The sequence below is a fragment of the Procambarus clarkii genome, chromosome 35 (assembly GCF_040958095.1).
Source record: "Procambarus clarkii isolate CNS0578487 chromosome 35, FALCON_Pclarkii_2.0, whole genome shotgun sequence".
Taxonomy (NCBI): Eukaryota; Metazoa; Arthropoda; class Malacostraca; order Decapoda; family Cambaridae; genus Procambarus; species Procambarus clarkii.
The window spans coordinates 5,460,731-5,604,909 of NC_091184.1; the positions used below are offsets into that span (position 1 = coordinate 5,460,731).

Consider the following 144,179-nt stretch of genomic DNA (forward strand, 5'->3'; position numbering starts at 1 on the left):
AAGCGAAAGTAGTAGATAAAATTGTTGGCCTCGTGGAAGGTCTTACAACCATAGAGAATGTGTGCGACTACAGGAGAATAGGCAGGTATGTAAAATGGAAAGATCGACCTTTGAGGATCACCCTAAATGGTGCCAAACAGATGGAAGAAGTACTAAGGAATGCTAGAAAATTACAAAGTGATGAGGATGGGAAAGTGTGGTCGTTAAGACGAGATCTTTCAAAAGAAGACAGAGAGAAGCTGAAACTGAACCTCGCCGAGGCAAAACATTTAAATGAGAGCAGGAATGAAGAAGAAATCAATTCTTTTTTCTACAAAGTGATAGGGATAGGCAGACCAGTAAAGTGGTACATAAAGACAAACCAACAAAAGCATTAGAGAGAGGGGGAGTGAAGAATAAGGAGAGGGGAAACAAGTTCCTGAAGATTGCATACACCAACATAGATGGAGTGAGATTGAAGATACTGGAGTCAAGTGATGTAATACAGCTGCAGACACCAGACATAGTTGCACTCACGGAGACAAAACATGAAGATGTTATTTTAAATGAGGTCATATTCCCAAGGGGCTACTCAATTTGGAGACAGGACAGAAAAATTAGGAAAGGCGGTGGCGTTGCTGTGCTGGTGAAAGAACACCTAAAGGTGAACGAAATAATGACTGACAATCCACAAGAAGTTGACATAATAGCACTAGAGATCTGCCATGAGGATGGGAGCCGGTCGGCCGAGCGGACAGCACGCTGGACTTGTGATCCTGTGGTCCCGGGTTCGATCCCGGGCGCCGGCGAGAAACAATGGGCAGAGTTTCTTTCACCCTATGCCCCTGTTACCTAGCAGTAAAATAGGTACCTGGGTGTTAGTCAGCTGTCACGGGCTGCTTCCTTGGCGGTGGAGGCCTGGTCGAGGACCGGGCCGCGGGGACACTAAAGCCCCGAAATCATCTAAAGATAACCTTAAGATGATAAACTAATGATCATAAATGCATATACTCCACCGCCAAGCAGCATATGGTCAAAGGAGGAGCTAGATAGTAAACGAGAAGGTTTTATAACAATAATGAGAGAGATTATAGCGAGAGCGGATAACGATAGATCACGACTGTTGATAGTCAGCGACATCAACTTGAAATCCATAGACTGGGAAGCATATGAAGCTAAAACAGAAGATTTTTGGGCCTGTAGATTTGTAGACCTCATCCTGGAAACATTCTTGTATCAACATGTTAAACAAGCTACGAGGATGAGGGAAGGGGACGTTCCCTCCATGCTAGATTTGATATTTACCAGGAAGGAGGAAGAAATATTTGACATTCAGTACCTTCCTCCCTTGGGTAAAAGTGACCATGTCTTTTTGGGAATAAAATATGCAATGCTTTATAATCTGGAAGAAAATAAGGTGGTTGAAGCAGTTGAAAAACCTGACTTCAGGAGAGGACATTATGGCGATCTTAGAAAATTTTTTAGTGAGTATAATTGGACAGACTTGTTGCTAGGCAGGGAAGTGAATGAGATGTATGTCAAGTTTTGTGAAATATATGATAAAGGCACAAAAAAATTTATACCAAAACAGAGATGCAGAACTAGGAAACAGGATTGGTTCAATAGAAATTGCGAGAGGGCCAGAGACCAAAAGACATAAAAATGGAATCAATACAGGAAGAGGCCAAACCCCCAAACATACCAGCGATACAAAGATGCGAGAAACAACTACACGGCAGTGAGGAGAGAGGCAGAAAGAAGTTTTGAAAAAGGGATTGCAGACAAATGTAAAACAGAACCAGGTCTATTCTATAAATTCATAAAAACAAATTGCAGGTAAAGGATAATATTCAGAGGTTGAAAATGGGAAATAGATTCACAGAAAAAAAAGGAAATATGTGAAACAGTAAACGAAAAATTCCAAAGTGTGTTCGTACAAAATGAAGTCTTCAGGGAACCAGACACAATAAGAATTCCAGAACAACATAGAGCACATAGAGGTGTCTAGAAACGAAGTGGAAAAAATGCTCAAGGAGCTAAGTAAGAACAAAGCAGTTGGTCCAGATGGAGTTTCACCACGGGTTCTAAGAGAATGTTCACCTGACCTCAGCATTCCACTTCAACTGATTTTTCAGGCATCCCTGTTTACAGGAGTTGTAGCTGATGTGTGGAAAAAGGCTAACATAGTTCCAATCTACAAATGTGGAAGCAGGGAAGACCCCCCTTAATTATAGACCTGTATTATTGACAGGTGTAATAGTGAAAATATTGGAAAAAAAAATAATTAAAACTAAATGGGGTAGAATACCTGGAGAAAAACGATATAATATCAGACAGACAGTATGGTTTTTGATCTGGAAGATCCTGTGTAACGAACTTACTCAGTTTTTATGATCGAGCCACAGAGATTTTACAGGAAAGAGATTGTTGGGTTGACTGCATCTATCTAGACCTAGAAAAGGCTTTCGACAGAGTTCCCCATAAGAGGTTGGTCTGGAAACTGGAACATATTGGAGGGTGACAGGTAAGCTTCTAACATGGATGAAAAATTTCCTAACTAACAGAAAAATGAGGACCGTAAACTGAGGAAAGGTATCAGATTGGAGGAATGTCACGAGTGGAGTACCACAGGGTTCAGTTATCGCACCGGTAATGTTCATTGTCTACATAAACGATCTACCTGTGGGAATACAGAATTATATGAACATGTTTGCTGATGATGCTAAGATAATAGGGAAGATAAGAAACCTAGAAACCTCATCCTCATTTCGGACATAGACAATAACACAACCTATAGCACTGTATCATCCTTTGCAGATGACACTAGGATCTTTATGAGAGTAGGCAACATAGAGGACACGGCGAACCTCCAGTCAGATGTAGATCAGGTCTTTCTATGGGCTACAGAAAATAATAAGGTGTTTAACGAAGATAAGTTCCAGCTCATGCGCTATGGAAAAAATGAAAATATAAAAACGGAAACCACGTACAAAACTCAGGCAAATCATAACATAGAACGAAAAGGCAATGTAAAGGATCTGGGTGTACTCATGTCGGAAGACCTTACCTTTAAAGAACACAATAAAGTATCCGTCACAACTGCAAGAAAAATGACAGGTTGGATAACAAGAACTTTTCACACTAGAGATGCTATACCGATGATGATACTTTTCAAAACGCTTGTGCTCTCTAGAGTAGAGTACTGCTGCACAATGACAGCACCTTTCAAAGCTGGAGAAATTACTGACCTGGAGAGCGTGCAGAGATCCTTTACTGCTAGAATCCACTCAGTAAAACATCTAAACTATTGGGACCGACTAAAGAGCCTAAAACTGTACTCCCTTGAGCGCAGGCGGGAGAGGTACATAATAATTTACACGTAGAAAATATTAGAGGGGCTGGTCCCAAACCTGCACACAGAAATAACATCACATGAGACCAGAAGACATGGCAGGATGTGCAGAATACCCCCGTTGAAAAACAGAGGTGCAACTGGTACTCTGAGAGAGAACTCTATCAACATCAGAGGTCTTAGTGTTCAAGAGAGAACTGGATAAGCACCTCCAAAGCATACCTAATCAACCAGGCTGTGACTCATACGTCAGGCTGCGAGCAGCCGCGTCCAACAGCCTGGTTGATCAGTCCGGCAACCAGGAGGCCTGGTCGACGACTGGGCCGCGGGGACGCTAAGCCCCGGAAGCACCTCAAGGTAACCTCAAGGTAGACGATTGTCATGCTCTTCAAGAAGACCTGGACAAAATAAGTATATGGAGCACCACTTGGCAAAAGAAATTTAATGTGAATAAATGCCATGTTATGGAATGTGAAACTGGAGAACATAGACCCCACACAACTTATAAATTATGTGAGAAATCTTTAAAGAATTCTGAAAAAAAAGGGATCTAAGGGTGGTTCTAGATAGAAAACTGTCACCTGAGGTCCACATTAAGAACATTGTGAGAGGAGCCTATGCTACACTTTCTAACTTCAGAATTGCTTTTAAATACATGGATGGAGAAATACTAAAGAAATTGTTCACGACTTTTGTTAGACCAAAGCTGGAATATGCAGCAGTTGTATGGTGCTCATATCATAAGAAGCACATCAACAAACTGGAAAAGGTGCAATGACATGCCACTAAGTGGCTCCCAGAACTAAAGGACAAGAGCTACGAGGAGAGGTTAGAGGCATTAAATATGCAAAAACTAGAGGATAGAAGAAAAAGAGGCAATATGATCACTACGTTCAAAATAGTAACAAGAATCGATAAAATTGATAGGGAAGAATTCTGAGACTTGGAACTTTAAGAACAAGAGGTCATAGATTTAAACTAACGAAACAAAGCTGCCGGAGAAATATAAGAAAATTCACTTTTGTAAACAGAGTGGTAGACGGTTGGAACAAGTTGGGTGAGAAGGTGGTGGAGGCCAAAACCGTCAGTAATTTCAAAGCGTTATATGACAAAGAGTGCTGGGAAGACGGGACACCACGAGCGTAGCTCTCAACCTGTAACTACACTTAGGTAATTACACATCCCTCACTACCTCTCCTCCAATGACTGGACTGGACTGACTTGACTGATTTGACTGATTTGACTGACTGACTTGACTGACTTGACAGCTTCCTCCATGCCTGCCTTTGGATAACTTAAGTTTGCAAACTAAGTGGTTGTCTGTACAAACATTTTTGGAAATGGTCACTTGGACTCACACGGTGAAAAAGTATGTTAATCCAGAAAACCGGCTAATCTGGCATGGGGTCCTACCCATATAGTCCGGATTAGCGGGTTTATACAGTAATCTGCACAAGATGACGGTCCCAAAACAACAACGAAAGGAAGGAGAGGACAACCCTATCAGAGACCTACGAAGGGATAAGAAATAACGGAAGGACTGCCAGGAAACTTCATACTGCCACAGAGATGAAGCATGCAGGTGGGACACCATTAACAAAGCCACCTGATCACCATACAAACGGAGATAGACCCACATCAAAAAGACCGGACATGAAGATTCAAGGAGAAGATAGAACCAGCTACGTAACGGACCGGTCCGATCTACTGAAAGAGGCAGAGCCACGGGAAGACCCGCGGGGTTCAGACATCGAGCAAGCAGCACCTGAAACCAAGGCTGGGCCGGCCACCAAGGAGCTAAGAGGACTACTGTCCCTTGGTAGTCTCCAAGCGAGTTAGGACCGGGAGTAACAGCTGAACCAGGGTGAAGAGGTACAGGAAAGCCCACCTTGACCAATCCTGCCTGAAGGCGTCGACCCTGACAGCCTTGCAGTTGGGGAAGGGTGCCACATATAATGGGAGGCGCCCCAACCATGCAGATGCGAATAGGTCCACCTCCAGGAGCCTATATGTCCGGCAGAGCCAATTGAACGAGTCAGCGTCGACTGTCCATTCCGTGGACAGTGGAATGAACCACAACAGGCCGTTCGCCAGGACGTTGGACACCCCCCCGAACATGAACTGCCAGAAGAGCCTAACACTGAGAACTCAGCAGACAAGTCACCCGAAGCGACCAGCCCCAATGAGCCAAGGACCACATCGAACCCCGGCAATGAACCACTGGGGAGCAGTCCAAATGGAGCCTGACCATCAATCCACGAGCAACCTGAACCCTACAAAGTGACAGCCACACCACCACGAACTCCCACACTAAGCTGTGGGTCAGGAAGGAAAGACCTCACCACCCCTGGCCGGTCCTCTGAGCACTGGTCACAAAGCCCCCAGACCAGAGACAATGCGTCCATGAACATATTGAGCGAGAGCTCGGGTAGGCAGCAAGGCAGTGAACCCCCATAAAACCCAGAGGAAGTCGGTGACTCAGCAACTGATGCAAGGCCCCCAGAGGCCAAACCCAGCGATCGCGAGAGAGGCCGAAGGGATGACCCCAAAGGAATCAGAACAGCCAACGAAGCCAAACCCGACCCGGTGGGTAGACCACTGCTAAGCTCAGACTCCCGCACAAACCCTCGAGCAACCGCCACGTGACCCGGGAGCCCCCCAGAAACAGGCGAAGGCGGGACTGCTGCCAAAGGGCCTTTGGAGGAAGAGACAAGGAAGCACTCCGAGAGTCCCATATAAGACCCAGCCAAGACCGAACCTGAGAGGGAACCAGATGGGACTTCTCCAGCTCACCAGGAACCTGAATCAGGCGAGCTGGGAAAAAAACAAATCCCTGGTGAGCAGACATGCGGACTGGCTGGGAGCCCACACCAGCAGTCATCGAGGTAGGCCAAAACCTGAACCCTTAAGAGAAGCAGATGGGCCACCACGACCTGGGTAAGGCGTGTGAACACGCAAGGTGCCAGATTCAAGCCGAATGGAAGGCAATGAAAATGGTAAGCCTGATGCCCACAACAAAACCAAGCCAGTCCCTGAACCCCAGATGAATTGAGACATGCCAATATGCATCCCGGAGTCAAGGGACACCATCCAAGTGCCCGGCTCCAAGAAAAGACAGACCTGGGACAGAGTAGACATTTGAAAGGAGGGGCAGGAGACCCAAGGGTTCAGACAAGACAAGTCCAGAATGAACTGCAGGTCTGCACAGTCCCGTTTCAGAACCGGAAACATGCGGGACCCACCTGAGGGACCCACCCACCAGCCCCGAACCCCCTAAAGGAGGAGGGGCCATCCAACACCACCGCAGGCCATCAGAAACGATATGAAAAGCCCATTATGAGCAGAGCGATCACCGCGCTAACCAGCCATCGTCAGTTCCAAAGGCTATGTCATCCCAAAAACTGGCACCACTGACCTACCACGACAATAGGGTTCAAGCCCTGGCACAACCCTACTGGGAAGACCTCCGCACAGGCCCCTGGAGAACAAACAAGTTCGACATGGGACGGCAACCGGAAAAAGCTACCTAAGATACTGCACCACCGCAGACTCTGCAAACAGCAAAGGACAAACAGGCAAAGAAACCTAAGAACCAGAGCCCAAGCGGATTCCACGGATTGAACGATCACCGCCTGCCGACATGCGAGATCAGAAACAAAAAACAGACACCACATCCCACAGGATCAACGCGAACAGCTTCAACAGGGCAGACGATCCCCGCACTGTCAAAACCAACGCAATAGACCCAGGATCGGTCCCTAGTGCCTCCATGTCCCTCCTCAAGTCAATTCAAAGACAGCTAGAGATGGGAAAAGAACCGCAAGACCAACACCAAAAGGCCACGGGCGCAAAAATCCTCAGCAACCAGGGCAGCTAAAAGGGTGGGAACCTGCATGTGAAGCTGCACAATGCCGACATCCCGAGGAAGGGCAGGGGCGAACAAGCACGCATTGAGGTGCTCAAAGTTGTCCCCCAAGTAAACCTGAACAACCGTAAGAGCCTCCTGCACCTCATGAGGCGGGATGCGAGAGGCCAAAAACCTCCGAAAGGACTGGACTGAAGCACACAAGGAAACACAGAACCGAATCCAGGGAGGGGGTCGACGCCATATCAAACTCGTACAGGGAGGGAAGATAAGAAAACCCTACCCCCCTGTAACAAGCCCTGCTCAGAGAGTACCAAAAACCAAGTGGGGTGTAATGGGCCCAAGCCTCCCAAGTTAACCCCTCCACCCGCCCCGGGAGCCTCCACATCAGGACCCGGGGCTGAGCCGTCCTCCAAGCCCCCCTGCCTCAGAAGAAAAGGCAGAAGCCGCCGGAAAGTTGTAATAAAGAGGGCCCACTGGTCAAACCCAGAAGCACCAGCTGAAGGAAACAGACTTGAATGCCTCCATCGTCGCACAGGAAGGGGCATCCCCTGAAACTGTCAGAGTCTCAACACCAACTAAAACCCTACCCCGTCTCTGAAACTCTCAGACGCATCAGAGCCAGAAGCAAGGGGGAGGGGGGAGGAACAAGACGAACAACAGCAGGGGAAGGACAAGGGGGCACTGACGAAACCAAAGTCTAAACGGACTAACACCCCCCCAAATTTGGGTCCCTATAACCAAACATGGGGCAGTCTCAGGGCTTCTAGGTGAGCATCCTACCTAGCATCCAACCTCCATCAGACCACTGAGCCACATGGGGTTTTCCAGGGCCCTTTGTCGTGTATTCTCACCAGGGGAAGCCTAGACTAGGTACTGCTAACCAGCGCCAAAAATTACCAAAACAAACTGCAAATTGCTGAACTCCGGGACATGTACACTCACGGGTACCTAGTAGAGGACTACCAAGATATAATTGGGTGAGGACCAAACCAAGGGGGTAGACCCCCACCAGGCAGGAAAACAAAAACAATAAAAAAACAAAAAATCTCGCAGGAGCACAACGTGCCCAGGCGGAACAGAGCCGGCCACTATGAGTAGATGACAACTAGCTGCACAATACCTTGCATCCCAACCAGTGACGAAAACTACCTCCTTCCCAGAGACAAAGAGGGGTGCATGAAGCACCCCAGCTGACTCCAATGGAGGGTAATCACCGAGCAGCAAAAGCCCACAACAGAGGTAGACCCCAAAAGTGACTTGTGGAAGGTAACCCCAAGCTCCATGGGCAGTACTTACAGGCAGTACTCTAGGGCTACCTACCTAGGGAAGGTAACCCTAGGTGCAAGCAGACCGAGTACTGGTAAAAGTACTCCTGGCTCGCACACCACTACAGGACAGGACCACATCACAAGGTACAGCACTGGAAAATTCAGAGCCAGAGTCGCACAACCATCCAGGAAGCACATCAGCCACAGAACTGGTGTGTGGATAGCCGGCACGGGGGTCTGGGGCTCCCCTACTCTCTCCCGGGGAGGGGGGGGGGGGGGGTTGCTGCGCAGACGGCGGCACGGTGACGGTTGTGACACCATGTTCGTTTGCTCATTTTTCATTTGGGGAGTTCTGTCCAATAGTTCGGCTTCCAGTAGCAATCTTTTAACCAGAATAGAGGTTTGTTTTGGGACGCCTACTTTTCTGGGTGCCTTACCCGGTCAATGGCAGACATAGAATGCTTTCAACCACACGGGGGTTTCTATAGGTCATTGCTCATCGTGCCTTTCTGAGGGGAGGCCAGGTTCTGGCTCGTGGTCCCCGTTAGGCCTAGAACTCCATTTGCTTGACTGATACCAGGGTCTAATACGTTCATATCAGTCCGGATAGCTTCGTGAAGCAGAAGGGGCTTCCCCCAGAAAGTTTCCTATATATAAAGTCAACTCCCATCTTGATGTGTCTCCATGTCAAAAGTGTTTATATAGAGGCAATACTACACACAGTTGGGTGAGAACAATGTGACCTTCAGCAGCGTACCTTCACTGAGGTGTGGACAGTCTTGACATCTGGGAAGAGTTTTCTGGCACTTCTGGAGCCAATCTTCTATCTTTATGCTGCACTCATCAGCTGTGTCTATGGTTGTGCCAACCTCCTGTGGGGTGTTGACTGTGTCGAGGCTCCCCAACATGGCCTGCAGCTGAGTCTTCCCGTCCTCTCCTTGTGTTGTCATATCCACCACACTGGTATCCTCTAGTTCCAAGAGCTTCATTGCTGACTTGTTCTGCTCTACCAGAGCATAGAGTCTGTCCTGGAGCTGGAGGTGGTGAGTCTTCCAGTCCCCCAGCTGCCCCCGGTACTCCCCCAGCTGGGACAGTACCTCTTCACAGCTAATAATGAGGCTGCTGATGATGCTCTTCTGCTCCTGCACCAGGGAACGTAACTTCTTGCTGATTCCTCTCGCAGGAGTTTTAATGGGTTTTGCTGGTAGTGTTACCCCTGGTACAACCTCGATACCTTTTAGTTTTCTGATAAGGGCCTCCATACCATAATTAATTGGGAACAGAGTAGCAGCTGTGGCAGCATGCTCGGCACGGCAGCTGGGGCAGGTCACCTGACCATTCTTGATAGCATTGTCAATACACTGGGAGCAGAATGTGTGGCCGCACAGCAATGTGCGAGGCCGTAGCTGATTGTCGTCATAATCGTTAAAACACACTGAACATTCCTCTGGCTTGTTATCCTGTGGAAAAGAATATTTGGTTAAGCTAGATGTATTTGCAACAAAAAGTAATATTACAGTACTGTACTGTATTTATCAATACAAATTATATAATATTTACATAATTTCCTTGTACAGAGGAACCTCGATATTTGCATTGCTTCCAATTCACACGTTACAGTATTCAGACACTGTGTTCATGTTCGGTATTCATCCGTTTGCCAAGCGTTCAGAAGTAAACATGCATCCCTGATGCTTCAGTTTCACCATAGCTGTTGTTCACTACACAACCCACTACACTTTTCTCTGGGATATTTTGGATATGTTTGATATTCTTAGTGTAAATAAGTCATCATGTCACTTATAAAGTTAGTGATAAGGGCCAAGCAAAAAAAAAAAACAAATGGATTGAATCAAGACACAGATGAAGAAAGAACTCGTAGCTGAATATGAAAGTGGTGCCCGTGTGTCTGCTCTCGATACAGAGTTTGGTATTCCTAAATATAGTTCTCTAATCAAAGGAAGGTGTGCAAAATGGAAAACATTTCCTTGAAAATTATCACCCTGACAAACTGTGTTATAAACCTGTTGAAAGACATTGCCATGTCTTACTTTAGAAACATTTTAACCACTGGGTTGCTCAGCTTCCAAATACGGCACCCCCCCCCCCCCAGTGCGCAGGAAATATATTCTCTGGATTTTTTTAGTGTCAAAAACCCTTCCCTGAGTATGGATATGTTAACAAAAAGTCGAAATTGTACTTTGGCTGCTATGGGGTCCGTAAGGTCGTGGTTGGTCATGGGAACCGGTCATCAACCAAAGGGAGCCGGTCGGCCGAGCGGACAGCACACTGGACTTGTGATCCTGTGGTCCTGGGTTCGATCCCAGGCGCCGGCGAGAAACAATGGGCAGTTTCTTTCATCCTATGCCCCTGTTACCTAGCAGTAAAAATAGGTACCTGGGTGTTAGTCAACTGTCACGGGCTGCTTCCTGTGGGTGAAGGCCTGGTCGAGGACCGGGCCGCGGGGACACTAAAAAGCCCCGAAATCATCTCAAGATAACCTCAAGATGACGTCATTAATCCCCGGTCGCCCGTGGCGTACTCTCCCGAGGCCAGTCGGGCGCCGGCTCAAGATGCGTGAGTTGCCCCGAATATATTTTTGTTCATTTTTTGCGCACAGTTCCAAATACATTTTATTTTTTTTTTGTGACAATCCTATGTATAATGAACACGTAGACTATATTATGGCAGTAGAACATCCGTACTGTCCGAAGACACTGTGTTACGTGCATGACACGTGTACACATATCCTGCACATATTGCCAATGTATCATGCTAATTTATGTATATATACATTCTATTTACACACTATACACTATCACACACTATATACACACACCATAAACACACTGAAAACTCCGCGAGTGTGAGCTTCCACACCCAGCCAGTCCTCCCTCACTCCTCCAACATCATACTCGCCATCCCCCCTCCTCCCACCATACTGTTATTCACACCAATGTTTCATGTTCATTTATGTATATTTACAACATATTTACACACTATACACTATCACACACTATATACATTCTCCATAAACACACTCAGAACTCCTCAAGTGTGAGCTGCCACTCCCAGCCTCTCATCTCCAACATCATACTCGCCATCACTCCTCCTCCCACCATACTGTTAATGTTTTTATTACACTATTTACACATGTTATGTATACGTATCTACATGTTTTATTCCCCAGAACTATGCAAGTAAGCCGGTATTGTGTCCAAACAGCACAGTAGCCGCCATACACTGCATGAGAAATCACACAGCAGCCAGCAGATGACGCTACGATTACGACGTCACCTCCCTCACCAAAATAGCTCCTCCCAACAAACTCCTGTTGCTGTTATTACACTACATACACACATTGTATATACCCATGTACATATGTGTTCACCATAGCGAACCACTAAGTTAGTATGGTGAGCAAAACAAGAGTGGCTGCCACACACAGTGACGCTATCTGGAATCTCTCCCTCCCTCCCTCACCAAACTTCCTCCTCCCACAATACTACGCACAGTGCTAATTATCACCAAAATCCAGCTATTATCACAATACTGGCCACTAAATCCTGTAAATGAATAATTGACCACAGCTTTATTTTGTAAAGTAACATAAGAAGTCGTTTGAAGATTCCTAGATGGACGAAATAATGCTGTGATGTGGCTAGCGCTGTGAACATCGTGAACAGCACTGATTCACTGATATTTGAACAATGTACACAGTCATTATCACACCTAGGCTCTTCTGTGATACTATCATGGCTAAATACAGTAATACAAGTTATATATATATTTTGACATTATTTGGCAATGCTGTGGTCAGAAGCTGAACAGCAGTGCTGTGAGCTCATGCTGCGTGTGCCAGCCTTGGTTACTCACTCAGTACAGTACTGAGGCTCTCACACCAGGGAATGTTGCCCACGATTTTTTTTAAAGATGGCGTCTGTTTACAAGATCCCTGAGGAAGCTGATGTGAACCCCATGTAGCCATGAGAGTTTTGAATCATACGCTAAAAATATAAGATCCCCGGAGGCGCATTGCAAGCCCCCCCCCCCCCCCCATTGAGGGCCTGCAGGCATGTTGAGCAGTTGAGACGTTAAAGTGCTGACAAAATTAATCATCCTTGGACAAGTTTCTTGTAAGAAAAGCATCCAGTGAGTGTAATGAGGGAAACAGAAAAAGACAGAAAAGAGAAAGAATCCCAGAAGCACAACTACCAGAAGTTGTAATGGTATGGGACTCCCCTACCAAAGAACATCTCTTCCTCTGCCTCACCACCTTCCACATATGCCATCAACATATGTCTAAGTGTTGGTAAAGTGTGTTAGCATTTATTTCATTTAATTATTGTATAACTATTTTTATTTTTGTGGTCTGGAACTGATTAATCCAATTTACATTATTTCATATGAGAACAAATTATTCGGCATTCGCACTTTTTGGCATTCGTCTCTCCTTCAGGAACCAGTTAAATCCGAATACTGAGGTTCCACTGTATTAGCTATTCTAAAACAGTGATTCAGTGAAGTTACAGTGAAGTGTAACACGACACATAAAAGTTGAAATGTAGGAATATTGCCATGTGAAAAAGTGGAGATGTATAAGAGTGCCAAAATAAGGCAACACCCTTGAATGTGTATACACTAGCCACGAGGTGACCAGGGGTAGAGCCGTCCTCAGTGAGAATAAACTGTGAATTTATATTGAAATATGGGAATGGGAATCTAGAAATAAATAATAGAGTAAGTCAACAGAGGAAGCCAGAAAGTAAGCATAAAATTCCTTATGATAATGGATACAGCCAACCAGTCATTAATGGTTTAAGAACAAAGAAGTGGCAACAGGACACATCAACCCAGAGACCTGAGGGGAAGGTTACGGTCAACAACAGTGACTTGTACTCCTCTACATACGATAAGTACCTGTACATAAGGGTTAAGCATATAAATTTTAATATACATATACTGTAATATTAGAAATAGTAAAATACTGAGGACAGTTTACTAAATACTGAAATACTAAGGACACCAAACAGAAAACTGGCACCTCCACACTGGTGGTGATGGTGACCCAGGGAACAGCCAGGGAGTGGAGCCACTCACTAAACTCCAGGTTGCCATCTACAGTATACCCTGGAACATGCAGCTGGGTAGGGTTTGAGATAAAGGGAATAGACAAACTGGTCTTGCATAATGAATGTTGTAATACACACTTTCAAGATTAGATAGGTACAAGAGGTTGGCATTCGTGCAAATATAGAACACTGGCAACCCCATTCCAAGTGCACTGCAAAACAGGACAAAACCAGCGTTGAATGTAATGAAACGCCATTTTCTGGGTGAGACCCGGAGGCTCCCCGGAGCTTTACCAGGCTGATATGCTAATGTCAGACTTTGGCATCAGTCATGTGTATGGAGATCTAGGGCCTACTGGGGACCACGGCCAGAACCTGGCCCCCTCAGGGAGGCAAGGGGAGCAATGGCCTATAGAAACCCCCGTGTGGTTGGAAGCATTCTATGTCTGCCATCGACTGGGTCAAGCATCCAGAGAGGTAAGCATTCCAAAACAAACCCCTATTCTGGTGAAAATTGCTACCTAAGGCCGAACTAGTGGATAGAACTCCTCAACAGAAAACAAGCAAACTAGTATGACGTCATACGTCACCGCGCCGCTGTCTGCGCAGCTCCCCCCTCCCCGGGAGGGGGAAGGGAGAGCCCCAGACCTCCCACGCCGGCTATCCACCCATCAGTTCTGAGGCTGGATGTCAAAACATGCGAAAAACCACCGACCGGAGGGAGGGAGGGTTGCCGGGGAGCCTCCGGGTCTCACCCAGAAAATGGCGTTTAATTACATTCAACGCTGGTTTTCTGGCGGGAGCCCTGTCGGCTCCCCAGAGCTAACTACCCACAGAGGAAGGTCAAAGGGACGGAACCGGGAGGAAGACACCACGCACCCCCCATGGAAGCGAGACAACCGGCAGCAAACCCCAACCCAAGGCGCCACAGCCCTGAAAAGTCCCGGGAACAACACGAGAACAACGAGCAGCAAGGTCCCCGTACGAACACCAAAAATCCATGCCCGAAAGACCGCAAGGACACGTCGCCCAGACGGCAGCGAGAGCACCGAAGCCACGAATGCCATGGGCATGAGGGAAGAACACAGGCAGCTTAGCCGCAAGAACACGACTGACAACCCGGGACACCATCACCCGCGAACCGGGAAGAACAGAACCGGATCAATGCAAAACGCGCTCCGGACACAGACGCCGTGGCACGCAAACAACAGCAGAGGGCCGCCACTGAACACAAAACACGACACACCCCCGGCAACGAAGCACCAACAAACCCTGGACCCCTCCAGAATGTAGTAGCCCCACCCTGCGCCAGAAAAGATGGAGACTGCTGCCACCAAACAACCAAAACGCTAAAATCGAAGGAGCAAGAAAACACAGCGACCCGACCCTCAGAGGCAAATGCCAAAAGGAAAAAAGAGCCGACGAAAAAACACACCTGAACCGAAGGGGCACTACAAACCGAGAAGAAAGAGCACGCTGACCAGAGACCAGGATGGTGCAAGCGGTGCACAAACAGGCCGGAGGTGAAACGACGCACGAGACAGCTTACTAACGGTGCAGAAGCAACATCAAGACCGAAAGCCAGCCGAAGCGGCTCTGCCAGCGCCACAAGATGCACGATTTTGTCAGCACAGATGGAGGAAGTTACACAGGGAATAGAACAGTGCAAGAAAGATATGCAACTCACTTATGCACAAGTGGCCAAGGAGAAGGAAAAAATAGAAGAAGCAGTTAAGGAAGTCAAACACTGCAGCAACCAAGATAAAACAAACATTAGGCCGGAAGTGAGAAAAGAATTGGCATCTAACCCGAAGTTGGTGCAAAACACAGTTGATTGGAGTAAGTCCCTGATCATTTTTGGCTGTAAAGAAAAGGAGATAACATCTAGGTCAGAAAGAGCTGTAGAAGAAGCAAAAGTAGTAGATAAAATTGTTGGCCTCGTGGAAGGTCTTACAACCATAGAGAATGTGTGCGACTACAGGAGAATAGGCAGATCTGTAAAAGGGAAAGATCAAGGATCACCCTAAACAGTGCCAAACAGATGGAAGAAGTACTAAGGAATGCTAGAAAATTACAAAGTGATGAGGATGGGAAAGTGTGGTCGTTAAGACGAGATCTTTCAAAAGAAGATAGAGAGAAGCTGAAACTGAACCTTGCTGAGGCAAAACGTTTAAATGAGAGCAGGAATGAAGAAGAAATCAATTCTTTTTTCTACAAAGTGATAGGGGTAGGCAGACCAGTAAAGTGGTACATAAAGGCAAACCAACAAAATCATTAGAGAGAGGGGGAGTGAAAAATAAGAAGAGGGGGAACAAGTTCCTGAAGATTGCATACACCAACATAGATGGAGTAAGATCGAAGATACTGGACTTAAGTGATGTAATACAGCTGCAGACACCAGACATTGTTGCACTCACGGAGACAAAACTTGAAGATGTTATTTTAAATGAAGTCATATTCCCAAGGGGCTACTCAATTTGGAGACGGGACAGAAAAATTAGGAAAGGCGGTGGCGTTGCTGTGCTGGTGAAAGAACACCTAAAGGTGAACGAAATAATGACTGCCAATCCACAAGAAGTTGACATAATAGCACTAAAGATCTGCCATGAGGATGATAAACTAGTGATCATAAATGCATACAGTCCACCGCTAAGCAGCACATGGTCAAAGGAGGAGCTAGATAGAAAAAGAGAAGGTCTTATAACAATAATGAGAGAGATCATAGCGAAAGCGGATAACGATAGTTCACGACTGTTGATAGTCGGCGACTTCAACTTGAAAGCCATAGACTGGGAAGCATATGAAGCTAAAACAGAAGATTTCTGGACCTGTAAATTTGTAGACCTCATCCTGGAAACATTCTTGTATCAACATGTTAAACAAGCTACAAGAATGAGGGAAGGGAACGTTCCCTCCATGCTAGATTTGATATTTACCAGGAAGGAGGAAGAAATATTTGACATTCAGTACCTTCCTCCCTTGGGTAAAAGTGACCATGTCTTTTTGGGAATAAAGTATGCAATGCGTTATAATCTGGAAGAAAATATGAAGGTTGATGCAATTGAAAAACCTGACTTTAGGAGAGGACATTATTACAACCTTAGAAATTTTTTTAGTGGGTATAATTGGACAGACTTGTTGCTAGGCAAGGAAGTGAATGAGATGTATGTCAAGTTTTGTGAAATATATGATAAAGGCACAAAAAAATTTATACCAAAACAGAGAAGCAGAACTAGGAAACAGGATTGGTTCAACAGAAAGTGCGAGAGGGCCAGAGACCAAAAGACACAAAAATGGAATCAATACAGGAAGAGGCCTAACCCCCAAACATACCAGCGATACAAAGATGCGAGAAACAACTACACGGCAGTGAGGAGAGAGGCAGAAAGAAATTTTGTAAAAGGGATTGCAGACAAATGTAAAACAGAACCAGGTCTATTCTATAAATTCATAAACAACAAATTGCAGGTAAAGGATGATATACAGAGGTTGAAAATGGGAAATAGATTCACGGAAAATGAAAAGGAAATGTGTGAAACATTAAACGAAAAGTTCCAAAGTGTGTTTGTACAAAAGGAAATCTTCAGGGAACCAGATACAATAAGAATTCCAGAAAACAACATAGAGCACATAGAGGTGTCTAGAGACGAAGCAGAAAAAATGCTCAAGGAGCTAAATAAGAACAAGGCAGTTGGTCCAGATGGAGTTTCACCATGGGTTCTAAGAGAATGTGCACCTGAGCTCAGCATTCCTCTTCAACTGATTTTTCAGGCATCCCTGTTTACAGGAGTTGTAGCTGATGTGTGGAAAAAGGCTAACATAGTTCCAATTTACAAAAGTGGAAGCAGGGAAGACCCCCCTTAATTATAGACCGGTATCATTGACAAGTGTAATAGTCAAAATATTGGAAAAAATAATTAAAACTAAATGGGTAGAACACCTGGAGAGAAATGATATAATATCAGACAGACAGTATGGTTTTCGATCTGGAAGATCCTGTGTATCGAATTTACTCAGTTTCTATGATCGGGCAACAGAGATATTACAGGAAAGAGATGGTTGGGTTGACTGCATCTATCTGGACCTAAAAAACGCTTTTGACAGAGTTCCACATAAGAGGATGTTCTGGAAACTGGAACATATTGGAGGGGTGACAGGTACGCTTCTAACATGGATGAAAAATTTTCTGACTGATAGAAAAATGAGGGCAGTGATCAGAGGCAATGTATCGGACTGGAGAAATGTCACAAGTGGAATACCACAGGGTTCAGTTCTTGCACCAGTGATGTTTATTGTCTACATAAATGATCTATCAGTTAGTATACAGAATTATATGAACATGTTTGCTGATGATGCTAAGATAATAGGAAGGATAAGAAACTTAGATGATTGTCATGCCCTTCAAGATGACCTGGACAAAATAAGTATATGGAGTACCACTTGGCAAATGGAATTTAATGTTAATAAATGCCATGTTATGGAATGTGGAATAGGAGAACATAGACCCCACACAACCTATATATTATGTGAGAAATCTTTAAAGAATTCTGATAAAGAAAGAGATCTAGGGGTGGTTCTAGATAGAAAACTATCACCTGAGGACCACATAAAGAATATTGTGAGAGGAGCCTATGCCACACTTTCTAACTTCAGAATTGCTTTTAAATACATGGATGGTGATATACTAAAGAAATTGTTCACAACTTTTGTTAGGCCAAAGCTAGAATATGCAGCGGTTGTGTGGTGCCCATATCTTAAGAAGCACATCAACAAACTGGAAAAGGTGCAAAGACATGCTACTAAGTGGCTCCCAGAACTGAAGGGCAAGACCTACGAAGAGAGGTTAGAGGCATTAAATATGCCAAAACAGGAAGACAAGAAAAAGAGGTGATATGATCACTACATACAAAATAGTAACAGGAATTGATAAAATCGATAGGGAAGATTTCCTGAGACCTGGAACTTTAAGAACAAGAGGTCATAGATATAAACTAGCTAAACACAGATGCCGAAGAAATATAAGAAAATTCACTTTCACAAACAGAGTGGTAGACGGTTGGAACAAGTTAGGTGAGAAGGTGGTGGAGGCCAAGACCGTCAGTAGTTTCAAAGCGTTATATGACAAAGAGTGCTGGGAAGACGGGACACCACGAGCGTAGCTCTCATCCTGTAACTACACTTAGGTAATTACGAAAAGGGGCAACAGTATGTGGCAAGACGACGGCCCCCAACCCCCACCAGAAAACCAAGCCGAGAGTAAACCAAGCTAACAAGAGTAATCACCTAAGAAGGGACAGGAAAAGGAAGGACCGCCAAAATACCCCATACTGCCACCAAGAGAAGCACGCCGGTGGGACACCTACCACGAAGCCACCCGACCACCAACCAGAGGCGAGACCGCGAGGCAGAACATAAGCAGCCCCGACAAGGCCCCTCCGAGCCCAGGAAAAGGCAGAGCCGCGGGAAGATCTCGGGTGCGACCACCGAAACCCAGGCGGCACAAGGAGATGGAACGTCTGCCGAACAGAAAAACTCCCCAAAGCAAGCAAGCCCGCCAGGAATTCAGAAATGACGGGTCCAACGCGAGACATCGCAAGACCCCAAAAAACCAACTGGCAGGGCAAGCTAGGAAACCAAAGAAGGCGGAAGGGTTGCCGCCAGAACAGTACCCGAACCAAGGGGTACGAACAACTGCAATAGACCGAGACAAAGAAGCACACCACAGGACACAGGCTGAAAAACGCCCAAGAAGCCCAGGAACACACGCAGAATACTCCTGCTGCAGAGGAGGCAGGAAAAAAGAGCAGAAGCACATAAACCCCAGGAAAACAACCAGAGGTGGACAATCAGGCAGGGACATAAAACCCCCCACGCACATGAGAGGGCCAAACCAGTTATCCGAAGACCACGAAAAACAACAAGCAAACCCCCATACGCAAACCCCATGTACAAAACAGCAGCAAAGCGCCACACCACAACCAGACACAGGAAGAAGGACACGCCACCGCGAAACACGGTACCAATGCACACGTGCAGTAGCAGCAACAGGCACCACCACAACATGCAACCTGTAAATAGCAACTCGCTTCTGCAAAGGCAGAGAACGGAGTAGGCAGACCCCAGACAGGGACAACAGAGACACGACAAAACCCAGCACACCAGGCGACTGACGGCGGAGAAACCCCGCTCGATACCTGCTGGATGGGGTACTGGGAGCTCATTTACACCCCAAGCCCAGCCCGAGGCCAGGCTAGACCGGCCAGAGGGTGGCCCACCAGGCAGCTGCTTGGAGCGGCCCGCAGGCCCACTTACCCCCACAACCAGGATGGGCCGGAACTTCTATATGAAAACAGGCTAGTGTGCCCTGGAAGTCCACGGACGTACCAGCAATAAGGCTTATGCTCGCAAGTAGGTCGTGTAACAACCGCAGACCTCTGATGGTTATACAGTGTTCCCCAACTGTGCCTATAGCACCACTGCACTCCACTGGTACTATCCCGCAAGTTCTACCAGATCTACAAGGTAACCTCAAGGTAGGCGGGACCCAAGAGCCAGAGCTCAAACCCTGCAAGCACAGCCAGGAGCCTTACCAGGTGAGTACAGAACCAACCCCACAACCCCCACACCTCACAACATGAAAAAGGTGGGTCCCCTGAATGACTCTAGCATGGGTTGGACATGCACATGAGGGGGACTGGAAGGGTTGAAAAAGGGACAGTCACTGGTGTGCGAACGGTCTCAGTCATACAAAAATATACCTAAATAAAGACAGGTATATAAACACCGCATCCAGCGCCCGGCCAAAAGACGCCAGACCGCAGAAACTCACCTGGCGAACGGTGGCATGAACGTGACACGACTCAACCGCGCCCAGAAGAACCTGGGAGCACCGCCAGGTGAAGATGCCAGAGCCAGACCCGCAGGAGAGCAGGGTAGAGGCGAAGGAGGCGGCCCACACCCATGACACAGGGAAAACCGCGGCATCCTCCCCACAACTGGGAACCAGGACACCCCCGGAGCGAAGGGGCACATACCGTAGCCAGGGGGAAGAGCGAGAGGCGAAGCACCTTAGCAAAAAGGGCGCAAAACACCAGCACTGAAACACCGCCCAGACCAAAACAAACCCTACGGCGCATGCGCATGACACGCTGGCCAAACCGCACAACCATCTCTGCGGGAAGGCGCCAACCAGGACTACTGAACTAGAAAAGTAGCCAAAAGAGGAAGCAGAAACAATAAAACCGGCCAACGAAGCGAAGACAGAGCCCAAAAAGGAACCCAACCAGGCCACAAGCAGCCCAACAAAGCAACAAGTAGCCCAACAGGGCTACAAGTAGCCCAACAGGGCTACAAGTAGCCCAACCGGCCCACAAGTAGCCCAACCGGGCCACAAGTAGCCCAACCGGGCCACAAGTAGCCCAAAACGGCGACAAGGACAAGGAGCTGACAGACGTTCCAATAATGCGGGAAGTAGCGAAAAACCTTCCCGAACCCTCGAGAACACAGAAGCCAACACTAGTCCCGAAGGCACACAAAGGCGCAGGCGCACCCGAGACCAGAAGTCACGTAGAACCCCAAGAACGAGGAAACATGACGAAAACACCATCCCAAAAATGGGTGGGAGGAAACATCCACCCACAGGATGGAACCAACCGACTCAAAGGCCAAGGAACCGAGCCCGGGGAGGGGCCGACGCCCAAACAGCACGTACGGCGAGTGGGGGAGGAAAGACCCCACTCAGCGTAACCACAAGCCCCGCCTAGAGGGGGATAAAAAAAAAACCATGGGGTCCAACGGGGCCAAGGCCCCCCCCCAAGTCAGCCCCGGGGCCGAGCCATTCCCCCAAAGCCCCGGCCGTACCAGAAAACCGGGGCAGCCGTGAAAACACTAAGGAAGGGAGCCCACTGGCAGACTCTTACAACACGGCTGGAGGAACAGGCTCAAATGCCCCCGTCACTACTCCAGAAGGGGAATTCCCCGAGACTGCCCGAGTCTCAACACCATCAAAACCCCGCCCCGAACCTACAGATGGTAAGGAACCGGATGCAGGCAGGAAGGGTGATCCAAGGGAAAGACAAGGGGGCGTGGATGGAACCAAAGCAACCAACACCCCCAAGTCCCAAAACGAACCAAAACGGGGCAGCCCCGGGGCTCCCGGGGAGTAACCACGAGAACGTTGCCACCACCAAGACTCAAGTGCAACGCCCCTGCTGCCCGCACCCGCTTAGTCAGCACAACTGGGTAACCGAGCCACAACGAGCCACCGAATTCGCAGGACTCCGGGTCGAAGGTGTCACCGACCCCACAGGCAGCAGACGGAGGCAAAACAGAGAGTCACCCAGAGACAAAGGGTAAGAGCAAGCCTCAAACTCGCTGGAAGCGAGGGGGGACTCTGGGGTCACATCCATCGGACCCGCGCGCCCCCAGGGGTTTCCCAGGGTCCCGAGCGTTTACTATAAGAGGACTCGCGCTCAGGTAATCCCAGGCAGGATACTGCTAACCGGCAGCCAAAGCTACCAAACAACTTTCTAAGAGCTGAACCCCCGGGACGTGTACACTCACGGGGACCTAGCAGGGGGTACCACCAGAAAATACTCAGAACACAAGGGACACAAGGGGCAAGAACGAAGGCAGACCCCCCAACCAGGTAGATAAACAAAAAGAAAAAGAAAACCCCACAAGAGGACAGCGTACCCAAGAGGAACAGAGCCGGCCGCCATGATTGGTAAAGACAAGCTGCACAGTACCCTGCGCCCCACCAGTGCAAAACTGCCCCTTACTATAAGGCGAACAAGGGAGACAGAACACTCGAGCACACAAAGAGCAGCCGAAAATCAAGTAGTATATGGCCTAGCAGGGGCAGGACCCAAGGAACTTGTGGAAGGTGGCCCCAAGCCCCAAGGGCAGCACTTACAGGGCACCTAGGGAAGGGAACCCTAGGCGCATGCAGCCCGAGTACTGGAGAATCACTCCCGGCTCACGCACCACCTAGAAAACAGACACCACACTCTAGGTACAGTGCTGAAACAACCACTGGAGCCGGAGCACATAACTGGTGTTTATAGCATCAGCCGAAGAACTGATGGGTGGATAGCCGGCTTGGGAGGTCTGGGGCTCCCCCTTCCCCCTCCCAGGGAGGGGGAAGCTGCGCAGACAGCGGCGCAGTGACGTATGACGTCATACTAGTTTGCTTGTTTTCTGTTGAGGAGTTCTATCCACTAGTTCGGCTTTAGGTAGCAATTTTCACCAGAATAGGGGTTTGTTTTGGAATGCTTACCTTTCTGGATGCTTGACCCGGTCGATGGCAGACATAGAATGCTTCCAACCACACGGGGGTTTCTATAGGCCATTGCTCCCCTTGCCTCTCTGAGGGGGCCAGGTTCTGGCCGTGGTCCCGGGTAGGCCCTAGATTTCCATACACATGACTGATGCCAAAGTCTGACATTAGCATATCAGCCTGGTAAAGCTCCGGGGAGCAGACGGGGCTCCCCCCAGAAAATGGCAGTAAACAAATTAATTTGCTGCCACTAATAAAACCTTAAAGTCGAAAGCAACAGGAATTGAATGTTATATATGTAAGAATAGATTTCATTCAGCTTGTATAGGAGTAACACCATGGGACTGAGAGCTGGCCATTTGTTCTGGGTGTATAAAAATTAAATGCCATCTTGGAATATCCTAAAAAAAACTTCTAGATAACACGACGCATGACCGGAAAACAATTCATTGAAAGCGTACCAGCCATCCAGAGAGAGTTTGAAATGAGCAACAATAATTCTAATAGACCAGGGGCAGAGACTATAGTCAGGGAGGAAACTGAAGCAGAAACTCTGTAATTTCTAAACTCTGATTCAGTATGCCCGGATGCAGACGACCATAGACTAGAAAGTGTAATAGACAGCACGATAGGTACAAACACTACAACAGTCCCAGATAGAGCGAGTCAGACCAGAAGGACAGACATATAAATTTTATGTAAAGAGCATATGGAGATATGCTGGTAATAAGAAAGGATTAGAATGCAGTTACCACCATCCCAAAAAATGTTTAAATGTACTTAGGAAAGGACAGTGTCAATTTGGATCAACATGTAGGTTTTTCTATCCTGACGTGTGCCAAACCTCACTCGAGGACAGAAAATACTATGACCTCAGCTGCCAATACTTTCACGTGAAAGGCACGGAACGTTACATAAAGAGTGGCAAACAAGATAATGAATTTTGAGGACACTCAATTAATTTTTTATACCAAGCCAAAAGAGATTTCAAAAGGGGAAACATAGAGAATGTATGGAACTGGATGCCAGACCCACTTGCATACCAGAATCACAGATACAATTACACACCCGATACCAATACAGATACAAATTGCAATTTGACAGGGTTTATCTTGAGTTTATCTTGAGATGATTTCGGGGCTTTAGTGTCCCCGCGGCCCGGTCCTCGACCAGGCCTCCACCCCCAGGAAGCAGCCCGTGACAGCTGACTAACTCCCAGGTACCTATTTACTGCTAGGTAACAGGGGCATTCAGGGTGAAAGAAACTTTGCCCATTTGTTTCTGCCTCGTGCGGGAATCGAACCCGCGCCACAGAATTACGAGTTCTGCGCGCTATCCACCAGGCTACGAGGCCCCTACGAGGGTAGACAAGGATGGATTATTTAACACAGGTGGTACACGCACAAAGGGACACAGGTGGAAGCTGAGTACCCAAATGAGCCATAGAGACATTAGAAAGAACTTTTTCAGTGTCAGAGTAGTTAGTAAATGGAATGCACTATAGAAAGTGATGTGGTGGAGGCTGACTCAATACACAGTATCAAATGTAGATATGCTAGAGCCCAGTAGGCTCAGGAATCTGTACATCAGTTGATTGACGGTTGAGGGGCGAGATCAACGAGCCAAAGCTCATCCCCCGCAAGCACAACTAGGTGAGTACACCAAATAGGAACTACAACTATGACAGGCAACTGCCCTACAACAATCAGCACTGGGCCAAACAAACTAAACATGTCCTCGCATAATGTACCTGCCAAAAAAGTCTCCCAGTCAAACTATCCCAAATTGAGAGAACTCATTCATCTTTGCCAACATGCAAGGACTAAAAACAAGAAAAAAAAACAAAGTACAATTCATAAATGGCTTCCTCACGGAGTCAAATGCAGTATTTGGAGCTTTCACAGAAACCCATGTAGGGGAATTCTTCGACAGTGAGATCTGGATACCAGGATATAATCTATAAAGGTGTGATAGGATAATTTAGGTCACATGAAGGAGTGGGTCTGTATATTAGGGAAGACCTTGTATGCTTGGAACTCCATGACTCTACAAATGAGGTGGTAGAGGTACTGGGAGTAAAAATAGAGAAAATAAACTTAGTTTTTATTCTAATATACAAACTGTGAGATACAACGGCTAAGGAATTTGCAGAACAGATAAACAAAATAGAGAATAGCCTTGATAATTTGGTGAATCCGATACCTGATATTATCTTCCTAGGTGACTTCAACTTGCCAAATCTAAGATAGAGAATAGCAAACAATAATATTATACCAGGAAATCTATCAGGATATAACCAACCACAGATTAGAGAAGTGCTTAGATTCTGTGATAAATTTTCACTCAACCAGCAGATATCAGAGCCAACGAGAAATGAAAATATTCTAGATCGGGTCTTTACAAACAATGAAGACATAATCAGGGACATTACGATATCAGATGCCATGTACTCAGATCACAAGCTCATTGAAGTGTAAACTACCATCAATACCCAGACTAGACCTAAAACAATGATCAAGTGAGAGATGGGTTATTCAGTAAATTAAATTATAATAATAAAATGGTAGACTGGGAGACAATAAACAGGGAACTTACAAACATTCCATGGGAAACTGTTGTAAGTAATACAAGTCCTACAGAAAGAATAGAAAAACTGACTTCGAAACCATATCATGTCTGGCTGAAACATGTTCCTTTGAGGAAAGCCAGAAAGAGGTCCAGCGTAGAAAGAGAACGCATATGACACTATAAAAAAAGGAAAAAAATAATGAAAATGCATAAGCAGACACAACTTTCCTTACAAAGAAAGAATAATTTAAATAGGGAGATTGAAGAAATCGAGCGGAAATTGGAAGACTCATATCAGACTGAAGAAAGGCAGTTAGAACAGCAAGCAATTCAGGAAATAAAGAAAAATCCAAAATACTTCCTCACATATGCGAAACCAAAAGCAAAAACCACTGCCAGTATTGGACCCATTCGTACGAGTTAGGGTTCATACACAGATGATGACAAAGAAATTAGTAAAATCCTAAAAAGCAGTATGAGGACATGTTTAGCTCTCCAATAAATAACATGAAAGTGGAAGATCCAGATAATTTCTTTATGCGTGATATCCAAACCCCAGTAAATATAACTGATATCAATACGAGCGTACAGTACTAGATTTTGAAAGAGAAATTGAAAACATGCCCATGCACTCAGCCCCGGGTCCAGATTCATGGAATTCAATATTCATAAAGAAATGCAAGGTGCCAGTAGCACAGGCACTCAGCATAGTGTGGAGGAAGAGCTTGGACATGGGGGAGATACCTGATGCACTTAACCCTCAAACCGCGCATATCATATATAAATGATATCAGTGACAAAACCGAAACCGCGCACATCATTTATATATGATTTCGTGTCTAGCGCTATAATTTAAATGCCCCGCCTGGGATAGGGGCAGCTATAGTAAAGCCACGACTGATAGTTGCCAGATGCCACCTAGAAAAAAAATCCAGGCCAACATTCTTGGGTGTTAGAGCGTCAGTATTGAGCAAGCCACTAAGGCTGGCGCACGCAGCACGAGCTCACAGCACCGCTGTTCAACTTGTGACCACAGCATCGCCTACAAATGCCAAAATATATTTGATACTGCTATTATTTAGCAGTGATAGTATTACTGAAGCCCCCTGACTGTGATAAAACTGACCAGGATTCTGATAATAGCAGGATTGTGGTGATATTTAGCGCTGTGCTCCATGGAGGGAGGAGTAAGGCTGTGGAGGGAGGGTTGTGGCGTCGTCTTCTGACTGTGTGTGGCCACCATTTATTGACTGCACTCACCATACCAGCTTAGTGGTTCGCTATGGTGAACACAAATGTAGATACTTATATATAACGTGTGTATAGTGTGAGAAAACAGCGAGAGGTTGGGAGCCGCCATTTTGGTGAGGGAGGAGAGTCGTCTGCACGACTTGGCATGTTTACTGGTGGCCACTATGGTCTTTGGGCACCATACCAGCTAATTTGTACAAGTATGGTGAATAAAACAGGTAGATACTTATATATAATGTGTGAATATAGCGTAATAACACCATAAACAATATTGTTGGAGGAGAAATATTAGTGCGTCTGGCCTTGAGGGTGGCCGCCGATCAGCTGACTGTGTGAGTAGGTACATTTTTGTGTCTTTACTCACCATATAAGCTTAGATGTACAGTTATGGTGAACAAAACATAAATACGAATATATAACGTCTGTGTATAGTGAATAAATGCAAAAACAGTATTGTGGGAGGAGAATGAGGGTGAGTGAGGTGGTGTTGAGGGAGGGAGTGGCTCGCTGGTGTTTGGCGGTCGCTCCTCGTTGCTTTTTGACTAACAAGACCAACTTAGTAGTTCGTTATGGTGAACAAAACATGCAGATACTTATATATAACCTGTGTATATACTGTAACAACAGCAAAACTATTTGTTTATTGTTTTATGAACATAATAATTGAATCACTAATATGCACACCATAATTTTGAGTACAGCGATGGTTCACACATTTTATAATATAAATATACCACAATTCACTGTATGGAATAATATTACTGCAAAAAAACTAAGAAAAAATCAATCATTGAAATAATTAGGTAATAATATATTTGTGGCAACTGCCTTTACATTTTTAGGCGATGCTGTAATCACAAGCTGAATAGCAGTGCTGTGAGCTCATGCTGCATGTGCCAGCCTTGGTGGTTCATTCATTACTGAGGTTCTCACACCTGGGAATGTTGCCCAAGATTTTTTTAAATGGCATCTGTTTACAAGAGCCCTGAGGAAGCTGATGTGAACCACGTGTAGCCGTGGGACTTTTAAATCTTGCATGATACTCCTAAACATCATATGATACTGTGCCCAATTTGTTGACAGTTACTCAAAGCATCATATGATGCTTTGTGCAATTTAAGGGATAAAAAGTTAACACAACAGCCTGCTACAGCTTGATTTCTCTCTCTTGAACATTGTAGAATGTCCCATATTGACTGACTTTCGCCCTCCTGGGCTAAGGTATGCTGAACTGTGTAATTACTATATGAGTACTGGAACACGTGATGATATATTGGACTTGTACCCAAGATTAACCATGTAATGTATCAATTATATAATGTATGTGATGTAACTATATAACCTGAGCTTGTAAAAGCACCTTCATCACCAGTGATTAAGTGCTTAATTGCACACTAGTTTCTCTATCAGCTATCTCACTCTGTCAGAGTAAAAGAGACAAATGTATGTGAATGCATGTGTGAGTGTGTGTGTGTGTGTATATATGTATGTATACATGTATGTATATATGTATGTATACATGTATGTATACATGTATGTATATATGTATGTGTACATATATATGTGTGTGTGTGTATTGTGACGATAATCTCTTTCAAGAGAGATTGAGCCTGCTCTTCCCTACATAAGTACGTCAATATACAAGAGACTATATACAAAATACGTCCACCAAGTATCGCCAAACGTTTTGCCCAGAGAGCAAATCGTACCCAGCACACCTTGACACCTGCTACCACCGCCGTAACCAGCTAACTGCTCATCCTCTGCCTGCCTGTCGCTGATTGGCTGGTGACTCGTCGCCCCTGCCCTCCGCCTCCACCACAAGTCGACGTCTGGACTGCAGTGCGACAGTCTCGTTAGAATATCTCAGTGCTCCTTGCAGTTGACATCTCTCGCTGGTAGACTAAGCCTTGGCTTTCGTGTACTAAGGGAGGTGGCAGCTCGAAGCCAGTATTCCAGCACCACTAATATTTTATTTTGCTATCACTGTAACTTACTTGTCTTAACGTAACTTTTCATTTGCCAGTGATTATTCATATTATTTTGTTTGTTGACTTATCTTGCATATTTTATGTGATTACCTTTATTCATGCCTTGTTTTTCTAGAGTAATTAAAATTTCATTGTTTATATACTTGTGTTTTGTGTGTCTTCCCATTACCTTACCACAGACGAAAGGACCAACTTTTTTTTTTTTTTTTATGTGACGAGGCCCTGCCCCTAGCTTTTGAAACAGCCGAACACCAACGCTTTACCGTCACAGTATGTATGTGTATAAAGTACATATGGAAGCTGATCAGAAATACATTTCACCTTTGTAAATGCACATTAATGACACTATGTAAAAGACACATCGAACACTTTATGTAAGGCATACGTAAATCTGGGTATCTATGTATTTACGTATGTAGGTTAGCTTAGCATTTTAAAAGCCCCGAATCACCTTCTGTGGTTGATTGTTCAATAAACCCTTGAACTATATGTTTAACACATCTCTAACCCTGTCCATGGAGGACAGAAGAAAATGTATATATGCTGGTTAGCATTGTAAATGTGTGGCCATATTTGTGGTAGAAAAAATTAATAAATAAAAAAAAAAAGCTTGATTTGGGTGACATTTTTCAGCAAAACTTTGCAATTCTTCCTATGCTGCACTCATTTTCTTAATAAATGAGGAAGGGACTTCCTCTACTCTATATCAACAACCCTCATACCTTTTTCGTGTTTATGAATGAACTCTTGTTTTTCCTCTATGGTCATCCTCACATGTGCTTTCTTAGGTTGAACCTTACCACCGACTTTCTTGAGACCCATTATGTGATATATAATAATTACTTTTTATGTTCAAAAAACAAAAAAGCACAAAAATAATTAAATTCTTTACAAGCACAATCGTCACTAAGCAGGCAGCTCTGGTAAACTGAGGCCGGGTCGGCTGTGCCTCCAGGAATCACGGGATTGGTCGACCCATATGCGTATCAACAAAGTCGCTTGTCGAGGCAAAGGACGTAAGTCAAGTTGCATTTTCCGACGAAATTTACGTCGTAACTCAAAAAATTCGTAAGCAAGGGCAGTTGTAAGTCCAGGTGCCACTGTACTTGATGCACACAACACTTCTAGGAAATCCACTTTCAACTTCCTTTATAAGCTGAACTTTTTATTCAAAAGTCATCACAACCTGTTTTCTCTTGGCTCTACCACTTGTTGAAGCCATGAACAACAGATTTCCTGCATTTCCTGATATATTACCAGGATGCAAAAAAAAAAAAAAAAAAACATTGAATGTAATGAACACCAGTTTTTGGGTGAGACCCGGAGGCTCCCGGAGCTATCCAGATTGATATGGATATACTGTATTAGACTTTGGCATCAGTCAAGTAAATGGAGTTCTTAGGCCTACCGGGGACCATGAGCCAGAATCTGGCCCCTTCAGAGGCACAAGGAGCCTCTGAAGGGACCTATAGAAATGCACATGTGGTTTCGAGCATTCTATTTCTGCCATCGACTGGGTCAGGCACCCAAAAAGGTAAATGCCCCAAAACAAACCCTATTCTGGTTAAAACTACTACTGAAATTCAAACGAGTGAACAGAAATCCCCAAATGAAAACAAGCAAACGAGCATGACGTCACCACGTGCCGCTCCGCTGTCTGCCCAGCTCCCTTCTCACTGGGAGGGGGGTAGGGGGAGCCCCAGACTCCTTGTGCCGGCTATCTACACCCCAGTTCTGAGGCTGGATGTCAAAACATGCAAAAAAAAAAACGCCTACTGGAGGGATGGAGGGTTGCAGGCGATGAGTCACAATAACGTGGCTGAAGAATGTTGACCAGACCACACACTAGAACATAAGAACAAAGGTAACTGCAGAAGGCCTATTGGCCCATACGAGGCAGCTCCTATCTATAACCACCCAATCCTACTCATATACTTGTCCAACCCGCACTTGAAACAATCGAGGGACCCCACCTCCACCACGTTACGTGGTAATTGGTTCCACAAATCAACAACCCTGTTACCGAACCAGTATTTACCCAAGTCTTTCCTAAATCTAAACTTATCCAATTTATACCCAATTATAGAAGGTGAAGGGACGACGACGTTTCGGTCCGTCCTGGACCATTCTCAAGTCAATTGTGATGAGGAAGTTGATGCAGGCAATAAATAGGCAAGAGAGAGGTGAGGAGCAAGGTAAGGTGTAGTAGAGGGGATAATAGTAGGAATAAGAACTGCAGAAGGCCCATTGGCCCATACGAGGAAGCTCCTATTATAACCACCGAATAAGAAGGGGAATGAGTAATTGGAATAAGAAGAGGATAGCAAGGGAACGTAAGAGAAAACAATGAACAGAAAATAGAGAGAAGAGGGAAAGAAAAGGAAAGAGAAAGATAAATGGAAGGGTAAGCTTATGTTAGGTCACATATGTTAGAAAGATTAGAGCATTTGAGTATATATTGTGAAAGGGAAGAGTCAACAGCAACAAAGCCAGGACTAAAGTTCATGTTGGGTACGTTGTGTATTAAAACCGATTCAACAAGATGGCGTCTGTGTAGAGTAAGGCAGGAAAGATTATTTTGGAGGAAGACCAATCAATAGGATAATTAGAATCCCTCATATGACAGAAGAGAGCATTGTTAGTGTCTGCAGACTTTAACATTTCTCTCGTGTTCTTTAAGTCTGTCATTAAGAGTACGGCCAGTTTCGCCAAAGTATTGGAGAGAACAAGACGAACAGGATATAGATTAGACACCAGCAGCATTAGAAGCAGGAGGAGCAGTATGAACTAGATTGCTACGAAGTGTGTTAGTTTGTCGAAAGGCGAGATTAATGTCTAGAGGACGAAAGATATTGGTAAAAGTTTTGAGTTCAGATATGAAGGGAAGGCATAGTACAGTGCTACTAGTGTTGGAGGCAGGTTTAGGATGAAAGAAATTTCGTTTAGCTTGAGATAGAGGGTTGCCAGGGAGTCTCTCGGTCTCACCCAGAAACTGACGTTTCATTACATTCAAGGCTGATTTTCTGGGGGAGGGAGAGACCCCTTTGTTTCGCCTGAGCTACTTACCCAAAGAAAAAACGTGGGACTAACCCGGGAGGCAGTCGCCACTTGCATACCAACCCGAAAACAAAGCAACAGGCCGCAACCGCTGACCAAATGCGACACACGCCCAGCTAGGGCCAGGAACATTGTCCTGGCGAGTGCTCGCTAGGCAAGCACTGGTCACAAAGCCCCAGCCAAGAGACAACGCGTCCGTAAAAACATTGAGCGAGGGCTCAGGTAGGCACCGAGGCACTGAACCCTGAAAACACGAAGAGGAAGCCGACGACGCAACAACCGACACAAGGCCCCCTGAAGGCAGAACCCAGCGATCGTGAGAGAGGCGAAAGAGACGTCCCTGAAGGAGCCAGAACAGACAACATAGCCAAACTCAACCCGACAGGTAGACCAACACAGTAAAGTTCAGACTCCCGCACAAATCATCGACAAACTGTCGAGTGACCTGAGAGCACCCCAGAAACAATTGAAGGCAGGACTGAAGCTGAAGTAGAGACTCCGGAGGGAGAGACAAGGAAGCAGTCTGAGAGTCCAACACAAGACCCAACCAAGTCCGAACATGAGAGAGAACCAGATGGGACTTCCTCCAGTTCACTAGGAATCCAAACCCGGCGAGCTGGGAAAGCACCAAATCCCTTGCAAACAGACACGCAGATTGGCTGGGAGCCTACACCAGCCAGTCGTCGAGGTAGGCAAGCACCCAAACCCCTAACATACGCAGACGGGCCACCACGACAAAGGTAAGGCGTGTAAACACGAGAAGAGCCAGATCCCACTTGAATGGGAGGCAACAAAAGCAGTAACTGAGATGCCCCACAAGAAAATCGAGCCAGTCCCTGAACCCCGGATAAATTGGAATGTGCCAATATGCGACCCGGAGGTCCAGGGGCACCATGCAAGCGCCTGGCTCCAAAAGCAGCTGGACCTGGGACAGACTAGTCATCCGACAGGAGGGGCAAGAAACCCAGGGGTTCAGACGTGACAAGTCCAGAATGAACCACAGGTCCACATACGGGACTGGGAACAGACGGGAAACCCATCCGATGGATGTCATCGTTTCGACCATGCCCAAGTGCAGCCGCTCCAAGATGACTCGACAGAACGCAGAAAAGGAGGCCTGCCCCACTAGCCCTGAACTCCCTGAAGGAGAAGGGGCCACCCCCCCCCCCCCCAATTGCCACGTCAATGGGGCGAACAGCGAAAGGGCCGACATCCCTTGCGAGAACCCGACTTACACACAGAGCGATCACCACACCGATCAGATGAAGACAGGTCCGAAGGTGGTGCCAGCTCAAAAACTGGCACCACCAGCCGAACATGATGAGAGGAATCACGAGCCTTGGCATAACCTCTCTGGGAAGAACCCCCCACCACCTCGGGCCTCCTGGAGAACCAACAAGTCCAACATCGGACAGCAACTAGAAGAGGCTGCCTGCAGGTACTGTAGAAACTCACTAATGCGGGATCTGCCAATTCAGAAAACGCCCTAATCCGGCAAAAATCGTGGCCAGATAAAGTTATCTCCCTATCCGGCCAAACTGTTTATAGAAGCCAGACTGGCGGATATTTGGACGCATCAGCGTATAATGATAAGAGAGTTTGATACCTAAAAATCTCTCCAAAACCAAGGGTCTACTTGCCACCGAATATAAAATGTGAACCTTTACCACTGAGCGATAAGTCCGGCCTAACACTCTTTGTACACCACCACCAGGAAGAGAGGGAGTCATGAAGGGAGGGAGGGAGTCATCCTCACTGCTGTTCTTCCTCCCACACTCACTTCCTCACCCCCCCCACATCCCATACACTCTCTTTGCTCCACTGGTCACATAGCCTGCCTGCCTGCGTGCCTACCTCCCAGTCTCTCCCTCCCTCCCTGCCTACCTACCTACCTCCCTTCCTGCCTACCTCCCTCCCTCCCTCCCTGCCTGCCTGCCTGCCTGCCTGCCTGCCTCCCTCCCTCCCTCCCTCCCTCCCTCCCTCCCTCCCTCCCTCCCTCTCTCCCTCCCTGCCTGCCTGCCTGCCTCCCTGCCTGCCTGCCTGCCTCCCTGCCTGCCTGCCTGCCTGTCTCCCTGCCTCCCTCCCTGCCTGCTTCCTCCCTCCATGCCTGCCTGCCTGCCTGCTTCCCTCCCTCCCTCCCTGCCTGCTTCCTCCCTCCATGCCTGGCTGCCTTCCTCCCTGCCTGGCTGCCTTCCTCCCTCCCCCTGCCTGCCTCCCTCCCTTCCACACTGCCTGCCTGCCTTTCCCTCCCCCCTGCCTGCATGCCTTTCCCTCCCTCACTCCCTGCCCCCCTCCCTCCCCCTTGCCTGCCTGCCTGCCTGCCTACCTCCAAGTCTCTCCCTCCCTCCCACCCTGCCTGCCTTAACCGCCCCACATCCTGTACTGTCACAAAGTACGTTAATCCAGAAAACGTGCTAATCCGGCTGGGGATGCTTCCCATATAGTCCGGATTAGCGAGTTTATGCAGCACTGCCCAACCGCAGACTCTGCAGACAGCAAAGGACAAAAAGGTGAAGAAAACCTAAGAGCCAAGGCCCAAGCAGATTCAAAGGAGGAAGCGAGAACCACCTGCTGACACACGAGACGCGAAGCGAAAAACAGACCCACCACATTCCTCAGGATCGTCGCAAACAGCATAAAAAATGCGTCGCCGAGATCCAGGCACAAGACCCAGGAACAGCCCCAAGCACTTCCACATCCTCAAGTCAATCCGAGGATAGCTCCAGGAGGAAAAAGAACTGCAAGACCATAGACAACAGGCCATGAGCGTGCAAGTCCTCAGCAACCAGTGCAGCTGAAAGGGAGGGAACCTGCACGTGGAGCTGCACTACACCAATATTCTGAGGAAGGGCAGGGGTGAAAATGCATGCATTGAGGTGCGCAAACTCGCCCCCCCCCCCCCCCCCCCCGAGGTAAACCTGGACTACCATTAGCGCCTCATGCCATTCTAGCGTGCGGGAATGACAGAAAGTATAGCAAGCCTCCAACAAAAACAAGGGGCAGTTTGCTAGCCAGGACGACTCCAGAACCTCATAACAAACCCGGTAAAGAGATGAAGACCCAAACCTGAATGAAGACGGATTCATGATGGAGGCAGAATCCGGGTCCTGGAGGAGGTAAGCTGCAATGGCCTCCTGCACCTCATGAGGCAAGATGTGGGAAGCCGATAACCTCTGGAAGTATGGGACCAATGGACCCGAAGGGACACCAAACCCGAAGAGGGATTGACACAAAACCAACTCGTACGCAGAGGAGGGGTGGAAAAAAAAACCTACTCCTAGTAACAACAAGCCCCGCTCCAAGGGTAAAAAAAAAAGCGGGGTCCAATAGGGCCCCAAAGCCCCCAAGTCAACCCCTCCCCAGCCCCGGGAACCTCCACATCAGGACCCGGGGCTGAGTCGTCCTCCAAAGTCCCAGCCTGAAAAGAAAAACCGAATCAGCCGGAAAGGCAGGAAGGAATAGGAACCACTGGTCAGACCCAGATGCCACAGCAGGAAGAACCAACTCAAATGCCTCCATCGCCAGCCCGGAACGGGGCATCCTCCGAGACTGCCCAAGTCACAAAACCAGCTAAACCCTGCTCCGACCCTGAAGTCCTTAGACACTTCGGAGCCGGAAGCAGGGCGGAGGGGGGGGGGGGGGACCAGAATGAACCACAGCAGGGAAAGGACGAGGAGGTGCGGACTGAACCAGAGTCAAGGTGACTACCACCCCCAAGTACAGGGGTACCTCGGTTTAAGAGTTTAATCCGTTCCTGGAGACAGCTCGTAACCCGAAAACTCGTAAACCGAAGCTAATTTCCCCAAAAGAAATATTGGGAAATGAATTAATATGTTTCTGACTACCCAAAAAACTAACTTCAAACCAAATTTTATACCTAATTCATCGAAATCTACACTACAAAACTATGTTCAAGTTATTACTTACCCTTGCTGATGACTGCTGTTGGCATATGGAAGATGGTGAGGAGGGGGAGAAGGAGAGATGTTACTGTTTGGAAGGGAAGTCCCCTTCCATTATAACATTAGGCAGTGAGGACTTCTCTGGTGTGCACTCTCTGGCACATTTTGCCTGCATACCACCTGGACCTGCTTGTAGCTCACTGCTTGCTTGTCTTACTAAGAATCTGTCTAAAGACACTTGTTTTTCCCTATATTTTAACACTTGTCTGTAGTAAGACATCATATTGTCATTTAAAAGATCAATACAACGGCCTGCTACAGCTTTATCTGAGCGAGTTTTTTCAACAAAACTTTGCAGTTCTTCCCATACTTCACACATTTTCTTAATGAGGAAGGAACATCCTCTACTCCCAACTATTTTCTTAGGTTGAACCTTACCACTGGCTTTCTTGGGACCCATTGCAAGATATATAATAACAACATTTATGTTCAAATGGCCAAATATCCAACAAAACACTGTAAATCCTGGTGAAGAATTAGGCAGGATAGTCACTGGGCGCGAGGCACTGGTAAACTGAGCGGCGATTGCCGTGCCACCACGTGCTAGTCGGCCCGTACGTGTATCAACACCCTCGTATCCTAAGGCAACCCTCGTATCCCGATACAAATTTTCCGAGCAAATCCTGCTCGTAACTAAAAAAAACTCGTAACCAGGGGGCACTTGTAAGCTGAGGAACCACTGTACGGGTCTCTATAACCAAAATGGGGCAGCTATCAAAAGAGCGCATTGCAGCAACCTAAACTGTGCATGCAATGCCTGAGCTGCCTGCACCCAAATAGAATCATAAGTGGACTGGGTGAACTGAGTCACAAACAAGTTACAAAACTTTCAGAAATCTGGGTCGAAGGTGTCACCAACCCAACAGGCAGCACGACGGAAGAAAACACAGTGAGAGTCACCCAGAGGCAAGGAGACAGAGCAACCCCTCAAACTCGCACAAAGTGAGAGGGGACCTAAGGGTCACATCTATTAGACCCAAGTGCCCCACGGGAATTCTCATGGCCCTTAAACTGGTATACCATCACTAATGAAAGCCCAGGCAGGGTACTGCGACCCGGCACCCAAGTCTACCAAGAAAACCACTAAATGCTGCACCCTCGGGACATGTCCACTCACGGGGAACTAGTGGAGGTACCACTAAGACTCAATGGTAATAACCGAACACAAGGGGCAACCCCCGCCAGGCTGGGAAACAAAAGAAAAACCCCGCAAGAGGACAACGTACCCAGGCGGAACAGAGCCGGCAGCTATGAGAGGTGATAATTAGCTGTGCAGTTCCAGTGCAAACTATCCCTTCCAAAAGGCAACCAAGGATGCAGAAAAAAACCCCAGCACACTAAGAGTGGCTGATCACCGAGCAGCAAAGGACCAAGCAGAGGTAGATCCCAAGGTGACTCGTGGAAGGTGGCCCTAAGTCCCAAGGCAGTACTTACTCCTGGCTCACACACCACCAAAAAACAGCACCACACCATAAGGCACAGAGCTAGAGGACAAATCTGGAGTCAGAGTCGCACGACCGCTGCCTATCACATCAGCTCACAAACTGGGGTCTGGGGCTCCCCTTTCCCCCTTCTTGGGAGGGGTGGACCTGCGTAGACAGCGGCATGGCACATGGTGACGTCATGCTCGTTTACTCGTTTTCATTTAGGGAGTTCTGTCCACTCATTTGAATTTCAGTAACAGTTTTAACCAGAATAGGGGTTTGTTTTGGGGCGCTTACCTTTTGGGTGCCTGATCCGGTCGATGACAGACATAGAATGCTCCAAACCAAATGTGCATTTCTATAGCCCATTGCTCCTCATGCCTCTCTGAGGGGTCCAGGTTCTGGCTTGTGGTCTCTGGTAGGCCTAAGTACTCCATTCTGAGTACTTTTTGACATACTTTTCGAGTAGCATTTTGACTGATGCCAAAGTCAAATATATATCCATATCAGCCTGGATAGCTCCAAGAAGCCAAAGGGTCTTCCCCCCAAATATATGCCCAGATATAAAATGGTAAGAGGGGAAAAGTCTTTGCACACCGCAGTTAGCCACAAAAACAATACAGGGTCGTCGAGCAGGTGCAGAGGTTGCGCCGCTGCAACGCAGTGGTCGGATGTGAAACTACATAAGCCTCTCGTGAGTTAAGGCGCCGCTTGGGGCCGGACAGCAAACGAATAGATGGAATAAACGAAAGATTGAGGTCCAGCAGTTAGGCTGGGGAGTGTAACATTCCAGAGCTGGGTAAATATTCTGAGAAACATCCCAGAGCTGGGTTAATATTCTGAGAAACATCCCAGAGCTGGGTTAATATTCTGAGAAACATCCCAGAGCTGGGTTAATATTCTGACAAACATCCCAGAGCTGGGTTAATATTCTGACAAACATCCCAGAGCTGGGTTAATATTCTGACAAACATCCCAGAGGTGGGTTAATATTCTGAGAAACATCCCAGAGCTGGGTTAATATTCTGACAAACATCCCAGAGCTGGGTTAATATTCTGACAAACATCCCAGAGCTGGGTTAATATTCTGAGAAACATCCCAGAGCTAGGTTAATATTCTGAGAAACATCCCAGAGCTGGGTTAATATTCTGAGAAACATCCCAGAGCTGGGTTAATATTCTGAATAACATCCCAGAGCTGGGTTAATGTTCTGAATAACATCCCAGAGCTAGATTAACATTCTGAGAAACATCTGAGATATGGGTTAATTTGCTGACAAACATCGCAGAGGGCAGAACTTCAGTACAGTATTGAGCAAACAAACTTTTGAACATGAACAGAGATGCCAAACACAATCCCAAGAATTAGGAACCTCCCTGATGAACATGTACAGAGAAGGATGACAAAGACAATCCATAGAATTAGGAACGTCCCTGATGAAGAGATTAAAACTTTCTTTACATTCTTTACAAAGGTTAAGAACAAGTAGGAGAGAAGACTCAGGTATACAAAGTTTAAAAATAAAGAGTATAAGGGCATGAACTTGTAAGCCGTACCCTAGAGTACGAACTCACAAAACCAATCCTTTACTTATTTATTTATTTATTTATTTATTTATTTATTTATTTATTTATGCATATACAAGAATGTACATAAGGAATGTGAGGATACAAATATGGTAATTACAGTCTTGTAAAGCCACTAGCACGCGCAGCGTTTCGGGCAGGTCCTTAATCTAAGAAAATTTTAAGGAGGTAAATACTTGCAAAATTTATAGACAAAAAAAATGATAACAGTTACATGAAATTAAAAAAAAGAAGATGAGAGAAAATTGTAGGTACAGTATATTAAAGCACATAGGTAGCTAAGATTGATTGCAATGACAGCTTGAATGGTAGTTGACAAAAACTGGTAGGCACAATACAGCAGAAACAATAAAAGATTGATTGCAATGACAGCTTGAATGGTAGTTGACAAAAATTGGTAGTCACAATACAGCATATGGCTAGCACATAAAAGAAGACAGCAATGAACACAATGATAAGGTTGTTTGATATTACATAAAAATTAGGAGATTGGGTAACACTAGGTACAGAGCAAATTTAAAGCTCAGTGTAGGAAACTAAGAAGATGAAGTTAGGTACTTTTTGGTTTTGCTTTTAAATAAGGCAAAAGTTTTACAGTTTTTCAATTCACTAGGGAGTGAGTCCCATAGACTAGGTCCCTTAATTTGCATAGAGTGTTTACACAGATTAAGTTTGACCCTGGGGATATCAAAGAGATATTTATTTCTGGTGTGGTGATAATGGGTCCTATTACATCTGTCCAGGGAGAGTTTCAGAGCATGGTTTGCATTTAAGAACAGGGTTTTGTAAATGTAGTTGACACAAGAGAATGTGTGGAGGGAGTTAATATTTAGCAAGTTTAGGGATTTAAACAAGGGAGCTGAGTGTTGTCTGAAAGCAGAGTTAGTTATTATTCTGATAGCAGATTTGTGCTGTGTGATGATGGGCTTAAGGTGGTTTGCAGTGGTAGACCCCCATGCACAGATACCATAATTAAGATAGGGGTAGATTAGTGCATAATATAGTGAGAGGAGAGCAGAGTTAGGAACATAATATCTGATTTTGGAGAGTATACCAACAATCTTAGAGATTTTCTTAGTTATGTGATGAATGTGGGTGCTGAAGTTGAGTCTCTTGTCTAGGAATAGGCCAAGAAACTTGCCATCATTTTTATTACTGATGTTAATGTTGTCTATCTGTAGCTGAATTGCATTTGATGATTTGCTTCCAAATAAGATGTAGTAAGTCTTTTCGATGTTTAATGTTAGTTTGTTCGTTGACATCCATAAGTGGACTTTTTTTAATTCATTATTCACAACATTATTTAGTGTATGTGGGTTGAGGTTTGAATAGATAAGGTAGTATCGTCAGCAAACAATATAGGTTTGAGAATATTAGAGACATTAGGCAGATCGTTTATATATATAAGAAATAGAAGAGGTCCTAAGATGCTGCCCTGTGGCACTCCAACGGTAATTGGTAGAGTGGAAGAAGTTGTATCATTGATGGTTACATATTGGTGTCTGTCACTAAGATAGGATCGAATGTAGTCAAGGGCAAGGCCTCGGATTCCATAATGCTGGAGTTTAAGTAAGAGGTAGTTGTGATTAACAGTATCAAAGGCTTTTCTTTGGTCAATGAAGAGTCCAATTGGAAACTCATTTTTGTCAAGGGCTGAGTAGATAACGTCAAGGAGACTAATGATTGCATCGTTGGTGCTCTTTTGGGACCGGAAGCCAAACTGGCAGGGGCTGAGTATGTCGAATTTTACGAGGTAGGAATAGAGCTGTTTGTAAATAATTTTTTCAAATATTTTTGATAGAATGGGTAGATTTGATATTGGTCTATAATTGTTTATGTCAGCCGGATTGCCTCCTTTATGGACTGGCGTTACTCTTGCTTTATTGAGGATATCAGGGAAGGTGTGACACTCTATAGATTTGTTGAACAGTAGTGCTATGGGTGCGGCAAGGGCATGGGAGGCTCTCTTGTACACAATGGACGGAATTTCACTGGTGTTCCCTGCCTTGGTTTTTAGAGAGTGTATGATGGACAAAACATCTGCTGGGCTGATTGGTGAAAGGAGAAGAGAGTTTGGATAGCTGCCTGAGAGATATGTGTTAATATGTGTCTGAGTCTGTGGGATTTTACTGGCAAGATTAGCACCAACCGATGAAAAGAAACTATGAAATTCATTTGCCATTTCTAAATCAGTTGGCGGTATATCCCCATCCTTGTAGAGTTTTATTTGGTTATGTGAGTGTTGTTTAGTTCCTAGGATACTAGAGATAGTTTTCCAAGTGCTTTTCATGTTGCCTTTTGCTTCATTGAATCTATTCACATAATATGCAAGTTTTGCCTTTCTTATGATACTGGTAAGCATTGATGAGTACCTTTTAGCTACTTCCTTTGAAACTAGGCCAATCCTAACTTTCTTTTCATATTCATGTTTCTTGTTGATTGAGTTGAGAATGCCACTTGTGAGCCATGGATTGTTTAATCTTTTGTCAGTTACTTGCTTGGTAAGAAGGGGACAATGAAGGTTGTAGAGGCTTAAAGTTTTGGAGAGGAAGAGGTTAGCTAATGAATTTATATCATGGGTATTATTGAATTCAGAATCCCAGTTAATATTGTGAAGTGCCTCTGTAAGATTGTCTAAAGCTGATTCACTGTGTAGCCTAAATGAAAGTTTCTTGCTTTTTGGTGGTGTTATGTCCATGTTCGCTATGAGAAAGGTAGGATAGTGGTCAGTTGTTCTGTCGTAGATTATACCAGATACAAGGGGATCTGTTATGTTTGTCCATATGTGGTCCAAGGTAGTGGCTGAAGTTTGAGTGAATCGGGTAGGTTTGGTGATTGTGGGGATTAGCATACAGGAGTTCATGCTGTTAAGGAAATAGTCAACTTGAGAGCAATTTTGTTGACCCAGGTCAATATTAAAGTCTCCTCCCAAAATGATGTGGTTTTTGTTGAGATTGTTGTTTATAATAAGATTCCTTAGGTTGTCTGAGAAAGAAGCTATGTTAGTATTGGGAAATCTATAGATGGCTCCAATAGCCAAAGAGGATTTAAGGGATTTAATTGTAAACTGAGCAAAAGTATATTCACAGTAGTCATCTCTGTCACTAATAACACTGTTGCAGATAAATGTATCTCGGTAATATATAGCTGTGCCACCACCTTTTTTATTAGGCCTACAGTTATGAATGGCTTTATAACCAGCTAAGTTGTAGAGTTGGGTATAGTCTTTATTTAGCCAAGTTTCTGTTAAAATAATGAGCGATAGGTTAGTACCTAGTGCTGTGAGCAATGCATTTAAATCGTCAAAATGTTTACCAAGTGATCTAACATTTTGGTTATAAACTGATAGACAGGTGCTATTTTGAAGTTTGTGTTTAGCCTGGTGTGCTGTGAAATACTTGCAATAATGATGATCAATGTGCTGGTTGGTGTAGATATGAGACAGAAGATTTTGATCAGGATCAATATCAGTGTGCATAGAGATGCAGAGGGATCACGATACACGATAAAGCAAAACACAAGAATAAAAGCAAATACAATAAAATAGTAACAATTTAGAAGTAAAATAAAGATCCAATAGATAGCCAGGAAGGACACAGAAGTTACATAAAATAAAAAACAGAAAATCAGTAGAGACTGACAATATAAATATAAAATAAAAAATAATAAGAAAAATAATAATCATAAAAAAAATGATCTTGAAGATAATTTGCTTAGTAATGGTTAATTAACAGGGTAATAAAAAGCCCTAATTTTAGTGACAAGGGGATTAACTTAGAACAAATAATTAAGAGTATAAAACAGGCAAAGATGACAAACAAAAAAAATAAAATAAAAATAAAAATAAACACCTTTGGAAAGGAAAGGCAGAGCTTAAGTACACTTTGGTTGTATGTGAGACTACAAATTATGTTCTGGTTATTCAGCTGATATCCTACAGTCATCCAGGAAAGAAGTGAGGTGTGCTTCAGTGGTTATGACATAAGTTTTTCCAGAGTCAGTCTTCCTAGCTATTATTTTACCATCGCGCACAAAACAATGTTTAATAGCAGTGGATCTTTTGCAAATTCCACGTAGTTTAAATAAGAGATTTTGTCTGAATCTGGTAAGACATTCGTTCACATAAACATTGGATTTCCTAGCGACTGCAGCAGTGATAAGGTCTGACTTGCGGGAGCAGCTATCCAACTTCACACGTATCTTTCTGTTGTTTGTACCAGATGATTTGGTACCCACTCTATAAGCTGACTTAATGTCTCTTGCTTCGATTGAATAATTCAACTTAGTACGCAATTCCTGGATCACGATGGCAGTACAGTCTTCTCTGTCAGTTTCATGGGGAAAATCATGTGATGAGATGATGACAAATCAAGGAGCTTAAGTTGGTCTGATTCGTCTTGGGTTGCAGTGTGTTGCTGTTGTAGGGAGTTAAAATGGTTCTCTAACTTTTGTAACATCTCTTCTTGCTTCTTAGAGGTTTCTGCTGGTTTAAAGTTAGTAACCGAGATCTGAAGAGAGCTTAATTCCTGTTCGAGGTGGTCGACTCTGACAGACAGATCTTGGTTAATCTTGTGCATGGCCAAAGCATCACTCTGTAGCTTCATTATCAGGTCCGACTGCTCTCGGATTATAGACTTTTGGTCATCATGTATTTGAGTCAATAATCTGAGCCATGGATTATCAGCGAGACGCTTAAAGTCAGAACATGGGGAGGCAGCTCGTTTAAGTTGCTCCATATGGTTACATAACTGTTGTAAGGCTCGAGTCAGTGACGACGCTTCAATCAGCTGGGAAGGTTTGTTATTGTTGACGCACGGAGGGTCGGTACACCCGCGTTATTCCTGTTGCTAGCTTGGCTGGTTGGGTTCATCCTGATAGGTGTGCTATCTTTCTTTGCGGCCTTACCGAACTTAGAATTGTTTTGCATGGTAGCAGCAGAGATGTACGCAGCAGATGGGGTAGACTCGTTGATATGGCAGCAGCAAACGTCAGGTTAGCTTCCTCCAGGGAGCAACACTAATGAGGTCGAGATGAGCTAGTAGGTTAGGTTTTGACGAATATTTCGGTCACATTTAGGTCACTGGGTACTTAGCTGCCTTCTGGGGTTGTTACATCATGTTTGGGATGTTGTGGGCTCAAGGAGCAGCTGATAAAGTTGGAGGGGCAGCAGCACTTCCTTACTTATAGTGTAGATATGTTACTTTAAAACAGGGATGTAGAGCCAATGTGCATTTATAAACACTTCAAACCTTCAAACACAAGAGTAACAACATGGGGCTGGTACCATATTTTTTGAATTGGCAGAACTCGACAATCAAAGTAGACTTGTTATTGACTTGTTAATGGACTTGTTATTCACAAACAATGATGAACTAATCAGAGACATCACAATCTCAGATACTTCATACTCAGATCATAAGCTCATTGAAGTGCGAACTAGCATAAAAAACGGTAGTAGGTCTAAGAGACCCAACAAGTGAGAAGGAATATTCAATCAATTCAATTTCAACAATAGGAGGATTGACTGGGAAAAAATAAATGTAGACCTTGCAACCATTCAATGTAAGACGGTCTTATGCGACAAAACTCCCACACAGGGAATAGCTCAACTGACAGCTGAGGCTTACAAGGTCTGCTTGAAGCACGTGCCTGTGAGGAGGGGCAGAAAGAGGACCACTCTAGAAAGAGAACGCAGACGACTGTACAGGAGAAGGAAAAAATAACCGAAATGCTTCGGCAGACACAACTATCACAAGCAAGGAAAACAAGCCTAAGCAGGGAGATCGAAGAAATAGAACAAACATTGAAGTGATCATATGAGTCTGAGGAAATGGAATTGGAACAGAAAGCTATACAAGAGATAAGGAAAAATTTGAAATATTTTTTCACATACGCAAAATCAAAATCCAAAACCTCAACCAGTATTGGACCGTTAATTACAAATGAAGGTACGTACACAGAGGACAACAAAGAGATTAGTGAAATTCTAAGAGGCCAGTATGAGGCTATGTTTAGCACACCAATAAACAACATGAAAGTTGATGACCCAGACAGCTTCTTTATGAATGACATTCAAGCTGCAGATAATATAACAGATATTACCACAAACTCGGAAGACTTTGAAAGAGAAATTGACAATATGCCTATGCACTCAGCTCCTGGGCCTGACTCATGGAATTCAATATTCATAAAGAATTGTAAAGTACCAGTAGCGAGAGCACTCAGCGTAATATGGAGAAAGAGCCTGGATACAAGGGAGATACCAGTAGCACTTAAATCTTCAGATATAGCTCCGTTGCACAAGGGGAGAAGTAAAGCCTTGGCAAAAAAAGGCCAGTTGCACTAACATCACACATAAAAGTGTTTGAAAGAGTGATTAGGAATCAAATTTCTAGTTTTATGGAAAACAATGAATAGCACAATCCAGGACAACATGGATTTAGAGCGGGAAGATCCTGTCTGTCACAGTTACTCAATCACTATGACAAAATCACAGAAGCCCTAGAAGAAAAGCAAAATGCAGATGTTGTATACACAAACTTTCCAAAGGCGTTTGACAAATGTGACCATGAGGTGATAGCTCACAAAATGAGGTCAATGGGAATAACTGGAAAAGTAGGACACTGGATACTCAATTTCCTGTCGAACAGAACACAAAGAGTAACAGTCAATCAAATAAAATCGAGTCCAAGCGATGTTAAAAGCTCTGTACCTCAAGGTACAGTCCTTGCACTGCTACTGTTCCTTATTCTCATATCTGATATAGACAAAAATACACGGCACAGCTTCGTGTCGTCCTTTGCAGATGACACAAAAATCAGCATAAAAATTACCTCTGCTGAAGACATTGAAAAACTACAAGCAGATGTCAACAAAGTTTTCGATTGGACAGCAGATAATAACATGATGTTTAACAGTGATAAATTTCAGGTACACTGTATTCAGGTATGGCAAAAATGAGGATCTGAAACATAATACAGGTTACAAAACACAATCGAATCTTCCCATAGTAGAAAAACAGCATGTCAAGGATTTGGGAATAATAATGTCCGACGATCTAACATTTAGGGAGCATAGCAAAGCAAATATCGCTTCAGCCGGAAAAATGATCGGATGGATTACGAGAACTTTCAAATCCAGGGATCCCATCACAATAGTTGTACTCTTCAAGTCACTTGTACTCACCTAGTTGTGTCTGCAGGATCGAGCATTGACTCTTGGATCCCGCCTTTCGAGCATCGGTTGTTTACAGCAATGACTCCTGTCCCATTTCCCTATCATACCTGGTTTTAAAATTATGAATAGTATTTGCTTCCACAACCTGTTCCTGAAGTGCATTCCATTTTCCCACTACTCTCACGCTAAAAGAAAACTTCCTAACATCTCTGTGACTCATCTGAGTTTCAAGCTTCCATCCATGTCCCCTCGTTCTGTTACTTTTCCGTGTGAACATTTCGTCTATGTCCACTCTGTCAATCTCTCTGAGTATCTTATACGTTCCTATCATGTCCCCCCCTCTCCCTTCTTCTTTCTAGTGTCGTAAGGCACAGTTCCCTCAGGCGCTCCTCATACCCCATCCCTCGTAGCTCTGGGATGAGTCTCGTTGCAAACCTCTGAACCTTTTCCAGTTTCATTATATGCTTCTTCAGATGGGGACTCCATGATGAGGCGGCATACTCTAAGACTGGCCTCACGTAGGCAGTGTAAAGCGCCCTAAATGCCTCCTTACTTAGGTTTCTGAATGATGTTCTAACTTTTGCCAGTGTAGAGTACGCTGCTGTCGTTATCCTATTTATATGTGCCTCAGGAGATAGATTAGGTGTTACGTCCACCCCCAGGTCTCTTTCACGCGTCGTCACAGGTAGGCTGTTCCCCTTCATTGTGTACTGTTCTTTGGTCTCCTATCTCCTAGTCCCATTTCCATAACTTTACATTTGCTCGTGTTGAATTCCAGTAGCCATTTTTCTGACCATCTCTGCAACCTGTTCAGGTCCTCTTGGAGGATCTTGCAATCCTCATCTGTCACAACTCTTCTCATCAACTTTGCGTCATCCGCAAACATCGACATGTAGGACTCTACGCCTGTAAACATGTCGTTAACATATACAACAAATAGAATTGGTCCCAGCACCGATCCTTGTGGTACTCCACTTGTTACTGTTCGCCAGTCCAACTTCTCGCCCCTTACCGTAACTCTTTGGCTCCTTCCTGTTAGGTAGTTCCTTATCCATGCTAGGACCTTTCCCCCCAACCCCGCCTGCCTCTCAAGCTTGAACAGCAGTCTCATGTGCGGTACTGTATCAAAGGCTTTTTGGCAGTCCAGAAATATGCAGTCTGCCCAACCATCTCTGTCCTGTCTTATCCTCGTTATTTTATCATAGAATTCCAGAAGGTTTGTTAGGCACGATTTCCCTGTCCAGAACCCATGTTGATGTTTGTTCACAAACCTAATGTTCTCCAGGTGTGCAACCAGTCGTAGCCTAATTATTCTTTCCAGTATTTTACAGGGGATGCTTGTCAGTGATACAGGTCTATAGTTAAGTGCCTCCTCCCTATCACCTTTCTTGAAGATCGGCACGACATTTGCCTTCTTCCAGCAACTGGGCAATTCTCTTGACATAAGTGACTCATTAAAGATCATTGCCAGAGGCACGCTGAGGGCCTGTGCTGCTTCTTTTAGTATCCACGGTGATACTTTGTCTGGTCCAACTGCTTTAGTTGCATCTAGAGTTGTCAACTGTTTCATTACCTCCTCTGCTGTCACCTCTATATCTGATAGTCTTTCATCTATGGTAACCCCTTCCAACAATGGGAGCTGCTCAGGCTCGGTAGTGAACACTCCATGGAAACTGGCATTCAGTGCCTCGCAGATTTCCTTGTCACTTTCAGTATATGCCCCCTCTGTCTTCCTTAGTCTTGTCACTTGGTCGTTCACCGACATTTTTCTTCTTATATGACTGTGTAGTAACTTAGGTTGTTTTTTCGCTTTGATTGCAATATCGTTCTCATAGTCCCTTTCCGATGTTCGTCTTATGTTAATGTAATCGTTCCTAGCTCTGTTGTATCTGATCCTGTTGTCCTCTGTCCTTTGTCTTCTGTACTTCCTCCACTCCCGCCTGCTGGCCATTTTTGCTTCCTGACACTGTCTATTAAACCATGGGTTATTATATTACTTGTGTTGTCCCATCTCGAGTACTGCTCAGTACTCACTTCCCCCTTCAGAGCAGGAGAGATTGCTGTAATAGAGGGAATACAGAGAACATATACGGCACGCATAAACGAGATAAAACACCTAAATTATTGGGATCATCTTAAAGCTCTTCAAATGTACTCTCTAGAAAGAAGACGAGAGAGATACCAAATAATATACACATGGAAAATACTGGAGGGTCAGGTCCCAAATCTACACAGTAAAATAACAACGTACTGGAGTGAACGATATGGAAGGAAATGCAAGATTGAACCAGTGAAGAGCAGAGGTGCCATAGGCACAATCAGAGAGCAGTGTATAAACATCAGAGGTCCGTGGTTGTTCAACGTCCTCCCAGCGACTATAAGAAATATTGCCGGAACAACCGTGGACATCTTCAAGAGAAAACTGGATGGTTTTCTAAGAGAAGTTCTGGATCAGCCGGGCTGTGGTGGGTATGTGGCCCTGCGGGCCGCTCCAAGCAACAGCCTGGTGGACCAGACTCTCACAAGTCGAGCCTGGCCTCGGGCCGGGCTTGGGGAGTAGAAGAACTCCCAGAACCCCATCAACCAGGTATCAACCAGGTAAAGTACAGTACATGCATTACATTTATTAAAACACAGGAAATGGGACAATACACTACCAAGGAATAACATCTCGCTCACCATTAATGACAGTATTCCAGTCACAGAGATATAATGGAGGTAAATAACCCTACACAGTGAGGTAGACTCCTCACCAGCACACACCACACACCCGCAGCGTGTGAAGTCTCGCTCCTCCCTCTCTGTCCTCGTAGAGTGCTGGGACGGTACTCTCACAAAAATTTGTGGGAAAACTTAATACACACAATCATACACATTTACTAATGTTCAATTTAACATACTCTCACATTACTGGAGTGACAAGACACAGGAATACAAAGGTTAAGAATAAAGAAAGACAAGACTCAGGAACACATATGTTACAAATAAGGGGAGACAAGACTCAGGTACACAAAGGTTACGAGTAAGGGGAGACAAGACTCTTGTACACAAAGGTTACGAGTAAGGGGAGACAAGACTCAGGAACACATATGTTACAAGTAAGGGGAGACAAGACTCAGGTACACAAAGGTTACGAGTAAGGGGAGACAAGACTCTTGTACACAAAGGTTACGAGTAAGGGGAGACAAGACTCAGGAACACATATGTTACAAGTAAGGGGAGACAAGACTCAGGAACACAAATGTTACGAGTAAGGGGAGACAAGACTCTTGTACACAAAGGTTACGAGTAAGGGGAGACAGAAGACTCGGGTACACAAAGGTTATGAGAAAGAGCAAACAAGACTCAGGTACACAAAGGTTACGAGTAAGGGGAGACAGAAGACTCGGGTACACAAAGGTTATGAGAAAGAGCAGACAAGACTCAGGTACACAAAGGTTACGAGTAAGGGGAGACAGAAGACTCGGGTACACAAAGGTTATGAGAAAGAGCAGACAAGACTCAGGTACACAAAGGTTATGAATAAGGGGAGACAAAACTCAGGTACACAAAGGTTATGAGTAAGGAGAGACAAGACTCAGGTATATTAATACACTCACCAACACACGTTAGCAACAACTGTTATGAGCCACCAGTCCCTCATAATATCCACCCCACCCAGTATGAGAGTTATAGTATTCCATACTTATACCCTGTTTGGACTGGCTTATAACCCATTAATATGCAATACAGTATGTGTAGTTAGGTAGGTAGTACAGTGGAACCTCGAATAACGAATTTAATCCATTCTGGCACCGTGGTCGTCATGTGAAACTGACGTAATTCAAAACGAAGTTCCCCATTGAAAATAATGTAAATAAAAATATTCCATTCTACCACCAAAAAACATCAGTATAATATTCGATGTTATAAATAATGGAGAGCAGCCTACCTCACATACACTGAACAAACCTTTATGACATTTTTCTTTCTCAAAATTTGTTCAATTTTTTTTTTTTTTTCTTTTTTTGTATAGCAAAAGGTTCATTCGGTGTTTGTCAGGTAGGCTGCTCCATGTTTCTTAAAAAAAAAAATGAAGAATTTTGAAAAACAGAACAAATGTCAAAAAAGATTCATTCGAGGTTCAGCAGGTAGGCTGCTCCATGTTTCTAAAATAAAAAAAAATAAAAGTAAAAAAATAAAACAGTTGAAACACTTTGAAAAACGGACAAATGCCATAAAGGTTCGTTCAGTATTTGTCGGATAGGCTGCTCCATTATGACACTCTTTCTGTGTTTCAAATGTGTTCCATTTGTTTTGTATTTTTCATTTATTTCTCAATAATGGAGCAGCCTACCCGACAAACGCTGAACGAACTTATATGGCATTTGTCCTTTTTCAAAGTTTTTCAAAGTTTTTTTTTTTTTTTTAAGAAACATGGAGCAGCCTACCTGACAACCAATAAATGAACCTTTTTGACATTTGTTCTTTTTTTTAATTACTTTCATTTTTTTTACAAAAAAAGTCAATGCTTTACAACATCCCAGCATCAATAGCATCATTAACCCTTGAGCCGCTAAAGGTCATAATGGCTTCAACACCCACAGGCTCAACAAAAAAAATAAATAAAAAAATTCTTTTGTTTTATAAAAGTGTTCATTTGTGTTCCATGGTCATGGAAAAAATAACAAAAAAATCTTAGGTGGCATATTTTGGCCACAATTGGGTGGGAAAGTCTGGCAAAAAAGAAGCGTTGACAGAGCAGTCGCCAGACAAGGTCTGCTCTGCCCAAGCTGTCAGGCTTTGTTGCCACAAAGATATTATTACCTAATTATTTCAATGTCTCTGATTGATTTTTTCTTTGTTGTTTTGCAGTAATATTATTCAATAGTGTGTATTGTGATATATTTATAAAATAAAATGTGTGAACCATCGCTATACTCAAAATTATGGTGTGCATATTAGTGATTCAATTATTATGTTCATAAAACAATAAACAAATAGTTTTGCTGTTATTATACAATATACACAGGTTATATAAAGGTATCTGCATGTTTTACTCACCATAACGAACCACTAAGTTGGTATTGTGAGTCAAAATGCAACGAGGAGTGACCGCCACACACCAGCCAGCCACTCGCTGGCACTCCCTCCCTCAACAACACCGCACTTGCCCACATTCTCCTCTCACGCTACTGTTTTTGCCTTTATTCACTATACACAGACTTTATATATAAGTATTTACATGTTTTGTTCACCAAAACTGTACATGTAAGCATGTATGATGAGTAAAGACAATAAGACATAGCTACTCACACAGTCAGCTGGTGGCGGCCGCCTTCACTGGTTTGAGGCCAGATGCACTAATATTTCTCCTCCAACAATACTGTTTGTGGTGTTATTACACTATATACACACATTATATATAAGTATCTACATGTTTTATTCACCATACCTGTACAATTAAGCTGGTATGGTGCCCAAAGACCATAGTGGCCACCAGTAAACAACAAGACATGTCTTGCAGATGATGCACCTCTCTCACCAAAATGGTGGCCCCAACATACTTCTATTGCTGTTATTACACTCTATACACACGTTATATATAAGTATCTACATTTGTGTTCACCATAGTGAACCACTAAGCTGGTGTGGTAATTCCAGTCAATAAAAGGTGGCCACACACAGTCAGAAGATGACGCCACAACCCTCCCTCCCTCAACATTACTCCTCCCACCATGGAGCAGAGTGCTAAATATCACCACAATCCTGCTATTATCAGAATCCTGGTCAGTTTGATCACATTCAGGGGGGTCTTCTGTAATACTATCATTGCTAAATAATAGCATGAACATATATATTTTGACATTTTTAGGTGATGCTGTGGTCACAAGCTGAACAGTGGTTCTGTGAGCTCATGCCGCATGCGTCAGCCTTGGTGGCTCGCTCAGTATTGAAGCTCTCACACCCAGGAATGTTGGCCAGGATTTTTTTTCTAGGTGGTGTCTGTCAACTATCGGTCATGGCTGCACTATAGCTGCCCCCTATCCTATGCGGGGTGTTTAAATTAAGGCACTAAACACTAAAACAGCTATTAATGTATAATGTTAAACAAAGAAAAATAATTTATTTGCATCGTCGGAGGCGTTCGAGAATCTGCGAGAAGCAGCGCAACCCCACCATGTGGTGTTGACATTATTCAAACGAGTGCTCGCCAAACAAGACGAATTGTCGGCAATCGAGGTGTTCGTTAACCAAATTGCTCGCCATTTGAGGCGGTCGTCACTCGAGGTTCTACTGTAATGGATTTATAAGTGTTTCAGGTTCTCCAAACAACAGGGATCAACAAAAACTCCATGATTTGCTCATCATCAGCTCGACTGAACTGCCTGAAGAACAAGAATGTGAGAACTACTCAGGTGTAGCTCATCAACTGATTAGATCAGAGATAAACTTTAATGATACTTTTAAATCTATCAGAATAGATAAAAACAATCACTAAAGCACCAGACAGGTAAGCTCACTAAACTAGCTTATCCCAATGATAAGTAAGATCTCATTCAATCAGCTATAAATATAAAACTAACCTTTATATTAATGAATGCCTTACCAAGCAGCGTTGATTCTCCTCTACAGACCGCATCATGTTCACAAACAAAACCTAAATCTTATCAAGCAGTGCTACACCAGGAATGGAACAATCATTGGTAAGAAAGAACAGGCAAAAGACGTGAAATAAAAAGTGTCCAACAATTATTGTCTTTCTTTGTTGATTGTAACATAACTGGAAGCCAGCAAACTTCCAATGTCATTGCTGAAACTAACACATGAGTGACCAAGCCTTACCTAGCCTAACCTTATTTAAATTTAGTTTTTTTTTATTTTTATATCAATTAATATATGCTTCTTTTTTATATAATTGGCTTCAAATACATGTAATTTACCCTCTTATAACTATTACTGCAATGACTTCAATTTTATAAAATGTAATAATTTTTTGAATGCTTAATTCGTCTAGTTATCAGATTCTTAGCTTACAATATTTGCAACTTACCCATTTATCTGTTGATACTAACACTTCAATTTCCCAAAATGTTATAAACCTTGAACTCTTAATTTGTCAAATTATCTGAATCTTTAATTCATTACTTTGTGAATTAAAAATTAATAATTTAATTTCTTACTTATATATCTGCCCATTAATATTAGCTACTAGTCTTATTTGTTGTCTAATATTCCAGTATTGTTAATGGATTCTTAAGCTTTAAGTACATCAGTGTTTCCAGCCCATATGTGTTTGTTTCTATTGCATACCCTTATCCAACTTGTCTTATTACCATATGATATTACTGTATTACAATTAAGAGATTATTGAATTTTTAATTTGATTAAATATGTATCCTTTTTAATTAATTATTTTGAATCTGAATCCATTTGTTTATTTATAATCTTAATCTAATTGTCTAATTCTAACTTTGTTCTCTCTCTTTTTTTTTTTTTTTGCCTGTTTATATTACATATCCTTGCCCTTCTTGTATTATTACCTGTTACGGACCCGAGTCCAGTGTCCGAGCCCGGAGCAGTGACGACCACGCCATCTGTGGGTCAGCTCCCGAAACCCCCTCCAAATGGACGGCGCCATCTAGTGAGGACGAGATATACTGGCCACAAGGGCTAGTTTCCCGTCCTGATCAGCTCATAACACAGCCGCTGCTGACCTCTGGTGAGGTGGAGCTTAGACAGCAACGCCATCTATGGAGTGGATAGGTGGGCGTTTGTGTCTAAGCATGTAAGTGAGGTGCCCTAAAGAGTCCCTATTACTGATGACGTGTCTGATTACAGAGTCGACCGGGGACTGCTGTAATGGAAGTTGGATGAGTCTACCCAAGGCAGCCGAGTAACCTCCACGTATTTGCCGCTGAAACTGTGAGTCACCCCCCCGGATGAACACTGTTGTGTTAGCCTGCCTGTGAGGTGGCAGATCCAGGGATTGTCGTACCCGGGGCTGACTAGGGAGAAGACTAACCCCTGGGGTGTTGTGGTGAGGAGAGTGATCTGTGGGATCACACGAGGCTCCTGCCTAGGGCTCGCTACCCTAGTATCGGTCGTGGAGTGGCCTAACCTGCGGAGCTGATTGGAACCTGCCAGCTACAGGCTGGATTTGTGGTTGACGGCCTCCACGACGGTGCCCCCAGTGGAGCTGTGATTTGGCTGGCCTGTGGCCAGGGTAGACTCGAGAGAATCGAAGGATTCATCGTGAGGCCACAAGAGGACCGAGGGCTAAGCATCGTTGAACACCGTGGAACACTCCGCGTCTTCAGAGGAAGACCACATTGTATATTCTAGTGTTTATACCTCCCCCGTGTGATCATTTATATATTATTTATGGTGATGGTTATAATTATATTATTAAGTTTTTGCCTTTGTCTCCCTTCCCCTTTAATTTACTTGCGTTACGGAGCACACCCCTTGAAAGCCACTACTAGCTTGGGGCCAGATACCCAAACTCTACTAACATCAGAGAAAGAACCCAGTTGCGACCCGAGAGGGCCGTAACATTACCATATTATATTCATGTATTACAATATTATATTCATGTATTACAATATTAAATTAATTCTTAACTTAGCTAATTATTTGTATTCTAATTGATTAATTATTTGAATCTCAATTTGTTTACTCTAGAAATCTTAATTTGATTAATTATCTAATTTCCCACTCTTCTGTTCATTATTTTTACTTTTATATCTGGTAAATTTTATTACTTATATGCAGTATCTGATAAATTTTATTACTTACATATCTGCTGAATAATATTTGCAATCACTTCTCTATTCTTGCATTTTTTCTTTTCAAATACAGTGCATCATCACTCTAACAGACCCCGCTCTAACGAATTCCCGGATGGTCCAAATGAATTGCATTTGGCACTAAATGTTCAGTGGAACATACAAAAATTCATTTGTGTTGTTCCACTGATGGTGGTGACCTAGTCCGGCATGGCAGGCTGTGAGAGCTGTGTATTGTACACACTCTCCACAGCGTTCACTTCACTATGCATATCACTAGTAGCAGACACCTGTGTTAGGTCTTTTTCCAGATTTGGGTTATCAAAATCATTGGCATGCTCATCTTCAAGCAATATGCCTTCTTAAAAACATGGCCGACTAGGGCTGGGAGCTCGATATGGATGAATACGACATGGTTGCTACCTTGAATATGAGCCTACCCATGACCGTGGGGAATGCTGGGAATTTTTTTCAATCTGGCAAACACCTCAGGAATCCATCTTGTACCCAAGTCAACACCGCGTTGGACAGGTGTTTGGGAGCCAAAGGCGCGTGTGCCACCCATTGTTGCTCACTCAGTACTGCCCCAGCCAGCAGCCCTAGGACATTCTGGGAATTTTTTCCAAGATGGCTGCCTCTCACTGGAGGTCCTAAGAGTCCATTTTGTACTCAACCTACCGCAAGCGCGCTTCGACCGTGTACGAAGAAATAAAAAAATACTTTTGTCAGTTGGCGCAGTAATTGGCGAATGGCATTTGTCATTTGGCACAGTGCAGTGGTTAAGGTGTTATGCGCACCCCTGATTGAGCAATATTATACGCTAATTGCATTTCAGAGGGTTAATACACTCAACATAACTGGGTAATAACACCATGATTAACCCTTAAACTGCACAACACGTCATATGATGTGTTGAGTAACTTGCTATAAATTGTGCATGATGTCATATGACGTGATGGAATACCACACAAGATTTGAATGGCCAGCGGGGTAGGGGGGCCCCCATACGCTGCCCAGGGGCTATAGTAAACCAGTTGCCATTTTGTAAAAAATATCCAGCTCATGCTACCAATGCGTGGGAGGTACCAATTACCCAGCGGTCACCATGGCGAACGCATGGCCAAATGCCTCCTGAGCACGCACCACGCAATCACTTACTCAAGAGCAAATAACTAGTGAATTATTTTCTGATGGTGAGGACAGTGATTTTTGATGACCCTGACATTGATAAGGACTACAGACAATTGTCCGATGATAGTAGCACAGACAGTGAATATGAGATACAGTACAGTCTCCTCCCATGGCGAGGCCTACATGCTCACCCGTGCCTCCTCGCCCAGTGTCTACTCCAATTCACCCACGACCACACAGTTCTTGTGCTTATTTAGAGTACGAGGATATTTTGGGCAATGAGTCAGAGGAAGGTGACTCATTTTCTGGTTTTAGTGAAGTGGATTCAGAGCATAGTGTTATCATGCCTGTTGCTAGTACCAGTGGTGATACTGGGCGAGAATTTGTCGCGTCAGCAGCGTCTCGCCCAGCCAAACGCCGCCGCATGCACCACATGAGGAACCAAGACCCTCATGTTCACGTGATTTCACCTGACGTTCACATAGCGCCCGTACTTTGCATAGACGGACTTTAGCTCCTGGTCCACGGTGTGCAATGCTTCCTCGCTGTCGAGCCGCTGTTGCGTCTCGCAGGACACCAGGTGTACTTGTGTGGAGTGATGGTGATGATTTTATTCCTCTAATTCCTGCCTTTGACAATAAAGAAGTTGGGATTACAGACCTTTTCCCTGATAATGGTGAGGACATGTGTGAAATGGATTACTTTACAGCATTTTATGATGAGCCGCTCATGGAATATATTGTACACCAAATGAACCTTCATGCGACTCATCTCACTGGAAAAGAGATAACAGAATATTCACGATTGCAGCATTGGAAAAACACTACTGTAGGTGAAATGCATATATTTTTGGCAATATGTATGTTGATGAAACATTGTGTCAAACATGCTATCACAGATTATTGGAGCAAAGACCAGACTATTCCAACACCTTTCTTCAGGAAATATATGTCCCGAGACAGGTTTCAGATACTCCTCAGGTGCCTTCATTTTGCAAGTAATGAGGACCGGACAGAGGATGATAGACTTTGGAGAGTCAGGCACTATATGAATGAAGCGATTAGTAAGTTCAGAGATTTCTACGTACCAGCACAGAAGCTGGTGATTGACGATTTCCTTGTGCTTTTCAGAGGACGTGTTGCATTCAAGCAGTATATTCCCTCCAAACGCAACAAATTTGGATTTAAATTCTTTGTTTTTTGTGACTGTGAAACAGGATACGTGTTACACACGATTCTGTATTCTGCTAGCGATGTAGACATTCCCGGTAACGACCAACATGGTTTCTCGGGTAGTGTGGTAAAGTCACTGATGACACCATGGATGAACAAAGGCCACATTTTATACACGGATAATTGCTATACAAGTCCCTTGCAAGCTAGGTTCTTGATTAAAAATAGAACTGGATTGTTTGGCACAGTAAAGCCAAGAAGAAGGGAAATGCCAGTGTTTGACAATAAACTTGAAGTTGGTGACTGCCAACTAAGAAAAAGTGATCAAATACGCTCAGTTAGGTGGAAAGACAAGAGAGAAGTGAACTTGCTGACAACCGTTCATGATAGTACAATGGTGAACATTGGCAAGGTGAACCGAGTAACGCAAGAACCAATAAGCCAGATTGTGTTCTTGCCTATAACGTCAACATGCATTTGGTTGATAAATCTGACATGATGGTGGGCAGTGTCGAGTGAGTGCGGAAAACATTGAAGTGGACGAAAAAAGTGTTTTTCCATCTTGTTGACATAAGCATGTTGAACAGCTATAATATGTATCTGGTGAAAACTGGACGTAAACCAAGTTTCCGTTCGTTTGCTTTTACACTTGGGACACAGTTATTAGCAAAGTTTGGCAAAGATGTTTCTGGCATACAAAGACCCATCATGAACCCAGTGTTGCAGCATGCTGCTACACCCAGGCTCACTCACACGGAGGGCTTTCAAGCACACAGACTAAAACATTTGCCACCAGCTGGAAAGTGTGCAATAGACCAATGTGATTGCTTAGTTTGTAGAACAATAAAAGAGATCAGAAATGTAAACTTGTGCAAACATGGTGTGAAGCGTGTGCAATCCCATTGTGTGCTGTCAACTGCTTCAACAACTACCACTCTCCAAGAATTCTAAATGTGCAATAATAGTGCAAAAACCTGTAAATAGTGCATGCATGTGTGTAAATATAATAATGAACAATGTGAATACATATTATATTGGCATAATGGGAAAATATTTTTGTGTGCATGTGTATACTCAATGTATGCAATATTTATTACCATTGAACATGAAGCAATATTATATGCAACACAATTAGTGAATAATATTTGTGATAAAATACGCCTAGACACTGTAAATAATGTAGCAAAAATAAATTTGTGGCAATTCTGACTGCTTGAGGACTGCGTGCAATGCCTCTGGGATGCACCTTGCATGAGCAAGCATGCAGGGTGTGACGTCATCGCTCATATTGTCGGCTCATTTATGTCATTTGTAAGTACGATTAATTTTTTTCTCTCTCTCGTGGTCAGAGAACACAAATTAACAGGTTAGGAAGATTTTTTTTTCTTTTTTGTTACACGCCTGTGGGTGACAAGGGACAAATAGCCCTTAGCAACAAACGGGTTAATACACTCACCATCACTGGGTCATGCCAATATGATTAATACACTCACCATCACTGGGTAATGATTATAATTAATACACTCGCCATCACTGGTAAATGACAACACCAACATTAATACACAAGTTAATGAAAATATCTTGATTAATACACTCACAATCACTGGATATCGACATCAACATGATAAACACACACACTGGTAGTACAGTAAGAATAAAATTGCCCTTACCATCATTAATGGGCAGAAGTTGTGTTTGCTATCGTCCTTGGTAGCCGAGCAGAGATGGAAGCAGTATTACCTATTAAGGCAAAATAAAACAAATTTAAGGTTTCTATGACTAAATTTTTCCCACCAAAACATAGTAAATATTTAGAAAAATTAAATAATTTTTTTTAGGTATTGTGCTTTGAGCAAAAGTAAGGAGGGTGGGCAGGAGTAAGGAGGGTGGGCAGGAGTAAGGATGGGCAGGAGTAAGGAGGATGGGCAGGAGTAGGGAGGATGGGCAGGAGTAAGGAGGATGGGCAGGAGTAAGGAGGATGGGCAGGAGTAAGAAGGATGGGCAGGAATAAGGAGGGTGGTCAGGAGTAAGGAGGGTGGGCAGGAGTAAGGAGGGTGGGCAGGAATAAGGAGGGTGGGCAGGAGTAAGGAGGGTGGGCAGGAATAAGGAGGGTGGGCAGGAGTAAGGAGGGTGGGGCAGGAGTAAGGAGGGTGGGCAGGAGTAGGGAGGATGGGCAGGAGTAAGGAGGGTGGGCAGGAATAAGGAGGGTGGGCAGGAGTAAGGAGGGTGGGTAGGAGTAAGGAGGGTGGGCAGGAGTAGGGAGGATGGGCAGGAGTAAGGAGGGTGGTCAGGAGTAAGGAGGATGGGCAGGAGTAAGAAGGATGGGCAGGAATAAGGAGGGTGGTCAGGAGTAAGGAGGGTGGGCAGGAATAAGGAGGGTGGTCAGGAGTAAGGAGGGTGGGCAGGAGTAAGGAGGGTGGGCAGGAGTAAGAAGGGTGGGCAGGAGTAAGGAGGGTGGGCAGGAATAAGGAGGGTGGGCAGGAGTAAGGAGGGTGGACAGGAATAAGGAGGGTGGGCAGGAATAAGGAGGGTGGGCAGGAATAAGGAGGGTGGTCAGGAGTAAGGAGGGTGGTCAGGAGTAAGGAGGGTGGGCAGGAGTAAGAAGGGTGGGCAGGAGTAAGGAGGGTGGGCAGGAATAAGAAGGGTGGGCAGGAGTAAGGAGGGTGGGCAGGAGTAAGGAGAATGGGTAGGAGTAAGAAGGATGGGCAGGAGTAAGAAGGATGGGCAGGAGTAAGGAGGGTGGGGCAGGAGTAAGGAGGGTGGGCAGGAGTAGGGAGGATGGGCAGGAGTAAGGAGGGTGGGCAGGAATAAGGAGGGTGGGCAGGAGTAAGGAGGGTGGGTAGGAGTAAGGAGGGTGGGCAGGAGTAGGGAGGATGGGCAGGAGTAAGGAGGGTGGTCAGGAGTAAGGAGGATGGGCAGGAGTAAGAAGGATGGGCAGGAATAAGGAGGGTGGTCAGGAGTAAGGAGGGTGGGCAGGAATAAGGAGGGTGGTCAGGAGTAAGGAGGGTGGGCAGGAGTAAGGAGGGTGGGCAGGAGTAAGAAGGGTGGGCAGGAGTAAGGAGGGTGGGCAGGAATAAGGAGGGTGGGCAGGAGTAAGGAGGGTGGACAGGAATAAGGAGGGTGGGCAGGAATAAGGAGGGTGGGCAGGAATAAGGAGGGTGGTCAGGAGTAAGGAGGGTGGTCAGGAGTAAGGAGGGTGGGCAGGAGTAAGAAGGGTGGGCAGGAGTAAGGAGGGTGGGCAGGAATAAGAAGGGTGGGCAGGAGTAAGGAGGGTGGGCAGGAGTAAGGAGAATGGGTAGGAGTAAGAAGGATGGGCAGGAGTAAGAAGGATGGGCAGGAGTAAGGAGGGTGGGCAGGAATAAGGAGGGTGGGCAGGAGTAAGGAGGGTAGCCAGGAGTAAGGAGGGTGGGCAGGAGTAAGGAGGATGGGCAGGAGTAAGGAGGATGGGCAGGAGTAAGGAGGGTGGGCAGGAGTAAGGAGGGTGGGCAGGAGAAAGGAGGGTGGGTAGGAGTAAGGAGGGTGGGCAGGAGTAAGGAGGGTGGGCAGGAATAAGGAGGGTGGGCAGGAGTAAGGAGGGTGGGCAGGAGTAAGGAGGATGGGCAGGAGTAAGAAGGATGGGCAGGAGTAAGGAGGGTGGGCAGGAGAAAGGAGGGTGGGCAGGAGTAAGGAGGGTGGGAAGGAGTAAGGAGGGTGGGCAGGAGTAAGGAGGGTGGCCAGGAGTAAGGAGAGTGGGCAGGAATAAGGAGGATGGGCAGGAGTAAGGAGGATGGGAAGGAGTAAGGAGGGTGGGCAGGAATAAGGAGGGTGGGCAGGAGTAAGGAGGATGGGCAGGAGTAAGGAGGATGGGAAGGAGTAAGGAGGGTGGGCAGGAGTAAGGAGGGTGGGCAGGAGTAAGGAGGGTGGCCAGGAGTAAGGAGGGTGGGCAGGAGTAAGGAGGATGGGCAGGAGTAAGGAGGATGGGAAGGAGTAAGGAGGGTGGGCAGGAGTAAGGAGGGTGGGCAGGAGTAAGGAGGGTGGGCAGGAATAAGGAGGATGGGCAGGAGTAAGGAGGGTGGGCAGGAATAAGGAGGGTGGGCAGGAGTAAGGAGGGTGGGCAGGAGTAAGGAGGGTGGCCAGGAGTAAGGAGGATGGGCAGGAGTAAGGAGGGTGGGCAGGAATAAGGAGGGTGGGCAGGAGTAAGGAGGGTGGGCAGGAGTAAGGAGGTGGGCAGGAGTAAGGAGGGTGGGCAGGAGTAAGGAGGGTGGACAGGAGTATGGAGGGTGGGCAGGAGTAAGGAGGGTGGGCAGGAATAAGGAGGGTGGGCAGGAGTAAGGAGGGTGGGCAGGAAAGGGGAAGGGGGTATGGGCGGGTTCTCGGCTGCCTCCCCTCCCTCTCTAACAGCCTACGTAATACAAACCACGTGCATTAACCCTAAAGCTGCTACAGCCTGGGCTGTAAAAGCTGGGGCTAGGAAAAAAATATTTGAATTATGTGAAAATTAATATTAAATGTTAAACAAATCTCCAACTTATTGGCTTAAGTGTCATGAAAGTTTCATCCCATTATGTTCAGAAATGTATTTTAGACAATTTTTTTTAAAAAGGAGAACATTTTGTTGATAAGGAGAACAGCTCCTATTAACTGGAACTGAGGGATAATGCAGTAATAAAGAGATGCAAGCACTTGTCCAATGTACAAAGAAGAAGAATAGTAGCAAGAAGTGCCCACAAAGTAAATATGCAGCTGGTGTCTGTATAGCATTGCTGAGTAATACATCATAATACCAATAATAATAAGTATGTTATCATGCTCTATTTTATTAAATATCATAAAAATGCATTGCCTAATGTTAATATCTGTTACTTTCACCAATGTCCATTTTTTTTTGTCTCCTTTGTTTATTATCTCCTTTTGTTGTAACCTCTACATCCTGGAGAGTGCATACCCATCCCTAACTATGTCAAGATAGAATGAAATTAGTCACCAAATAAATCAGTCACAACTGGCAGAACTTGGGACTTTGAATTTTTTTTGACTGAGTTTTTCACAGATTTCAAATTCTATTTTCTTTTTCTCTTTAGGCGGTTTTGATGATTAGGGACCAGATTAGGGCTTTATCACTTTTATAAAGTATACATTTTTATCCTCTCAATCATTATAATTTTCCCTATATTTAGTTTTTTGGGGGTTATTTTTTCTTAACATCATTTCAACACATATTGACCTACAACTTTCACATATTCGAGTACGAATGCCAAACAACGTTTATTAAAACATATAAGTAAATTAATGAATTAGAACTATGTTATTCATTGTTGATAACTTCAACTTCAATTATCTCAAACTTTGAGTCAGCTTCAAAAAATTCAGTTTCTGACTGATACCTGGTTGATGGGGTTCTGGGAGTTCTTCTACTCCCCCAAGTCCGGCCTGAGGCCAGGCTTGACTTGTGAACGTTTGATCCACCAGGCTGTTGCTTGTAGCGGCCCGCAGGCCTACATATCCAGTGAAGTGTTAAGTCTGCAGACACTAACAATGCTCTCTTCTACCATGTGAGGGATTCTAATCATCCCATTGATTGGTCTTCCTCCAAAATAATTTTTCCTGCCTCTACTCTACACAAACGCCATCTTGTTGAATCGGCTCTAATACACAATGTACCCAACATGAACTTGAGTTCTGGCTTTGTTGCTGTGGACTCTTCCCTTTCACAGTATATACTCAAATGCTCTAATCTTTCTAACAAACGTAACCTTACATAAGCTTACCCTTTCCATTTACCTTTCTTTCTTTTTCCTTTCTTTCTTTTTTCTCTCTTTTTTTCTGTTCATTGTCTTCTCCTACGTTCCCTTGCTTTCCTCTTCTCATTATTTTCTCCTTCTCTTTCGGTGGTTATAATAGGAACTGCCTCGTATGGGCCAATAGGCCCTCTGCAGTTCCTACAACTAGCCCCTCTACTACACCTTACTTTGCTCCTCATCTCTCGTGCCTATTTATTGCCTGTCTCTACTTCCTCATCACAATCAACTTGAGAATGGTCCAGGACGGACCGAAACGTTGTCGTCCCTTCACATTCTAGTGTGTGGTCTTGTCATCATCCACCACCGCCCGGACTGATTCTCACCATTGTTACAAATAATGTGCACAGTTGTCTGTTCTACAATCCTATTAGAATGGATTTTTCACAGACCATAAACGTTTGTAGTTATCAATTTTTTTCTAAATTTGACGCATAATTCAAATGCCACATTGACGATTTTTTTTACAGTAAACTAAACTGAAAACATATATTCTAAATCTATGAAAATGAAGATCATATACTATTCTGAGAGCATAATAACACCAAATGAACAATTGGTGATAGTATATATTTTTGCAGCTGACCTCGAAATCTGAAGTATTCAATATTCAATTTTATACAGTAATTATTTTTTATTTTCTTATTTTTTGAGTTACGTTTGTGATCATTTAGACAAAGTTGCAGGATTTGCTAGTATGCACAAAAAATTGGAAAGCATTAGAGCAATTTTGAGAAATTGAACTTTGCCATCAGGTCCTGTCGTATATGTATGCCATGCACAGCTTAAGGGTTAATACAGAACTATACTGTATAAAATGCATAAAACTTCAAAACTAACAATATTTCACTAATTATAACAATAATATTTTAAATAAAACAATTTGTAACAGTCAATATGTATGCAGGTGATGAGTCACAATAACGTGGCTGAAGCATGTTGACCAGACCACACACTAGAAATTGAAGGGACGACGACGTTTCGGTCCGTCCTGGACCATTCTCAAGTCGATTGACTTGAGAATGGTCCAGGACGGACCGAAACGTCGTCGTCCCTTCAATTTCTAGTGTGTGGTCTGGTCAACAGTCAATATGTACATCAAATTTTAAGTATGCCCATAAAATAAGCACAGGTCATGTCAACGCATTGGGCCTGGATGAGATGGCTGGCACCATGTGCTTCTCCTCTTCCTGGGGTAAAAATGTCGGGCTCGCACGCGAAGGATTTTCGTGATAAATTTGAAAAATTTTTACTGTTTGAACTCATTTAATCTGTCAAGATGTCTCAGAGCAGCATTCATGGTATTGAAGGTATAAAACAAGAGAAAACATTTGTCAATTTATCAGAAAGTTGACTTGATAGAGAAAGCAGAGTGTGGATACTCTGTCACTCAACTCGCCCAAGAATTCAACATCGGTAAAGGTACAGTTTGTGATATAAAAAAAAAGGATAATATTAAGAAATTCTTTGCTCAAACTCATACAATAGGCAACAGGAAAACATTGAAGCCTGTTGATTATACGGATTTGGACTCTTATGTATTTAAATGATTTACACAACATCGTGCGAAATGAATTGCTGTTTCAGTTGATTCTATTAGAAATGCAGCTGAAAGACTTGCTGTAAAGTTAAACATAGACAATTTCAAGGCTAGCATTGAATGGGTATGTCGATTTAAAGAGAGGTATGGCATCATTAACAAGAAAATTTGTGGCGATGCATTAAGTGCAGGTGTTGGAAGTGGCTAATGCATATAAGCATAAACTTTTTCAGCACATGATATCTAATAATCTAAGCTGGTTTTAAATGTACAATGCAGATAAAACAGGCTTTAACTGGAAATGCCTTCAAAGAAACACATTATCGTTCAGGCTTGAGAAGAGTATTCCTGGTTGTAAGGTAAAGAAGGAAAGAATTTCAGCATTATTGTGCTGTAACGCAGATGGCAGTCACCGAACAAAGTGCGCAATTGTTGGGAAATCTGCCAACCTCAGAGCATTGAAAAACTGCTTAAACAGATTACCTGTCATCTACTACAACACAAAAAATGCCTGGTTCACACAGATTATTTTTGAGGATTGGTTCCAGAATCACTTTTGTAAAGAAGTAAAAAAGCAGCAGATCAATATGTGTAGAATTCATCCTGCTGAGGTAAAGGCAATGCTGTTGACTGACAATGCCCCAGCTCACCCCCATTGCTAAATTAACATCGCCTGATGGCAAAATAACATGTATGGCTTTACCACCAAACACTACATCTGTAATACTGTACAACCTATGGATTAGGGGTTATCTATGCTCTCAAAGGCTTTATAAAAGAGCTATGAATTCAGATATTATGGAAGTTCTGCTCTCTGAGGAAGACGAGATGCCTAATAAGGATAAGAAGGCTAGTAGAACACTAGAAAATTTCAAGAAATATTCAATTAAAGATGCAATTTACAACTAGGCCAAGGAATGGAGCGAGTTGAAGGTCACCACATTAAAGAATGCATGGAATAAAATTCTGAGTCCGGTACCTGGTTAGAATAAAGACGAAGATAACTATGATTTTGAGGGCTTTGATAATGCGATTTTTGAGACATTCAGAGATGCATGTGAGAAAGATTTGCAACTTTCTGATGTGAATGCAGGGTTAAATAATGATGCTGATGATCCAGGTTATGGTGAATTAACTGATAATGAGATTATCCAGTGTGTTACTGGTAATAATGATGAGGATGTAGAAGAGGAAGATGAAAGTGTGTTATCTATTTCATGTGCTGCATCATTGCAAAAGGTTAATGATCTGCTTGATTTGGTTGCTGTAACTGATAATGAAGAACTGACAGATTATTACCTGCACCTAAAGGACATGAAAGATATTATAATGAAGCTCATAACAAAGAAACAAACTAAGATTCAAAAGTTTTTGGTACGGTTTCACAGTAGGCCTACAGGACCAGCACCCAGCACTAGCAAGGACTCACCTGCTGAGGATGCTCAGGCAACTAGACCAGCACCCAGCACTAGCAAGGACTCACCTTCTGAGGATGCTCAGGCAACTGGACCAGCACCCAGCACTAGCAAGGACTCACCTTCTGAGGATGCTCAGGCAACTAGACCAGCACCCAGCACTAGCAAGGACTCACCTTCTGAGGATGCCCAGGCAACTGGACCAGCACCCAGCACTAGCAAGGACTCACCTTCCAAGGATGCTCAGGCAACTGGACCAGCACCCAGCACTAGCAAGGACTCACCTTCTGAGGATGCTCAGGCAACTGGACCAGCACCCAGCACTAGCAAGGACTCACCTTCTGAGGATGCTCAGGCAACTGGACCAGCACCCAGCACTAGCAAGGACTCACCTGCTGAGGATGTCCAGGCCACTGGACCAGCACCCAGCACTAGCGATAACTTACCTGGGAGTACAGCACAGTTCTAATGACATTAAATGTACAAAGTGTAGTTCAAGTGATATACGTGTACTGCAGTAGTGTGATTCTAGTGGTCTGTACTTTATGTACATACTCTAGTGTATAATGTACATTTATTAGAAAAGTTACTGTTCTTTAAACAATTTAAATTCATATGTGTGGCACTCTCAGGATATTAAGGCTAACAAAGTTTGCACTACAAAACTCAACTGGTAGGGTAAGTACAGTACTGTAACGTGCAATATCAATTTATTTCATTGCAATTCAAATTCTTGGTTATTTAAATTTTTCAAAAGGCAAATGTGTACTGGCATATGTATTATTAATTTTTTTTTTTTTGGGGGGGGGGGGGGGATGCTGGGGCCGGATTGATGGAATGAATTCCACGCTGAAATGAATCGGCTACGCCCCCATATAGTTCGTTCAAGCGAGGGCACACTGTATTACTCATATAATTTCTACATTTACTGTCTACATTTAATGTCATTTAATTTCATGCATTTCTTTGATAAAGTGTTTACTCGTGTCCTTTATGATCTTGGTTATTTGTAAGTGTTGGCCCCATTAACCTTAAATTATAGTATGTTTATATTACTCTATGTTCTGATATGTTCCGAGAAAATGTCATGAGGAGCAGTTCTAAAATACACCTTGTATTTCCATTCTGTAATTAATGTAAATAAACTACTGTACTGTTGTTAGAACTACTGACTCCGTAATGTAATAATCTATGCCAGTACTCTGACTATACTCTGTACCTGTAAAGTAAGGCTGTAAAGTACCTGTACACATTTTTTGTCAATTTTACTGTAAATTATCTACTTAAAATTATCTGTTAGTTTAAGGACTTCCCCGAAACTCTATGCGTGCTAATGGCTTTACAAGAATGTAAAATCAACTTCATTTCTATATTTTCTCTTAACCCCCAATGTACCTTCTTGTATATAAATAAATAAATAAATGCTTGCCATCCTTATGTATCACCTTTGTATTAATTTTTTATTTTCCTTGAACATTCTCATTTTGTTAACTTACTTCTCTTATAGTATTAAGTGTTTTACCCCATCACAACATTAATTAAAAAATTTCTATATTACTATTAATTTTGCCCGAAACACTTTTCGTAATAGTGGCTTCATTAGTACAGTATGTGTAACTGCTGTCCCTTCAATTGAACAATACTCTTATTACACATAGAAATCACAATAGTGTGATGCATCAAATTTATTTATTTATTTATTTATTTAGTTATTTATATACAAGAAGGTACATTGGGTTTGTGAGAATACATAGCATGGTATTTACAATCTTGTAAAGCCACTAGTATGCGCAGCGTTTCGGGCAGGTCCTTAATCTAACAGATAATTTTAAGTAGGTAAATTTTAGCGGAATTGATAAAATAACAGATTCATTGCAAGAAAGAAAAAAAGTTAGACGAGAGAGATTAGTAGGAATGTTAGAGCACATTGGTATATTAAAGTTCTGATTGCTTGCATTGACAGCTTGATTGGAAATTTAAACGAAGATTAATAGGCACCATACAGCAAATTGAAAGCACATATAAGAAGACAGCAATGATCACAATGGTAAAGTTGTTTGGGTTGGGTACATGAAGATTGGGAGATTGGGTAGCACTAGATACATTGCAATTTTAAAGCAACAAGGTAAAAAAACTATGCAGATGAGATTAGGTACTTTTTAGTTTTGTTTTTGAATGATGCAAAAGTTGGACAGCTTTTCAATTCATTAGGGAGTGAGTTCCATAGACTAGATCCCATTATTTGCATAGATTGTGTGTACAGATTAAGTTTGACTCTGGGGATAACAAAGCGATATTTATTTCTGTTGTGGTGATAATGGGTCCTATTATATCTGTCCAGGGAGAGTTTCAGAACATGATTTGCATTTAAGAACAGGCCTTTGTAAATGTAGTTGACACAAAAGAATGTGTGGAATGAGATTATGTTTAGCATGTTTAGGGAGTTAAACAAGGGGGCTGAGTGTTGTCTGAAAACAAAATTTATTATTCTGATAGCAGATTTTTGCTGGGGGATGATGGACCTGAGGTGGTTTGCAGTGGTTGAACCCCATGCACAGATACCATAATTAAGATAGTGATAGATTAGTGCATAATATAGTGAGATGAGAGCAGAGTTAGGTACATAGTATCTGATTTTGGAGAGTATACCAACTGTTTTAGACTTTCTTAGTTATGTGTTGTATGTAGGTGCTGAAGTTGAGTCTCTTATCTAGGAATAGGCAAAAAAACTTTCCATCATTTCTATTACTAATGTTAACATTGTCTATGTGAAGCTGAATTGCATTTGTTGATTTGCTTCTAAATAAGATGTAGTAGGTCTTTTCTATGTTAAGTGTTAGTTGACATCCATAAGTGGACTTTTTTTTAGTTCATTATTAACAGCATTATTTAGTGTATGTGGGTTGGGGTTAGAGTAGATGAGGGTAGTATCATCAGCAAACAATATAGGTTTCAGAATGTTGGTGACATTAGGCAGACCAATGATGTATATAAGAAATAGGAGAGGTCCCAAGATGCTGCCCTGTGGCACTCCAATGGTTAGGTAGAGTAGGAGAGGATATATCATTGATGGCTACACATTGGTGTCTATCACTAAGATAGGATTGGATATAGTCCAGGGCATGGCCTCGGACTCCATAATGATGCAGTTTACACAAGAGGTAGTTGTGATTAACAGTATCAAAGGCCTTTTTCAGGTTAATGAAGAGTCCAGTCGTTAACTCATTTTTGTCAAGGGCTGAGTAAATTATATCAAGGAGACTAATAATTGCGTCGCTAGTACTCTTTTGGGAGTGGAAGCCAAACTGACAGGGGCCGGGTATGTCAAATTTTACGAGGTATGAGTAGAGCTGTTTGTAGATAATTTTTTGAAATATTTTTGATAGTATGGGTAGGTTTGATATGAACAAATTTGAAATGAGTTTGTTTGTTTGTTTGTTTCATTTCAAGTTTGATATGAACAAATCCACAAGAGCCGTGACGAGGGTTCGAACCTACGTCCGAGAGTGTGTAATGAAGTAAGGGCAAAGAGGTAGAACAGATTATTGACAGAGCTCAGGTGCATGGGGGAATTGTGTAAAAACCTGGTTTGTGTCTCGGAGAGACTGCAAGATCCGTGGTAGGTCAAGTTGATTTCTCGGTTGCAATTCTTATCCGTGTCATAGCTCAGTCGATTAACCACCATGCTGCGCCGAGTTTATTGTGAAATTCCCCCTGTGCGCATGAAATAAAGTGTTCCCAAAAATTCATTTTTTCTTTGTAAAATGATAAATTCCCTTCCCTGAACATATCTGTGAGGAGATGGTTCACCAGCTCACTTACAATAGTGCTCTTATGCCTGTGGAGGCCAGTACACTTGTTAAGTGTGCGGACTTAAGCTTGGTAACCAGCAACCGAAACATCAAGTGTTTGGGCTCATGTGAGAGCCCCATTCATCAGCAGTCCAGAAATGTTACCCTGGCCGGAGTAGCACATCTGTGGACAGAGATATGCCGATAGCATCATCTCATAGCATGATGATATGAGAGTACAAGAGATATAGCAGAGATATGCCGATAGCAGAGATATGCCGATAGCAACCAGGAGGCCTGGTCGACGACCGGGCCGCGGGGACACTATGCTCCAGAAGCACCTCAAGGTAACCTCATTGTATGGCTTGAGCGAGACTCAACTTTGCGCGGGAACAGCTAGGCCCCAGGCGTGGGGTGAGCTGTGGGCCTCCCGCGCGCTAACCAGTCATCGTCATGGAAACAGCTGCCATCTTAGTAAACATCTTGAGCCGCCATGTTGGTCGGCCATCTTGGAGTTGCCCTAGGGGCTGTGCTACACCGTCGCTGATTGGTTGAGAGGGGTAGGCCGCTGTATGCCTTCCTCTCATTGGTTATTTCGAGGAGGACGCGGGAATTGCGGGTGTAAGCGTCATTCTGAATATAGCTGCCACTTTGTCAAGACGCTCTCTGTACTCAATTCGGCCAAATTGAGTATAGGGCGTCGTGGTGGGTTGATTACTCAACTGCTTCACCTCCTGCTTCATCGACGACGGGGGTCGTCACAGAATCCGGCCGAAGTTGTTGCTTGGATTGGAGAAAGACATTGTGTACAGTGGGTAGAGGTACAGTGATCTGGGATTGTGGGGTAATGTGCATACGAGCAGTAACAGACTTGTAGATCCCATACCAGTGATTATTAATAATACCTGCTAGTACTCTGTAGCAGTCGATGGGAACGGGGAAATTCGTGTCAGAGTTTTAAGGCAGATTTCCCATGTTTGTGTAAGACGCTATCGTTGTGCGCATCACCTGGGTACGAACGCCTCGCTTTACCGGTGGGTCGAGGGTGCGAACTGAGCCGTGTTGTGAGGGGAGGGGTTCGAGTGCGCGCCAATTGTTCGTAAAATACCACGTGATGTACTATCACCGCCTACGCCACCTACTACTGCCGTGACTGAGGCAGCCACCCGTAGCGGGGTGCCTGATGTATGGGAATGGTGTGTAAGCCGGCAGTATGAATGAGTAAATACCTATGTGTGTATTTCTGGTGATCAGTTAGTCTCTTAAATCTTGAATTCGAAGTCAGGTGTTCCGTCCACATTGTCACGCAGCACCTGTGGAGGTGAAGTGAAGTGTGGACGAGGAGATAATCACCCTTTATTGTCATCTTGTCAGTCCAGAGGGACTTGCGTCTTGTGTACACAGACGTACAGTGTGTGTGTGTGTGTGGGTACACACGGGAACAGAGTATACATAGATTAGCCACGGACAGAGAGGATGTCCATGTAATAATTATATTCCATTGTGATAATTAAAGCATTTTTGATCGTCCGTGGGATGGAGTGATATCATTTCCATGTGTAGTCTTGCAGGTGTGGAATTCCAACACTGAGCGCTCAGGTTAATGTGTGTGTAACGTCAGTGATTCCTGGCAATGATTATTATGGAGTGTACCACAGTGTGGTCTTAATTTCTTGTATTGTTCCCAGGGATGTGACAAGTGTGATTTATATATATATATATATATATATATATATATATATATATATATATATATATATATATATATATATATATATATATATATATATATATATATATATATATGTATTGTGGTTGCAGTATTAACATAATTTTGGTAGAATTTGGTGAGTGACGAGGCTGTCTGGAGAGACCGCCATCGCTCTGTCGAGTAACGTAACTCTCGAGTGTGTTTATCGGCATGCGGGATCGATAAATCACTCACCCATGTGATTTAAGGAGTGCGAGATCTCCTTAGTGTTCCCAATAACGTTTGATAACTGTAGGCTACATGTGTCAGCAGTAATTATATATATATATATAATCGTAGTGTCACGGTGCCTAGTGTTATTGTGTTATTTACTGTGGTGATTGCAATGTGTGGACCTATGTTCTAGGGGTTATTGAGAGCACTGGGGTCATTTGCAACAGGAAGTAAGTGTGTGCAGTATTCTAATATTTGGAAATTATAGTACTTGCCGAGTATGTTATTGCAAAGGGGTTGTTATTTGATGGTGATTGTTGCTAGAGTTGAGCAATCACCGTATGTGATTGCAGTTCAGTAAAGTCATTGTGGGGCAGTGTTCTAGAGGGTTCATGTCCTGTATATTATTTTACTAGGTTCTGCAGAATTGTCATTGCAACCGCATTGTAACGTAAATCACTGTGATTTGTTAGTGTGATTTGTCATTGTCGTGGGTGAACTCGGCTGTAGACGAGTACTTGGGTACACATGTATTCTCCTGTTTATCTGGTAGGACATCGAAGTCCAGTATTCAGTGAGGTGATGCGAGGCAATTAATATAACGTAACCAAGGGAACGCCCATTGCTGTAAGAGAATTTGTTCTTTGACAATTTGAGTAACGTAGAATACGTTTGGGTTAATTTACTTTCCTGCAAGCAGCTTCGGTAGTCTCAAGGAGCCTAGCCGTCAGCCGGATAAGAATTAGAGAAATGAAAATATTCTAGATCTGGTCTTTACGAACAATGAAGACATTATCAGAGACATTACAATATCAGATACCACATACTCAGATCATAAGCTCATTGAAGTGCAAACGACCATCAATACTCAGAATAGACCTAAAACGTTGATAAAGCGAGAGGGGCTATTCAGTAAATTCAATTTTAATAATAAATGGATAGACTGGGAGATAATAAACAGGAAACTTACAAACATTCCATGGGAAACTGTTCTAAGTAATACAAGTCCTACAGAAGGAATAGAAAAACTGACTTCGGAAGCGTATCAAGTCTGTCTGAAACATGTTCCTTGAGGAAAGCCAGAAAGAGATCCAACATAGAAAGAGAACGCAGACGACACTACAAACGCAGGAAAAAAATAACGGAACTGATTATGCAGACACAAATTTCCTGTCAAAGAAGGAATAATTTAAATAGGGAGATTGAAGAAATCGAGCGAGAATTGAAACACTCATATGAAACTGAAGAAAGGCAGTTAGAACAGAAAGCAAATCAGGAAATAAAGAAAAGTCCAAAATATTTCTTCACATATGCGAAATCAAAAGCAAAAACCACTGCCAGTATTGAACCTATTCATACAAGTGAAGGTTCATACACGGAGGATGACAAAGAAATTAGTGAAATCCTAAAAAAGCAGTACGAGGACATGTTTAGCACTCCAATAAACATGAAAGTGGAAGATCCAGACAATTTCTTTATGCGGGATATTCAAACCCCTGTAAACATAACTGATATCAACACGAGCGCACTAAATTTTGAAAGAGAAATTGAAAACATGCCCATGCACTCAGCCCCAGGTCCAGACTCATGGAATTCAATATTTATAAAGAAATGCAAAGTGCCGGTAGCACAGGCACTCAGTATAGTGTGGAGGAAGAGCTTGGACACGGGGGAGATACCAGATGCACTTAAAGTAGCAGACATAGCCCCTCTACACAAGGGAGGGAGCAAAGCATTGGCAAAGAATTATAGACCAGTTGCACTAACATCGCACATCATAAAAGTATTTGAGAGAGTGATTAGGAGTCAGGTCACCAATTTCATGGAGACCAATGACCTTCACAACCCAGGCCAACATGGATTTCGAGCGGGAAGATCGTGCCTCTCACAGCTACTTGAGCACTACGACAAAGTCACTGAGGCATTAGAAGAAAAACAGAATGCTGATGTGATATACTCGGACTTCGCAAAGGCTTTCGATAAATGTGACCATGGCGTGACAGCACCCAAAATGAAGTCAATGGGAATAACCGGTAAAGTAGGACGCTGGATACTCGGTTTTCTGTCAAACAGGACTCAGCGAGTAACGGTCAACCATATAAAATCTAGTCCAAGTGCAGTTAAAAGCTCTGTACCTCAGGGTACAGTCCTTGCACTGCTGCTTTTCCTTATTCTTATATCAGATATAGACAAAAATACAAGTCACAGCTTCGTATCATTCTTTGCAGATGACACAAAAATCAGTATGAAAATTACCTCGGCTGAAGACATTGAAAAACTTCAAGCTGATCTTAATAAAGTTTTCGAATGGGCATCAGAAAATAACATGATGTTTAACAGTGATAAATTCCAGGTACTCAGGTACGGTAAAAATCAGGACCTTAAACATAATACAGAGTACAAAACACAATCAAATGTACCCATAGTAGGAAAACAGCATGTAAAGGATTTGGGAATAATAATGTCTGATGACCTAACGTTTAAGGAGCATAACCAAGCAAATATTGAACAGCCAGAAAAATGATAGGATGGATTACGAGAACTTTCAAATCCAGGGATCCCATCACAATGGTTGTACTCTTCAAGTCACTTGTGTTGTCCCGTCTTGAGTACTGCTCAGTACTCACTTCCCCCTTCAGAGCAGGAGAGATTGCTGAAATAGAGGGAATACAGAGAACATATACGGCAAGCATAGACGCGATAAAGCACCTAAATTATTGGGATCGTCTCAAAGCCCTCCAAATGTACTCACTAGAAAGAAGACGAGAGAGATATCAAATAATATACACCTGGAAGATACTGGAGGGCCAAGTACCAAATCTACACAGTAAAATAACAACGTACTGGAGTGAACGACATGGAAGAAAATGCAGAATAGAACCAGTGAAGAGCAGGGGTGCCATAGGCACAATCAGAGAACACTGTATAAACATCAGAGGTCCCCGGTTGTTCAACACCCTCCCAGCAAGCATAAAAAATATTGCCGGAACAACCGTGGACTTTTTCAAGAGGAAACTAGATTTATTCCTCCAAGGAGTGCCGGACCAACCGGGCTGTGGTGGGTATGTGGCCCTGCGGGCCGCTCCAAGCAACAGTCTAGTGGACCAAACTCTCACAAGTCAAGCCTGGCCTCGGGCCGGGCTTGGGGGAGTAGAAGAACTCCCAGAACCCCATCAACCAGGTATCAACCAGTATTGTCTGTCGTAATTAATGGTCAGTGGGCCGGGTAATTGACGTGTTTCAGGAAGTCAAAATAATTAACCTCGATCCTTGTTTGATCGACTCACACGAATGCTTCATTGTTCCATTAACGTAACGTCATTATTTATCTGTCCGGAAGTACCGGCACTTGATTGACTCGTGGGAGGAGTAACGTCATTTTAGAATAACGTAAACGTGGAGCTAATTACTGTTATTAGCCACCTGAATTGGTCTGAGTATGGAAGGCTTAGACGGAATTCATACCTTAATGTAAATTGCTGAGCCAGTGTGAAAGGTTGCGTATTTTTATTGTTTAATTATTGATCTTGAGGATAATAATTAATTACTCTAAAGCTAATCACGAGTGATTACCGTTCTCTTAGCACTTTGGACATTGTAAATCAGAGTTTACCATCGCTGAGTGATTAGTAACTGATTAACGTAAATTAACGTAACTAGTAAAGAGATTAATCAGCTGTCTGGTAGTACAGGGATTAATTAATGGGATTTTCTCACTGAATGCTCGACAGGTAGAGTGTTGTGTAATTTCTGCGTTACTAGTGACAGTTGTAAGAGTTATTAAATTAACGTAAATGCTATTTTGTTATTAACGTAAATGTTATTGTGTTATTAACGTAAATCAATTGTTATTGATTGTTGATCGTCCGTGGCACGGAGTGTTAACGTAAGGATTAATTTGAGGAAGGTTTGCTGGAGTTGCCAGTGAACCCATTAGTTATTGTTGTCATTGAAAGACTATTGATTTGATTGCATTGCATCCGCCATTGCAGGTGTAGACTGCACTGAGGCGTAGAACAGTTAGGAGGTTACTGGAGACGTGTTTCAAAACCCACTGTGTCATTTGTTGTAATTGTGATTATAGATCTGTTAGTTCTTTTTTCTTGATTGATGCCTCTGTGTTCACGCTTATGTTCGAGTTAGTTCATTATGCAGTTCGAGGGGCTGGTGTCTAGCTGTCATTGATAGTGTCACAGGAAGGATTTCGAGTAACGTCATTGACATTTCTTTTTGTTTTGTTGTAGTAGTTAGTACTTTATTGAATAAACTAAGTTGTTATGGTTAACACTGTCTTTTCGTTACACCCCACACACTATTATTGTTATGCATGTGTTCTTCACACTCGACTAATAAAATTGAGACCGATTCTGAGTTTTGGACCAAATATACGGCACCACATAACAATAAATTATTGTTGTGAGAGCCCAGGACCTACTCGTTAGATTCGCTTCAGCGATTGGCGAAGGTCGACGACCAAGTGGAGGGGATTTCAATTTTCATTGGGGTCTCGGCGTTTGCTCGCGCCTAGTCAATTGTTCATACATGGTCCCAAAGTGAGGAATGAGCTGCTTACTACACTGGTGTATTAGCTAAGCAAGTCCTTCCTCAGGCGACCTAATTGAATATCACGACAGGAATAAAGGTTAAAGAATAAAGAAAATTCTTAGAAATTTTCCGAGCTCAATTCCTTATAACAATTTCATTTATTCCACCACTTAAAACTCTCACAATATCTATGTAAAAATAAATACCAAATTCCACTTACTTTGGCTCTGGGGATGTGGACAAGGTGCGTTGTGATGTCATCAGGGGCTGGTCGCCCATGTGTGACACGCCCAGACACGGTCGCGCGGGCCATTCAAGCACCAGATGTTGGCACAAATATATTTTCAATTATCTGTTTTATGTATTTCCAATTTGGTTTTATTTGTTTGTTTTTTTATCGTATACCTGGTTGATACCTGGTTGATGGGGTTCTGGGAGTTCTTCTACTCCCCAAGCCCGGCCCGAGGCCAGGCTTGACTTGTGAGAGTTTGGTCCACCAGGCTGTTGCTTGGAGCGGCCCGCAGGCCCACATACCCACCACAGCCCGGTTGGTCCGGCACTCCTTGGAGGAATAAATCTAGTTTCCTCTTGAAAATGTCCACGGTTGTTCTGGCAATATTTCTTATGCTTGTGTGCATATATGATGCATATTTGTATCCTTTACAATATGTATACAGCAGAATGTTCATAATGTTCCATGAAACTGTGATACATGTGTCAGTAATGTGTCCACAATAAATGTTTATTGTCGCAATATTACGTGTTAAAAATTCACTAAAATTACAATATGTACAGTTTCACACACTATTTACACAGTAACACACTGTATTACACACTCAGTACTTCGGAAGTGAGTAATAATCAATGAAGTAGTCCAGGGTACACAGCGCAACTTCGCTCTCGTTGCACCAGGTACAGATAGAATTTCGCTTCCTGTTTCTTTGTTCTGTGTGCTTGCAAATAACGCACTCATGTACACCCTTGGCATTAGTACCTGTAGGTAGTATGTAGCCAAGCTTGTAAAATGTAAGGTAGTCTTGAAAAGATTACAGGGAAAGATCAATTTGTAAGGTAGTCATGAAAAGATCCCCTTGTAAGGTCCCACACAAGAAGAGATTCAGCCAGCCTCAAAGAGTGTCCGTCAGTAAAGAAGAGATTCAGCTATTCTTGAAAATATCTATGGAAAACACCACCATGGAAGCCGCTAACACTGCTCATCTATGCTACTTGTATCAGATGCATCATCAATGAATGCAGAAAACGATTCATCTATGTATCATCTAAATAAATTGGAGATAGCATAGATGGGCAAGAATGGCGCTCAGAGCTACAACTGGATACGCTCGCTGTATGGTCCTCATAGGTGCTGTATCACTTGCATCTGATCTTTGTGTTAGGTCCTATTGCGTCTAGCTTCACCAATATTATGACCCTTATATTCTTTAAACATTAAGGTTTGAATTTCACCGACAAAGCACGATCTTTCAACTTGCGTCGGACAGGTGTTTGGGAGCCAGAGGCGCGTGTGTCACTCGGTACTAACCCAGCCAGCAGCCCTAGGGCATAAGGGGAATTTTTTCCTAGATGGCTACCTCTCACTGGAGGTCCTAAGAGTCCATTTCGTACACAACCAACCTCGCACACATTTAGAATGGGTACGAAAAAATCAAAATGAGCTTTCTCGGTTGGCAAACCGCGTATTCTCGGTTGGCGCAGTTAAGTGGTTAAGGAGCGTCTGGGATCTTCTCTGATGTAGGTTCGAACCCTCTTCACGGCCCTTATGGATTGATTTATTTATTTAATTTATATACAAGAATGTACATTGTGTTAGAGAATACATAGCATAGTATTTACAATCTTGTAAAGCCACTAGTACGCGCAGTGTTTCGGGCAGGTCATTATCTAACTATTACCTAACAGCTAATTTTAAGTAGGTAAATTCTAGCAGAATTAATAAAATGATAACATACATTGCAAGAAAAAAAATGAGATGAGAGAGAATAGTAAGTATATTAAAGCACATTGGTTTATTAAAGCTCTGGTTGATTACATTGTCAACTTGATTGTTAATTTAAACAAGATTAACAGACACCATACAGCAGATTGATAGCACATATAAGAAGACAGCAATGATCACAATGGTAAAGCCATTATTCATTTATTACTCTTATGTTCTTTGTACACAATCTTTTGAATAATAATAATATTTTTAATATTATTATTTACACATAAAATCACACTAACGTGATATACATCAATGAGAAAATTCACTCGGGCTGTGAGGCGATGCGAACCTGCAATGTTTGCGTCACCTCACAGCCCCAGTGGATCGTTCATTGATGTATATCTCCTTAGTGCGATTTTCTGTGTATCTGAAGATGGGCATACGGTGTTCAACTACAATACTTAACCCCTTCACCTGAGTGCTTAGGGGCCTTACGTAAAACTTGGCCTGGCTTCAGGACTTCCTGTGATATCAGTAGAAATCTGATTGTAAGACTTTTAGGAAGTCAGTGGTGGTACAGTGGTAGAGTATGCAGCTGGCAATGCCTTGGTCATGGGTTTGCAACACCACACAGTCCCAGTAGATTTTCTCTATTATTATTATTATTATAAAAATTATTATATTCGATAGGCCAATGTCCACACCCCAACACTGCCATAGGCCTATTTCCACACCCCAACAATTGCATGTTGAGGTGTAAGACAATGGTGGAGCAGAAAGTACTCAAGAACTTACGGATGATGAGAGTGCGAGGAACAAGGTGGTCAGGTGGAGCCAGTGACTCCTTCCTTCAACAGTTTTGTCTCTCCCTCGTGGTATATCCTCAATGTCTTCAGTGGTGTGGCCTCACCACACACTTACACTGTCACAAGTGTCCTGAGAGTACTGTGAGAGGGACAATTTGGCGGGTATTGTGGACACAGGTCTTTAAGACAGGCGAACTTCACGAGTCGTGGAGACGTCTATAGCAACCTTTGTTGTGATGACGTCACTCGCTCGCTCGCTTACCCGCCACGTCGCTCTTCCCATTTTCTTTGGTTACTGATCATTGCTGACGTTTAATTAACCCGAGAGCCACTAATACTGGTGGCCTCAACGAGGACAGGAAGTTGGCGGCTTGTCAAAGGTCCTACCCATTTGCCTGGATGATCTTTTCTATCTGTATTTTAAAACCCAGTAGAGTTTTGGTGTTTACCTTACCTACTCCTTGGCGGGTAGGCTGTTCCACGGGTTTACAACCATACGGGTGAAGAAGCCTCTCCTGTTTTCTGTCCTACATTGTGGCTTGTTGAGCTTGAACCCGTTGCTCCTCGTTCGTATTACATCTGACCTTTTGAAGAAAGTGTCCGGATTGACATCGTCCAAATTGTTGACTTGTGATGGACTCTACTACCGGGACCCTGGACTGTACTATCAGGACCCTGGACTGTACTACCGGGACCCTGGACTGTACTACCGGGACCCTGGACTGTTCTACTGGTGTAAGGGGGGCTAGCCTTTAACCCTCACTTTCCTGGTTAAATGCTGGTCGTTACTAAGTAAAACTATATACTGGAACCAGAGTATGTGCTGTGTAGCCTAATAGTTCACCTCATCAAGATCTAAACATTTGACAGTTTAGATGTCACGGCTGGAGGATACTGTACCCTTCTATGTTATACTGCAACTCTGAAGTTCTCCGCCACCACCTGCTACCCACTGATTAGTTTCCTCAATTGACGGTGGAGCAGGATACCCTCAACTAGGCATAAACCCCGAAAATGGATCCCCAGTTATCGGAAAAGGATGGGATAAGATTTCGACGTTAGTGTGGGAATTAAATCTAAGTATAAAGGGACTATCTTTGGTATTAAATAAATGCTTGCTGGCTTACAGGGCAGTTATAGCCCCGCTCCTGTGCCAGGTAAGTCCACTACGGGCTCACCATAGCCCGTGCTACTTTGGAACTTTTGTTGTAAGTAGCTGAATCTAAAGCAGCAGCAGGCTTACAGGGGGAACCCAAGTTTCAAACACGGGGACTTAAGATCAACAACAATGAAAAATTATCGTTGGGGAAATTCCACTAAACACCACAAATTCTATAACAGATTTATTACAGCAAAGATTAACACTGAAAATAATGGTAAGTTTCAAACGTTCTATCTGAACACTTCCTAAACTGAATACTGAATACAAAAATGATGTGGACTCTACACTGTACTAAAACTTCAGAGACAGATACGTTAAACACCACAGACAGGCCAGTTGTTCAGCCTTACTCTCTGAGAGATGTTGACCCCCAGGAAGCCTCCAACACACACTAACTAACCTCTCCACACTGACCTCTCACAGGCTGACCCAGGCCAGTTGTTCAGCCTTACTCTCTGAGAGATGTTGACCCCCAGGAAGCCTCCATCACACACTAACTAACCTCTCCACACTGACCTCTCACAGGCTGACCCAGGCTAGTTGTTCAGTCTTACCCTCTGAGAGATGTTGACCCCCAGGAAGCCTTCAACACACACTAACTAACCTCTCCACACTGACCTCTCACAGGCTGACCCAGGCCAGTTGTTCAGTCTTACTCTCTGAGAGATGTTGACCCCCAGGAAGCCTCCAACACACGCTAACTAACCTCTCCACACTGACCTCTCACAGGCTGACCCAGGCTAGTTGCCAGATTAATCTTTGAAAATGATTATTAACTAAAATCCAGTATTTGTCACTGAAGGTGACTTTATTATTCCAAAACAATTGGGATTTATCTAGATACAAGAGCCAGATTAATTACAATATTCAGTAGCACTTGTATTTCACTAATTACATGATTTAGGAAACTAGACTGGGTACTTATTTTCCAATGACGAAATACTTTTTCATATATACAAATCTTACTGAAGTCAAATGCTTCTTAGGTAACATACAAGACTTATTCTCTGTTCTCAATTGACGTTAATTTTAACATAAGTGCTTAACCATGATTGATAATTCCTCCTAATTCTGTAATATCTTTCATAATTCAAGTTCAAGTATGTTTATTGAGATAAGCAATAAATACATCTCAAAGGGATAGAGTAGCTTAGGCTATTTCTACCCCCCTCTACTTCAAGTCCCTCAAGGGGCGCACAAATTCAGTGAGTACAAATAGACATATAACAGTACAAGAATCCCATTTAACATTGCATACAGCAAGTACAGCATATAATTGTTACATTCTTGGGGCAAAATTCTTGTAGCTCCTAAGTATACTGTCTATTATACCATTATCACACATCCAAACAATTTGATGTGGTACACTATTTATTTCCTTATTTCTATATTTTTCAATAAGGTGACACTCTAATACATAATGTTCTAAGGTGTGGGCGTACGGCATATTACATAATTTACACTCCTTATCTTTTTCACTGACATCAACACCGTATTGCCAGATATATTTATATCCTAATCGTAATCTCATGTAAATTGAATCCTTCCAAGTAGACTTTCCTTGACCATAAGTGAAGGACGAATTCGTATTTATTATTGAATAATTCTTAAGTGTGTTACTACTGTCCACCATTGCCATTCTCTTTATCATTATTATTATATTCTCTACTCCCCCCCTTCAACTCACCTCGGATCTCTAGCTTTAGAATTCACTCAATCTATGGCTCCCTGTTTAAACTTCAAACCTCTCCGAAGTAATCCATGGCTCCAGAAACTGCACAACCTTGTGAAAATGCAATCAGAAGCTATTTTGGCCCTCCAAGACACAGCCACCCGACAACAACATACCATAGACTGCCTCCTTAAAACGTCGATGAACAACAACCAAGAAATTCTCAACATACAAACTGTTGCAAATGGTGCAATGGATCAAATACGTAAGATTCAGGCTGAAGAAACCCTCACAGCTCAAAGTGACCTCCTTCAAAAGCTGGAAAAACAGATCGATCTCCTTCAGATTCACCAGGCGGCTTCCGAAGATGACCAAGAGCAACAACAACTTCATGACTCCCTGATAATTAGCTCTACTGATCTACCTGATGAACAACAAGGTGAGGATTGCTGTAACATAGCCAACACCCTAATTAATTCAAAGATCAGTGTCAATATTCAAATCAAATCGGCTATTAGGATAGATAAAAACAATCCCCGTAACAGGAGAATGCTCATCAAACTTACAAATCCCTCTACGAAGTTTGACCTCATACAAACAGCTGCTAAGCAAAAAACCAACCTCTATATTAATGAGTGTCTTACAAAGCAGCGTGGATCCCTCCTCTACAGGCTGCGCCAAATTCGCAAACAAAAACCTGGTCTTATCAAGCAGTGCTACACTAGGAATGGTACGATTTTTGCGAAGAAAGAAGGTACAGGAAAAAGATATGAAATAAAATGTGACCAGCAACTCCTGGCCTTTTTAAGTGATTGTGGTATATCTGAAAACCTGAACCCGACCAATGCCAGTACTTAAAATAACTCTTTCAGTGCCTGAGCCTAACCTAACTTAATCTAACTTTGTCTAAGGTGCTGTCTCTGCCTTACCATTTACCTAATGTTCTCTTATTCATATAATTTCCTAAATAATCCATCAAGTCTCCATGCACTTATGCAAGCATCTACCTCAGTTTCATTGTAAAATTTTACTCTTAAATCTAATCTTACCCTATTCCATTTATATTTTAAATTTATTTGTATTGATCTATGTCATTTATTGAAATCAATTATTGATCTCATTTTTGTTCTTTTAATTAAGTTCATACTAATTATAAGTTAAAACTAAGCTTAATAAAATTTATTATCTTTAAGATTATTTTACTTTACAATTATCATTTGTCAAATTTTCTTATATATTCATCTTGACAGTCTCTACTGATTTTTTGTTCTCTCCACCAAACTTGTGTATCCTCCATGGCTATCTAGTGACCTTAATTCTACCTCTAATTGTTTCAATTCCTTGTTTACTTGCATTTGTTGTTGTGTCTTGCCATAATTATTCTCTAATTTAGCAGACTCAATACTTTGTAAGCTCTTATTGTATTGTTATATTATTATATTGTTGTGTTTTGCTATAATTACTTTCTATTTTACAGCAGATTTGTCTTTCATCTGTTCATGTAATTGCTTATCTTATTGTATCGTGACATTCTTTTCTATATTGATATATATTATCTGTCTATTGTTACTTACAGTGCACCTGAGAGTACCTGTAAGCAATCTACCTAATTTTTTCATTTTTGCTCAATTTTTTTTTTTGTATTGCTTAGTCTTGTTTATATTTTTGTTTTGTATATCTATATCTTGTGTTTTGTATAGTCCATGTTTATATGTTTTTTTCTGTAATCTCATTTATTACCTAGGTTGCCTAGCCTAGCCATACTCCCTTACTCCATTGTACCCCTGTAAGCCCCTTTTGTGTTTGTTTTGCACAGTATTGTGTACATTTTTTTCTTTTTTTTTTCTCTTGTTTTTCCTGCAATCAGCTTTTTTTATGCAGTCAAGTATAGACCCAGAACTTAACCTTTTATCCACTATCTATGACAATAATCACTTTAATGATCTAAATTGCAGATATTTTGCAGCACATGATGTAAACAATGTATTAACTCATAATCACAATATCTCTGTAATCAATTTGAACGTTAGATCCCTAGGTAAACACTTCGATGATGTTAGTGCCTTGATTGAAGCTATTGACAACAAATTCTCTTTTATTATACTTACTGAAACATGGTTGAAAGATGATACTACTCAACTCTTTAACATGCCTAACTACTCAGCAATCCACAACTGTCGTCAACTTCAGAGAGGTGGTGGCACTGCTCTTTACTACCACCAAGAACTAATATGCCTAAAAGAAATTAGAACTAGAGACTGCTATGGGGAGTATATCTTCGCCAGCTTCAGAGTCAAGGGTGCCGAGTCTATCCTGTCTGTGGGTGCAGTTTATAGAATTCCCAACACTGATGTGTCCGAATTCAACTCAAACCTTAGAAATCTAATACTTGATAACAGACTGAACAAAAACCACCTAATTATCGCAGAGGACTTTAATATTGACCTCTGCGAGCCAGAACACCCTACTGCTGTTAGCTTCCTCAACTGTATGAATTCCTGCTTCCTCATACCCTTAATCACTAGACCTACTAGAATCACTGATAGCACTGCCACGACTCTAGATCACATCTGGACAAATATAACCTCTCCGCTTACTTCAGGTATAATCACCGATAGCACTACAGACAATTACCCCACATTTCTCTTAACTAACATTAGCAAACCACCTCTTGAGTCAAGGGAGATACGTTTTAGACTACACAATGAAACTGCTATAGACAATTTTATAACTGCTACTGATAATGTCAACTGGGAGTCCGAGTTAGGTAACATAGAGGACATCAACCTAGCAGTTCAATCTTTTCTTCTAAAAACTCTTAGCCTTTATAATACCCACTGTCCTATGCTTACAAAACAAGTCACAACCAAAAGGCTTAACAATCCCTGGCTTACAAAGGGAATACTTAAATCTATTAATAAAAAACATGACCTTGAGAAAAAGTATAGGTTAGGAATTGTCTCCAAAGAATTCTCAAAGAATTACTCATTATTGCTATCTAAGATAATTAGACGAGCCAAAACTAAATACTACGAAGATAAATTTACCCAAATAAAGAGCAACATTAAACAAACATGGAGAACAATTTCACAAATATTGGGATCAAAGAAGTCTTTAAATAACAAACCGACTCTCCTGTCTAATAACGATGGTCAGCTTTCAGCCTCTGATTCTGCTGTAGAGTTCAATAGGTTCTTCTATTCCATTGATTCATCCCTTGCTAATGATATTCCATCTTCCAGTACTGACATTAAGGACTATCTTACAGGGAATTATCCCCAGTCTCTGTACCTAAAGCCTATTAATTCCATTGACGTCAATGAGATAATCCTTTCCCTTAAAACCAAGTCTGGTGCCCTTGAGGAGATACCAACTTTAATCTACAAAAAAGCCTCCAGATCTTTAGCCCCTGCTATTGCTTTGCTCTTCAACAAGTCACTTGAACTCCAAACCTTTCCAGATATTCTAAAAAAAGCGAGAGTAACGCCTGTCCACAAATGTGGTGATCTCACAGATGTTAACAACTACAGACCTATATCAATCCTGCCAAACTTGTCAAAAATTTTTGAAAAACTAATCTATAAGCAGCTTTACTCATATCTAGCCAAACTCAATATACTTAGCCCTTGCCAATATGGCTTCAGGCCCCAAAAAAGCACTAACGATGCACTTATTAGTATGCTTAACTCGATTCATACAGCTCTTGATAAAAATGAGTTCCCTGTTGGGTTATTTGTGGACCTGCGTAAAGCTTTCGATACTGTCAACCACCAAAACCTTCTTCTTAAATTACATCATTATGGTGTCAGAGGACACTCCCTACAATACCTCAAATCCTACCTTACTGACAGGCTCCAATGTGTTTCTGTGAATAATACAATTTCTCCCACCCTACCCATCAACATTGGTGTTCCCCAGGGCAGCATACTTGGCTCTCTCCTCTTTCTCATCTACATTAATGACCTTCCAAATGCCTCCCAACACCTCAAACCAATCCTATTTGCTGACGACACAACCTTCATTTACTCCAGTCCTGATCCCCTTGCTCTAAATGCCACAGTAAATACTGAGCTAAATAAAGTCCATCTGTGGCTGACTGCCAACAAACTCACCCTTAACATTGACAAAACTTTCTATATTATGTTTGGCAATATGTGTGAGGGATCTAGATCCCTCAGCTAGTTTTCCTAGTTTCTAGAGCAGGCTAGACACTCTAGAAATTGAAGCTTTCAAAAAATAACATATGCTTGTTGGGTGTTGAATGAAAGCTTATGTCAAGAACTATCACTTGAGAGTAGTTAGAAGTCTGTGATTGCTCTGTAGAGAGAATTACAGAGATTTTCCTGTTTCTGTGGAATAGGATGTGAGTTGAGAGTGAGTGTGAGAGGATACTTGACTAAAACCGTTAGAGGTGGGGGGGAGAGTGGGGTGAGCGCTGCCTCTTCCCCCCCCCACATGGGAGACATCACGCCACTCCTTAGGCCTCCTCCTCCTTGTGACGTCACAAGACGCCGAGGGTGACGGAGAGAGGTGATTGGTTTGGGGCACGTGTGGTCCAAGCCTAGTTTTGGCGCGAAGAATTCTGATTGGGGGCGGCACGAGGAGCTGTGCCGGCTCCAAGCTGATTGGTCTAGGGATTGTAGGGAGTAGGTATGGGTATCTGGTACCCTTAGCCCGCGAAATCTGGGAGTTTGAATTGGGCGGCCAGGGAAGGAAGAGGTGTTTGGGTGGGGCGGCACGCTTGCCGCCTCCACCCCCTGTTAATCGCTTCTGTCGTCCAAATTACTCGATTGGTGGCACTCCTGCCATCAGGGGTTGTCTCAAGGCCTAATTAAGTGAATTGGGGCCAGGGATTTACGGTAGAAACAGTAAAAAGTTAAGGGACAGTTGACTGTGTGAACGCATGAGGCAGGCTGGCAGAAGCCTCGTGGAGTATCAGATTGATCCCTCATCCCTCGGGTCTGAGCATCCTGTCTAGTGGCAATGGACAATTGATGTTGGCCAGTGTACGCGTATGTGTGATTGCAGGCCCATGTTGGACTCTGCATTCCTCCAGGCTGCGTCAGTAGGGGGACGCCGCCTTTGGACGCCACCAACCATTGTCACCCCAGTGTAGAACAAAGGCATGGTTCTAGAGTGATGGGGTGGAGATTCCCCAGCCGCATGGGTACTCCTGTGGGCGGCAGCCTGCCAGCCCGCGGCCACCCGTGGCCACCCGCGCCTGCCCGCGCGCCGGCCACCCCAGGCCACCCACCCGCCTGCCCGCGAGGCGGCCACCCAGGCCACCCGCGAGCCGGCCACCCCAGGCCACCCAACCCCCCCTCTCTCAGCTCGGGAGGGGCGCTGTGGCCACCTGCCTTGGCCACTTTCCCGGGACAGCCTAGGGCCACATCTTGTCGACGCATGAGGAGCAAGCCAGCTAAGTGTGTCAGCTAAAAGCTAAGTGTGGTAGTCAGTTTTGGGAATGAGGAAAAATAAGGCAGTAGTAATGAGTAGAAATGAGTACTATTACAGTGTGATGAGTACCGGTGGATGTTCCCGGTAAGAGTTATCTCAGAGCCTCGCCAGGCCAGGAAAAAAACAGCTGGGGGGCAGCTGTCAGTGGAATCCAGATGTCGGGTAGGGGCGGTACCTGGAGATAGAGATTATACACGGGACCACGCTGTATGGTAGTATGTTGGTAGACTGACTAGAGGATGTGACCAGTCAGTGTAGAGATTTACCATATAAGTGATCCAGCCTGTCTATTCTATATAATCGTTCAGGCTGGATTAATGCCATAGAGTACAGTAAAATTATAATCATTAGAGGTAGTCAGGAGTGTCAGTGAGGACCCCTGAAGTCTGTGTAATTAGTACATATTACTTGGTGATATAATTTTCAGAGAGTAGGTGAAGGCCATTTCTATGTGTTCATTTGCATGTCTATGTACTGTGATTGTGTGGTAGTCAGTAGAGGTGATTGCTGACCGAGTGCCTAATGATGTCATTAGCATGTGGGGTATGCTGACGGCATCATTATGTTGCAGGTTTGTGCAGTGTTGTTATCAGTATACAATATTATTGCCCCAGGAACTGTGTTGAGGGTAAGGGACCTCTAGGATTATTCAGGGGAATTTTCAGTACTTAATGAGAGCAGGCAATTGATGGGTTAATTGCCTGGCTGAAGTATGTGTGTGTTCACAGTATTCCTTTGCAATCGGGTGCAAATAAAAGAAGAGGAGGGGCAGTAATATTAGTATACTTGTGTGTGTTGCACAACCGTGTGTTTTATTGTGTGGGCACAGTAATTAGCGAGTTGCAGTGCTGCAACTATATGTGGGTAGTGCTGATATGTTGTTGCATGCCATTATAGTGTGACCTATGTAACGCTGGGGTTACTTTGTTCTTTAAGTTATGTTGAGGACTTAAGGATTCAGTGAGTTAATTAAGGGGTAATTAACTGGATAAGGGGTGCACACTTAGTATTGGGGAGTGAGTGAGGGCTGTTATAAGAGGGAACAGTGTTGAGCGAGAATGAGATACGTCTCGGGAGCAATTAATTGTCCATGTGACAGTTAATTGACCACTCTAGCTAATTATGTAATTAGCCTTCTCATCATGAATTCACGTAGTGGGAGAGGTTCTGTCAGAGTCTGTTAGTATTTGTGTTAACGTAATATGCTCGAGACTAATTACCTTTCAGGGGTATAGCATTAGTGGCTCATGTTAATTAGTGGAGTAATTAGCATTGGAGAGCTCCGGTGACTCGGTAAAGCGAGGTCATGGAGCTAGCATAAATCGTTGTATTAATCATATCCTGTCTGAGGACAGTGGATTATTGGCACATCTTGTTAATTAGGGTAATTAACTCCTTTCCCGTGAATTCACAGTGTTGGATGAGACCTGCTTAGGCAGTGCGGAGTGAGACGTATTTATGGATGGTTAATTATCGGTCCTGGTGACAGTTAATTAATGGCTCAGTAATTAGTGGGTTAATTAGGGTAATTAACACTCACTAGTAATTTTTTGACACAGACTGTGGAGAAGCTACCAAGTTAGGGTAGGCTTAGTTAACGTAACTCAATGGGGATGTAATTAGTGGTCCGTTTGACCTTAATTGAGAATTACTCACTGAATACTTGCAAGGAGTCAAGTGTGTTGTAATATGTTGAGTTATTGTTAACAAGAGAGAGACAAGTGTTAAAGATTAACGTAGAGTATCATCATGTTGTTGTCTAGTGGGAGACAATTGTTTGTGATTACCGTGGTACTTTGTTGCTGACTGCTGCGATCAGTCAATTAACGTAATTAATCACTTCAGGCAATTTCTTTTGGTTGTCGTCTGGTGACGAGAGTAGAGTCATACTAGGGATCTGTGGAGCTGTGTCCCAGAATTCCCGCCTTGCCTGTCGGTGTATCGGGTTACAACAGGGCAACTTCTTAGTGGGAGTTGCAAAGAGTGTTCACACGGGGTTGTGATAGGGGGGAGTCACTGTTAGACTCCCGCCTAGTTACGTGGGTCTCTCCTGGGGGGCGGGAGGACTCCTAAGCTTGTGATTATAGTAGCTGTCAGGGAAACCGTGACACTATTGATTGCCTGCTTGTGTCTTTGTTTCAGTGGATCCTTCATTTGTTCAGTTAGTTCATGTTATCAGCCCGAAGTGTCAGCAAGATGGAGCCTGCTGTCACTTCTCGAGGGGTTGTTGAATAGCTGTGTTGCAAATGCCACTTGATGTACAATAACGTAACCATTCGCTGTGGTGTAACTTAGTCTGTGATATTTTTCTTTGATTTGCAATATTGCGTCATCAGTGGGCACACCTGTGTTCAGGTTAGTTCAGTATGCAGCCTCACAGCAAGGGTTGCTAGTTAGCTGTTTGTTATCGTGCCACTGGATTGACATTAACGTAACGTAAACGCGGTAATGTAGTAGTTAGTCTCTTGTTATTAATAAATTGTTATGTTATAGAAAACAGTCTTTGATGTCAACCCTTCAACCATATTATTCCACTATATTTCTGCATAATATCATTAAATGTTGATGTGATCTTGATAAGGCGGCTGTTCTTGGGAATTCGAATTCCAATTCATAGCGCCACTTCAAATATAAATATTTGATTGTGAGAACCCGTCGGTTACCCTTTATTAGTTTTATCGTCCTGTTTAACTAGAAGGAGCCAGCGGCCAATTGTGGACAGGTTTTCACCCTTGTTGGTGGAGGCTTGGCGGTTTGCTCCCGCTTTTCCTTTTTTCTACTGGACTCATGCTTAACTGCCGTGAGCAGACTTTAAACTTGTAGTCCACCTCTTAAGGGAGGTAGGCGTAGAGAAAAATCTCACAACTGGCGCCCAACGTGGGGCTATGCAACTTGGGTTCGAGCCCATGAAGAGTAGTCTTATTGAATTTTTATAGTAACATAAAATATCGTTGCAGAATATTGTGGAACAGTATTGTTGGAGGTATGTTTTGTGCACGGTTGTCACACGTAGGTACACACACCACACACACACAGTATGAAAGAGGTATTTCATGGTAGATATGGGGAAATCTGTCTGGCTTTTTGTGGCTGCGAGCTAGTGGACATTGACACACTCATTGGTGAGGGGTGTCAGCTCAGCAGCAGGTGTCGTGGACACACAGCCAGCGTGCAACAGTGGTTGCAAGAGTGCACTCAGGATCTGCCTGAGGTGCAAGACACCACCTACCTTAGGGTAGAAGAAGCTTCTAGAAGTGACCTCAAGTGTGAGAGGTCTTATTGGACGACACTGTAGTTGTCAAGGGTGTCATAGGAGTGTAGTTATTGTTACACAGTAGGATCTTAGTGGGAGGTCGCGCCACCAGAGTAGGATCCAAGTAGACTTCTTTAGAGAAGTAGAGTAATTCATCTGTAGTTAGACAGGTGATGGAATTTCTTGCCAGAGTGGGGACTGTACAACCCCAGGAAGAATTCATGGTAGTCACTAGAGAGGTTGAGCAGAGGCTCCCGTTTGCAGAGGTGACAGCAAGGCCGAGTTCGAGCCTGATGGTGAGAGCGCAGCAAGTCAGTGCTGGCTCAAGTGCAGATTGCAAGGAGGCAATCTCACACAGGGAAGGGAAGACAAACCCACCCTAGTGCACTTAACCCGGTGACAAGGTATGAAGGTAAAGATGCCTAGCTTGGCAGTTCTGAGAAAGACGATTCGATGGATGCATACATCGAGCGCCTTTTGAAGAAAGGCTGCCAATGCGAGATGGCAAGGGTCATTTTGGGCTGGTGATTTTCCATGGTTAAGGTCCCCAGCAGCATAATGATTTTGTTCTTTAAGGATTGCCTTGGTAAAGGGTTATAGTAGATCTGCAGAGGGAATGCTGATCACATTCCAAGTTAGGTCCAGGGGAGAACTAGACAAGAGGGTTTGACAGATGTCAAAAGTTGTGCTTGAGTCCTTGTTAGAGTAGGGGGACCTAGGAGAAGCAAGGGAGGGACCCCAGGCTCAGTAGGGGAGCATAGGTACTTGTAGAAGAGGGTTTTCTCCCAGATAGTTCAGTCGGTAGAGCAAGACCGGCTGGTGTTGGGCAGTTGGACAGTGAGAGTGATCCTGTCAACTTGTTGCTAGGTCAGGTGGAGGACTGACAGTAAGTCTTTTGTAGGCTGAGGGGAGTGTAGAAGTGCTTCACCGGTAAGGCCACACCAATGTGTTGCTCATGTGTCCAGTATGACACAGACCGAGGATGGAAATGGGAGGTCCAGTGATGGAAATGGTTGCGAGGTGTTGAACCGGCCAGGACCAGAGCTGGAGCCGAACATGTTGCCACTACAAGGTCGGGCAGCACCACCAGGGTGATCCGGTGGTAGTGCACAGAGACCCTCAGGCCAGGATGGATAGGAAACAGAGTTTCACACTCCACACTTGTTTAGCTAGTACACCTGTTGGGCAGGTGTGTGCAGAAAAACTAGCTGGTGTTTTGAATGTATTTTCCTTGCAGGAAAATATATTCTTTAGTGGGAGGTTGTGTGAGGGATCTAGATCCCTCAGCTAGTTTTCCTAGTTTCTAGAGCAGGCTAGACACTCTAGAAATTGAAGCTTTCAAAAAAATAACATATGCTTGTTGGGTGTTGAATGAAAGCTTATGTCAAGAACTATCACTTGAGAGTAGTTAGAAGTCTGTGATTGCTCTGTAGAGAGAATTACAGAGATTTTCCTGTTTCTGTGGAATAGGATGTGAGTTGAGAGTGAGTGTGAGAGGATACTTGACTAAAACCGTTAGAGGTGGGGGGGAGAGTGGGGTGAGCGCTGCCTCTTCCCCCCCCACATGGGAGACATCACGCCACTCCTTAGGCCTCCTCCTCCTTGTGACGTCACAAGACGCCGAGGGTGACGGAGAGAGGTGATTGGTTTGGGGCACGTGTGGTCCAAGCCTAGTTTTGGCGCGAAGAATTCTGATTGGGGGCGGCACGAGGAGCTGTGCCGGCTCCAAGCTGATTGGTCTAGGGATTGTAGGGAGTAGGTATGGGTATCTGGTACCCTTAGCCCGCGAAATCTGGGAGTTTGAATTGGGCGGCCAGGGAAGGAAGAGGTGTTTGGGTGGGGCGGCACGCTTGCCGCCTCCACCCCCTGTTAATCGCTTCTGTCGTCCAAATTACTCGATTGGTGGCACTCCTGCCATCAGGGGTTGTCTCAAGGCCTAATTAAGTGAATTGGGGCCAGGGATTTACGGTAGAAACAGTAAAAAGTTAAGGGACAGTTGACTGTGTGAACGCATGAGGCAGGCTGGCAGAAGCCTCGTGGAGTATCAGATTGATCCCTCATCCCTCGGGTCTGAGCATCCTGTCTAGTGGCAATGGACAATTGATGTTGGCCAGTGTACGCGTATGTGTGATTGCAGGCCCATGTTGGACTCTGCATTCCTCCAGGCTGCGTCAGTAGGGGGACGCCGCCTTTGGACGCCACCAACCATTGTCACCCCAGTGTAGAACAAAGGCATGGTTCTAGAGTGATGGGGTGGAGATTCCCCAGCCGCATGGGTACTCCTGTGGGCGGCAGCCTGCCAGCCCGCGGCCACCCGTGGCCACCCGCGCCTGCCCGCGCGCCGGCCACCCCAGGCCACCCACCCGCCTGCCCGCGAGGCGGCCACCCAGGCCACCCGCGAGCCGGCCACCCCAGGCCACCCAACCCCCCCTCTCTCAGCTCGGGAGGGGCGCTGTGGCCACCTGCCTTGGCCACTTTCCCGGGACAGCCTAGGGCCACATCTTGTCGACGCATGAGGAGCAAGCCAGCTAAGTGTGTCAGCTAAAAGCTAAGTGTGGTAGTCAGTTTTGGGAATGAGGAAAAATAAGGCAGTAGTAATGAGTAGAAATGAGTACTATTACAGTGTGATGAGTACCGGTGGATGTTCCCGGTAAGAGTTATCTCAGAGCCTCGCCAGGCCAGGAAAAAAACAGCTGGGGGGCAGCTGTCAGTGGAATCCAGATGTCGGGTAGGGGCGGTACCTGGAGATAGAGATTATACACGGGACCACGCTGTATGGTAGTATGTTGGTAGACTGACTAGAGGATGTGACCAGTCAGTGTAGAGATTTACCATATAAGTGATCCAGCCTGTCTATTCTATATAATCGTTCAGGCTGGATTAATGCCATAGAGTACAGTAAAATTATAATCATTAGAGGTAGTCAGGAGTGTCAGTGAGGACCCCTGAAGTCTGTGTAATTAGTACATATTACTTGGTGATATAATTTTCAGAGAGTAGGTGAAGGCCATTTCTATGTGTTCATTTGCATGTCTATGTACTGTGATTGTGTGGTAGTCAGTAGAGGTGATTGCTGACCGAGTGCCTAATGATGTCATTAGCATGTGGGGTATGCTGACGGCATCATTATGTTGCAGGTTTGTGCAGTGTTGTTATCAGTATACAATATTATTGCCCCAGGAACTGTGTTGAGGGTAAGGGACCTCTAGGATTATTCAGGGGAATTTTCAGTACTTAATGAGAGCAGGCAATTGATGGGTTAATTGCCTGGCTGAAGTATGTGTGTGTTCACAGTATTCCTTTGCAATCGGGTGCAAATAAAAGAAGAGGAGGGGCAGTAATATTAGTATACTTGTGTGTGTTGCACAACCGTGTGTTTTATTGTGTGGGCACAGTAATTAGCGAGTTGCAGTGCTGCAACTATATGTGGGTAGTGCTGATATGTTGTTGCATGCCATTATAGTGTGACCTATGTAACGCTGGGGTTACTTTGTTCTTTAAGTTATGTTGAGGACTTAAGGATTCAGTGAGTTAATTAAGGGGTAATTAACTGGATAAGGGGTGCACACTTAGTATTGGGGAGTGAGTGAGGGCTGTTATAAGAGGGAACAGTGTTGAGCGAGAATGAGATACGTCTCGGGAGCAATTAATTGTCCATGTGACAGTTAATTGACCACTCTAGCTAATTATGTAATTAGCCTTCTCATCATGAATTCACGTAGTGGGAGAGGTTCTGTCAGAGTCTGTCAGTATTTGTGTTAACGTAATATGCTCGAGACTAATTACCTTTCAGGGGTATAGCATTAGTGGCTCATGTTAATTAGTGGAGTAATTAGCATTGGAGAGCTCCGGTGACTCGGTAAAGCGAGGTCATGGAGCTAGCATAAATCGTTGTATTAATCATATCCTGTCTGAGGACAGTGGATTATTGGCACATCTTGTTAATTAGGGTAATTAACTCCTTTCCCGTGAATTCACAGTGTTGGATGAGACCTGCTTAGGCAGTGCGGAGTGAGACGTATTTATGGATGGTTAATTATCGGTCCTGGTGACAGTTAATTAATGGCTCAGTAATTAGTGGGTTAATTAGGGTAATTAACACTCACTAGTAATTTTTTGACACAGACTGTGGAGAAGCTACCAAGTTAGGGTAGGCTTAGTTAACGTAACTCAATGGGGATGTAATTAGTGGTCCGTTTGACCTTAATTGAGAATTACTCACTGAATACTTGCAAGGAGTCAAGTGTGTTGTAATATGTTGAGTTATTGTTAACAAGAGAGAGACAAGTGTTAAAGATTAACGTAGAGTATCATCATGTTGTTGTCTAGTGGGAGACAATTGTTTGTGATTACCGTGGTACTTTGTTGCTGACTGCTGCGATCAGTCAATTAACGTAATTAATCACTTCAGGCAATTTCTTTTGGTTGTCGTCTGGTGACGAGAGTAGAGTCATACTAGGGATCTGTGGAGCTGTGTCCCAGAATTCCCGCCTTGCCTGTCGGTGTATCGGGTTACAACAGGGCAACTTCTTAGTGGGAGTTGCAAAGAGTGTTCACACGGGGTTGTGATAGGGGGGAGTCACTGTTAGACTCCCGCCTAGTTACGTGGGTCTCTCCTGGGGGGCGGGAGGACTCCTAAGCTTGTGATTATAGTAGCTGTCAGGGAAACCGTGACACTATTGATTGCCTGCTTGTGTCTTTGTTTCAGTGGATCCTTCATTTGTTCAGTTAGTTCATGTTATCAGCCCGAAGTGTCAGCAAGATGGAGCCTGCTGTCACTTCTCGAGGGGTTGTTGAATAGCTGTGTTGCAAATGCCACTTGATGTACAATAACGTAACCATTCGCTGTGGTGTAACTTAGTCTGTGATATTTTTCTTTGATTTGCAATATTGCGTCATCAGTGGGCACACCTGTGTTCAGGTTAGTTCAGTATGCAGCCTCACAGCAAGGGTTGCTAGTTAGCTGTTTGTTATCGTGCCACTGGATTGACATTAACGTAACGTAAACTCGGTAATGTAGTAGTTAGTCTCTTGTTATTAATAAATTGTTATGTTATAGAAAACAGTCTTTGATGTCAACCCTTCAACCATATTATTCCACTATATTTCTGCATAATATCATTAAATGTTGATGTGATCTTGATAAGGCGGCTGTTCTTGGGAATTCGAATTCCAATTCATAGCGCCACTTCAAATATAAATATTTGATTGTGAGAACCCGTCGGTTACCCTTTATTAGTTTTATCGTCCTGTTTAACTAGAAGGAGCCAGCGGCCAATTGTGGACAGGTTTTCACCCTTGTTGGTGGAGGCCTGGCGGTTTGCTCCCGCTTTTCCTTTTTTCTACTGGACTCATGCTTAACTGCCGTGAGCAGACTTTAAACTTGTAGTCCACCTCTTAAGGGAGGTAGGCGTAGAGAAAAATCTCACAATCCTCTAATCAAATAAATCTCAAAATAAACAATACCCAAATTTGTAACAAATTAGATGGCAAATTCCTTGGCATTCTCATTGACCACAAGCTGAATTTCCAGGGACACATTCTAAACATATCAAAAAAAGTTTCAAAAACGGTGGGCATTCTTTCTAAGATCAGATATTATGTACCACGCCCTGCCCTGGTGACTCTCTATTACTCCCTTATCTATCCATATCTCAACTATGGTATTTGTGCTTGGGGCTCTACTACCCAAAATCACTTACGTCCTCTAATTACTCAACACAAAGCTGCTATTAGGACAATATCCAATTCTGGCCCCAGACATCACTCGGTACCCCTACTCAAATCCCTGAATATGTTAGACATTAAGTCACTGCACATTCTCTCATGTGTATTATACATATATAAAACGCTAGACTGTAATGCCAATCCTGATCTCAAAAGCTTCATAGAAGGTTGTAACAGAACCCATGAGCACCACACCAGAAATAAATACAGTTTTGATATTCCTAGAGTACGACTTAATCAAACCAGAAATGCTCTACAAATCAAGGGGCCCAGAATGTGGAATGACCTTCCCAACCATGTTAAAGACAGTACCTCTCTCAACCAGTTTAAGTTAAAAACGAAGCTATACCTAATAAATTCCCTGTAACCTACCTTACCCCTCTATTGTCAACCCATGTATGTTTTTTTTTTTTTTTTTTTTTTTCAAATCAACGCTGTTTTAATGTAATTTTCTGTAATAATTTGTAATTGTATTTGTGCTGTTTTTTTCAACAATGTTCCCCCCTCTTTTACCTCTATTTTTATTTGTACTCAACGCATTTTTTTCTTTTTACCCATTAGTTTTAAGCTTTAGTCAGTAGTGTTTTTTTTCCTGCCCGAAACGCTTTGCGTAATAGTGGCTTTAGGCATTGTATGTACTAGCTCTATCTATAAAACCAACAAACTTTGTAAAATCTCTTTATGTATGTACCTTTGCCTAAATAAAAATTATTATTATTATTATTATTATAAGTAATCTTATACGAATTAGCCAATCTAGGAATAACAGGGAGATTGCTACACTGGATAAGGGATTATCTACAAGGCAGAAAAGGTCAGGTGTATTATCAGGGATACATGTCTGAGGAACGGAGGTTTCAGTTAGGTACCCCACAAGGGGAAGTATTAAGTCCCACCTTATTCAATGTATTAATGAACAGATTAGTATCAGAGATGTATCCTCCAGGGGTCATGACGATCATATATGCTGATGACATTCTTATACAAGGCACTTCCGGGAACAAAATTCAAACTGCTCTTAACATACTTGGTACAACCTGTCACAAGTTAGGCTTAGTTATAAATGCAGATAAAGCCAAATATGAGTATAGGAAACACTGATGTGTCTGAATTCAACTCAAACCTTAGAAATCTAATACTTGATAACAGACTGAACAAAAACCACCTAATTATCGCAGGGGACTTTAATATTGACCTCTGCGAGCCAGAACACCCTACTGCTGTTAGCTTCCTCAACTGTATGAATTCCTGCTTCCTCATACCCTTAATCACTAGACCTACTAGAATCACTGATAGCACTGCCACGACTCTAGATCACATCTGGACAAATATAACCTCTCCGCTTACTTCCGGTATAATCACCGATAGCACTACAGACAATTACCCCACATTTCTCTTAACTAACATTAGCAAACCACCTCTTGAGTCAAGAGAGATACGTTTTAGACTACACAATGAAACTGCTATAGACAATTTTATAACTGCTACTGATAATGTCAACTGGGAGTCCGAGTTAGGTAACATAGAGGACATCAACCTAGCAGTTCAATCTTTTCTTCTAAAAACTCTTAGCCTTTATAATACCCACTGTCCTATGCTTACAAAACAAGTCACAACCAAAAGGCTTAACAATCCCTGGCTTACAAAGGGAATACTTAAATCTATTAATAAAAAACATGACCTTGAGAAAAAGTATAGGTTAGGAATTGTCTCCAAAGAATTCTCAAAGAATTACTCATTATTGCTATCTAAGATAATTAGACGAGCCAAAACTAAATACTACGAAGATAAATTTACCCAAATAAAGAGCAACATTAAACAAACATGGAGAACAATTTCACAAATATTGGGATCAAAGAAGTCTTTAAATAACAAACCGACTCTCCTGTCTAATAACGATGGTCAGCTTTCAGCCTCTGATTCTGCTGTAGAGTTCAATAGGTTCTTCTCTTCCATTGATTCATCCCTTGCTAATGATATTCCATCTTCCAGTACTGACATTAAGGACTATCTTACAGGGAACTATCCCTAGTCTCTGTACCTAAAGCCTATTAATTCCATTGACGTCAATGAGATAATCCTTTCCCTTAAAACCAAGTCTGGTGCCCTTGAGGAGATACCAACTTTAATCTACAAAAAAGCCTCCAGATCTTTAGCCCTTGCTATTGCTTTGCTCTTCAACAAGTCACTTGAACTCCAAACCTTTCCAGATATTCTAAAAAAAGCGAGAGTAACGCCTGTCCACAAATGTGGTGATCTCACAGATGTTAACAACTACAGACCTATATCAATCCTGCCAAACTTGTCAAAAATTTTTGAAAAACTAATCTATAAGCAGCTTTACTCATATCTAGCCAAACTCAATATACTTAGCCCTTGCCAATATGGCTTCAGGCCCAAAAAAAGCACTAACGATGCACTTATTAGTATGCTTAACTCGATTCATACAGCTCTTGATAAAAATGAGTTCCCTGTTGGGTTATTTGTGGACCTGCGTAAAGCTTTCGATACTGTCAACCACCAAAACCTTCTTCTTAAATTACATCATTATGGTGTCAGAGGACACTCCCTACAATTCCTCAAATCCTACCTTACTGACAGGCTCCAATGTGTTTCTGTGAATAATACAATTTCTCCCACCCTACCCATCAACATTGGTGTTCCCCAGGGCAGCATACTTGGCTCTCTCCTCTTTCTCATCTACATTAATGACCTTCCAAATGCCTCCCAACACCTCAAACCAATTCTATTTGCTGACGACACAACCTTCATTTACTCCAGTCCTGATCCCCTTGCTCTAAATGCCACAGTAAATACTGAGCTAAATAAAGTCCATCTGTGGCTAACTGCCAACAAACTCACCCCTAACATTGACAAAACTTTCTATATTCTGTTTGGCAATAAATCCTCTAATCAAATAAATCTCAAAATAAACAATACCCAAATTTGTAACAAATTAGATGGCAAATTCCTTGGCATTCTCATTGACCACAAGCTGAATTTCCAGGGACACATTCTAAACATATCAAAAAAAGTTTCAAAAACGGTGGGCATTCTTTCTAAGATCAGATATTATGTACCACGCCCTGCCCTGGTGACTCTCTATTACTCCCTTATCTATCCATATCTCAACTATGGTATTTGTGCTTGGGGCTCTACTACCCAAAATCACTTACGTCCTCTAATTACTCAACACAAAGCTGCTATTAGGACAATATCCAATTCTGGCCCCAGACATCACTCGGTACCCCTACTCAAATCCCTGAATATGTTAGACATTAAGTCACTGCACATTCTCTCATGTGTATTATACATATATAAAACGCTAGACTGTAATGCCAATCCTGATCTCAAAAGCTTCATAGAAGGTTGTAACAGAACCCATGAGCACCACACCAGAAATAAATACAGTTTTGATATTCCTAGAGTACGACTTAATCAAACCAGAAATGCTCTACAAATCAAGGGGCCCAGAATGTGGAATGACCTTCCCAACCATGTTAAAGACAGTACCTCTCTCAACCAGTTTAAGTTAAAAACGAAGCTATACCTAATAAATTCCCTGTAACCTACCTTACCCCTCTATTGTCAACCCATGTATGTTTTTTTTTTTTTTTTTTTTTTTCAAATCAACGCTGTTTTAATGTAATTTTCTGTAATAATTTGTAATTGTATTTGTGCTGTTTTTTTCAACAATGTTCCCCCCTCTTTTACCTCTATTTTTATTTGTACTCAACGCATTTTTTTCTTTTTACCCATAAGTTTTAACCTTTAGTCAGTAGTGTTTTTTTTCCTGCCCGAAACGCTTTGCGTAATAGTGGCTTTAGGCATTGTATGTACTAGCTCTATCTATAAAACCAACAAACTTTGTAAAATCTCTTTATGTATGTACCTTTGCCTAAATAAAAATTATTATTATTATTATTATTATAAGTAATCTTATACGAATTAGCCAATCTGGGAATAACAGGGAGATTGCTACACTGGATAAGGGATTATCTACAAGGCAGAAAAGGTCAGGTGTATTATCAGGGATACATGTCTGAGGAACGGAGGTTTCAGTTAGGTACCCCACAAGGGGAAGTATTAAGTCCCACCTTATTCAATGTATTAATGAACAGATTAGTATCAGAGATGTATCCTCCAGGGGTCACGACGATCATATATGCTGATGACATTCTTATACAAGGCACTTCCGGGAACAAAATTCAAACTGCTCTTAACATACTTGGTATAACCTGTCACAAGTTAGGCTTAGTTATAAATGCAGATAAAGCCAAATATGAGTATAGGAAACACTGATGTGTCTGAATTCAACTCAAACCTTAGAAATCTAATACTTGATAACAGACTGAACAAAAACCACCTAATTATCGCAGGGGACTTTAATATTGACCTCTGCGAGCCAGAACACCCTACTGCTGTTAGCTTCCTCAACTGTATGAATTCCTGCTTCCTCATACCCTTAATCACTAGACCTACTAGAATCACTGATAGCACTGCCACGACTCTAGATCACATCTGGACAAATATAACCTCTCCGCTTACTTCAGGTATAATCACCGATAGCACTACAGACCACTACCCCACATTTCTCTTAACTAACATTAGCAAACCACCTCTTGAGTCAAGAGAGATACGTTTTAGACTACACAATGAAACTGCTATAGACAATTTTATAACTGCTACTGATAATGTCAACTGGGAGTCCGAGTTAGGTAACATAGAGGACATCAACCTAGCAGTTCAATCTTTTCTTCTAAAAACTCTTAGCCTTTATAATACCCACTGTCCTATGCTTACAAAACAAGTCACAACCAAAAGGCTTAACAATCCCTGGCTTACAAAGGGAATACTTAAATCTATTAATAAAAAACATGACCTTGAGAAAAAGTATAGGTTAGGAATTGTCTCCAAAGAATTCTCAAAGAATTACTCATTATTGCTATCTAAGATAATTAGACGAGCCAAAACTAAATACTACGAAGATAAATTTACCCAAATAAAGAGCAACATTAAACAAACATGGAGAACAATTTCACAAATATTGGGATCAAAGAAGTCTTTAAATAACAAACCGACTCTCCTGTCTAATAACGATGGTCAGCTTTCTGCCTCTGATTCTGCTGTAGAGTTCAATAGGTTCTTCTCTTCCATTGATTCATCCCTTGCTAATGATATTCCATCTTCCAGTACTGACATTAAGGACTATCTTACAGGGAACTATCCCCAGTCTCTGTACCTAAAGCCTATTAATTCCATTGACGTCAATGAGATAATCCTTTCCCTTAAAACCAAGTCTGGTGCCCTTGAGGAGATACCAACTTTAATCTACAAAAAAGCCTCCAGATCTTTAGCCCCTGCTATTGCTTTGCTCTTCAACAAGTCACTTGAACTCCAAACCTTTCCAGATATTCTAAAAAAAGCGAGAGTAACGCCTGTCCACAAATGTGGTGATCTCACAGATGTTAACAACTACAGACCTATATCAATCCTGCCAAACTTGTCAAAAATTTTTGAAAAACTAATCTATAAGCAGCTTTACTCATATCTAGCCAAACTCAATATACTTAGCCCTTGCCAATATGGCTTCAGGCCCAAAAAAAGCACTAACGATGCACTTATTAGTATGCTTAACTCGATTCATACAGCTCTTGATAAAAATGAGTTCCCTGTTGGGTTATTTGTGGACCTGCGTAAAGCTTTCGATACTGTCAACCACCAAAACCTTCTTCTTAAATTACATCATTATGGTGTCAGAGGACACTCCCTACAATACCTCAAATCCTACCTTACTGACAGGCTCCAATGTGTTTCTGTGAATAATACAATTTCTCCCACCCTACCCATCAACATTGGTGTTCCCCAGGGCAGCATACTTGGCTCTCTCCTCTTTCTCATCTACATTAATGACCTTCCAAATGCCTCCCAACACCTCAAACCAATCCTATTTGCTGACGACACAACCTTCATTTACTCCAGTCCTGATCCCCTTGCTCTAAATGCCACAGTAAATACTGAGCTAAATAAAGTCCATCTGTGGCTAACTGCCAACAAACTCACCCTTAACATTGACAAAACTTTCTATATTCTGTTTGGCAATAAATCCTCTAATCAAATAAATCTCAAAATAAACAATACCCAAATTTGTAACAAATTAGATGGCAAATTCCTTGGCATTCTCATTGACCACAAGCTGAATTTCCAGGGACACATTCTAAACATATCAAAAAAAGTTTCAAAAACGGTGGGCATTCTTTCTAAGATCAGATATTATGTACCACGCCCTGCCCTGGTGACTCTCTATTACTCCCTTATCTATCCATATCTCAACTATGGTATTTGTGCTTGGGGCTCTACTACCCAAAATCACTTACGTCCTCTAATTACTCAACACAAAGCTGCTATTAGGACAATATCCAATTCTGGCCCCAGACATCACTCGGTACCCCTACTCAAATCCCTGAATATGTTAGACATTAAGTCACTGCACATTCTCTCATGTGTATTATACATATATAAAACGCTAGACTGTAATGCCAATCCTGATCTCAAAAGCTTCATAGAAGGTTGTAACAGAACCCATGAGCACCACACCAGAAATAAATACAGTTTTGATATTCCTAGAGTACGACTTAATCAAACCAGAAATGCTCTACAAATCAAGGGGCCCAGAATGTGGAATGACCTTCCCAACCATGTTAAAGACAGTACCTCTCTCAACCAGTTTAAGTTAAAAACGAAGCTATACCTAATAAATTCCCTGTAACCTACCTTACCCCTCTATTGTCAACCCATGTATGTTTTTTTTTTTTTGTTTTTTTTCAAATCAACGCTGTTTTAATGTAATTTTCTGTAATAATTTGTAATTGTATTTGTGCTGTTTTTTTCAACAATGTTCCCCCCTCTTTTACCTCTATTTTTATTTGTACTCAACGCATTTTTTTCTTTTTACCCATTAGTTTTAAGCTTTAGTCAGTAGTGTTTTTTTTCCTGCCCGAAACGCTTTGCGTAATAGTGGCTTTAGGCATTGTATGTACTAGCTCTATCTATAAAACCAACAAACTTTGTAAAATCTCTTTATGTATGTACCTTTGCCTAAATAAAAATTATTATTATTATTATTATTATAAGTAATCTTATACGAATTAGCCAATCTGGGAATAACAGGGAGATTGCTACACTGGATAAGGGATTATCTACAAGGCAGAAAAGGTCAGGTGTATTATCAGGGATACATGTCTGAGGAACGGAGGTTTCAGTTAGGTACCCCACAAGGGGAAGTATTAAGTCCCACCTTATTCAATGTATTAATGAACAGATTAGTATCAGAGATGTATCCTCCAGGGGTCACGACGATCATATATGCTGATGACATTCTTATACAAGGCACTTCCGGGAACAAAATTCAAACTGCTCTTAACATACTTGGTATAACCTGTCACAAGTTAGGCTTAATTATAAATGCAGATAAAGCCAAATATGAGTATAGGAAACACTGATGTGTCTGAATTCAACTCAAACCTTAGAAATCTAATACTTGATAACAGACTGAACAAAAACCACCTAATTATCGCAGGGGACTTTAATATTGACCTCTGCGAGCCAGAACACCCTACTGCTGTTAGCTTCCTCAACTGTATGAATTCCTGCTTCCTCATACCCTTAATCACTAGACCTACTAGAATCACTGATAGCACTGCCACGACTCTAGATCACATCTGGACAAATATAACCTCTCCGCTTACTTCAGGTATAATCACCGATAGCACTACAGACCACTACCCCACATTTCTCTTAACTAACATTAGCAAACCACCTCTTGAGTCAAGAGAGATACGTTTTAGACTACACAATGAAACTGCTATAGACAATTTTATAACTGCTACTGATAATGTCAACTGGGAGTCCGAGTTAGGTAACATAGAGGACATCAACCTAGCAGTTCAATCTTTTCTTCTAAAAACTCTTAGCCTTTATAATACCCACTGTCCTATGCTTACAAAACAAGTCACAACCAAAAGGCTTAACAATCCCTGGCTTACAAAGGGAATACTTAAATCTATTAATAAAAAACATGACCTTGAGAAAAAGTATAGGTTAGGAATTGTCTCCAAAGAATTCTCAAAGAATTACTCATTATTGCTATCTAAGATAATTAGACGAGCCAAAACTAAATACTACGAAGATAAATTTACCCAAATAAAGAGCAACATTAAACAAACATGGAGAACAATTTCACAAATATTGGGATCAAAGAAGTCTTTAAATAACAAACCGACTCTCCTGTCTAATAACGATGGTCAGCTTTCTGCCTCTGATTCTGCTGTAGAGTTCAATAGGTTCTTCTCTTCCATTGATTCATCCCTTGCTAATGATATTCCATCTTCCAGTACTGACATTAAGGACTATCTTACAGGGAACTATCCCCAGTCTCTGTACCTAAAGCCTATTAATTCCATTGACGTCAATGAGATAATCCTTTCCCTTAAAACCAAGTCTGGTGCCCTTGAGGAGATACCAACTTTAATCTACAAAAAAGCCTCCAGATCTTTAGCCCCTGCTATTGCTTTGCTCTTCAACAAGTCACTTGAACTCCAAACCTTTCCAGATATTCTAAAAAAAGCGAGAGTAACGCCTGTCCACAAATGTGGTGATCTCACAGATGTTAACAACTACAGACCTATATCAATCCTGCCAAACTTGTCAAAAATTTTTGAAAAACTAATCTATAAGCAGCTTTACTCATATCTAGCCAAACTCAATATACTTAGCCCTTGCCAATATGGCTTCAGGCCCAAAAAAAGCACTAACGATGCACTTATTAGTATGCTTAACTCGATTCATACAGCTCTTGATAAAAATGAGTTCCCTGTTGGGTTATTTGTGGACCTGCGTAAAGCTTTCGATACTGTCAACCACCAAAACCTTCTTCTTAAATTACATCATTATGGTGTCAGAGGACACTCCCTACAATTCCTCAAATCCTACCTTACTGACAGGCTCCAATGTGTTTCTGTGAATAATACAATTTCTCCCACCCTACCCATCAACATTGGTGTTCCCCAGGGCAGCATACTTGGCTCTCTCCTCTTTCTCATCTACATTAATGACCTTCCAAATGCCTCCCAACACCTCAAACCAATTCTATTTGCTGACGACACAACCTTCATTTACTCCAGTCCTGATCCCCTTGCTCTAAATGCCACAGTAAATACTGAGCTAAATAAAGTCCATCTGTGGCTAACTGCCAACAAACTCACCCCTAACATTGACAAAACTTTCTATATTCTGTTTGGCAATAAATCCTCTAATCAAATAAATCTCAAAATAAACAATACCCAAATTTGTAACAAATTAGATGGCAAATTCCTTGGCATTCTCATTGACCACAAGCTGAATTTCCAGGGACACATTCTAAACATATCAAAAAAAGTTTCAAAAACGGTGGGCATTCTTTCTAAGATCAGATATTATGTACCACGCCCTGCCCTGGTGACTCTCTATTACTCCCTTATCTATCCATATCTCAACTATGGTATTTGTGCTTGGGGCTCTACTACCCAAAATCACTTACGTCCTCTAATTACTCAACACAAAGCTGCTATTAGGACAATATCCAATTCTGGCCCCAGACATCACTCGGTACCCCTACTCAAATCCCTGAATATGTTAGACATTAAGTCACTGCACATTCTCTCATGTGTATTATACATATATAAAACGCTAGACTGTAATGCCAATCCTGATCTCAAAAGCTTCATAGAAGGTTGTAACAGAACCCATGAGCACCACACCAGAAATAAATACAGTTTTGATATTCCTAGAGTACGACTTAATCAAACCAGAAATGCTCTACAAATCAAGGGGCCCAGAATGTGGAATGACCTTCCCAACCATGTTAAAGACAGTACCTCTCTCAACCAGTTTAAGTTAAAAACGAAGCTATACCTAATAAATTCCCTGTAACCTACCTTACCCCTCTATTGTCAACCCATGTATGTTTTTTTTTTTTTTTTTTTTTTTTCAAATCAACGCTGTTTTAATGTAATTTTCTGTAATAATTTGTAATTGTATTTGTGCTGTTTTTTTCAACAATGTTCCCCCCTCTTTTACCTCTATTTTTATTTGTACTCAACGCATTTTTTTCTTTTTACCCATAAGTTTTAACCTTTAGTCAGTAGTGTTTTTTTTCCTGCCCGAAACGCTTTGCGTAATAGTGGCTTTAGGCATTGTATGTACTAGCTCTATCTATAAAACCAACAAACTTTGTAAAATCTCTTTATGTATGTACCTTTGCCTAAATAAAAATTATTATTATTATTATTATTATAAGTAATCTTATACGAATTAGCCAATCTGGGAATAACAGGGAGATTGCTACACTGGATAAGGGATTATCTACAAGGCAGAAAAGGTCAGGTGTATTATCAGGGATACATGTCTGAGGAACGGAGGTTTCAGTTAGGTACCCCACAAGGGGAAGTATTAAGTCCCACCTTATTCAATGTATTAATGAACAGATTAGTATCAGAGATGTATCCTCCAGGGGTCACGACGATCATATATGCTGATGACATTCTTATACAAGGCACTTCCGGGAACAAAATTCAAACTGCTCTTAACATACTTGGTATAACCTGTCACAAGTTAGGCTTAGTTATAAATGCAGATAAAGCCAAATATGAGTATAGGAAACACTGATGTGTCTGAATTCAACTCAAACCTTAGAAATCTAATACTTGATAACAGACTGAACAAAAACCACCTAATTATCGCAGGGGACTTTAATATTGACCTCTGCGAGCCAGAACACCCTACTGCTGTTAGCTTCCTCAACTGTATGAATTCCTGCTTCCTCATACCCTTAATCACTAGACCTACTAGAATCACTGATAGCACTGCCACGACTCTAGATCACATCTGGACAAATATAACCTCTCCGCTTACTTCAGGTATAATCACCGATAGCACTACAGACCACTACCCCACATTTCTCTTAACTAACATTAGCAAACCACCTCTTGAGTCAAGAGAGATACGTTTTAGACTACACAATGAAACTGCTATAGACAATTTTATAACTGCTACTGATAATGTCAACTGGGAGTCCGAGTTAGGTAACATAGAGGACATCAACCTAGCAGTTCAATCTTTTCTTCTAAAAACTCTTAGCCTTTATAATACCCACTGTCCTATGCTTACAAAACAAGTCACAACCAAAAGGCTTAACAATCCCTGGCTTACAAAGGGAATACTTAAATCTATTAATAAAAAACATGACCTTGAGAAAAAGTATAGGTTAGGAATTGTCTCCAAAGAATTCTCAAAGAATTACTCATTATTGCTATCTAAGATAATTAGACGAGCCAAAACTAAATACTACGAAGATAAATTTACCCAAATAAAGAGCAACATTAAACAAACATGGAGAACAATTTCACAAATATTGGGATCAAAGAAGTCTTTAAATAACAAACCGACTCTCCTGTCTAATAACGATGGTCAGCTTTCTGCCTCTGATTCTGCTGTAGAGTTCAATAGGTTCTTCTCTTCCATTGATTCATCCCTTGCTAATGATATTCCATCTTCCAGTACTGACATTAAGGACTATCTTACAGGGAACTATCCCCAGTCTCTGTACCTAAAGCCTATTAATTCCATTGACGTCAATGAGATAATCCTTTCCCTTAAAACCAAGTCTGGTGCCCTTGAGGAGATACCGACTTTAATCTACAAAAAAGCCTCCAGATCTTTAGCCCCTGCTATTGCTTTGCTCTTCAACAAGTCACTTGAACTCCAAACCTTTCCAGATATTCTAAAAAAAGCGAGAGTAACGCCTGTCCACAAATGTGGTGATCTCACAGATGTTAACAACTACAGACCTATATCAATCCTGCCAAACTTGTCAAAAATTTTTGAAAAACTAATCTATAAGCAGCTTTACTCATATCTAGCCAAACTCAATATACTTAGCCCTTGCCAATATGGCTTCAGGCCCAAAAAAAGCACTAACGATGCACTTATTAGTATGCTTAACTCGATTCATACAGCTCTTGATAAAAATGAGTTCCCTGTTGGGTTATTTGTGGACCTGCGTAAAGCTTTCGATACTGTCAACCACCAAAACCTTCTTCTTAAATTACATCATTATGGTGTCAGAGGACACTCCCTACAATACCTCAAATCCTACCTTACTGACAGGCTCCAATGTGTTTCTGTGAATAATACAATTTCTCCCACCCTACCCATCAACATTGGTGTTCCCCAGGGCAGCATACTTGGCTCTCTCCTCTTTCTCATCTACATTAATGACCTTCCAAATGCCTCCCAACACCTCAAACCAATCCTATTTGCTGACGACACAACCTTCATTTACTCCAGTCCTGATCCCCTTGCTCTAAATGCCACAGTAAATACTGAGCTAAATAAAGTCCATCTGTGGCTAACTGCCAACAAACTCACCCTTAACATTGACAAAACTTTCTATATTCTGTTTGGCAATAAATCCTCTAATCAAATAAATCTCAAAATAAACAATACCCAAATTTGTAACAAATTAGATGGCAAATTCCTTGGCATTCTCATTGACCACAAGCTGAATTTCCAGGGACACATTCTAAACATATCAAAAAAAGTTTCAAAAACGGTGGGCATTCTTTCTAAGATCAGATATTATGTACCACGCCCTGCCCTGGTGACTCTCTATTACTCCCTTATCTATCCATATCTCAACTATGGTATTTGTGCTTGGGGCTCTACTACCCAAAATCACTTACGTCCTCTAATTACTCAACACAAAGCTGCTATTAGGACAATATCCAATTCTGGCCCCAGACATCACTCGGTACCCCTACTCAAATCCCTGAATATGTTAGACATTAAGTCACTGCACATTCTCTCATGTGTATTATACATATATAAAACGCTAGACTGTAATGCCAATCCTGATCTCAAAAGCTTCATAGAAGGTTGTAACAGAACCCATGAGCACCACACCAGAAATAAATACAGTTTTGATATTCCTAGAGTACGACTTAATCAAACCAGAAATGCTCTACAAATCAAGGGGCCCAGAATGTGGAATGACCTTCCCAACCATGTTAAAGACAGTACCTCTCTCAACCAGTTTAAGTTAAAAACGAAGCTATACCTAATAAATTCCCTGTAACCTACCTTACCCCTCTATTGTCAACCCATGTATGTTTTTTTTTTTTTGTTTTTTTTCAAATCAACGCTGTTTTAATGTAATTTTCTGTAATAATTTGTAATTGTATTTGTGCTGTTTTTTTCAACAATGTTCCCCCCTCTTTTACCTCTATTTTTATTTGTACTCAACGCATTTTTTTCTTTTTACCCATTAGTTTTAAGCTTTAGTCAGTAGTGTTTTTTTTCCTGCCCGAAACGCTTTGCGTAATAGTGGCTTTAGGCATTGTATGTACTAGCTCTATCTATAAAACCAACAAACTTTGTAAAATCTCTTTATGTATGTACCTTTGCCTAAATAAAAATTATTATTATTATTATTATTATAAGTAATCTTATACGAATTAGCCAATCTGGGAATAACAGGGAGATTGCTACACTGGATAAGGGATTATCTACAAGGCAGAAAAGGTCAGGTGTATTATCAGGGATACATGTCTGAGGAACGGAGGTTTCAGTTAGGTACCCCACAAGGGGAAGTATTAAGTCCCACCTTATTCAATGTATTAATGAACAGATTAGTATCAGAGATGTATCCTCCAGGGGTCACGACGATCATATATGCTGATGACATTCTTATACAAGGCACTTCCGGGAACAAAATTCAAACTGCTCTTAACATACTTGGTATAACCTGTCACAAGTTAGGCTTAATTATAAATGCAGATAAAGCCAAATATGAGTATAGGAAACACTGATGTGTCTGAATTCAACTCAAACCTTAGAAATCTAATACTTGATAACAGACTGAACAAAAACCACCTAATTATCGCAGGGGACTTTAATATTGACCTCTGCGAGCCAGAACACCCTACTGCTGTTAGCTTCCTCAACTGTATGAATTCCTGCTTCCTCATACCCTTAATCACTAGACCTACTAGAATCACTGATAGCACTGCCACGACTCTAGATCACATCTGGACAAATATAACCTCTCCGCTTACTTCAGGTATAATCACCGATAGCACTACAGACCACTACCCCACATTTCTCTTAACTAACATTAGCAAACCACCTCTTGAGTCAAGAGAGATACGTTTTAGACTACACAATGAAACTGCTATAGACAATTTTATAACTGCTACTGATAATGTCAACTGGGAGTCCGAGTTAGGTAACATAGAGGACATCAACCTAGCAGTTCAATCTTTTCTTCTAAAAACTCTTAGCCTTTATAATACCCACTGTCCTATGCTTACAAAACAAGTCACAACCAAAAGGCTTAACAATCCCTGGCTTACAAAGGGAATACTTAAATCTATTAATAAAAAACATGACCTTGAGAAAAAGTATAGGTTAGGAATTGTCTCCAAAGAATTCTCAAAGAATTACTCATTATTGCTATCTAAGATAATTAGACGAGCCAAAACTAAATACTACGAAGATAAATTTACCCAAATAAAGAGCAACATTAAACAAACATGGAGAACAATTTCACAAATATTGGGATCAAAGAAGTCTTTAAATAACAAACCGACTCTCCTGTCTAATAACGATGGTCAGCTTTCTGCCTCTGATTCTGCTGTAGAGTTCAATAGGTTCTTCTCTTCCATTGATTCATCCCTTGCTAATGATATTCCATCTTCCAGTACTGACATTAAGGACTATCTTACAGGGAACTATCCCCAGTCTCTGTACCTAAAGCCTATTAATTCCATTGACGTCAATGAGATAATCCTTTCCCTTAAAACCAAGTCTGGTGCCCTTGAGGAGATACCAACTTTAATCTACAAAAAAGCCTCCAGATCTTTAGCCCCTGCTATTGCTTTGCTCTTCAACAAGTCACTTGAACTCCAAACCTTTCCAGATATTCTAAAAAAAGCGAGAGTAACGCCTGTCCACAAATGTGGTGATCTCACAGATGTTAACAACTACAGACCTATATCAATCCTGCCAAACTTGTCAAAAATTTTTGAAAAACTAATCTATAAGCAGCTTTACTCATATCTAGCCAAACTCAATATACTTAGCCCTTGCCAATATGGCTTCAGGCCCAAAAAAAGCACTAACGATGCACTTATTAGTATGCTTAACTCGATTCATACAGCTCTTGATAAAAATGAGTTCCCTGTTGGGTTATTTGTGGACCTGCGTAAAGCTTTCGATACTGTCAACCACCAAAACCTTCTTCTTAAATTACATCATTATGGTGTCAGAGGACACTCCCTACAATACCTCAAATCCTACCTTACTGACAGGCTCCAATGTGTTTCTGTGAATAATACAATTTCTCCCACCCTACCCATCAACATTGGTGTTCCCCAGGGCAGCATACTTGGCTCTCTCCTCTTTCTCATCTACATTAATGACCTTCCAAATGCCTCCCAACACCTCAAACCAATCCTATTTGCTGACGACACAACCTTCATTTACTCCAGTCCTGATCCCCTTGCTCTAAATGCCACAGTAAATACTGAGCTAAATAAAGTCCATCTGTGGCTAACTGCCAACAAACTCACCCTTAACATTGACAAAACTTTCTATATTCTGTTTGGCAATAAATCCTCTAATCAAATAAATCTCAAAATAAACAATACCCAAATTTGTAACAAATTAGATGGCAAATTCCTTGGCATTCTCATTGACCACAAGCTGAATTTCCAGGGACACATTCTAAACATATCAAAAAAAGTTTCAAAAACGGTGGGCATTCTTTCTAAGATCAGATATTATGTACCACGCCCTGCCCTGGTGACTCTCTATTACTCCCTTATCTATCCATATCTCAACTATGGTATTTGTGCTTGGGGCTCTACTACCCAAAATCACTTACGTCCTCTAATTACTCAACACAAAGCTGCTATTAGGACAATATCCAATTCTGGCCCCAGACATCACTCGGTACCCCTACTCAAATCCCTGAATATGTTAGACATTAAGTCACTGCACATTCTCTCATGTGTATTATACATATATAAAACGCTAGACTGTAATGCCAATCCTGATCTCAAAAGCTTCATAGAAGGTTGTAACAGAACCCATGAGCACCACACCAGAAATAAATACAGTTTTGATATTCCTAGAGTACGACTTAATCAAACCAGAAATGCTCTACAAATCAAGGGGCCCAGAATGTGGAATGACCTTCCCAACCATGTTAAAGACAGTACCTCTCTCAACCAGTTTAAGTTAAAAACGAAGCTATACCTAATAAATTCCCTGTAACCTACCTTACCCCTCTATATTCAACCCATGTATGTTTTTTTTTTTTTTTTTTTTTTTTCAAATCAACGCTGTTTTAATGTAATTTTCTGTAATAATTTGTAATTGTATTTGTGCTGTTTTTTTCAACAATGTTCCCCCCTCTTTTACCTCTATTTTTATTTGTACTCAACGCATTTTTTTCTTTTTACCCATTAGTTTTAAGCTTTAGTCAGTAGTGTTTTTTTTCCTGCCCGAAACGCTTTGCGTAATAGTGGCTTTAGGCATTGTATGTACTAGCTCTATCTATAAAACCAACAAACTTTGTAAAATCTCTTTATGTATGTACCTTTGCCTAAATAAAAATTATTATTATTATTATTATTATAAGTAATCTTATACGAATTAGCCAATCTGGGAATAACAGGGAGATTGCTACACTGGATAAGGGATTATCTACAAGGCAGAAAAGGTCAGGTGTATTATCAGGGATACATGTCTGAGGAACGGAGGTTTCAGTTAGGTACCCCACAAGGGGAAGTATTAAGTCCCACCTTATTCAATGTATTAATGAACAGATTAGTATCAGAGATGTATCCTCCAGGGGTCACGACGATCATATATGCTGATGACATTCTTATACAAGGCACTTCCGGGAACAAAATTCAAACTGCTCTTAACATACTTGGTACAACCTGTCACAAGTTAGGCTTAGTTATAAATGCAGATAAAGCCAAATATGAGTATAGGAAACACTGATGTGTCTGAATTCAACTCAAACCTTAGAAATCTAATACTTGATAACAGACTGAACAAAAACCACCTAATTATCGCAGGGGACTTTAATATTGACCTCTGCGAGCCAGAACACCCTACTGCTGTTAGCTTCCTCAACTGTATGAATTCCTGCTTCCTCATACCCTTAATCACTAGACCTACTAGAATCACTGATAGCACTGCCACGACTCTAGATCACATCTGGACCAACATAACCTCTCCGCTTACTTCAGGTATAATCACCGATAGCACTACAGACCACTACCCCACATTTCTCTTAACTAACATTAGCACACCACCTCTAGAAACAAGGGAGTTAAGCTTTAGGCTGCACAATGAAACTGCTATAAACAATTTTATAACTGCTGCTGATAATGTCAACTGGGAGTCCGAGTTAGGTAACATAGGGGACATCAACCTAGCAGTGCAATCTTTTCTACAAACAACTCATAGCCTTTATAACACCCACTGTCCTAGGCTTACAAAACAAGTCACAAGCAAAAGGCTTAACAATCCTTGGCTTACAAAGGGAATACTGAAATCCATTAACAAAAAACACGACCTTGAGAAGAAGTATAGGTTAGGAATTGTCTCCAAAGAATTCTCAAAGAATTACTCATTATTGCTATCTAAGATAATTAGACGAGCCAAAACTAAATACTACGAAGATAAATTTACTCAAATAAAGAGCAACATTAAACAAACTTGGAGCACAATTTCACAAATATTGGGATCAAAGAAATCTTTAAATAACAAACCGACTCTCCTGTCTAATAACGATGGTCAGCTTTCAGCCTCTGATTCTGCTATTGAGTTCAATAGGTTCTTCTCTTCCATTGGTTCATCCCTTGCAAATGATATTCCATCTTCCAGTACTGACATTAAGGACTATCTTACAGGTAACTATCCACAGTCTCTGTACCTAAAGCCTATTAATTCCATTGACGTCAATGAGATAATCCTTTCCCTTAAAACCAAGTCTGGTGCCCTTGAGGAGATACCAACTTTAATCTACAAAAAAGCCTCCAGATCTTTAGCCCCTGCTATTGCTTTGCTCTTCAACAAGTCACTTGAACTCCAAACCTTTCCAGATATTCTAAAAAAAGCGAGAGTAACGCCTGTCCACAAATGTGGTGATCTCACAGATGTTAACAACTACAGACCTATATCAATCCTGCCAAACTTGTCAAAAATTTTTGAAAAACTAATCTATAAGCAGCTTTACTCATATCTAGCCAAACTCAATATACTTATCCCTTGCCAATATGGCTTCAGGCCCAAAAAAAGCACTAACGATGCACTTATTAGTATGCTTAACTCGATTCATACAGCTCTTGATAAAAATGAGTTCCCTGTTGGGTTATTTGTGGACCTGCGTAAAGCTTTCGATACTGTCAACCACCAAAACCTTCTTCTTAAATTACATCATTATGGTGTCAGAGGACACTCCCTACAATACCTCAAATCCTACCTTACTGACAGGCTCCAATGTGTTTCTGTGAATAATACAATTTCTCCCACCCTACCCATCAACATTGGTGTTCCCCAGGGCAGCATACTTGGCTCTCTCCTCTTTCTCATCTACATTAATGACCTTCCAAATGCCTCCCAACACCTCAAACCAATCCTATTTGCTGACGACACAACCTTCATTTACTCCAGTCCTGATCCCCTTGCTCTAAATGCCACAGTAAATACTGAGCTAAATAAAGTCCATCTGTGGCTAACTGCCAACAAACTCACCCTTAACATTGACAAAACTTTCTATATTCTGTTTGGCAATAAATCCTCTAATCAAATAAATCTCAAAATAAACAATACCCAAATTTGTAACAAATTAGATGGCAAATTCCTTGGCATTCTCATTGACCACAAGCTGAATTTCCAGGGACACATTCTAAACATATCAAAAAAAGTTTCAAAAACGGTGGGCATTCTTTCTAAGATCAGATATTATGTACCACGCCCTGCCCTGGTGACTCTCTATTACTCCCTTATCTATCCATATCTCAACTATGGTATTTGTGCTTGGGGCTCTACTACCCAAAATCACTTACGTCCTCTAATTACTCAACACAAAGCTGCTATTAGGACAATATCCAATTCTGGCCCCAGACATCACTCGGTACCCCTACTCAAATCCCTGAATATGTTAGACATTAAGTCACTGCACATTCTCTCATGTGTATTATACATATATAAAACGCTAGACTGTAATGCCAATCCTGATCTCAAAAGCTTCATAGAAGGTTGTAACAGAACCCATGAGCACCACACCAGAAATAAATACAGTTTTGATATTCCTAGAGTACGACTTAATCAAACCAGAAATGCTCTACAAATCAAGGGGCCCAGAATGTGGAATGACCTTCCCAACCATGTTAAAGACAGTACCTCTCTCAACCAGTTTAAGTTAAAAACGAAGCTATACCTAATAAATTCCCTGTAACCTACCTTACCCCTCTATTGTCAACCCATGTATGTTTTTTTTTTTTTTTTTTTTTTTCAAATCAACGCTGTTTTAATGTAATTTTCTGTAATAATTTGTAATTGTATTTGTGCTGTTTTTTTCAACAATGTTCCCCCCTCTTTTACCTCTATTTTTATTTGTACTCAACGCATTTTTTTCTTTTTACCCATTAGTTTTAAGCTTTAGTCAGTAGTGTTTTTTTTCCTGCCCGAAACGCTTTGCGTAATAGTGGCTTTAGGCATTGTATGTACTAGCTCTATCTATAAAACCAACAAACTTTGTAAAATCTCTTTATGTATGTACCTTTGCCTAAATAAAAATTATTATTATTATTATTATTATAAGTAATCTTATACGAATTAGCCAATCTGGGAATAACAGGGAGATTGCTACACTGGATAAGGGATTATCTACAAGGCAGAAAAGGTCAGGTGTATTATCAGGGATACATGTCTGAGGAACGGAGGTTTCAGTTAGGTACCCCACAAGGGGAAGTATTAAGTCCCACCTTATTCAATGTATTAATGAACAGATTAGTATCAGAGATGTATCCTCCAGGGGTCACGACGATCATATATGCTGATGACATTCTTATACAAGGCACTTCCGGGAACAAAATTCAAACTGCTCTTAACATACTTGGTACAACCTGTCACAAGTTAGGCTTAGTTATAAATGCAGATAAAGCCAAATATGAGTATAGGAAACACTGATGTGTCTGAATTCAACTCAAACCTTAGAAATCTAATACTTGATAACAGACTGAACAAAAACCACCTAATTATCGCAGGGGACTTTAATATTGACCTCTGCGAGCCAGAACACCCTACTGCTGTTAGCTTCCTCAACTGTATGAATTCCTGCTTCCTCATACCCTTAATCACTAGACCTACTAGAATCACTGATAGCACTGCCACGACTCTAGATCACATCTGGACCAACATAACCTCTCCGCTTACTTCAGGTATAATCACCGATAGCACTACAGACCACTACCCCACATTTCTCTTAACTAACATTAGCACACCACCTCTAGAAACAAGGGAGTTAAGCTTTAGGCTGCACAATGAAACTGCTATAAACAATTTTATAACTGCTGCTGATAATGTCAACTGGGAGTCCGAGTTAGGTAACATAGGGGACATCAACCTAGCAGTGCAATCTTTTCTACAAACAACTCTTAGCCTTTATAACACCCACTGTCCTAGGCTTACAAAACAAGTCACAAGCAAAAGGCTTAACAATCCTTGGCTTACAAAGGGAATACTGAAATCCATTAACAAAAAACACGACCTTGAGAAGAAGTATAGGTTAGGAATTGTCTCCAAAGAATTCTCAAAGAATTACTCATTATTGCTATCTAAGATAATTAGACGAGCCAAAACTAAATACTACGAAGATAAATTTACTCAAAATAAAGAGCAACATTAAACAAACTTGGAGCACAAATTCACAAATATTGGGATCAAAGAAATCTTTAAATAACAAACCGACTCTCCTGTCTAATAACGATGGTCAGCTTTCAGCCTCTGATTCTGCTATTGAGTTCAATAGGTTCTTCTCTTCCATTGGTTCATCCCTTGCAAATGATATTCCATCTTCCAGTACTGACATTAAGGACTATCTTACAGGTAACTATCCACAGTCTCTGTACCTAAAGCCTATTAACTCCACTGACGTCAATGAGATAATCCTTTCCCTTAAAACCAAGTCTGGTGCCCTTGAGGAGATACCAACTTTAATTTACAAAAAAGCCTCCAGATCTTTAGCCCCTGCTATTGCTTTGCTCTTCAACAAGTCACTTGAACTCCAAACCTTTCCAGATATTCTAAAAAAGCGAGAGTAACGCCTGTCCACAAATGTGGTGACCCCACAGATGTTAACAACTACAGACCTATATCAATCCTGCCAAACTTGTCAAAAATTTTTGAAAAACTTATATATAAGCAGCTTTACTCATATCTAGCCAAACTCAATATACTTAGCCCTTGCCAATATGGCTTCAGACCCAAAAAAAACACTAACGATGCACTTATTAGTATGCTTAACTCGATTCATACAGCTCTTGATAAAAAGGAGTTCCCTGTTGGGTTATTTGTGGACCTGCGTAAAGCTTTCGATACTGTCAACCACCAAAACCTTCTTCTTAAATTACATCATTATGGTGTCAGAGGACACTCCCTACAATACCTCAAATCCTACCTTACTGACAGGCTCCAATGTGTTTCTGTGAATAATACAATTTCTCCCACCCTACCCATCAACATTGGTGTTCCCCAGGGCAGCATACTTGGCTCTCTCCTCTTTCTCATCTACATTAATGACCTTCCAAATGCCTCCCAACACCTCAAACCAATCCTATTTGCTGACGACACAACCTTCATTTACTCCAGTCCTGATCCCCTTGCTCTAAATGCCACAGTAAATACTGAGCTAATACTGTGGTCACTCATTCCCAAGGGCGCTTCCATCTTAACTTCCCTTATATCCCATTCATTTAGGGTAAATATCAAATCAAGCATTGCTGGTTCATCTTCTCCTCTCATTCTTGTTGGTTCTTTGGTGTGCTGGCTTAGAAAAAACTCGAGACAGTTTTGGCCGTTACAGCTTCCATATGGTGTGTCTATGTGAGTGGCTGCTTAAGAACGAGTTGTGAACACTTTTTATAACCAAATATTTTATATTTTTTGTGTCTGGTAAAGCAGAGGTGCGCTCAATGACATATAACAGATATATAACTGCAAGGATATCAAGAGGTAAAGAGATGTATTCATCCAGTCGGCCATGTGAAGGTCACGGCACCTTTAAGCAAAGTCTAAACATCTGATGACAGCAATACCTGCTTTTTGGTGCTGTTTCCCATTTTTAATACAAATAAGGTTTAAGGATGGATGATGTGATATAAAGTACAATGCGGTAAGGCTGATTCACGCATATATATATACTGCAGCGTAAAGATGTGTGGATAATCATCATTTACATATGAAAAGATCTTATGTTGCCAGTATCGTAATCACCAAAAAAGTTCATGATGAAAGAAGTAAGTTTTGCTAGGTAAAGAAACCCTATAAATGGACTTTTATATCCATTTTATATCACTGCTCCTTAATCTTAAATAGGAATCTGATATTTTCCTAACAGTTGACAGAATACAGAATTACTGAAATACATATGGCTTCAGCACATTACAGCAGTACAATAACCTCTAAGGGAAAAATGTGTTATGCAATATATGTAAACGATTCAAAAATGCAATATCTTTCCTACATTCAAAATTCAAGCAATTCTCCACATTCTACAAATTCACAATATTTGCTTAGTAATATGTGATGAGCTTTTGAGCCACCACAATGTCTTAATTCAAGAATTAATTACTTAATTCTTAATTATACATTAAAGTAAAGTCCTAATATCACAGAAATTGATCAAATTCTGTTTTTAAAATCCAGTGAACATAGCATGAACAAACATTATGTAGTTTTGCAGGTGCTGTATATAAATTATGTGTAAAGACTAAACATGTAACCTCACTACATAAATAATAAAGGGAATTTTACAAACTGCATTTTATCCATATATCACAAAACAAAATTATGGTAGTTGCATTAGCTGTCTTATTCAATCTAGAAAAAATGTATCTCGATACGCCAAATTTAGGCTTTTCAATTACAGAAAAAAATGAGGATACAAATGACATTTAAAAATGGTTAAAGCTCCTAATATATATATTATGTGCGTCAGAAATACTCTTGTGATTCAATTTCCATTCCAATTTTGCATCTAATACTGAAAGAACTCACAACTCTCTCTCCTTCTCATAAATTAATTTAAATGAGGCAGGATACACCTCTGCTCACACCCATTAGACATTACAGCACAACTTGTATGCACCTAACAGTGACAAATTCACAGCAGCATCTATTATATAAATGGATATGATAGCCATGTTGAATCTAATCATTCATTTGGTTTCACCGCAGAGCAACATAGATTTGGCAACACAACAAAACACAGAGCACCGGTGGGCTTCTAGTGGCCCTGGTGGTGAAAATAACCAAAATGGCTCTGTGGAGAGGAGGAGGTTACGCGGAATCGGTTCTGTATGCAAGTCACAAAACCGTTTTATTTTCAGTTAAAAGACTCGCGATTACTATACATTAGGTAATACAAATTTGTATAAAAAATGATTTAATATCACTTCTGCTAACAGTAAATTAAGAGGACTTTCAACTCCAAACTAAATACTCACCACCACCACCCTCTTCATCTCCACAAAAAATAGGCCTTAAAAAAAAAATAGAAAATAATGGGAACTAAATGCCCACTATTTAAACAGTGATCCTTAGTGATCACTGTCATTAGGCTACATTGTCTATACTTAACTATTTTTTTCAGAATAATGAGCAAACTGGACACACATCTCTAACAAGTATAAATCAAGTCACATAATATTTGATGAACGATGGGTTGATGTGCCAATGTCAACAACAGCTCATGAAGAGCAACTAAACATCTTCTAACACATCTCTACCTCAGCCTTTGAGCGCTCAGTAAAGAAACAATGTTGTAAAATAAGGACCGGATATAGCAGCAGCCTTACGAGTTAATTTCAAAACTATTTAAAGCCTTTTATAGGCATAATCCTTTGAGATGAATGTTATTATGTTTATGTGGAAAACAAAATTATAATATTATACTTTAATTCTAATGGAAGTTTAAGAATTCTAATGGAAGTTTAATATAAATATTTAGAAAAGCTTAAGACTTTAAGTCTGAGATGAATACTGAATGTAATGGACTGGATTTAATTATTTGTTAATTTCTTGAAAGATTTATCACATAATTAAACATATAGTGCCTATTTTTCCTAGAATTTTCTGGCAAGGACACTAGATGGCACAATGAATGATGAGTACATTGCTTATTCATCATTATTAGTTGGTTAAAGATGTGTTGGGTCTGGCTAGTAACTAGATGGATGACTGCAGACAGTATCCCTGACCTGCTGCATGGGTAACAGCTTCTTCTCCATATCAACCTGCTGTATGGGTAACAGCTTCTCCATATTGACCTGCTGCATGGGTAACAGCTTCTCCTCCATATCAACCTGCTGCATGGGTAACAGCTTCTCCACATTGACCTGCTGCATGGGGTAACAGCTTCTCCTCCATATCGACCTGCTGCATGGGTAACAGCTTCTCCATATTGACCTGCTGCATGGGTAACAGCTTCTCCTCCATATCAACCTGCTGCATGGATAACAACTTCTCCATATTGACCTGCTGCATGGGTAACAGCTTCTCCTCCACATCAACCTACCCAGGCTTTGCGCCCTGGAGAGGCCACTCCAGACTGACAACCAGAGCCCAACTCCATAGTTTCCTGAGAGAGATAGAGGCCTAATACTAAGGAAAGGGTCTCACAGTCTCCACTTTCTAATACCTTTCACTCATAACCAGTCTAATAAATATTTTGACAATATGCTGTCACTACAAAAGCACAAATAACCTTGATATTTTGAGTTCAATAAGTTGCACATTTTGATATTATAGCCAAAACCATTTGAATAACATTACACTGTGAAAACAGAGCATTCGTATCTGGATTTAGAAATAAAATGGGATACAGTATAGATCTGATTTGAATGCAAAGCAAAAATTCTGAATACAACACATTTCTGAGTAAAATACAGAAGGCTCAAACATCTAAAACATTACACCTTGACAACACCCTCAGACATGATCACTCCAGCTGAGTAATGCAACATTCTTTCTCTTGGTCTTCTTACTGATATATCACAATAATAGTGAACAAATCCGCATGGGCCATGACGAGGATACGAACCTGCGTCCGGGAGCATCCCAGACACTGCCTTAATCGACTGAGCTACGACAGGGTAAAAGGGTTGAAACCGAAGTTCTATTGAACTTACTGGATCCCGTAGCCTCTCCGAGGCACAAACTTGGATTTGTTCATTTGATGCATCACGTTAGTGTGATCTCTGTGTGTAGTCACAATAATAGTGTTTTCATTAAATATTTTCCAGTCAATGCATTGAGTAGAGATTAAACACACATATACCAGGGTGATATGACATTGAACACTTTAGTTGATGATATTGCACTGACTGTTCACCAGGTCATCCACATAAGATATCCTCCAGCCACTAATCATGTATCCTCGTGATGGGTTTATGAAGAATACATCCTGAACTCTTTCTTATAATACAAGAGACAGAACTTATTCCTGTTGTTCCATATATGACAGTGATAATATTACAAGACACTACACTGACAAATATAATACTACCTTTAATATCAAGTTCACAAAGTCTGGTTGTACCAGAGAACAGTACTGCCTTTCTTTCTTATGCAGCATCTCGTGACTGATGTCGTCAACTCCTTGGAATCTTCAGATAACCCACAACATATACACATACACAAACTACCTCACACCCTCAAACACAAACTGGTTCGATTCAGATCTTTTCTCAAATGATTACCTGTATAAACTAATTATAAACTGAGAACCAAGATAAGGCTTTAATACAACAGCTCACCAGATGTGTATGTAGGTGTATAGGAGGCCTGGTCGAGGACCGGGCCGCGGGGGACACTAAGCCCCGAAACCAACGCAAGGTAACTGCAAGATAAGTGTGAAGTAGAGTTATTATTTGTGATTTATTCAACCTACTTGGAGTTCTGAAATGACCTTGACATCAGTCAAGAGGTAACATACATACAAAGGTAAGTCCTCCCTGGGAAAATACTGTATAACCAAAAACGGCAACTCAAAGAAATGCATGCAAGTAAATTCGGTTAAACTTGCATTTCTTAAACTTGCGTTTCTTAAACTTACATTTCTTAAACTTGCCTTTCCTCGAGCTTTCGAGCTGATCAAATTACCAAAGTGCAAACACATGAGCAAATTAAAAATAAATTCAAATCACAGATAATAGTGGTTTCTAGTCTTTATGAGAAAGAATTTTAACATTCTAATGGCAATCAACACAAATAATACATAAATAAAATATAAAAGCCAATGCAAAATGTTAAAATAGACTTTTCTTCTCATACCTATATCATGTAACATCATTTTTTTGTTTAGAGCAGAGCATCAAGAGTGAAATCTCTTGATTGAAGTCGAAAAGAGTGAAATCGCTTGACTGAAATTGAAGATTGAAATCTCTTGATTGCTCTACATAGCAAATGAACAACTAACAGTTTATAACAAACTAGACTTAATTATGGAGCTCACTATTTTAATTTTATTAAGTAAAGTATATAAAGCAGTTACCATTTACCACTGTATTTACCAGTTACCATTGTTTCTCGGACGTAGGTTCGAATCCTCGTCACGGCCCTTGTGAATTTTTTCAGTTACCATTGTATTTACCAGTTACCATTGCATGGAGAAGTACAGAAGTTTGATACCATTATCACCAATTTTACCCATTATGAAGAGAAATATGGCAAGGCACAACTCCATTAGTAGAGGTAAGCACATAGTACATGCCTCATTACTTGTTGTAGATTCTAATTTGATCTCTCAAGATTGTGGAGGATTGGGCACTTAGGAATTTGGATAAATCTGCCATTTAAATACTGATCAGCTCCTTACGGGCCTGACAGCTGAGTGGACAGCACTCGGGATTCGTAGTCCTGAGGTTCTGGGTTCGATCCCCGGTGGAGGTGGAAAGAAATGGGCTGCAAAGTTACTTTCAGCCTGATGCCCCTGTTCACCTAGCAGTCAATAGATACCTGGACCTACATTCAGGAAGCTCTGTGTATTTCTTCGTAAGTGGGTTTGCTACGAAGGTTCCTAAGTGCGCCCTAAGAAGATGCTTAGGTGCGATTCAATAAGGTATACTTAGGAAGAAAATTGTTGGTTCACCTGCATGCCGATAGAGGTCACTACTGTGTTTCGTTTGGCCAATCAGAGAGCAGCAACATTCTTCATATTAAAGATTTAGCGCTGGCTTATCGGAGCTCTACTGCCTCCTATTTACGTCGAATTTTCTTATAAAATTAGTATATTTCGAAGTAAAACAATGTTTTTTTCAACTTCTACAGCCAGCACCGACATTGTAGTAAACAAATATGTTACATTTGTTGTTTACCTACGTAATTAACGAGTCTACCCCATCTGCTGCGTACATCTCTGCTGCTACCATGCCAAACAATTCTAAGCTCGGCAAGGCCGTAAAGAATGATAGCACACCTATCAGGATGAACCCAACCAGCCAAGCTAGCAACAGGAATAATGCGGCTGTCTCCCCCTTAAGGGCTACCGGGGGGAGTACCGACTCTCCCTGCGTCAACAATAACAAACCTTCCCAGCGGGTCCATATAGAATTACCCAAATCGACCCAAATCGGCCCAAAACTACCCAAATCGTCCTAGCATTACGTAAGTAATGAAGAAATATGGTATATTTACTTACTATAATGTTGGTGCTACACGCAGAACATGATCAAACCTATTTTTACTCTGAAATAATCTAATTTCATAACGAAATGAGACGTAAATATGCGAGAGGTGACGCCATAGGAAGTCGACGGTCCAAGCGACAATTGTGTGGAGCGACTTATCCAAGATATATGGTCGCCTGGAGAGTGTTTGCTGCCATATCAGCCTCCTGTACACAGTGATCCAGTCGTCGTATTTCATGGCTCAAATTGTCGCAAATTTAATTGGTAATATTAACAAGTAGAATGTGTATTTATAATAATATTTTTCATAAACAGCCACAAAATATTTAATATTTATTAAAAAAAAGTGTCTGGAAGTTAAATCAATTACACATGACAATAAATTTGTTATATAGATACTAGCGTTATACGTTGGTATGCGTTCGCTATTTAAACTACTCCAGTCCTTTTCGTTCATAGAACACCGAACCCTACACGCTCTCTGATATATTGCTTAGTTAACAAATATTCACAAATAAAGATTATATTTATATATGTTATCAGAAAGGCAGATATAAAATAGTTTGTGTTAATGCATCACAGAGATTATACCTTATTAGAGAGGAAAAATATTCATATTTTAAACAAGGCTTCTTGGCCGACGCTCTCCCTTTCGATGGGAACTATGACCTTTTGAAAATCAATGTTAATTGAATCTATATATTGTAAAAAACGAAGTTTTTTATGTCATCAGAAAGACATATAAGCTGCATGTTAATACTTTAGTATAAATATAACTGAAGTGAAAGTGAAGATATATGCCTTTTTATAGTTACTTGATGGCTCGCTCAGGGAGTGTGAAGGCCTGCACACAAGCCAATCAATTTTATAATTAATGTACATATATGCAAAGTAACGTCAAAGGTTTTTATTTCAGAATAAAGACAGATGTAGACGATAATGTAAATACATTTCAAGGAAAACATATCTTAAATGAAAGCAAAGATATGGTCAAATAAATAGGCAATACCACACCATCGCCAGTGTCCGGACACATGAATATTCGCATTAGGTAGGTGAAAGGAAATGTACCCAACCATTTCCATTTACGCGACCAGTTTCCGTTCTTATGTTCTTACTTACATTTATTGAAATTTATCATCATCATCATTTATAGAAATAAATTAACATAAAAATGTAGTAATTTTAATACACAAAACAGAAGTAGATATGTATGTAAATTATGACGCAGGATAGGATCACTATTGCAGAACTATTCGCATACTTTGCGTCATTATATACAGTAATGGAATTTAAAAAAAATCGCGGAATTCAGAGATAACACCATCATTGGTGTCCAAGAAAAGTGTAAGTACTTCATTTATAATGGTGTGCTGCCCGAAATCTTAGCGAAGTATCTAAAATTTGCTTACTGTAAGTAATTCATGCAAATGATTGTAAAGCCGTCGCCCAGTTGGGTGGGTGTGGAGCACATGACTGTTAAGCTGCCGCCCAGTTGGTTGGGTGTGGAGCACATGACTGTAAAGCTGCCGCCCAGTTGGGTGGGTGTGGAGCACATGACTGTAAAGCTGCCGCCCAGTTGGGTGGGTGTGGAGCACATGACTGTAAAGCTGCCGCCCATTTGGGTGGGTGTGGAGCACATGACTGTTAAGCTGCCGCCCAGTTGGGTGGGTGTGGAGCACATGACTGTTAAGCTGCCGCCCAGTTGGGTGGGTGTGGAGCACATGACTGTTAAGCTGCCGCCCAGTTGGGTGGGTGTGGAGCACATGACTGTTAAGCTGCCGCCCAGTTGGGTGGGTGTGGAGCACATGACTGTAAAGCTGCTGCCCAGTTGGGTGGGTGTGGAGCACATGACTGTTAAGCTGCCGCCCAGTTGGGTGGGTTTGGAGCACATGACTGTTAAGCTGCCGCCCAGTTGGGTGGGTGTGGACCACATGACTGTAAAGCTGCCGCCCAGTTGAGTGGGTGTGGAGCACATGACTGTTAAGCTGCCGCCCAGTTGGGTGGGTGTGGAGCACATGACTGTAAAGCTGCCGCCCAGTTGGGTGGGTGTGGAGCACATGACTGTTAAGCTGCCGCCCAGTTGGGTGGGTGTGGAGCACATGACTGTTAAGCTGCCGCCCAGTTGGGTGGGTGTGGAGCACATGACTGTAAAGCTGCCGCCCAGTTGGATGGGTGTGGAGACACATGACTGTTAAGCTGCCGCCCAGTTGGATGGGTGTGGAGCACATGACTGTTAAGCTGCCGCCCAGTTGGGTGGGTGTGGAGCACATGACTGTTAAGCTGCCGCCCAGTTGGGTGGGTGTGGAGCACATGACTGTTAAGCTGCCGCCCAGTTGGGTGGGTGTGGAGCACATGACTGTAAAGCTGCTGCCCAGTTGGGTGGGTGTGGAGCACATGACTGTAAAGCTGCCGCCCAGTTGGATGGGTGTGGAGACACATGACTGTTAAGCTGCCGCCCAGTTGGATGGGTGTGGAGCACATGACTGTTAAGCTGCCGCCCAGTTGGGTGGGTGTGGAGCACATGACTGTAAAGCTGCCGCCCAGTTGGGTGGGTGTGGAGCACATGACTGTAAAGCTGCCGCCCAGTTGGGTGGGTGTAGAGCAAGACTAGTAATTGGACGACTCACCATAGATGTAAAGTGCCTAGTATAGTGACTTGTGAGCCTCTTGTTGAATCACTTGTGATACAAAGATTATTGATGTGTGTATTTGTGTGGGTGATTGAATATGTATGTGAATGTATATGTATGTATATGTATATATGCAATTGACGATCACGAAACAATAATCATTTGTATGCGGAAAATTCCATATTTCATTTCTCTGGATTTACCGCATATGTATATATATGTACATGTATGTATGATTATGTGTACATGTATATATAACATTAATAAGAGGAAATGAAGATGAAGAAATGATAAAAAGAATGGCAATAGTGGATAGTAGTAACACACTTAAGAATTATTCAGTAATAAATACAAACTCGTCCTTCACCTATGATAAAGGAAAGTCAACTTGGAAGGATTCAATTTACATGAGATTAAGATTAGGATACAAATATATCTGGCAATACGGAGTTGATGTCAGTGAAAAAGATAAGGAGTGTAAATTATGTAGTATGCCACACGCCCACACCTTAGAACATTATGTATTAGAGTGTCAACTTATTGATAACTATAGAAATAAGGAAATAAGTAATGTACCACATCAAATTGTTTGTATGTGTGATAATGGTATGATAGACAGTATACTTAGGAGCTACAAAAATTTTGCCCCAAGAGTGTACCAATTGTATGCTGTACTTACTATATTAACCTTGTTACGGTGCCCTCTCCTATTTCTTTCGTTTGCTGGCTTAAAGAGTCATATATCAGCTCTCCCTACTGATTCTCTGAGGTTCAGGGAGTCTAATGATATATGTGGCGACCAGACCGGCTGCCAGTTAAGAGAAGGAAGTTATATTATAAGTTGTAAATAAAGGAAAATTGGCGCCCTGTTATAAAATGAAACAGTATCCCCTACGGCAGATATGACCTTTTGGAAGGGACATTAGCCGATCGCGGATTGGCCGACGTGGGTCGCGGGCGACAAATCAGGGCCCGCCATGACGTCACCGAGTGCCCCGGGCGGCGCCAACGTCAGAGTTGTTCTGACCTTGGAAGCGACAGGACGCGCCTCGGTCTGCTCTCAAGGATTGGAGGCTCTGCAAGCCTTGTTCAGTGGATTGAGCTGGCCATCGCAGCCCATCATAGTTATTGGAGACCCTGCGCTTCTGGGAAGCAAAAGAGGAACCAAGTTCAGTGAGCAGAGAAGTGCCAAACTTGGAAAATAGTCGGCGACGACGCTGGGCGGCGCCGCTGGCTGGACGTTGAGGTCTGGAAGGTGGGCGGGCAGGCCTAGCTGTGACTGGGGTCACATCCACTGAGAATCTTGGAAGGACGGCACCGTGCCTAGGACAAGGAGCAACGCCTTGTGGGAGAGGCGAGTGTGGGGAAAATAGTGATTAGCTCAGCGCCCATTGATGAACCAGGATTGGGGCAGCTGAATCTCAGGGATTGGAACGGCGACGACGCGAAGGCTTCACGACACCTGAGGACCTGTGGAACGTCCTGGATCGTCAAGGATCGACCCAAGGAAGCGTGGGAACCTCACACCATCGAGGGACAGGCGTCGTGAGCCAGGAATGTAAGGTAGATCATTTTCCCTCCCATTACCCCTTGTATGAGTAGGCTAGTTAGGCCACAATATTTACTTGTGTATGTGGCAGCAAGACTTGATTACTTTAATAGTAGAATAGGCTGCAAGGCAGCTTGAGTCCAGGACTGTCAGAGAGGACAGTGTGTATGGATGGCAGGACAGTGAAGAAGAGGCGCCGACGTGGTGAAGAGGCCGTCCTGTGAGAGTGTGAGACTCCTGTCTTTCTGCCCAGTTGAAGGAGGGTTGGAGGTCGTGGAAGAAGAGGCTGACGATCTCCAGACTCATTATCCATATTTCCGTATTCATGTATTACTTGTGATTGTGTGTGTGTGTTCATGTAATTTGCATCAGTAAATCCACACATTTTATCACTGTGTTTGAGTGTGCCTCCATTTATGATATTTCTCTATGAGCATACATTTCTGGCTACAAACAATATATAATACACCCACTGAACTGCGTTGCTGGGGCGCAGATATAATAACCCAGCTGGCGACCTTGCTAAGAGGAAGATAGAGAAGACAGGCGGGAAAGGAGTTCCTGCAACCTTTTTTGTCTGGCAGGCAAGACTCAGGGAGGTCATGGTTATAGGTAAGCCTGAGTCCTCCTTCACTCCCCCACGGGTCTAGGCCGGAACTGTTAACAGCAGTTTCCCCGTGTTTGACTGAAGGGCTTCCAGGGTGAATCAGTGGCACCCCTTTGTGGTGGAAGCAAAGACCTGCGGAGGTGGGCATTGTTGGTCCTCTCTTGTGTGACCAAGGAGACTCTGGTGAATCCAGGGAGTCGGAGGGGCTGAGTATTTGGGCCTTTGAGCCCCTAGCAGCCGAGTGTTAGCAGAGCCCCGGACCACCCACCCCCACGTGACAAGAGAACTGGCGACCTTGCCAGGATTCGAACCCCAGTAGCCAAGAACTGGGAACTTCGCCAGGAAGCGTGGATCAAGCTACAGTGTGGACCAAATTTCAAGACAAGTGTTGCCAGGGTACTAATACAGTGTGGCCAGTGAATTCGGTGGTACTGTTACTCAACCAGCTAAGGGACTGAAACGGTGAAATTAATGCCTACTAACTTGTCTGTGCTGTCGTGTATGCTTGATGATATAGAGATGGAGGAAGACAAAGTAAAGAAATTTATTGACACAAGGGACGAGAGAATTTTGGAAGAGTGTACCAAGGCCCAGCTCCAACAAGTGGCAAACCACTTTGGGATCAGGTTGAGGACGACTAAGGTAGCGGAGCGAAGGATAGAGATCATGGCACAGCTCACAGCTCGAGAGGAGGCGACGGGAGCGGAGCCATCTCAAGAGGAGCCGTCCTGAGGAGAGCCGTCGCAAGGTGAACCGTCCCGACTAGGGCCTCCCCAAGCGCCTACCAGTGTGGAGAGAATTCACAGTGAACATGGGAGCAGTGGGAGGTCCGGCTGTAGTAAGAGGAGCCTGCAACTGGAAATAATGAAGATGCAACTGGAAGCCCAGCTGCGACGAGAGGAGAGAGAAGCGCAAATGCAGCGAGAGGAGAGAGAAGCGCAAATGCAGCGAGAGGAGCGAGAAGCTCGGCTGCAGCGAGAAGAAGGAGAGAGACAACTGCGACTGGAGGAGATAAAGGCAAAGAAAGAAGTCGAATTGCGTCGCGTTGAACGTGGTCTGCCCTCACTACCTGCACGGCGGGATGACCTCAAGGTAAGGGAACGTGACTTACCTATGTTCGAACCACAAGAAGCTGAGGCGTTCTTCGAACACTTTGAACGGATAGTGACTCTGAAGGAGTGGCCGGAAGATGATTGGGCTGCTCTGGTCCAGGGCAGATTGACTGGTGAGGCCCGGGAAGCCTATAACATGCTGGACCTAGAGGAGTGTACTAGTTATGACGCGATTAAGAATGCGGTTCTCCACTCATTCCGGCCGACTCCGGAGATGTACCGGAAGCGGTTCAGAGAGTGTACAAGAGCGTCGGGAAAGACTTACGCCGAGACCGCCAGGGATATGGAACGGAAATTCCTACGATGGTTGAAGGCGGAGGAAGCGGAGTCGGTGGATGATATCAAACGACTGATAGTGATGGAGAAGTTTATGTCAGTGCTCCATCCTGAGTGGCGAGTAAGGTTGAGAGAAGCAGGTATTAAGGACCTGAAGGCTGCAGCGGATCGAGCCGACATGCTGGAGGAGGCACTACATATCAGGAGGGAGGGGCCACCCAGACACTCGCCTTACCCCAGGTCGGGAGGGAACCTTAGGAGTTCAGGAGGAGCGAGGACGAGTGGGGACTCTCCCATGAGTAGTGTGCCCGATGAAGTAACGTGGTTCAAGAGCTCAAGAGACGCGGGGAGGAAGCCCCAAGCTGTGAGCAGTGGACCTAACTCGGGAGCGAGTGCTGCAGTCCCGGACACGACGACAGGGAGTCCAAGGAGGACCCAAGGGACGTCCGCAAGTGGTACCGCCAGAGTGACTAGCGAGTGGCCGCCCAGGGGAGGTGGCCGATGCTACAACTGTGGTGTGAGAGGACATTATGCCCGCGAGTGTGAGGAGCACCAAAGGAATGTAGGATTAATGTTGGAAGAGGAGAGAGTGTTTGTTCACACCCCATATTATAGTGGACCCAACGTGAATGGTTGGGAAATGAAGTTGGGTGAACATCCCTTCGTTTTCGAGGCCAACGTGAAGTTTGGAAAGTCAGACCCAGTGGAGGTGGCCGTTCTTCGAGATACGGGTGCTGACATAAGTATGGTGACCAGGAGTATTCTCCCCAAGGAATTTAATGATTCACCTGTGGGAGTGGTGAGGATACGCAGTGTGGGGGGGAGGAATACAGGTTGCCACTTCACGAAGTACAGCTGATTGCCGACTGCGGAGTCGAGAAAGCTATAGTAGCTGTAGCCCCTAAGTTACCCCTAGAGCATGTACAGATGGTGCTGGGTAATGACCTCGGAGGAGGCAGGATACAACCCGATTGGGCCAGGAGTGCCTATGTTGCAAGCAGCGGTACAACCCTGCCGGGTGAGGTATCGGTCGTTCCAGACGATAGTGAGGAGGCCGACTTCGCCAAGGGAAACGTCGCCAGAGACGACGACCACGAGGGCGAGAGTGCAGAGAGGTCGTCAGAGGTTGTGGAAAACCCCGACGGGGACCTCCGACTAAGCCTGATGATGCGTGTGGAGGTGTGGCGAGGAGCAGCTGTACAAACGCCTGGGGCGGTGAAGAGGCTGCAGACCGCAGTCCCTCCATACAGAAGCGTGAATAAAGTAAGCTCAGTGGATGAGCGAACGGCAGTGAGGGGCAGAGTGGAGGAGCCACGACGCAAGGCACCCTATGCCGGCCAGATGAATAGTGGTAGGTGCAAGATGAACCACCGTGGTGAGGTGAGCCACAGGGAGGTGGATGAGCCCAACCACGAACCGAAGAAGACGTCTGCAGGGAAGAGAATCTCATGGAGGAGTGAAGATGTTCGTCGGGAACGAAGGAGCGAATGGTATAGGAAAGGCAATACGAAGAAAGCAGGGAATAGGTACACCCAGGGTAGGCGCCAGCCTAACCAGAGGGGCATTGGGCCATCGCAAAAGCCTAGTGTGGAAGAGAGGAAGCTGCTGGATGGAGTACAGGTTACAAGTGCCACTGTGAGGAGACAACGCACCTATGGGAGAAGAGGAACCGAGAAGAGAGAAGATTGGCGAAGAGGAGATCATGAGAGGAAACATGGAGTACCTGTAGGACGCAGTGGAATTGCAAGACTATCTCGGAGTGCACGACGCGGTGGAGGCGCTGCGTGCACTGAATCTTACAGTGGTAACGAGCCGTTGGAGTACACTCGTAGACACGGAGAGAGGATTACCTGAAGGTGTTCAGGGAACACCCATCACACCCGTTCCTATGCGAGGTGGAGATACAATGAGGCAAGTGACTGGCAAGGTGGTACGAGCCACGTCACCAACTGGAGGAGTGACACTTCAGGAACGGAGGGAGCAAGAGTATAGATTGCCCTCTTGAGTGCTGCTCTTCCGATATGACTCTTATTTTAAGGGGAGGGGTATGTTACGGTGCCCTCTCCTATTTCTTTCGTTTGCCGGCTTAAAGAGTCATATCAGCTCTCCCAACTGATTCTCTGAGGTTCAGGGAGTCTAATGATATATGTGGCGACCAGACCGGCTGCCAGTTAAGGGAAGGAAGTTATAATATAAGTTGTAAATAAAGGAAAATTGGCGCCCTGTTATAAAATGAAACAGTATCCCCTACGGCAGATATGACCTTTTGGAAGGGACATTAGCCGATCGCGGATTGGCCGATGTGGGTCGCGGGCGACAAATCAGGGCCCGCCATGACGTCACCGAGTGCCCCGGGCGGCGCCAACGTCAGAGTTGTTCTGACCTTGGAAGCGACAGGACGCGCCTCGGTCTGCTCTCAAGGATTGGAGGCTCTGCAAGCCTTGTTCAGTGGATTGAGCTGGCCATCGCAGCCCATCATAGTTATTGGAGACCCTGCGCTTCTGGGAAGCAAAAGAGGAACCAAGTTCAGTGAGCAGAGAAGTGCCAAACTTGGAAAATAGTCGGCGACGACGCTGGGCGGCGCCGCTGGCTGGACGTTGAGGTCTGGAAGGTGGGCGGGCAGGCCTAGCTGTGACTGGGGTCACATCCACTGAGAATCTTGGAAGGACGGCACCGTGCCTAGGACAAGGAGCAACGCCTTGTGGGAGAGGCGAGTGTGGGGAAAATAGTGATTAGCTCAGCGCCCATCGATGAACCAGGATTGGGGCAGCTGAATCTCAGGGATTGGAACGGCGACGACGCGAAGGCTTCACGACACCTGAGGACCTGTGGAACGTCCTGGATCATCAAGGATCGACCCAAGGAAGCGTGGGAACCTCACACCATCGAGGGACAGGCGTCGTGAGCCAGGAATGTAAGGTAGATCATTTTCCCTCCCATTACCCCTTGTATGAGTAGGCTAGTTAGGCCACAATATTTACTTGTGTATGTGGCAACAAGACTTGATTACTTTAATAGTAGAATAGGCTGCAAGGCAGCTTGAGTCCAGGACTGTCAGAGAGGACAGTGTGTATGGATGGCAGGACAGTGAAGAAGAGGCGCCGACGTGGTGAAGAGGCCCTCCTGTGAGAGTGAGACTCCTGTCTTTCTGCCCAGTTGAAGGAGGGTTGGAGGTCGTGGAAGAAGAGGCTGACGATCTCCAGACTCATTATCCATATTTCCGTATTCATGTATTACTTGTGATTGTGTGTGTGTGTTCATGTAATTTGCATCAGTAAATCCACACATTTTATCACTGTGTTTGAGTGTGCCTCCATTTATGATATTTCTCTATGAGCATACATTTCTGGCTACAAACAATATATAATACACTCACTGAACTGCGTTGCTGGGGCGCAGATATAATAACCCAGCTGGCGACCTTGCTAAGAGGAAGATAGAGAACACAGGCAGGAAAGGAGTTCCTGCAACCTTTTTTGTCTGGCAGGCAAGACTCAGGGAGGTCATGGTTATAGGTAAGCCTGAGTCTTCCTTCACTCCCCCACGGGTCTAGGCCGGAACTGTTAACAGCAGTTTCCCCGTGTTTGACTGAAGGGCTTCCAGGGTGAATCAGTGGCACCCGTTTGTGGTGGAAGCAAAGACCTGCGGAGGTGGGCATTGTTGGTCCTCTCTTGTGTGACCAAGGAGACTCCGGTGAATCCAGGGAGTCGGAGGGGCTGAGTATTTGGGCCTTTGAGCCCCTAGCAGCCGAGTGTTAGCAGAGCCCCGGACCACCCACCCCCACGTGACAACCTGCAATGTTAAATGGGATTCTTGTAATGTTAATTGTCTATTTGTACTTACTGAATTTGTGCGCCCCTTGAGGGACTTGCAGTAGAGGGGGTAGAAATAGCCTAAGTTACTCTATCCCTTTGAGATGTATTTTTTTCTTGTCTCAATAAACATACTTGAACTTGAACTGTAAATATTTGTGGCTTCCTGACCATAAAGTTACCGCCGCAGTCGAGGGTAAGAGACCGGATGTACCCAGTATACAAGCCGCACTAGCTATTAGTTCATAAAAGCTGACAACTTACCCAGATAAACATTACTTCCTAATTATATATATATATATATGCAAATAATACAATTAAAATGTTTAAAACGTGATTATATATATGTATCATGTGGACAGTTTTTAATGTAATTTTTTCTCCTGATATTCGGGTTCTTTATTATGCTTCATCTTGAGGCAAAGCCCAATACCTTACGCCATATTGATGCTCTGTCTACAGATCATTCTCTCTCTCTCTCAAATCATATACATTGATGGTTTCCTACACCGCCACACGGGTGCAGCTGCAAGTGCAGTTGCCTCTACCCATCAGACAGAACTATGACTCCGCCTTGCTTGTTACACTAAAATGTGTACAAGTGTGTGTGTCTATGTATGTATTAACACGATGTACTGAACGGGGTGAGAATAGCTTGAGCTACCTCATCCATTTGTGTGTATTTTACCTCAATAAACTTATTTCAATTTCAATTTCAATTCAAGTCTCCAAACTTGATGCATTAATTGTAAGTGATTTTCTACCATCCTGCATTAATTGTAAGTGATTTCTATCATGCTTAATTGCGCGCAACTCTCTAAGACACAATTGTAACATGACCGTGTCTGAAGCTAGACAGAAAACACAACATTATTAGTGATGGTAACGTAAGCCATTTCATGTGAATTCCATCTTCGTTGACCTCCGAAACTTGAGGAATGGTCCAGAAAATAGCTACTAAAGTTTAAGTCAAGTGTGAAGATACTTTAGTTGATACTTAGATACTTCCAATAAGTGTAAACATAAGTGCTGACGATGCTACCTTCCTCTATTCAGACCCCAACCCAAACGCACTATATAATAATGAAAATAATAGATTTAAAAAGTCTACTCATGGATGTAAACTAACAAACTCACATCAAACATAAAAAAGACCGACTACTATTTTTGTTCGAAAGTAAATCCTGAAACCAAATTCAACTTCAGATACACAATGTTAACATTAGCAATAATGATTATGGAAAGTTCCTTGACCTATACATAGACAAGAGACTGAACTTCAGCATCCACATACAACACATATGTGAGTGGTGAGAGAGAGAGAGAGAGAGAGAGAGAGAGAGAGAGAGAGAGAGAGAGAGAGAGAGAGAGAGAGAGAGAGAGAGAGAGAGAGAGAGAGAGAGAGAGAGAGAGAGAGAGTGAGACAGACAGAGAGAGAGATAGACAGAGAGAGAGAGAGAGACAGAGAGAGAGAGTGAGAGAGTATTCACCTAGTTGTGCAGGCGCGGGTTGAGCTCTGCTCATTCGGCCCGCCTCTCAACTGTCAATCAACTATTACTGACTAACTTATTTTTTTTCTCTCGCACACACACACACACACACACACACACACACACACACACACACACACACACACACAAGACCTAAGACCTAAGCCCTCCACCCCCCACCCCACCTCCCCCTGAACCCCTGGCAACTACCTCACAGGAGGAGGAGCCTACCCAAGTAGCAAGGACCATAGAACAACCTCCTATACTTGTAGGGAGTGTGGGTGAAATTGGATATAAGAAAGTGAGCTTCAAGGTAATGTACTCAAACATTGATGGGATTACCAATAAAGCAAGTGAACTGGCAGAAAGGGTGCAAGAAGAAAACCCTGATGTAATAGGACTAACAGAAACAAAATTGTCAGGAGTCATAACAGATGCTGTGTTTCCAAAGGACTACTATATAGTAAGGAAAGAGAGGGAAGGGAGAGGAGGTGGAGGAGTGGCCCTGCTGATAAGGAAGGACTGGAGTTTTGATGAGATGGAAATTCCGGGCTGTGACGGATTCAGAGATTACATAACAGGAACTATAACAATGGGTGGACCTAAGATAATAGTGACAGTCATTTACAACCCTCCCCTAAATGACAGAAGACCTAGACAGGAGTTTGATAGGAACAACATGACAACCATTAATATAATAGAGAGAGCAGCTTCAGTTGCCTGCAGGAATGGCTCAAGATTCTTAATCATGGGTGATTTCAACCATGGAAAGATAGACTGGGAGAATGGGGACCCACATGGGGGTGCAGATACGTGGCGAGCTAAACTCTTGGAAGTGGCAACAAGGAATTTTCTGAGCCAGCATGTCAAGGAACCCACAAGAATGAGAGGCAATGATGAACCAGCTAGACTCGACTTAATATTCACCCTAAATGAGTCAGAAATAAGGGAAGTCAAAGTTGAAGCCCCCATAGGAATGAGTGACCACAGTGTACTGACCTTTGAGTACTTGGTGGAGGTAGGGATAACCTATCCAAGGATGGGAGTGGAGGGGAAAAGACTGAATTACCGAAGAGGAAAATATGACGAGATGAGGAACTTCCTAATGGGAATACCATGGGAAACAGAACTTAGAGACAAGAATGTGCAGGTCATGATGGATATTGTCACCCAAAAGTGCCAGGAAGCTGCAGACAGGTTTATCCCCGTCCAAAAGGAGAAAAACGAAAAACAACAGAAAAACCCATGGTTCAACCTGGAATGTAAGGTAGCGAAACAACTGAGTAAAAGAACATGGAGAAACTACAGAAATAACAGAACACCAGAGAGCAGGGAGAGGTACCAGAGGGCCAGAAATGAGTACATCAGAGTGAGGAGGGAAGCAGAGAGACAGTTTGAAAATGACATCGCGAGTAAAGCCAAGACCCAACCAAAGCTGCTCCACAGCCATATCAGGAGGAAAACAGCAGTGAAGGAACAAGTGATGAAGCTGCGGAAAGGGGAGAACAGATACACAGAGAATGACAAGGAGGTGTGTGAAGAACTCAACAAGAGATTCCAGGAGGTCTTCACAATAGAACAAGGAGAAGCCCCTGCACTAAATGAGGAGGCGGCAACCTTGGAAACCTTGGAGGAATTTGACCTCACTAGTGATGAGGTCAAAAGGTGTCTGCTGGAGCTAGATGTGACAAAGGCTGTTGGGCCTGATAGAATCTCACCATGGATACTAAAGGAAGGTGCAGAAGCACTAAGTGTGCCACTCTCTATGGTGTATAACAGGTCACTGGAAACAGGAGACTTACCAGAAAGTTGGAAGACAGCTAACGTGGTCCCAATATACAAAAAAGGGTGACAGGCAAGAGGCACTGAATTACAGGCCAGTTTCCTTAACTTGTATACCATGCAAGGTGCTGGAGAAGATCGTGAGGAAAAGGCTCGTAGAGCATCTGGAGGGAAATAACTTTGTAACGCACCACCAACATGGGTTCAGAGATGGTAAATCGTGCCTCACAGGGTTAATAGAATTTTATGACCAGGCAACGAAAATTAGGCAGGAAAGAGAAGGGTGGGCCGACTGCATTTTCCTGGATTGCCAAAAAGCCTTCGACACAGTACCCCATAAAAGGCTGTTAAAAAAGTTGGAGCAACAGGCAGGAGTAAAAGGGAAGGTGCTCCAGTGGATAAGGGAGTACTTAAGCAACAGGAAACAGCGAGTAACGGTGAGGGGGAAGACATCAGAGTGGCGAGATGTCACCAGCGGAGTCCCACAGGGCTCAGTACTTGGACCCATCCTGTTTCTAATATATGTGAACGATCTTCCAGAGGGTATAGACTCATTCCTCTCGATGTTTGCTGATGATGCAAAAATTATGAGAAGAATCAAGACGGATGAAGATAGACAGAGACTACAGGATGACCTGGATAAACTGGAGGAATGGTCTAGAAAATGGCTGCTGAAGTTCAACTCTGGAAAGTGTAAGGTGATGAAATTAGACGAAGGGAGCAGGAGGTTGAACACAAGGTATCATCTGGGAGGGGAAATCCTGCAAGAATCAAATAGAGAGAAGGATCTGGGGGTTGATATCACACCGAACCTGTCCCCAGAGGCCCACATCAAAAGAATATCATCAGCGGCATATGCTAGACTAGCCAACATAAGAACTGCCTTCAGAAACTTGTGTAAGGAATCTTTCAGAACCCTGTATACCACTTATGTAAGACCAATCCTGGAGTATGCAGCTCCAGCCTGGAGTCCATACCTAGTTAAACACAAGACAAAGTTAGAGAAGATTCAGCGGTATGCCACCAGGCTCGTCCCGGAACTGAGAGGATTGAGCTACGAGGAAAGGCTAAAGGAGCTGAACCTCACATCCCTGGAAAACAGAAGAGTAAGGGGAGACATGATAACCATCTACAAAATTCTCAGGGGAATTGACAGGGTGGACAAAGACAAACTCTTCAGCACGGGTGGGACACGAACAAGGGGACACAGGTGGAAACTTAGTACCCAGATGAGCCACAGAGACGTTAGAAAGAATTTTTTCAGTGTCAGAGTAGTTAATAAATGGAATGCACTAGGAAGTGATGTGGTGGGGGCTGACTCCATACACAGTTTCAAATGTAGGTATGATAGAGCCCAGTAGGCTCAGGAATCTGTACACCAGTTGATTGACAGTTGAGAGGCGGGACCAAAGAGCCAAAGCTCAACCCCCGCAAGCACAATTAGGTGAGTACAATTAGGTGAGTACACACACACACACACACACACACACACACACACACACAAACAATCGACCGGGTAAACAAGGATAAACTATTCAACACTGGTGGGACGCGAACAAGGGGACACAGGTGGAAACTGAGTACCCACATGAGCCACAGAGACGTTAAAAGGAACTTTTTCAGTGTCAGAGTAGTTAACGGATGGAATGCATTAGGCAGTGATGTGGTGGAGGCTAACTCCATACACAGTTTTAAATGTAGATGTGATAGAGCCCAGTAGGCTCAGGAATCTGTACACCAGTTGATTGACAGTTGAGAGGCGGGACCAAAGAGCCAAAGCTCAACCCCCGCAAGCACAAATAGGTGAGTACAAATAGGTGAGTACACACACACCAGGAAGCAACCCGTAGCAACTGTCTAATTTCCAAGTACCTATTTACTGCTCGGTGACATCACATTAACATTTACAGAGAGTAGGGAATTGATTAGGTATCTGGGAGCTAGTTAACTGTTGTGGGATGTATATCTTGAGGTACTGTATACAATGTTCACAACAGAGCAATGTATAATCATATCATTGTATACAACACATTGAGAAAGAATGAAGGTTAGATCCGAAAATTATTGTGTGGCTCTCTCATGACTTGTTTCCGGCGCGAAGAGTTGTGAATTTACATGAAAATGTACCAACAAAATCTTGTTACATAGCAGTAGGAGTAACATTTACTCCCTAGGTCCACGAGTCTAGAGCGCTGTCCACTCGGCCACCACCTCCCTTATGAGAGGGAGAGAGTGAGTGTGTGTGTGTGTGTGTACTCACCTAATTGTGCTTGGGGGGTTGAGCTCTGGCTCTTTGGTCCCGCCTCTCAACTGTCAATCAACTGATGTACAGATTCCTGAGCCTACTGGACTCTTATCATATCTACATTTGAAACTGTGTATGGAGTCAGCCTCCACCACATTACTGCCTAATGCATTACATCTGTTAACTATTTTGACACTGAAAAAGTTCTTTCTAACGTCCCTCTGGCTCATTTGGGTACTCAGTTTCCACCTGTGTCCCCTTGTTTGCGTACCACCCGTGTTAAACAGTTTATCTTTATCTACCTTGTCAATTCCTCTGAGAATTTTGTAGGTAGTGATCATGTCTCCCATACTCTTCTGCCTTCTAGTGTCGTGAGGTGCTTTTCTCGCAGCCTTTCTCCGTAGCTCATGCCTCTTAGTTCTGGGACTAGCCTAGTGCCATATCTGAACTTTTTCAAGCTTCGCCTTGTGCTTGACAAGGTACGGACTCCATGCTGGGGCCACATACTCCAGGATTGGTCTTACATATGTGGTATAGAAGGTTCTGAATGATTCCTTACACAGGTTCCTGAAGGCTGTTCTGATGTTAGCCAGTCTCGCATAATCACACACTCACGTGTGTGTGTGTGTGTGTGTGTGTGTGTGTAAAATATACACTGAGGACAGGCAGCTTGTGCATGTCTATTCGTTAGGTGTATATCGAGGTCCACCTCCAAGGTCGAACTACTGACCTCCACATTCACCCTGGGCACAAGTAGTCTCGAACCACTAACCCCAGGAGCAGGAGACAGTAGTTCTATTAACTACTTTACCTACAGCATAAAGAAGAATTCCAGAAACAAGAAATGGCAGTTGTTAACTGCTTCTGGAATCCTTCCTCGAATGTAGATGTTGCAAGGTTCTTTGATTATGTAAGTTAACAATAAAGAACTAGATACAAATTAAATGTGTGCTATAAAATATGTGTATGTGACATATATTCATATAAGCACAGACGTTGCGGTATTCAGAGTAAGGACAGTTTTTCCTCAGACCCATGCTCACAGTTCCTAGAAACCAGGACAATTTAGTAATCATGCGAAACTGCGGCATCTCTTACCGAGTCCATTTTGAACAAAAGGTAGTGAACAAAAATATCGAGTACATACAAGCAAAATATATATTCAGGCATTAAGTGTGCAACTTCATCATAGTGAATAATAATAATGGTTCTGTCAACTATGGGTTTCACAATAAACTAAAGGTAACAGGATGAGCATGGGTTGCACAAACTATTGGTAACAGGATGGGTATGGGTTGCACAATAAATTACTGCGCTAGGATGAGTGTGTGTGTGTATATTATAAATATATGTGTATATATATATATATATATATATATATATATATATATATATATATATATATATATATATATATATATATATATATATATATATATATGTCGTACCTAGTAGCCAGAACGTACTTCTCAGCCAACTATGCAAGGCCCGATTTGCTTGATAAGCCAAGTTTTACGAATTAATATATTTTCTCTAATTTCTTTCTTATGAAATGATAAAGCTACCTATTTCATTATGTATGAGGTCAATTTTTTTTTATTGGAGTTAAAATTAACGTAGATATATGACCGAACCTAACCAACCCTACCTAACCTGACCTATCTTTATACGTTAGGTTAGGTTAGGTAGCCGAAAAAGTTAGGTTAGGTTAGGTTAGGTAGGTTAGGTAGTCGAAAAAAACATTAATTCATGAAAACTTGGCTAATTAGGCATATCGGGCCTTGCATAGTAGGCTGAGAAGTGCGTTCTGGCTACTAGGTACGACACATATATATATATATATATATATATATATATATATATATATATATATATATAACTGAAAACTCACACCCCAGAAGTGACTCGAACCCATACTCCCAGAAGCAACGCAACTGGTATGTACAAGACGCCTTAATCCACTTGACCATCACGACCGGACAAAATGAGGTGATAGCCGAGGCTATTTGAACCACCCCACCGCCGGCACTCGGATAGTAATCTTGGGCATAGCATTTTACCAAATCACCTCATTCTTTGGGGCACACGTGAGGAACACAAATGCGAATTTTTCGCATTTGTGTTCCTCTACGTCTAGCTTCCAAGACAAGCACGTTATTACTTGATTGCAAACTGTTTATTGCTCGTAGTGAGGATAGGGAGTCAGAAATAATTAAGCTGTCTACTTCAGTGTTGTCAATAATTTCGAGTGCTACCAGTATCGCTACCAACTCGGCTTGCATTGTGGACGCCCAGTTACTAATTCGGATATTTCTTTGAATTGTGCTGCCATCGGGCTGATGAGCAATAACAGCACTTCCTGCCCTCCCTGTATTGAGTGATCCGTCAGTGTATATGGTCTGTGCAATGTTGTTTTCAGCTTGTATATTGTGAATGTGTTCTATGGTGCTTAATTTAGCAGCAAGCTGAGCATGAGGGTTGCTTGTGATTAGTTTCTTGGTGGGGTATGCAGGGGTCAGGATGTCAAAAGGTACTATCTACCAGGGTGGAAGGAAGTGCTGTACTCTTTCATCTGTATATACATCGTGCAGTCCCATCATTTTAATATGAGTGGCAGTTCTTTGAATCCATTTAGACTCGCTAGTTCCATTTCGTATGTGTTCTAACAGTGCAACTGACACAATGTTGTTTTTGTTATCACGCAGCAGCTTTAGTCCCATCATAAGATTAATTTCAAATATTCTATCTCTAATGCTAAGTATATTTAATTCTTTCCGCATGTTGAGAACTTTGGTAGTTATAGGACAGCCAAGTATAATTCTGAGTGCTTCATTTTGCATTTTTTCCAGTCTATCAATACTTTTGCCATTCTGCAGGACCAAAGCTGGTGCATGATTGTCTATCAGAGACCTTATATACGCAAAATACATCATTCTTGCTATTCTAATATTAACACCATATTTCGGGCTGTACCCCACTACAGTTCTGAGAGCCTTGAGTCTGTCTCTACATTGTTGATGTAACTTATTGACTGCAGTTGAGGTACAAGGGACAGAGACACCAAGGTATTTGAAAGAAGAGACATAGTCTATTGGTATGTTGTCTATCTTAAGTTTTCGTGGTCCACTTTTGCGGTTGCCAATTTGACTGTTAAATACCTTAGTTTTAGCAGCGTTGATTACAAGACCAAGGCTCTCACAAGCTGTTTGTATACAATTTAAGACTGTTTGCATTTTGCGGTGGGTTTTAGTATGCACAAGGATGTCATCTGCATAGCTGATAGTGATGTTTGCCGGACTAGTTGGGATTGATTTTAGTAAAGTATTAATTAGTACATTAAACAAGGTAGGACTAAGTACTCTTCCATGTGGGGTGCCTAGTTGCATTACTTTAGTTTCACTCTTGTAGCCTTGGAACAGCGCAGAGGACTTCCGGTTGGTAAGATAGCCTCGTATCCACTGTAATAAATTTCCCCCTATATCCATTCTCGCTAATTCATACATAATCACTTCCCTATTAGCAATATCAAAGGCATTTTTTAAATCAAGAAATGTTGTGTACTTGTGCCTTTTATCTCTATGAACAGTAAGAAAGGTTGTGATACAGTTGTGTACACTTTTACCATGTGTGAAACCATTGATATCAGGTGACGTGCTCTTTAACTCTATACAATAATCTATTAAGCACCATTCTCTCAAAGGTTTTGCACATGCAACTGGTCAGTGAGATGGGACGGAAAGCATCAGGTTGGCCAGGCTTTGGTACAGGTACCGTAAGACTGGTGGTCCATGATACAGGCAACTGCCCAGAGACATAGCTGGCATTAAACAATTCTAATAATGGGTTACCGGGTACACGATGTAGGAGTCTTAGAATATCATAGGTGATACCGTCCTCACCAGGAGCAGTGCTACTGCCCCTGGAGAGGGCTGCATCCAATTCATAATCTGTATATGGAACATCACATTCATCATGTTGCTTGCTCAACATGAAATTTATGAGAGAATTTCTGTCTGTGGACCTCGCCTGCAATTTCTCCCCAGTGCTAGCTGGTAGCATTCCAAGGCTGGAAACCTGAGCCCATTTTGCAATTAACTGATTGGCTTTCTGTAGCGGGTTTGGGTGTGAAACTTGTCTACTATTTTTACCAATAATTTTGTTTATGCCTTTCCAGGCTTTGCCCAGGGGAGTATGCAGGTTAAGTCCACTAACAAAACCCTCCCATTCATTTTGTCTCAGTTCAGTCATTCTCTCCCTTGCCGCTGCAAGCGCGGCCTGAAACAGTTTTAACATTTGAGGAGTTCTAAGGCTCTTATATGCTTTACCTGTCTGTATAGCAATTGATTTAAGCTCTTTCAGTTTAGCATCATCATAGTACTGGTTGTGTCTGACCTGTTTACCAGTACTTCTTTTTGTTTGGCGTGACTCACTATTTTTGATGGCCTCATAGGTATATGGGTACATCCGGTCTCTTACCCTCGACCGCGTCGGTACCTTTATGGTCAGGAAGCCACGGATATTTACAATGGGGCTCGGTCAGTCAATATGATTCCTTTGACATCACTCAACTTATGTATTCTGTTCTCGTATTGACAATTTGAATGATATCAAGAATATTTTGAATATCTTCTGACATAGATGGTGCTGTAGTTGATTGCTGTTCATGACCTGTCCAGTGGGTCGAGACTGGTCTCATTAGCATCTCTCAGATTAGTGGGAAGAAATTCTTGC

General features: G+C 42.8%; 1 protein-coding gene across 1 annotated transcript; it reads right to left on the reverse strand.

Annotated features, from left to right (window-relative positions):
- Window positions 1-7,130: 7,130 nt before the first annotated feature.
- LOC138371309 (uncharacterized) lies at window positions 7,131-78,878 on the reverse strand. The gene is made up of 4 exons (XM_069336094.1): window positions 78,636-78,878; window positions 58,574-58,643; window positions 9,225-9,927; window positions 7,131-7,387 (listed from the first exon to the last, which is right to left on the reverse strand). Exons 2-4 carry the CDS (start codon window positions 58,577-58,579, stop codon window positions 7,131-7,133), a joined length of 966 nt encoding a protein of 321 aa, XP_069192195.1. The 5' UTR covers window positions 58,580-58,643; window positions 78,636-78,878.
- Between the last annotated feature and the right edge of the window lie 65,301 nt (window positions 78,879-144,179).

Coding starts and splice junctions, on each gene's coding strand:
- LOC138371309 (XM_069336094.1), bottom strand. Junction 7,388..9,224: donor CTGTCCACACCTCAGTGAAG/GTACGCTGCTGA, acceptor TGTGTGCTTCAG/TCCAGTCCTTTCGGAGGTTT.